The sequence below is a fragment of the Sturnira hondurensis genome, unplaced genomic scaffold, assembly GCF_014824575.4.
Source record: "Sturnira hondurensis isolate 20B ecotype Veracruz unplaced genomic scaffold, ASM1482457v3 Scaffold0000780, whole genome shotgun sequence".
NCBI classification, from domain to species: domain Eukaryota; kingdom Metazoa; phylum Chordata; class Mammalia; order Chiroptera; family Phyllostomidae; genus Sturnira; species Sturnira hondurensis.
Window position 1 is genome coordinate 20,573,704 of NW_028073411.1, and position 124,967 is coordinate 20,698,670.

General features: G+C 57.7%; 11 protein-coding genes across 26 annotated transcripts in view; 7 read left to right on the forward strand and 4 right to left on the reverse strand.

Moving 5' to 3' along the window:
• Positions 1-10,093, reverse strand: part of SHANK3 (SH3 and multiple ankyrin repeat domains 3) — a 45,587-nt gene extending 35,494 nt beyond the window's left edge. The window contains exons 1-9 of the mRNA XM_037048596.1: positions 9,709-10,093; positions 9,171-9,374; positions 8,279-8,350; positions 6,439-6,547; positions 6,213-6,364; positions 5,954-6,121; positions 5,694-5,810; positions 5,258-5,335; positions 4,388-4,454 (exon numbers count right to left, since the gene is read on the reverse strand). Of these exons, the coding sequence (XP_036904491.1) occupies positions 4,388-4,454; positions 5,258-5,335; positions 5,694-5,810; positions 5,954-6,121; positions 6,213-6,364; positions 6,439-6,547; positions 8,279-8,350; positions 9,171-9,374; positions 9,709-9,999 (1,258 nt within the window). The 5' untranslated portion in view covers positions 10,000-10,093. The remainder of the gene's footprint in view (positions 1-4,387; positions 4,455-5,257; positions 5,336-5,693; positions 5,811-5,953; positions 6,122-6,212; positions 6,365-6,438; positions 6,548-8,278; positions 8,351-9,170; positions 9,375-9,708) is intronic.
• A 16,471-nt stretch (positions 10,094-26,564) lies between these two features.
• On the forward strand, positions 26,565-29,540 carry ARSA (arylsulfatase A). 2 transcript variants are annotated; one of them, XM_037048619.1, is made up of 9 exons: positions 26,565-26,752; positions 26,983-27,235; positions 27,368-27,608; positions 27,696-27,914; positions 27,987-28,156; positions 28,427-28,551; positions 28,644-28,771; positions 28,937-29,039; positions 29,129-29,540. In XM_037048619.1, the coding sequence occupies exons 2-9, from the start codon at positions 27,018-27,020 to the stop codon at positions 29,446-29,448; spliced, it is 1,524 nt and encodes a 507-aa protein (XP_036904514.1). In that variant the 5' UTR covers positions 26,565-26,752; positions 26,983-27,017; the 3' UTR covers positions 29,449-29,540. The 2 variants fall into 2 exon arrangements, with proteins under 2 accessions (XP_036904514.1, XP_036904503.1); XM_037048608.1 differs by having other exon boundaries at positions 26,617-26,698.
• A 6,255-nt stretch (positions 29,541-35,795) lies between these two features.
• Positions 35,796-44,940, reverse strand: MAPK8IP2 (mitogen-activated protein kinase 8 interacting protein 2). Its single transcript, XM_037048633.1, has 12 exons — positions 44,742-44,940; positions 43,846-43,951; positions 42,371-42,634; positions 42,178-42,271; positions 40,894-42,093; positions 40,594-40,669; positions 40,317-40,489; positions 40,131-40,240; positions 39,426-39,530; positions 39,272-39,342; positions 36,847-36,945; positions 35,796-36,492 (listed from the first exon to the last, which is right to left on the reverse strand). Exons 1-12 carry the CDS (start codon positions 44,804-44,806, stop codon positions 36,420-36,422), a joined length of 2,436 nt encoding a protein of 811 aa, XP_036904528.1. The 5' UTR covers positions 44,807-44,940; the 3' UTR covers positions 35,796-36,419.
• Positions 44,941-57,559: 12,619 nt separating this feature from the next.
• Positions 57,560-60,694, forward strand: CHKB (choline kinase beta). Of its 2 annotated transcripts, XM_037048667.1 has the most exons (11): positions 57,561-58,008; positions 58,106-58,214; positions 58,436-58,549; positions 58,700-58,833; positions 59,055-59,150; positions 59,311-59,369; positions 59,454-59,535; positions 59,640-59,748; positions 59,870-59,973; positions 60,177-60,258; positions 60,413-60,694. In XM_037048667.1, exons 1-11 carry the CDS (start codon positions 57,785-57,787, stop codon positions 60,485-60,487), a joined length of 1,188 nt encoding a protein of 395 aa, XP_036904562.1. In that variant the 5' UTR covers positions 57,561-57,784; the 3' UTR covers positions 60,488-60,694. The 2 variants fall into 2 exon arrangements, with proteins under 2 accessions (XP_036904570.1, XP_036904562.1); XM_037048675.1 differs by lacking the exons at positions 59,640-59,748; positions 59,870-59,973 and having other exon boundaries at positions 57,560-58,008.
• A 507-nt stretch (positions 60,695-61,201) lies between these two features.
• Positions 61,202-69,123, forward strand: CPT1B (carnitine palmitoyltransferase 1B). Of its 2 annotated transcripts, none has more exons than XM_037048645.1 (19): positions 61,202-61,334; positions 61,753-61,912; positions 62,261-62,400; positions 62,696-62,873; positions 63,086-63,187; positions 63,371-63,508; positions 63,589-63,666; positions 64,499-64,606; positions 64,678-64,762; positions 65,371-65,566; positions 65,792-65,977; positions 66,061-66,166; positions 66,256-66,372; positions 66,634-66,798; positions 66,878-67,012; positions 67,107-67,259; positions 67,798-67,911; positions 68,364-68,456; positions 68,593-69,123. In XM_037048645.1, the coding sequence occupies exons 2-19, from the start codon at positions 61,772-61,774 to the stop codon at positions 68,674-68,676; spliced, it is 2,319 nt and encodes a 772-aa protein (XP_036904540.1). In that variant the 5' UTR covers positions 61,202-61,334; positions 61,753-61,771; the 3' UTR covers positions 68,677-69,123. The 2 variants fall into 2 exon arrangements, with proteins under 2 accessions (XP_036904540.1, XP_036904549.1); XM_037048654.1 differs by lacking the exon at positions 61,202-61,334 and adding an exon at positions 61,361-61,379.
• Positions 69,124-72,738: 3,615 nt separating this feature from the next.
• SYCE3 (synaptonemal complex central element protein 3) lies at positions 72,739-79,169 on the forward strand. The gene is made up of 3 exons (XM_037050233.1): positions 72,739-72,927; positions 73,306-73,414; positions 78,873-79,169. The coding sequence occupies exons 2-3, from the start codon at positions 73,306-73,308 to the stop codon at positions 79,028-79,030; spliced, it is 267 nt and encodes an 88-aa protein (XP_036906128.1). The 5' UTR covers positions 72,739-72,927; the 3' UTR covers positions 79,031-79,169.
• Positions 79,170-80,212: 1,043 nt separating this feature from the next.
• On the reverse strand, positions 80,213-84,736 carry KLHDC7B (kelch domain containing 7B). Its single transcript, XM_037049964.1, has 3 exons — positions 83,481-84,736; positions 82,820-82,980; positions 80,213-82,704 (listed from the first exon to the last, which is right to left on the reverse strand). The coding sequence occupies exons 1-3, from the start codon at positions 84,734-84,736 to the stop codon at positions 80,315-80,317; spliced, it is 3,807 nt and encodes a 1,268-aa protein (XP_036905859.1). The 3' UTR covers positions 80,213-80,314.
• Positions 84,737-94,771: 10,035 nt separating this feature from the next.
• CIMAP1B (ciliary microtubule associated protein 1B) lies at positions 94,772-96,919 on the forward strand. 2 transcript variants are annotated; one of them, XM_037048823.1, is made up of 7 exons: positions 94,772-94,836; positions 95,211-95,349; positions 95,532-95,735; positions 95,981-96,085; positions 96,229-96,350; positions 96,483-96,623; positions 96,779-96,919. In XM_037048823.1, the coding sequence occupies exons 2-7, from the start codon at positions 95,241-95,243 to the stop codon at positions 96,866-96,868; spliced, it is 771 nt and encodes a 256-aa protein (XP_036904718.1). In that variant the 5' UTR covers positions 94,772-94,836; positions 95,211-95,240; the 3' UTR covers positions 96,869-96,919. The 2 variants fall into 2 exon arrangements, with proteins under 2 accessions (XP_036904718.1, XP_036904708.1); XM_037048813.1 differs by lacking the exon at positions 94,772-94,836 and having other exon boundaries at positions 94,845-95,349.
• A 699-nt stretch (positions 96,920-97,618) lies between these two features.
• On the forward strand, positions 97,619-102,879 carry SCO2 (synthesis of cytochrome C oxidase 2). Of its 5 annotated transcripts, XM_037048757.1 has the most exons (7): positions 97,619-97,883; positions 98,267-98,922; positions 99,487-99,659; positions 99,831-99,993; positions 100,249-100,304; positions 101,723-101,796; positions 102,026-102,879. In XM_037048757.1, the coding sequence occupies exons 2-7, from the start codon at positions 98,778-98,780 to the stop codon at positions 102,864-102,866; spliced, it is 1,452 nt and encodes a 483-aa protein (XP_036904652.1). In that variant the 5' UTR covers positions 97,619-97,883; positions 98,267-98,777; the 3' UTR covers positions 102,867-102,879. The 5 variants fall into 5 exon arrangements, with proteins under 5 accessions (XP_036904652.1, XP_036904663.1, XP_036904695.1 ...); XM_037048768.1 differs by lacking the exons at positions 97,619-97,883; positions 98,267-98,922 and having other exon boundaries at positions 99,384-99,652; XM_037048800.1 differs by lacking the exons at positions 97,619-97,883; positions 98,267-98,922; positions 99,487-99,659; positions 99,831-99,993; positions 100,249-100,304 and adding an exon at positions 100,984-101,072 and having other exon boundaries at positions 101,723-101,795; positions 102,041-102,879.
• Positions 102,880-103,009: 130 nt separating this feature from the next.
• Positions 103,010-115,455, reverse strand: NCAPH2 (non-SMC condensin II complex subunit H2). Of its 8 annotated transcripts, none has more exons than XM_037048700.1 (20): positions 115,213-115,453; positions 110,584-110,685; positions 107,854-107,909; positions 107,681-107,762; positions 107,535-107,603; positions 107,331-107,410; positions 107,124-107,251; positions 106,814-106,897; positions 106,058-106,188; positions 105,376-105,447; positions 105,120-105,186; positions 104,642-104,749; positions 104,499-104,552; positions 104,248-104,318; positions 104,088-104,172; positions 103,901-103,999; positions 103,766-103,821; positions 103,586-103,687; positions 103,348-103,497; positions 103,010-103,281 (listed from the first exon to the last, which is right to left on the reverse strand). In XM_037048700.1, exons 1-20 carry the CDS (start codon positions 115,318-115,320, stop codon positions 103,141-103,143), a joined length of 1,845 nt encoding a protein of 614 aa, XP_036904595.1. In that variant the 5' UTR covers positions 115,321-115,453; the 3' UTR covers positions 103,010-103,140. The 8 variants fall into 8 exon arrangements, with proteins under 8 accessions (XP_036904595.1, XP_036904602.1, XP_036904627.1 ...); XM_037048707.1 differs by having other exon boundaries at positions 103,901-103,996; positions 115,213-115,452; XM_037048732.1 differs by having other exon boundaries at positions 103,766-103,818; positions 103,928-103,999; positions 115,213-115,452.
• Positions 115,456-115,592: 137 nt separating this feature from the next.
• Positions 115,593-120,213, forward strand: LMF2 (lipase maturation factor 2). The gene is made up of 14 exons (XM_037048688.1): positions 115,593-115,732; positions 116,237-116,490; positions 116,644-116,672; positions 116,807-117,024; positions 117,099-117,277; positions 117,683-117,824; positions 117,987-118,121; positions 118,195-118,300; positions 118,376-118,472; positions 118,558-118,740; positions 118,875-119,043; positions 119,131-119,242; positions 119,325-119,421; positions 119,514-120,213. Exons 1-14 carry the CDS (start codon positions 115,639-115,641, stop codon positions 119,814-119,816), a joined length of 2,118 nt encoding a protein of 705 aa, XP_036904583.1. The 5' UTR covers positions 115,593-115,638; the 3' UTR covers positions 119,817-120,213.
• The last annotated feature ends 4,754 nt before the right edge of the window (positions 120,214-124,967 follow it).

The window sequence follows — 124,967 nt, forward strand, 5'->3', positions numbered from 1 at the left end:
TGAATTTTAAAAGACCAAAAGCATACAAAGTATCTTCTCCAGTCACAATGGAATGAAACTAGAAATCGAAGTACAGAAAGAAAACCTTGAAAATTCACAAATATGTCTTAATTAAACACACTTTTAAATAACCAATGCATCAAAGTAGAAATCACAAGGAAAACTAGAAGACACTTTGAGAAAACGAAAGCTGTAATACACCAAAACTTAGGAGACGCAGCAAAGGTGGTACTAAGATGGACATTTATAACGGTGAATACCTACATCTAAAAAGGAGAGAGGTCTCAACTCCGTGTCCTAGTTACACATCTTAAGAAACTAGAGAAAGAGCCCTGGCTGGTGTAGCTCAGTGGATTGAGCGCCGGCCTGTGAACCAGAGTATCGCGGTTCAATTCCCAGTCAGGGAACATGCCTGGGTTGCAGGCCAGTTCCCAGCAGGGGACTCATGAGAGGCAACCATACATTGATACTTCTCTCCCTCTCTCCTTCCCTTCCCCTCTAAAGATAAATAAATAAAAAATCTTAAAAAAAAAAGAAACTAGAGAAAGAGCAGCAAACCAAACCCAAAGCTAGCAGGAGAAAAGAAATAATAAAGGTTAGACAAAGGTAAATCAAATAAATAGAAATACAGAGAGAATCAATGAAACCATAGTTGTTTCTTTGAAAACATCAACAAAATAGCTAGACAGAGAATACCAAGCAAAGATGGGCACATATAACTAAAGTCAGAAATGAAATGCACAGAGTTACCACCCATCTCGTAGGTTGAAAGAACACGGGAGAGAACACTCGGGACGAGTAAATGCCAGCAAACAGATGAGCTGGATGAGGCGGACAGATTTCCAAAACTGACTCAAGAAGCGATAGAAAGTCTAAACAGGCCCACAACAAGCACAGAGCCTGGATCAATAATCACGAATCTCCCACCTCAGGGAAGTCCGGCACCAGACAGCATCACAGACAGCATCACTGATCAATTCTACCGAACATTGAAAGAACTGACACTAGCCCTCTTCCAATTGTCCCAAACCAGGGAAGAGGAAGGAACGGTCCCTAGCCCACTCTGCGAGTGAGCAAGCGCCGGCCAGAGGACGTAAGCAGACAGCTCTCCAATGAAAGAGCGGGTGGCCAACGGCACAGGGCAGACGCGCAGCACCGTCGGCCTTCGGGAAACGCGACCTGAGAGCCACAATGAGAGATCGATTCGCACTGATCAGAAGAGCTGTACACAGTTTTAAAAGAACGGATAAGAACAAGTGTTGGCAAGGACCGGACAAATGTGGAGCCCTCCCACATTCCTGGTGGAGGTGTTAAATGGCGGAAAACAATCTGGTTGTTCCTCAAAAAGTTACATATAGAATCACCGTCACATGACCCAGCAATTCCACTCCTAAGTACACAGTGTAAAAGAAGGTATTCAAGCAAACACCTTTCACACATGCTCACACACACGCAACAGCCAAGAGGCAGAACCCTTCCAAGGGTCCGTGGAAGATGCCGGCAGAAACAAGAAGTCACACGTACAAACTGGGGTGCACCGCTTGGCCACGAGAAGGAATGTGACATCCCACGGCCTGGATGAACCCTGAAACACCAAGGGCTGCGCAGCGCGTGAGGTTCTGTCCACGTGAAACACCCGGGACAGGTAAAGCCACACAGACAGGAGGCGTTCGTGGCTGACCTGGGCTGAGAGAGGGGAATGTGGACTCACTGCTTGATTTTATAGGGTTTTCAGGGGATAAAAATACTTTGGGATTCAATAAAGTTGGTGGTACAACATTGGGAAGGTACTAAATATCCCTGAATTATTCAATTTAAAATAGCTCATTTTACATTATGTGAATCTAATGTTAAATGAAATTTAAATCCTCAGTTTAAGGCCTCAATGTAGAAACAAAACAGCAGCCTGGGGCCTGGGTTTGGCCTGCCGGGCACTGTTCCTCAGCCCCGTCCCAGCTCCCGCTCCGCACGCTGGGCCACGTGACGGACGCAGGCTCTCGGGCACCACCCAGACCCGCGGAGTCAGCTGTGACCCAGATGTGAGCTGCACTTCCCCAGTGCCCCGGTCCAAGCACTGTGGGACACACGTGTGAGAGCGGGTGCTTGAAACTGCACGTGGCGGGGGCGGGGGCAGGCTGAAGTGGCCCAAGGGGGCAGCTCCCAGGCCAGGGGCCCCCGCTTCAGGCCCGTCGGTCTGGAGGGGCAGGTGGGGCTGCTGAGAGGCCCTGAGGTTGACAGGTCCCAGCCTGAGGCAGAGGAAGGGAGTGGGTTTAAGGAGCCAGCTCCGGCTCCTTCTCTGCATGCAGCGCCCCCAGGGTCCCTGGGCTAGGATGGGACAGAGCAATCATGTCTGTCACTGAGGGAGTGCTCCTGCAGTGAAGGGGTGCAGGGGGGTGGGGGCGACAGGCACAGACCCCTTCACGGCCTAAGTCTGAAGACAGGCTCTGTGGCTAACTGCTGTGCCTCAGTCTCCTCCTCTGTGAACGTGGACCAGTAATCACGGCCCGGGGTGCTGACAGGGTGAGTTAAGATAACAGGGCCCTGGCCGGGTGGCTCGGTTGGTTGAAGCACCATCCAGTTCACTGAATGATCTAAGGACTGATTCCCGGTCAGGGCATGTGCCTGGGTTTCGAGTTCAGTCCCCAGTCAGGGGCTTCGTACAGGAGGCAACCGATCGATGTTTCTCTCACATCAATGTTTTTCTCTCTCTCTCCCCCTGTCCCTTCCCCTCTCTCTAAAATCAGTAAGTGTATCTTCCAGTGGGGACAAGCAAAAGACAAGCAAAAGGTAACAACAGGGTGCACAGTAAATGCCCGTGATGACATCACCCTGCAGCTCAGGGCTGCACCGCCCACCCCCATCGTGTGCGACAAGCGGTACGTGGCGGTCTCAGTGCCCCCAAGAGCCTGAGCATCTCTGTCCACACCACAGAAATGAGGGGCGGCAAGGGCCTTCCCACACTCAGCCAGGGTCAGGCAAGCCCCTCCCTCCCATCAGAGGGATGGAGGCCACAGCCAGAGTCCGGGCCCACAGAACCCAGCCTCACAGGAGGGCAGAGGTAAGGAGCAGGTGCAAATCGCTGTAAAAGCCCCCCTTTGCTTAAGAGGATTGAAGGCACAGAGGCCTTGGCAGTTCTCCCATGGTCAGATGACCACAAGCAGAAAAGACACCTCGCATATCCGCAAGCCCAGGTACTTCTGGAGAACAACCGACCGCTTGCAGGCACACAGGTCCAGCCAGCCTGGAACTGCCTCCTGCCCCTCATTCCAGCCTCGAGCCCAACAGAGCTGTCTCTCAGCTGGCGCGGCCCCCACCGCGCCCCACTGCCCTGAGCCTCCCACACCCCGGGCCCGCCATCGCTGTCACAATGTGCACCCCACCTGGGGCAGCAGAGGCCCACCACCGAATCTTCTTGGGGGTGGTCCACTCGGGGGAGGCGCTACAGAAAAAAGTCCTTAACGACGAACACGGTTTTAATCTCAGCCCCAGTCCAAAATTCAGCCCCAGCCCTGACAGTGACCTCGAGGTCACCTGGGAGTCTGTATCCCAGACTGAGCCGTGGGTGGAGACACCTGGGCCACCAGGACACGGGGGCCCAGGAGGGAGCCCCTCTGCGGCCAGGTGCCTGCAGGGGTGGCCTCTGGCCAGAAAATACCTTTTCCAGAAGGGGAGGCTCACCCACTCCCGTGACCCCAGCCACCCCACACCAGGGCAGGATAGAAGGGTTCTGAGGACAGGCCCCAGACCAGCCCCACACCCACCAATGACCTGGGAGTGGCTGGGGACCTCCTCGAAGCCACCTGTGATGGCTGTGCCCATCCTCCTTCCTGCCCTGGAGTCGAGACTCGGTGGCTCGCCCTGCTTTTTCTTCTGGGACCACGAGTTGTGCACGCGACTGGCCCTGAGGACAGCACCCCCATCCCTGCCTGTTTCCTGTGAGCACACGGAGGTGACATGTCTGGAGGAGGTACACTGTGGCCACTGAACCCAGCTCTCAGTCTGGAGAAATGCTGAGGAGCAGGAGCTGGTAGCCACCGTCCCACACCCCTGGCAGGCCCTTCACAGGACCTGACAGTAAGACAGGCTTGACCCTAACCTCAACCCCTCTCAACCTCAGCCAATACCTACACCCAGCACTGGCTGGCCCCAACCAGCAGCTCTGAGCTAACCATGCCTTTGACCTTGACCCTGACCCTTTGTCCACTTCCCTCAGCATACTCCCTCTACCTGCAGGGGCCAAGGATGAACTGACGACACAGAGTACAGCTGGCAGCAGAGCTGGAAGAAGAGGCCTGGGCACGGGGGCTCCCTTGTATTGTCCCCAGGGACCCCCAAGAACCCCCCACAAACCCACATTCCACCCAGCTCTTGGGTGGGCAGAACTTACCAACGTCTGAGTCTTTGTGGGTCTTGATGACCTCCGCCAGCTCAAAGTTCCCCGCGATGATGGCCACCTGTGGAGACGGGGCGGGGGGGGGGGCTCAGTGGCACCACCCTCTCCACCCCCGGGCCCAGGCCTTCTCAGGCTCCTGTCTCCTGGGGATGGTGGCCCTGAGCTCAGATCCAACCCCTGCCTGACCCACCACCCCTCATCTGCCCTGGACCCAGGAATCTCCTGAAGCATAAGACCTTCAGAGCTAAAACCAGGACAGTCTGAGGTACCCTGGGGCCCACTGATCCCCCCACCCACTCTCTACACACACCACCTTTCCCATCTCAGCTGTGGCCCCCCACTGCCTCCCACCTGTCCCTGTCACTCATCTGGTGTGCCAACAGGCCCACCACAGCCATCCTTGCTGGACAACGCAGTGGCCTGACCTGGTCTCCCCGTATCTCCTCTGTAGGCCCCAGCTGCCTCCATGGTCCAAAGGTCCCCAACTGCTCCCACACGTTGCAGACCACGTGGACCCTGCCCACCTAGTCATCCGTGTGCCAAGAACCAAACCGGGCCAGAGAAAGGGCTCGGAAACATTACCCAAATCAAGTCAGGAGTGGGGACCACCCCTCTGGCCCAACCACCCCTGGAAGGTCAGGCCCACCTGTTCTCTCCTGGTCCCAGCGTCCTCAGACCCTCCTCTCTCCCCGGAAGTGAAAGAGCTCACCCTCAGCAGTGACTGCCCCTGTGAGCCAATCACTGCTGGCCACTGGGTCCCCCACCTCACCCTGGGGCAGTTGCCTCAAGGGAAGTACCAAGGCCCACAGACCTGAGCCACAAAGACCCAGGCAGACACCCCCTGGGGCGGCCCCTCGCCTGCACCTGGAAGGCTGTCTGGCTGTTGTAGTTGCGGACATCCTTGTTGGCTCCACGGAAAAGCAGGACACGAGCACAGCTCTCCTGTCGGAGGGGTTGGAGGAGGGGTCTGGGTGTGACATACACACACACACACAGGGCGCGTGCACAGGGGTGCGGGGCACACCCCCCCCACCCACACACTTAACACAGGAGGAGTAGGTCAGGGGTACACATCACGTCCCACCTGGCCCAGAGGGCCCAGACGCACGCCATTCACACCTAGTTGCTCAGAACACCCGCGTTTCCAGGGAACAGGCGTGCCCACATAGGCCTTCAGGGCCACAGCTCACTGCAGAACGCAGAACACGCATGCACGGAGGGGCACAGGGTCAGAGGCACACATACGTGTGGTCACTGCCTGGGGTCAACTGTGCACACACACGTACACCTGCGGGCACACCTGGTTGTACAGGGCACAGATGTGCAGGGCCGTGTTCCCCGAGGCGTTCTGGGCCCCCATGTCAGCTCCGTAGAACAGCAGGTGCTCCAGGTGCTGCACGTGCCCAAAGCGGCAGGCCTGGAGGAAGAGGGAGGTGCTGCTGGGGGCCCCAACAGAGCCTGGGACCCCCACACTTGCTGATAGAGCTGGGAATGCCCTCTCCTGCAGAGAGAGCCGAGAACGCCCCACCCTCGCACGCCTGGACAGAGGGGGCTGCCCACCTGGTGGATCTCCTGCCAGCCATTCTCGTCAGTGGTCCCCAGCTGAGCATGGTCGTGCAGGAGCAGCTCACAGCAGAGGGCGTCCCCGCCCCCCAGGGCGCTGTGGTACAAGGGCGTCAGGCCACGGCTGTCCTTGTAGTCAGGTGAAGCGCCCAGGTCCAGCAGGGTCTGAAAGGGAGGAGCCACAGTGTCCATGCTGGGCCCCCTTCCTCCCCACCCCAGCCCACAGGCCCCTCCAGGCCAGGACCCCGGCACCGACCGTCAGAGCCTCTGCATTCCGCTGGCGGGTGGCGCAGTGCACAGCAGTGAGCCCGTCGCGCGTGCGGAAGTCCAGGTGAGCACCGCCATTCCTCAGCACCTTCAGCAGGTCCGTGGCATTGTCCAGCTGGGCCGCGAGGCTCAGGGGACACTCTGGGTTCCAAGAACATAGGAAAGTTACATCCCAGGCATTCCACGGCCATGGCCTTTCTTGCTCTGCATCTCACCTCCAGAGTCAGGGTCGTGGAAGTTGGGGTCCAGCCCCTTGTCCAGCAGGCGGGCCACCTTGTCTGTGCTGTGCAGCTGGATGTAGTCCATGAACTTCTTCAGGTTCGCCTGGAACACCCAACCACCCTGGTCAGGCCGCATCACAGCCACCAGCTCCTGACTGACACCTACCTTCCACCAGCCAGCCTCCAGCCCCCTGTGGAGACCTGCTGCCCTGCCCAGCTCCTCTGCTGGGCCCCAGTGCCCCAGCGTGCCCAGCCTGGAAGAGCCCAGGCCACCCAGGCGGGGCCCAGCCCCGTAGCCACATGGCTCCCAAGGGGGCTGGTTCCTTCTCTGGCGCATCCTTCTCAGGCAGGCACTCACCCCAAGGAAGACCTCTCCCCCAGAGGCCCCGCCCCACCAGCAGGGGTCCCTCCTGCAACAGGATTCTGCCTGTCTTTCATTCATTTGCCTAATCACATGTGAATTCACCCAACAAAGCCTCTCTGCCCGGGCTGCTGTGGCTCAGTGGACTGAGTGCCGGCTTGTGAACCAAAGAATCACAGGTTCGATTCCCAGTCAGGGCACGTGCCTGGGTTGCAGACCCAGTCCCTAGTAGGGGCTACATGGAAGCAACCACCCATTGATGTTTCTCTCCTTCTCTTTTTCTCTCCCTTCCCCTTTGTCTAAAAATAAGTAAATGAGGTCTTAAAAAATAACATCAACTTTTAAAAAGTAAGCATTAAAGAAAAAGCCTCCCTGAGCCCTGGCCGGAGGCCCCAGGCCATCCAGAGACACTCCGTGCACACCAGGGATAGGAGAGGGCGCCACAGGGACCGCGCCCCAGGAGGAGGTCTCCTCGTGTCACTTCAGGTCAGGAGGACTGAGGAGACCTCAGCTGCACCCAAGGTGGGTGGCGTGATGGTGGGCAGCTGGGGCCCAGGAAGGCAGAGACTGAAGACTCATCCTAAAAAGGGGTGGGACTCACTGAAGGTTAAGAGTCACCTGTGTCCTGTGGGTCACCGAGGACAGTTTTGGGAGAAGACAGTAAGAACCACAGGAGAAACCAAGGGTGGCGGGGCCACACAGGGGCCGATGGAGGGGGGGAGACCTTTCCACAGCAGTCTCTGTAGGCCCGGAGTGGCTGCAGAGGGGTCACAGAGGGGTCACTGGGGCACAGGGGTGACCCTGCTCAGAGGCCTCTTTTCGGCTCCAGAGAAGAGCAAATGTCCCCTGGTCCACAAGGCCTGCAGCCAGGCAGGTCTGGGGGCAGCCCCAGCCTCACCGGCTGTACAGCTGTGAGCAGGTCACTCAATTACTCTGGGTCTCAGCACCTTCGGATGCAAAATGGGGCAACAGTTCCTCCCAGGAGGCAGCTAATGAGACGCCCAATTCCAAGTGCCCAGTGCTGGCACCCACCACATGCTGGGCACCTTGCTCTCCCCCAGTGACCACATCAGGTGCTTGTTCACTTCTCTCCTGCCCAGGCTCTCACCGGGGTACGTGCCCTGTCACACCCCACCCCCACTAAGCCAAGGGAGGACCAGAGGGGTCAGCAAGATTCTGATCTGACCGGAACCCATCACCAGACCACCCACCCACAGTCATGATGCCCGGAGCCTGCGCTCAGCCCTCCAGCCCCCCGCTATACCCACTCTGAGCACAGGAGAAAAGAGACAGACTCAAAGCTGGGGGGACTGTGGTCAGCCCCAGGCTGGGGTGGAGGGGCTGGGAGCAGGGCTGGGGTGGAGGGTCCTCAATGAGGAGCTTTTAAAGGACATTTTTGACATCACAAAACCCCGTCTTCACCAAGGCAGGGAAATATGGGCCATGGTCCCCTCCCCAAGGCTGCCTCCCTACCTTGGTGTGAAGCTTCGCAAACTGCTTATCATCGATGAGGTTCTGGGCATAAACTCGCCTCTTGTATCGGAACTGCTCGGGAAAAGATAAGGCAGGGAGGAGCTGCCCACCTGGGCTGAGGGGAAGCACGCGCAGAACCCAGCCCTGCGTCCTCTGCCGCTCAGGCCTCATATTGATCGCCCACCCTCAACCACACCCCCCACCCCAGGCACAGATCCCATCCACACTGCCAAGGACACAGCCTACACCAAGCTCAGGGGAGACACCCACCCAGCTGTCCATGGCCTGCATGGTCTTTCTGTCCCAGGAAAACCCCCATCTCTTCCTAGATCCTGTTTCAGGTACACCCCCTCTCAGTACAACTGACCCTACTTCCCTGGGCCACCACAGAGGCCAAGCCCACTTGGAGCTCAGCAACCATAATGCCTATTTCATTGCTCATTACTCAGGGCACCGCTAGTCTGTGTCCCCAGTCCAAACAAGGCACTCGATGGCCTGCACAGCAGACAGGGGTGAGCAAATGAGGAACGCCTGGCTTCGCCTTCCTGGAGCGGCAGCAGCGGGGCAGATGAACACACAGATAATGCGCTGGCTTACTCCACACCCGCTCTGGGTGCCCGCCGGCTCACACCCCACCTTGCAGCGCCACGTTCAGAGCTCCCGCCGCACGCAGCTGCCTGCAGGCCGGGCACACTGCTCCCTGCACACCGCACACATGGTTTCCTACAGGCCCCGCGCACACCACACACATCACTCCCTGCGCTCGCTGCACGCAGACCCCCGCTTCCACACGACTCCTCTGCGGGTGTTCCTCACGGCTGAGCCCTTCACTGCTCATGCCGCGGAGCTAGGTGGTCGCGCCACGCGCGCCCGCCTCCATCCCGCTGCTCACCTCCAGGTAGGGTAGGGGCGTGTCCAGGTTAGGCGGGTACTCCTGCAGGAGCCGCTCCTCGTCCAGGAACTTGCCGGCGCGGCCTCGGGAAGGCGGCTGGAAGAGCCCGTAGTTGAGTGCGTCCTGGAGGCTGTGGTTGAGGGCGCAGAGCACGCGCTGCTTGGCGGCCCACACGGGCGCGGTCGGATCCAGGCGCAGGCACTTCTGCGGTGGAGCGAGTTCATGAGCACCGGCCAGCCCTGCGAAGCGGCGCGCTGGGCACCGAGTCCCGGGGTCCCCTCGGGAGTCCCGGGCGCAGGAGCCCGAGCCGCGGACCCCGCGCCTCCGCGGCCCGCGGGCGAGGCCCCGCCCTGAGGGCGGTGCTTCCCGGGCCCCGCCCCGCGGGGGTGATGGGGAGGGTCCCAACGGAGGCGGCGGGGGAGGGGTGAGTAGCCGCGGGCCTGGGGTCTCCGGCGCCCAGCTCCCAGCGCGCGGGTGGGATTGGGGGCTGGGATGAGGAGGGCGAGGGCGCTGCGGAGACCCGGGCAGCGGGGCTCACCGTCTGCTGGAGGTCCGGGATGCCTACGCGCACGACCACGAAGCTGGCCCCGGGGCCGTCCATCCCCGCGCCGGGGCCGGGGCCGGGGCCGATCGCCGCAGGGAGAGGGGCGCTCGGGGACTCCGCGGGGCGCCCCGGCCCCGCCTCGCCCCCCGCCGGAGCCCCGTTGGCCGCGCCGTGCGGGAGGGGGCCGGGGGGGGCTGGGGCCGGGGCCGGCGCGGGGGGCAGCGGCGCCGAGGGCTCCGCAGGGGCGGCGGCGTTGGTAGCGGCGGCAGCACGGCTCGGCTGCATGGGCCCCGGCTCCGCGCGGCGCTGCCTTCCCCGGGGGCGGGGGCGGCGGGGGGAGGGGGCCTGCGCGGCGAGGGAAGCGGGGGCGGCCAGGGGGCTGCGCCGGAGGCGGGGGGCCGGCCGGCCTCAGGGCAGCCCTGGGGCGGGGGCGAGGGGGCCTGTGGGGGTTCGGGGCGCGGTGAGAGGGTTCGCGCGGAGGGTGGGGCCGCGCCACGGGGCGGGGGCCCCGGGGGCTGTGCCGGGGTGCGGGGCGCCCTAGGCCTCGCGGCGGGGGAGTGGCTGAGCAGCTGGGGCCGCGCGCGGGCTTCGGCTGCGAGAGGGCGTCCGCGGACGGCCGCGGAGGTTGCGGTGCGGGGCTCCCGGAGCTGGGGTGGGGGTCCCGTTGTGCACCAGGAGGAAAGGCAGGGAGGGGAGAGAAAATCAGGAGCATTAGTTTCCAGGAGTAGCAGCTTCTCCCCCACTCTGCCGACCTCCTCGCCGCACTCCACCCCAGGCCGGGGCATGGGGCAGGGGCCGGACCTGCCCGGGTCCTGGGGGTGAGAAGGCGAAGACCTCGGAGCTCCCCACTGCCGGAGCCGCTTCACCTCGAGACTGGACCCTCAGGGCCACAGCGTTCCCGGGGTCCTCCCACCCGTAGCCGACTTTAGGGAGTTCTCTCCGGACTCTGAGACTCGCCTCCCCCTCCCTGCTGGACTCCGGATTCCCAGATCCAGCGCCTGTCGCCCCCTCCCCGTCACCTTAGAGACGACAGGATGGGGGCGCGACCTACGAGAAAGGGCTTAGGGGAGGGGGCGCTACTAGACTCCACCTGCAGCAGGAAGTGAATTTTAGTTTTACCCGTTGTCGTGGCAACGCGGGCGGGGGTGACGAGTGGGCGGAGGAGCTGGGAGCGCGGCGAAGAAAGTGGCTCAGGCACCACCGCCCCATCGGCGCGTGCCAGGCCCCCGCCCCGAGAGCTTCCCAAAAGCCACCCCAGTGCTGCGGACACTGTGATCCCGAGGCCGCGGGAGCGCAGCGCAGCCGTTCGACGTCGCGATGACCCTAAACTCCAAAGAGACAGCTCCCGACTCCCACAGACCTCTCTCCTCGCACCTTCATTCTTCCCCGAAAAAGAGGCACAGACCCCCTCACACAGCGCTCGCGTCCCAGAGGGCACCCTGACAACCTTCGCGGGACAGCCTCTGACACCTGGGGTGGGGCGGGGCGGTGGCGCGGACCCCAGCCTTCCCCAGAGCAGCCCGGATTCCCTGAGCCTCCCAAGAATAAACTTGAATGAACCCACACACAGAAAACCTCCCTGCCCTTCCCCATGGCAACCTGGAAACACCCAGTCCCACAGGGAAATGGTGGCACCCCCTCCAAGAACACCCCGCAGCCCGCAGAGTTGCCTTGACCACTACCTGCCCGCCACCCCCTGCCATACCCCCTCGTTGCCTCTAGTCCACCCTGGAGCAGGGCCACCTCCCAAGCACCAGCCCTGACCCCTGAGGTAGGCCTGGGTCTCACCACCTCTCCCACCGACCTTACTTAGGGGAAATCTCTGCCTCGGAGGATTCCACTGACCCCTCAGAGCCGAGTCTCCAGCGCTGTCTGTGGCTCAGACACTCCCCGCCCAGAAGGCCGGCCCCAGGATGCCCAGATCTCCCACCCCTGCCCAGGCTCTTCCAAGGCCACTGGCCTGGCCTGAGCAAGGGAACTGAGGGTCTCCTGGGGGCTGGAGCAGGATGGGAGGGGTGGGGAAATCGGGGAGCAGGAAGGGGTGGTTGGAAGCCCACTTATCTGCAGGAAGCACCTTGGGAAGCCTGAGGGCTGGCTTTCCTGGCCCAGCCCTGGAGAGAGGAAACTACAGCTTCCGGCAGTCTGTGCCTCCACCATCTTCCTGCCCCTTCCCGCTTCTTCCCTCCCCAAGTCACCCAGGCCCCCAACACCACAGCTTACTTGCCATCCCCACCACTACCTCCACCTGCCTTTGCTCCTACTGTGGCCCCTGCAAGGCCCTGGGCAAGCTCACCAGAGTCCTTGACTGACCGGGCTGCAGCAGGGTGACCACACCTCTTCCCAACCTAGACTTCCATCAGCCCTAGGCCTCTGCCATCTTCCTGCAAACCTGCCCTGAGCACACGCCTACCTGCCCACCCAGCCTGGATTCGTGGGGGCCCCTTCAGCCTCCCAGGGCCTCCCCACTGGAGACAACTGCCGTGGGACTCCTGGCCTTTGGGGTCCAAGGCCCAGCGCAGCCCAGAGATACCAGGGCCCTTGCTCAGCGCCTGTGCCACAAAGTGCTTGGCGCCCAGGATGGCACCGAATGCATGAAATCCCGGCTTGCACTCCCCCAGTGCCTCCACCACCCAGGCAACAGCAAAAATAACATACCCAGAAGCGCTGTGCCCACCTCTCGGCCTCACCCTTGCACTGTCCCTGCTGTGTGGTGGGTTTACAGAGCAGGGAGCCACAGGACAGGGTGTGTCTGCCCTTCATTTTGTTAGGACTGAAAGGCTCCTTGCCACCTCCCCTACACCACCTGGTCCCCTGCCTCAGGAGGCCCACCTTTGCCACCCCTGCCCACCTTCCTGGCCCAGTCCCTCCCCCTTGGCTCCATAGTCTGTCCTTGAAAGTGAGGACCCACCTGAGCATGGCCTCCTTTCTTTCATCAGGACCCGGATTCCAGAAAGACCCATTGTTCTCACCATCCTTGCTTCCTTCCCACGTTCTCCCACCACAAACAGGCTTCTTGGGGCCTGGAGGAGCTCGTGTGGGCCGATCACCCAGAACAGCAGCTGGGCAAACCCAGCACCCGAGGCACGGGCCCCAGGCCTCAGCCCCCACTCCCCGCCCTCCATGACCCAGATGCCTACCTCTTACCCCCTTGGATGCCACTTCCTCACATGAATCCCAATAGTGCCCTTCCTCAGGCCTCTGCCACCATGGCCCGGCCCCACAGTGCCCCTGGACTGACCCCCCAAGCCTTCTCTCCTGTCTCACGGGATGCCCCCTTGAACCCTCACCCCCTTGGTTTCCGTGACGACTCATGGGGGCAAGGACTTGTGTGATCAAGCCCGCCTGCCTGCCCTTCCTTTCTCCCAGTCCCCTCTCTCCCCAAGTATCCCCACCCCACCCCCGCCACCACTCGCTCCAATGTGCTGTTTTCCCACAGCACCTACTGTCTCCTAACCACCACAGTGTAGGCTCTCTGGGCAGAGGGGGCCTGGCCTGTTGGGTTTGCACGTGTCCAGGCCCTGAGATCGTGCATGGCACACAGGGGGGCACACTCAGCATACCCTTGCTGAGTAGAGAAATCAAAGCTTCTATGCTCATTTCTAGGCTGCTCACACCCACCTTCCTTCGGGTCAGCCGTCCCCTCAACTCCAGAGCATCTGGTGGGAGGCAGGAATCCTGGAAGGTTCAGTTGGCTATGAAACTGTCTGGATCGGGTGTCTTTTCTGTGGGTAGATTTTTTATTGCTCGTGGTTATTAATATCCATCAGTATATTTAGGTTCTCTTTCATCCCGAGTCTGATCTGTTAAATTTAATTTTTCTAGGAATGTAAATCTATTTCTACAGAATCAGCTTTTCATCTTGTTAATCTCCTTTATTTTCTATGTTTTATTTTGTCTTTATTTTTCTCTGCTTTTCCTTTCATTTTGCTGTGAGCCCTTTTCCAGTTTCTTCAGTGCACACTCAACTCCACTGTCAGTCTCTGTCTTTTCTGACAAGCGTTTAAGGCTGTAAGTTCCCAGGTGCTGCTTTAGTTCTGGCCCTGAAGTTTTGAGAAGTAGTATTTTTTTAATATTTTATTTATTTATTTTTAGAAAGGGGAAGGGAATGAGTAAGAGTGGCAGGGAAACTGTGTGGTTACCTCTCATGTGTCCCCTACTGGGGACCTGGCCTGCAGCCCAGGCCTGTGCCCTGACTGGGAATCGAACCGGCGACCCTTTGCTTCCCAGGCCCGCGCTCAGTCCACTGAGCTACACCAGCCAGGGCTGATAAGTAGCATTTTTAATTTCTTGTTCTGATTTCCTAATATCAGTCACATTTTTTTTGGCCTGGGAATTGCAGAAAAGTAGGCTTATTTAAATTTTCAAATGCCGCTAGGTTGTTTTTTTAAAGGAGGGCTAGCCCTTGGACACTGATCTCTCGTTTTATTGCATTATGGACATAGGAGGTGGTCTCAGTAATACTGGTCGTTGGGGATTTGGGGAAGACGTTTTTCTAGCCATGGACATGGTCTAATTTGGGGAAGCTTTCCCATCTGTTCAGTAGGAATTGTGGGAGATACACACACACACACACACACACACCCCTCAAGTTTGCTAGTTGCGTTGTTCTGTCCCCTTTGTAGTGCCCATCTCCCTGATTTCAGAATCACCAGGAGAGGTGGGTGGAAGTCCTGCCGCTGCGGCAGTGGCTTGAGCAGCCTGTCCGTGAAGTTCTCCCAGTGTGGGTTCTATTTGTTTTTGGATGCTGGCAGGTTTAGAATTATAATGGCTTCCTGATAAAGTGTTCCTTTTATCATTAAATGGTAGTCCTCTTTGTCCCTAATACTGCCTTTGGCCTTAATTGCATTTTTTCAATAAATCGTGTACGCACAGCATTTTTTTCTGAGTATGGGCCTCATATGTCTCTCCCGTCCTTTTCCTTTTACCCTCTGTGGGTCGTGGCTTAGGGGTGTTCCCAGTGGAGGGCCTGTGTGGCTAGATTGTCTTTAATCTCACGATTTTCAGCCTTTAATAGTGTGTTAGTTATGATTAGTAGCCTTTAAATGACTCTTACCCTTTTATTTCTCCCCTCCATCTGACTGGTCCAGTTCTTTATCCCACTTTTCCTCCACTCCTATTGGTTTGGAAGCTGTGCATTCTCTGTCTATAATGTTTACATGTGGACTTGAAGTTTTTATCTACATAATCAACAAAGTTAGTTAACATCTCTGCCTTCCCTCGGCACACTGAGAATTCAAAAAACTCTAACTGCTGTCACCCCTCCCTCAACATCTATCAGTGAGTGCCTGCCACGCGGACCAAGCCGCCTGCTAACCGGTTTCTTCCCTCACTGCTCCCTCTCCCATGCCACTCCCTCTTTCACGGTTGCTTCCTCCTGAAAGTATATACATTGTCGCTTGTTTAAAGATTTTATTTATCTTTAGAGGGGAAGGGAAGGAGAGAGGAAGAGAAATATCAATGTATGGTTGCCTCTCATGGGTCCCCTACTGGGGACTGGCCTGCAACCCAGGCTTGTGCCCTGACTGGGAATTGAACCATCAGGGAATCAAACCTCTTTTCTCTGGTTTGCCGGCCCGTGCTCAATCCACTGAGCTACACCAGCCGGGGCTGTAGATTGTTTCGTAATGAATGTCCAGTAGTGACAAATTCAGTCTTTGAAATATCTTATTTCACCCCATTCTTGAATGATAATTTAATCAATGTGGAATTTTAAAAAATATTTTATTTCTTTATTTTTAGATAGAGCGGGAGGGAGGGAGAAAGAAGGAGAGGAAAGTCAGTGTGTGGTTGCCTCTTGTGCGCCCCCTACTGGGGACCTGGCCTGCAGCCCAGGCATGTGCCCTGACTGGGAATGGAACTTCGACCTTTCACTTCACAGGCCCGTGCTCAGTCCACTGAGCCACAGCAGCTGGGACTAAGCAGTATAGAATTTTAAATTGACAGTTATTTTCCTCTCAATACTTAGAAAATTTTCCTTTCTGTGTGCTGTATTCTGGGTAATCTTCCCAATCCTGGCTTCCATTTTACTAATTCTTTCTTTGGCTCTGTTTAATCTGCTGTTAATCCCATCCATAGACTTTTTTCCACAGTGTTTTCAATTTCAGTAATCATAGATTTTATTTCTGGAAACCCATCGTCAAATCAGCCTACTCTTTTTTGTATTGTTTTTAAAAATGTAATACAATTTTCAAACTTCTTTTGTCTTTAACCATTTAAAATATTTGCTTTTTAATTTCTAGTCAGTAGTTCCACTGTGTGAAGTTTCAGGTGGTCTAATCTTGCTCCTTGTGTTGGGCACTAACTCTCACTCATGGTAGATTATCTCTGTGGGAACTTTGAGATCTGAGGTCATGAATTCACTGGAGCCATATTTATGTGGGAATCCAGAGCAGCCTCAGGGTGTCCCTTCAGAGGAGCGCCACTAGCCCAGGACTTCTTTTATGTTGACGTCTTGGCTTGGCAGTCCTGGGGACTACAAAGAATAATATGATTCAAACTCCACAGTGGATGGAAACAGGCAATAGTTGCAACTTTGAGAGAGATTTTTCCACAGGAAGACCACCACAAAGCTTTATGAAAGTTACTTAAGTAAAAAAAGAAATGTGTAGCCCTGGCTGGTGTGCCTCAGTGGATTGAGTGCGAACCAAAGGGTCACTGGTTTGATTCCCCGTCAGGGCATATGCCTGGGTTGCAGGGCAGGTCCCCAGCTGGGGGCGCGCGAGAGGCAACCACACATTGCTGTTTCTCTCCCCTTCTTTCTCCTTCCCTCCCCCTCTCTTGATAAATAAATACATAAATTTAAAAAAGAAATATGCAGTAGGAATCATGAGAATGGATTCCTTGCTCAGGTTTTTGAGTGCTGCGTGTTGTTCTAAGTGTAAGGCATGTATGCACTCTTTCCGTTGTCTCAAAGCACGGCCAAGGCCCCGACCTCATCCTCACCCAGCAGGTGAGGGAACAGAAGCAACCAGGAGGACATAACTGAGCACGACCTAATTTACATGTGGCTCGTCCACAGGGAAACCAGGATTTGAACGCTGGCAGATGTCACGAGACCCGCGCAGAGCCAGTAAGAATCGTGCCCTGGGATTTTACCTCTCACAAGTGAGGGCAGAAGCTCTTTTTCCACTCTTGGGGTACACAGGAGAGATGTGAATTCAGCAGCTGCTGGTGGCCAAGGTTGCGGCCTTAGAAGACAGCACACTGGAAGCATACTGACACGGGAGGCAAGGGGGGCCCCGAAGGGGCTTGAGGCCCTAAACTTAGGCCCTGAAATTATTTAGCACTTCTACTTTTCTTGCATTTGGTTGGAAGCCCACACAGTGGACATGGTGAAGGACTGGCCTTAGAGCAGGTGCCTTGAGTAGAATCCCAGTTCAGCCACCAAACCCCCAGGTGGCCAGAGGAAGCTGTTCAGCCCCCCTGGGTCTCTGTGTGTGCTCTGGTAAGTTGGGGAAGATGGTAACAATGGTTTCGCACCCTCATTCATCGTGGCCTCGTGCCAGGCCCTATTTCCAGTGTTGGGTAGGAGGTGGTACCTGCCTTCAGGGGCTCACAAGTCGGGGCCTGGCTTGCTGGCCCATTGTGTGGGCCAGGTGAAGCAGGGGATGCAAGATGCTTACCGTGTGCCTGGTATGTAGTGCACTTCAGAGGAGCACCTCTAGCCTAGGACTTGTTTTTGAGTAAATGCTCAAATTTTTATTATCCTAAAGCTAGTTCACATTTGGTTTCTGTCGTCTCAACCAAAGAAGTGCCTTCTCATAAACATTCTTCAGTATTGAGGCAAAGCGTAGAGCGAGCTGATCTGTGTTGTATATTCTTAGAAAGAACATTAGACTTAGAGTATTATTTTAACAGTAAAGTGGAAGGGGAAAAATACCTACCTAGTTAATTTCACATTAAGAATTTCAATTACCTTTTCATTCAAGATTGTATTTTGCTCATGTTTACCTCTCCCTCCCAAAGGTCACTAACAATTCAAGAAGGTTATTTTTTAAAGAGTTTACTTATTTATTTTTAAGGAGAGGAAGGGAGAGAGAAGAGAGGGAGAGAAACATCAATGTGTGTTTGCTTCTCGCATGCCCCCTACTGGGAAACTGGCTGGCAACCCAAGCATGTGCCCTGACTGGGAAATGAACCAGTTACCCTTTGGTTCACAGGCCGGTACTCAATCCACTGACACACACCAGCCAGGGCAGGGTTTCTTTTTTCTTTTTTTTTAAGATTTTATTTATTTATCTTAGAGGGGAAGGGAAGGAGAGAGAGAGACGGACATCAATGTATGGTTGCCTCTCATGCATCCCCTGCCGGGAACCCGGAACTGGCCTGCAACCCAGGCATGTGCCCTGATCTGGAACCAAACCGCGATCGTGTGGTTTGCAGGCCCGTACTCAATCCAGTGACCTACACCAGCCAGGGCATTTTTTAAATGGTAAAAAAATACATAACAAAATTGACCATGTTGACCATTTTTAAGTGTGCAGCGTGGTAGGATCGTAAAGAACAATATAGATTTTTAAATAATAAATTCAGCCCTGGCTGGTGTAGTTCAGTGGATTGAGCGCAGGCCTGCGAACCACACGATCGCAGTTTGATTCCCAGTCAGGGCACATGCCTGGGTTGCAGGCCAGTTCTCAGCAGGGGACACACCAGAGGCAACCACACATTGATATTTCTCTCCCTCTCTCCTTCCCTCCCCCTCTAAAAATAAATAAATAAAATCTTTAAAATAATAATAAGTTCATCCCAGTGTTGAAAGACAGGAGCATGGGTTATGGATGGCTGGCAATTTAAGGGATCTCTGGGTTCATGGTGCAGATGGAATCAGGAAATGCCAAAGACAGCAGAAGCTGAAGAGTGGTCCGCACGGCCCAAGTGCCATGAGGCTGCTGGCGGGGCCTGGGGCCTGCTGGCCTGGGGTGGCCTCTGGGCATAGGACACAGAGCTGCTCCCTAAACATAGCGGAGGGGGTGGAGCTACAGAGACCCCTGGGTCAGAGGAGGGGGCAACTGCAGGCAGGGCTTTTTCAGAAAGGTGATTCCTAGCTCCTCCTCCCCCACTGTCTCAAGGCCAGAGGATCCCCGGCCTCCTTCCTGCCAGGGTGCCCTCCCACCCCATCCGCACCCTCCACCCCCACTCAGTTCACTCTCCTTGTCCCGAGGAGTGTTCCGTTTTATGAAATCACCACATTTTGCTTATCGATTCCTCGGTCAATGTGCACATGTGGGTTGTGTCCCTGTTGGGACAGTGATGAACATTTGTGACAAGTTTTTGTGTGGACTTGTGCTTTCCTTTCTTCAGGGTGAATACCTAGGAACAGAACAGCTGTGTCTTAACGGTACATGTATGTGGATTTTCTAAGAAATATGCAAGCAGTTTTCCAAATGGTGCTATCATTTTACATTCCACTTGTTCCATTTTCTCCATATCCTTGTCGGTACTTGGTGGTGCCTGTGTTTTTAATTTCAGCCATTTTCATGAGTGACTAGTGGTATCTCCTTGTGTGTTTAAATATGTGTTTCCCAGATGACTAGTGATATTGAGCCTCTTTTCATGTGTGTACTGGCCGTCCACATGTCCTCTTTTGTGTCTGCTCCCGTCTACTGCCTACTGTTTAAAAACTGGGAAGTTTGACTTGTTTGAAGTTTAGGAGCTCTTTATATAAACTGAACACGGGGGGGGGTTCTTTTTGTAAGATGTGTGTATTGCAAAAGTTCTCTAATTTTGTGGCTTGTCTTTCACTTCACAGTAATCTCTTTAAAAAGCAGAAGTTTTTCATCATTACAGAAACCATTTACCTTGTTTGTCTTTTATTATTCATATTCTTTGTGGCCTAGTTAGAAAAATTTTGCCTACTGCCAGATCACAAAAATTTTCTTCTGTGTTTTCGTGAAAAACTTGTGGTTTTAATTTTTACATTTAGGTCTATGATTTAATGTAAAGTTAATTTTTGTTTCTGGTATCAAGAAGAGGTTGATATTTGTATTTTCCCTTTATGGACATCTAATTGTTTCAGGCCATTTAAAAACTATTTTAAAATATTTCCATTGTGGTAAAATATATATAACATAAAATGTACCATTTTAGCCCTGGCCAGGGAGCTCAGTTGGTTAGAGCAGCGTCCCGATACACCAAGGCAGGCCAGGCCCCCCTCCCCGGCCCCCGCAGCCCACTGTCCTACTTTCTGTCTCTGGGCATTTCATTATTCTAGGTGCTCCTGGAACGACTCTTGAAAAGACATTCCTGCCCCACTTTGCACCTTTGTTGGGAATCGACCGACTGCATATATGTGGGTCTGTTCCTGAAATTTCTATTCTTTTCCTTCTATTTGTACTCCTGAAATTCTCCAGGACCACACTGTCTTCATTTCTATCACTTTGTAGTAAGTCTTGAAATCAGAGAGTGTAAGTCCTACAACTCTGTCTTTTTTAAACTTTTGCTGGCTATTCCAGATCATTTTCATGTCCATGTGAATTGTAGGATCAGGTTGTCAATTTCTCTACAGAAACAACCTGTTGTGAATTTTATGGGCATTGCACGGAACCCACAAATACCTGTTGCTCGTGTGTTCTCTTCGCCCCTCTGGGGCGACCTTAGGTCCACGAGTCAGAAATGGCAATGCTGCCTTGGGCCTGGCCCCTAAGTGACTGGGTGGGGTGGAGGGCGCCCATCTCCGCCCGCCCTGGAAGCTGCACTTTCTGTGGGCATGAAGTAATCGTCAGTTGCATGAAGTCACTGGCGGTTGGGAGCTGTCTGTCAGAGTAATTTGTGTTCCCTCAGCTGATACAAGAGGGAGCCCTGGGAGCCTCCTCCAGGCCTCCCACCTGAGCTCTTGCTGGGATCAGCACAGCAGGTGTGTGGCACTGGCCTGCTGCTCAGTACACCTGTCCAAGCCGTGTGCCTCGGGAACCGGGGAGTTTAACACAAGACAGACCCACACACCCGCTGTGTCCACTGTGAGATGGGCTGAGGCCCAAAATGTGTGTCTCATCTGCCCCCACCCATCAGCAGGCTAGGGGCGGGTGAGGCGTCAGAGAGTCTGAGACACCTCAGCAGCTCAGAGCCAGAGCCCAGTGGTCCCTGGGAGTCAGGCACCCCCGTGCCCCACCCTCGTGCTCCACTGTCCTGGCCAGAGTCTGCACCCCCCTGCAGGGGAGGCCAGGGGAAGACCACACGGTCCTGAGCATTTCCGCCAGGACTTCCCCTCTGGCAGAGGGCTCCGGCCCAGATGACTCACGTCCAGGAATTGGAAGAGGAGCCTGGACTGCTGTGAGTCAAGCTGAGATGCCGGGTCTTTCCAGCACTGGCCCCTCCTCCACGGACAGTGTCCTGTGTGTGGGGTCCTAAGGGCGACTCTGTGGCCAGTGAACCACAGGTTTCTGAGGCCACGTCTTTCTTCCTCACTGTGACAGTCCCCGCACTCACCTGGCCACGTGCTCTCTGCCACCCCAGGATCTCTTCATCCCACTTCATTTCCACCCCCAGAGGCCAGCCTCCCCAGAGCCCTTCAAAGGTGTTGCTGCCCCCAGTGTCCTGGTGAGGGCATGCCCTCAGGCCCTGCCAGGGGACAGGTAGGCCACCCCCGAGCAGGTCAAGCACAGTACATTCCGGTCTTTCTCAGACTTTGCCTTTTTCTCCGTTAGACCAAGGAGCTGTAGCATCTCTCAGCGTCCTTCACCTGAGCTGCCGTGAGCCCCGGTTTTAACAAGAGCGCAAACTGTGGGCCCCGACCCGGCCCTTCAGATCCAGAACCCGGCGCAGCAGCATTTTCCTCCAATCCCCACTCCTTGGGACTTCCGAAGGGTGCAGTGTGTCGTGGAGTCCGAGTCTTCTCTTCCTGTTTACTTGACACTTCCCCTGCCCTGTCCGGAAGGCTGTGCTGCGAGCCACGTGCCTTCCGCAGGGCCTGGAACCTCCCGCCACCGCAGCTGCCTGTGGCCAGCACAGCCAAGGGCAGGGGCAAGCTGGCTGCCAGAGAGTGAGTCTCCAGGCTGCTGTTTGCAGCCACTCTGGGACCAAATGTTGGCTTCTTCTGCCGCAGAAGACTCTCTCAGCCCCAACTAACTCCTTGAAAATTGCCCCACATTGGGTCGCGGCAGAACTTCCTTGGGGAGGTTGGCGCCCCTGCTGAAATCCTCATGCGAGGACCTGGTGAACTTTAGTGACGGCGCGGTCTGTTCTGGGAAACAGCCGCCAGCCCACGCGTCCTGCGGAGAGTTGGTGGGTCTAGTGTGAGACCGCGTCTCCTCTCCGCCCTGAGTGCGTCTCTGATGCGGCCTCTCAGGGCCCTTCCCCGGCAGGCACCGTGGTCATGGAACGTGACCCCCGATTGTAACTCGACTGAGTGACTGTTGTTGACACAGGGAGCTAGTCGTTAACGAAGGAAGGGAGCGGAGGGAATCAGGTATCAAGAAGCCTAATACACTGGGCAGCCGAATCCAGCATTGGGCCCGCTTCACTAGGAAGCTACAGCTTCACACACGCCCCAGGGCGCCATCAGCCTGTTCCCTGCAGACCACCCGGGAGAGGGGTAGAACAATAAAGAAGAAATTCTTCCGCCATCCAGGCCAACGCCCAGCCGAAGTAGCGAAGGCGGAGGTGCTTCTACTGGAGGCGCAGGCAGTCGGAGCCGGAGCCGAGGTGGCGACCCTGAAGGACTGTCCGTCTGGCCGGATAAGGACCGGATTGGATAAGGGACGCAGAGCCCCAAAGATCTGGGGAATGGATTGGCTAGGGGAGGGACCAGCAGAAGTCCACAAAAGATTGGGACTCTGACTGGTTAGTTTGGAAGAGAGCCTGGTCCTTCCCAAGCCCAAGGCGAGGGACCCCAGTAGCACGCGCTCGCCCCGCTCCTTCCCGCCGAGTCGACCCTGCGTTCCCTTCCCCGGAGCAGCCGCCGGGCCCAGCCGCGCAGCACCAACCGGAGTGCAGGAGCGAAGGGACTAGCGAAGCAGACGGGGACGGACAGGGACTAGACTGTCCCTGTCCCAGAGACAGGCACTCGGCTTCCCCGGCACCGAGCTTTTGGACGCTGGCCTTTGTTCTGGGCTTGATGAAGACAAAGGGGAGGGACTTCTTTCACCGCCGGGCGGACGGAGATGGGGCGTCCATTTCACCACATTGAATCTTCCCACAGCCGCCCACGTGTGGGTCCCCAGAATGCGTTCCTTCTGACCCCATAAAAGAGCCTCATTTCCCCTCCCCTCCCCAGGCAGGCCTCAGCGCCCTTCCGGAGACCCTCCGTCCTCTGGATGTTTCCATGGTCCTGCCCAGCCCACCCAGCACCCACATGACTACCACAGTAATAAAAATAGACTCACCACATGCCGGTGGAGTCTGAGTCCTGCCCACGTTCATTAGTTGACGCCAGCCACCGACAGGCTGAGTGTGTGAGATTATTACCCTCTGTTCACAGGAGCCCAAGAGCAGGAGCTCACACCCGGCCAGAGGGATGGGACAGGGAACCAGGGGCCAGGGACAGTCGCACTGAGAAATGACATCCCAGTGGACCAGAAGGAAGGGAAGGAGCTCGCCGTGCCAGTAGGGGTCAAGAATTCCAGACAGGGCACAGCAAGGCCAGCACCCTGAGGCTGGGAAATAGAACCGATGGGCAGTGCCAGGGTCGGAGGCTGAGGGCCAGTACCACACGGAGCCACCTCCCACCAGCCACAGCGCTCCGGGGCAGAGCCTCTCTGTATGCCCCCCCCCCCCCAGCCAGAGGGCGAGGTGAGGTGGGCAGTACTCAGGACCATCGTGTCAGGTGCAGGGACCACTGCGATGACATTCTAGCCTCCAGTGGGTGCCAGGGGCTCAATCAGTCACAGCAGGAGCAGGCAGGAATATACATTGTTGGGGTTCAGGACATGTTACCCCAGAGTACAGCAGCTGGGCGTGTTGAGTATTTTAATGAGGAGTTTGAGAATCGGGTCATGAACCCCCCTTCCTTTCCCCCCAAAACAGGCCATCAAATCCTCATGGGAAAAGTGCCCCCACCCCCGGAGGAAAGGAGCCACCTCAAGCCAAAGGCAGGGAAGCACCTAAGCAGGTAGCTTGGCGAGGTTTCCCTGGGTTCCCTGCACTGGCCTCACCCCTCTGCTCCCCGTCAACCAGCATGAAATACTCGGGGTGAACTGTTTCCTCAGGTCTTCAGTTCTTCCATGTCCCATAAAACTCATAAAATTAAATAAATGTGTATGCTTTTTTTCCCTGATGATGCTCCGTTTAATTTTCAGGCCCAGCCAGGGAGCCTGTGAGGTCAGGGAAAACTTGCCCTCCCTACAACAGCCATGGAGCAGGTGGGGTTAGTGGGTGGAAAGTTACTGTGAGGCATGTCGGGGTGAGGGGAGTCCTGGGCTCCTGCTGAAGGCAGGCAGGTGACCACACACCCCTGGGCACGGTGCGTGGGGGTAGAGAAGCTGGCCAGCTACTGGGGCGGAGGGGTTCTGGCTGAGCGGACTCAGCGGGGCTCTTGTTAAAACTGGATTTTACCAAGAAGGGCACACACAGGCCTGGGTGAAGGTTCAGGAGCCTGACTGAAGTTGGGTGAAACAAAGAATCTTTGTCACCTGCCACCTTGGTTGAGGCAGAGTCCTCTGGAATTGGGACCAGTCACAGGGCCTCAAGTGGGCTGGGTGAGGAAGTGGGGTGGTGCTTGCTGAGAGCAAGGAGGCCCGGCGGGCAGAGGGAGGGGAGGCAGGGGCCTTCTGTGTCCCAGGTCCCTGCATCAGTGCGCCCAGGAAACACTTCAGGAACCCTTCAGGTGGCCCTGTTCCTGCTGAAGCAGCTCCCCCACCCCCATTCCCACCCCCACCCCCGCCACGCAGGCCCAGGAGACAGAGGCCTCGCTCAGCTCTAGTTCTGGGGCAGAAAGACAAGTCCCCACCACTCCTTGCAGGGTGACTCTGCTAACTGTGGGCACTAGTCCCAAATTAGCAATGGCCCAGGGGTCCGGAGCCACTTCCCGCACCCCAGTGGGCCGCCTCCCCCCACACCCGGGGGCTACGCCCCAAGCTGACCCTCTACGGAAATGCCAAAAAAAGAGCTCACATCTCAAAAGGCTGAGACGCCTGCGGAGCTTTGGCTTTGAACAAACACAGCTGATGGCACACGCACCTCCTCCCCCACCCGGAGGTCGGGGCTGGGCGGCTGCCTTGAGTCCCGTGTTCGCACACCTGAGCAGCCTCCAGGAACCGTGGGGGACAGTGCCAGCCATTGGTGTAACATTACAACCACGGGCAGGCGCTTTCTGAGAATCAGGGCAGGTCCTGGCTGTCTGGGGTAGTTCCCAGCTTGCAGCAGAAAGTGCCTTTGGTTGGCTCCTTTTAAACTGCAATTCACAGCGCCCACCAGCTGTGATCGCTCCAATTACAGGTTCAAAGATTTCTGGGCCAGGGAGAAACTTTCTGTCCTGGCCACCCACCCCATTCTGCTCCCACGCACAAGCCTAAAGCCCACACTGGAAGGGGACAGCGAGAGGATGTCTCCCGGAGACTGGCCCCCTCCTTCCTCCATGAGGTCTGCAGCCCCATCTCTGGGAGTGCGTGCCCTTCAAATTTTGCTCCCACAGTGTCCCTGTTTGTAAGTCCACGTTGCGCCAGGAAAATGCCAGCTCTCCAGACAGGTCTGGGCTTCAGTGAAAGCTGTGTCCTGGCCCTGAGCCCAGTCCCAGGGACCCGTCTGCTCTCCCAGCAGCTCCAGGGTCAGAAGCCACAGCAGCCCAGGCCCTGCTCATCCTGAGCTCAGAGGCCCCATTGTGGAGGCACCAGAGACCAGAGCGCTGCCCAGGGCAGAGTTCTCCAGGGGCAGGGCCCTCAGGGCAGATGCAGGGGGCACTGCACCGAGTACACACCCACCAAACAACCCTCTGGGGCCCTCTCTAACTCTGAGACAGCTAAACAGAGTGGGGGCCCAAAGATGAAGTCCTCTGTCCAAGGCGGCCTCTCCAGTGAGGGAGCCAGGACCAGGCTTGGTGTCCTCTCTTCTAATGGCTCCTTCCCACTGGTCTACCCTGGAGACACAGCACACCCCAGGTGCCCGACACATACATGGACACACACACCACACACACCACACATGTGTCACACTGCCACATGCCACCACATGGATAGCACATATGACACACCGGTACATGCCACACACAAAGGACACAGCACACACGTCACACTCACACGTCACACTCACTGTCACACCACACATGACACCACGACACTCACGGCATGCCACACCACATGCCACGCACGTAACACACAAGACACACCACACAGGACACACACCACACACGTAACACACACTGACACACATCACACACCACGCAGAAACACGCAAGGAGGGGGTGGGTTTGAAAGAACTCGCTGTCTTGTGTTTCAAGACCAGCACAAGCGGTGTTGAAGGAAAAGCCAGGGGAGGTTTGCTGCTTCACCAGGCGCCCGGGACACACCCGGGGCTCAGATTCTCTAAGGACAATCACTGCACAGGGCGGGCCCCGCAGGTTGATGAGGCCGGGACAGCCCCAAGCAACGGCCGCGAATGCCGGAGCCCGCCCAGCTCGCGCCGCTGCTCAGGCCCGCGTCCTCGTTGCCAACGGTCTCGGAAGCACAGGGGACCCGCGCGCACCCACCCCGCTGTGCCCTGCGCCCGCCGCTCTGCGCTCGAGCCGCGACCCCGGGCTTCAACCCGCAACCCCGAGCGGGCCCTGCAGGACCTGGCCCCTGCGCCCCACCTGGCGCCCCGCAGGCCTGGACCTCGAGTCCCGCCCCGCCCCGCCCCGCCCCGCGCCCGCCCCGCGCCCGCCCCGCCTCTGCTCCGCCCCGGCGCGTGGCGCGTCACTGGAGCGCGGGGCGGACCGCGGCGGGGAGGGGGCGGTGGTGGCGCGGAGCGAGGCGGAAGTGCCGCGGAGTGTCTCGTTGCCCGCTGCCCGCTGCCCGCTGCCCAGACCCTCCCCTTCTTGGCTCTGTCCTGCTCTCTCCTGCCGCGCCGGACCCCGTGGGTCAGTGTCATGTGACTTCGGCTCCTGACCTCGAGCCTAGGCCAGGACCCCTAGGTGAAGAGGGAATCTGCAGATGTCCTGGTCCAGGAAGGTCTACAGGGAGTCATATCCCAGGCTACTGTAGGGGGTATGGGGGGTCTCCGGTTACCGAGTCCTTCGGGACTTTAGAAAGGGTACTGTGTGACTTGGGATTATTTGGGTCTGGGGACGCCCGGAGAGGGTATGCCTGGTCTGGGGGCTCTGGGGCAGAGCTTGCTGGAGCCAGTTTGCCTTCCCTTCCGAAGGGTCTCCTGTGACAAGCCTGTCTGTGCTGTGTGCCATGGTGGTGCTGTGGGCCCTCGCGCTGGCCTTGGCTGCAGATCTGGCTGCCACCTGCCCGCCGAACATCGTGCTGATCTTTGCGGATGACCTGGGCTACGGGGACCTGGGCTCCTACGGACACCCCAGCTCCACCACCCCCAACCTGGACCAGCTAGCCACAGCGGGGCTGCGGTTCACGGACTTCTACGTGCCTGTGTCCCTGTGCACGCCCTCCCGGTGGGCAAGGGGCAAGGGGAGAGCTCCCCCAACACCCACCCTGACCACACGGTTGGTGGTGGGGGGGGGGTGTCGGTCCTCTCCTGTCTCCTGTGTGCCCCTCAGTCTTCGTTTCTCTGTTCTGCCCTGCAGGGCTGCCCTCCTGACCGGCCGACTCCCAGTTCGGTCAGGTCTGTACCCTGGAGTTTTGGAGCCTGGCTCCCAAGGGGGTCTGCCCCTGGAGGAGGTGACCCTGGCTGAGGTCCTGGCTACCCGAGGCTACCTCACGGGAATGGCTGGCAAGTGGCATCTTGGGGTCGGGCCTGAGGGGGCCTTTCTGCCACCCCATCAGGGATTCCATCGATTCCTGGGCATCCCATACTCCCACGACCAGGTAGGAGGAGTACTTCCTGTCCTCGCCTTCTCTTGACCTCCCAGCCTTCTGCCCCCAGCCCAGACCCTAAATGGAGCTGCCCTCCAGGGCCCTTGCCAGAACCTGACCTGCTTCCCACCGGCCACCCCCTGCGATGGCATCTGTGACCAGGGCATGGTCCCGGTCCCGCTGCTGGCCAACCTGTCTGTGCAGGCGCAGCCCCCCTGGCTGCCTGGACTGGAGGCCCGTTATGTGGCTTTCGCCCGTGACCTCATGGCCGATGCCCAGCGCCAAGGCCGCCCATTCTTCCTGTACTACGCCTCCCACGTGAGTGACCCTGGCCTCGCGCCCAGGCTGCCCCGCCCCCTGCCCAGTGCTGACTCCAGTCTCTGCCCCCAGCACACCCACTACCCACAGTTCAGTGGGCAGAGCTCTGCCGGGCACTCAGGCCGCGGGCCATTCGGGGACTCCCTGATGGAGCTGGACGCGGCTGTGGGCGCCCTGATGGCAGCCCTGCAGGAACTGGGGCTGCTTCGACAGACACTGGTCATCTTCACGGCAGACAACGGGTGCGCTGGCAAGGCTGGGGCGCAGGCTGCCTCCTCACAGGGGTGGTCTGAGGTCTCCCTGTCTCACTGCCAGCCATGGGCAGAGAGGGGTGAGGGGTTTCGGAAATGCTGTCCACACCACAGTGACTAATGGGTGCGCGTGGGAGCTGGTCTTCGGAGTGCAGGGAGAGGACAGACACCTGCAGGCCGTCGCTGTGCATGTGCCTTAGAAGCCAGGGGGGTAGGCCACCAGGGCAGGCCTGAGAAGCTGACGGCCACTGTGTGTCCCAGACCGGAGACCATGCGGATGTCCCACGGCGGCTGCTCCGGCCTCCTGCGGTGTGGAAAGGGAACCACCTTTGAGGGCGGTGTCCGAGAGCCTGCCTTGGCCTTCTGGCCAGGCCACATCACTCCTGGTCAGTCTCCAGGCCCTCTCCTCATGGAGCCCTGGCCCCACCTCCCCAGCGCTAATGGTGGACTGAGTGACCACACAGCCTTCTGCCCCCAGGAGTGACCCATGAGCTGGCCAGCTCCCTGGACCTACTGCCCACTCTGGCAGCCCTGGCCGGAGCCCCACTGCCCAACGTCACCTTGGATGGTGTGGACCTCAGCCCCCTGCTGCTGGGTGTAGGCAAGGTAGGGCCAACGACCCCACGGCCCAGCCTGGGAGGGACTGCGGGCAGCTCATCTGTGCCATCCCAGTGCTGCTGCCTCTGGGGCTCCTGGGTGGGCACATTCAGGGGCCACTGCAGGCTGATCAGTGCTGGGGCCCCACCCCATGGTTCCCAACTTTGCCCCCAGAGCCCCCGGCAGACTATGGTCTTCTACCCAGCCTACCCAGATGAGGTTCGCGGGGTCTTTGCTGTGCGGAAGGGGAAGTACAAGGCCCACTTCTTCACCCAGGGTAACTGCCACCCCAACCCTGACGCCACCTGGCCCCGGGGCCTGCCCCCCCACCTCCTTCCCTGTGCACAGACCTGCCCCCCTCCCCAGGCTCCACCCACAGCGACACCACCGCAGACCCTGCCTGCCACGCTTCCAGCCCTCTGACTTCCCACGAGCCCCCACTGCTCTTTGACTTGTCCGAGGACCCGGGTGAGAACTACAACCTTCTGAGGAGTGGGGCTGAGGTCGCCCCTGAGGCCCTGGAGGCAGTGAAGCAGCTGCAGTTGCTCAAGGCCCAGTTTGATGCTGGCGTGACCTTTGGCCCCAGCCAGGTGTCCCTGGGCGAGGACCCTGCCCTGCAGATGTGCTGCAAGCCAGGCTGCAGTCCCTGGCCAACCTGCTGCCACTGCCCAGAGCCCCCACCCTGAGGGCACCAGCCCAGGCCTCACCCTCCCATTGCAGGGGCTGGGGCGTGTGGACAGGCTGTGCCTGTGACCTAATAACACCAGCTGACACTTGTCGGTGTGATGGTTCGTCTGACCCTTGGGGTGGCCGAGGTAGGTGCTATTCTGCCTGTGCACAATGAGGAAACTGAGGCATGGGGTGATCCAGCGACATGCCTGAGGTCACCCCGCCAGGGACAGGTGGGGCTGGAAGCTGTGCCCAGGCATTACGGCTCCGGTGAGTGCGAGTCAGTTCATGGGAGCTGCACTGGATGACGGTGTGCACCTGGCACAGGATGGGGAGGGTGTGAGGGCCTGTGGGCAGAAGACCCCCCAGGGGCCGCGCACCCCAGGGAGCTGGGGGCTGCATAGGCACAGGGACCAGGCAGCGCTGGCTCTTATCAGAAACCTGCCTGAGGCGGGTGAGGAGCTGCACATTCTGGGGGGATGGGGGGCCCAGGGCCTGCCCGACTCAGGGGGGTGCACAAGCAGCCTCTGAGATAGCCTCCCACCCTGCCAGACCCCAGCCCCTGCCCCACAGAGGGCACACACTTCCTGTCCCCTGGCTTCCCCTGTGACCCAACTCAAGTTGCTCACCCAACAAAGTGCTCTGAAAAACATGTCCAGCTTGTTCCATCACTGCTCCAAACTGCAGGCTCAGGGTAAAATCCCTACAGTGGCCACCATGCCCTCCGAGGCCTGTACTCTTCCACCCCACACCCCTCAACCTGCCTGAGCCACATCTGGGGCTCTGCGGAGGGGACCTCCTGACTCCCTCCCCGAATCTGCACCTGTGAGCCCCTGTGCATGTGCTGATGATGGTGGGACCAGGTGTGCTCCCGTGGTGCAGGTGGGCCCCAAGCACTCCCTGGTGTGGGCTGGGTGAGACGGGCACCATCTGGGTGCTCAAGGCCCTTCAGGGGCTGTCCGTGCCCTCCCTCATTCACTGGCCTTGCCCTCGCCATGGTGGGCAGAGGCCCTGCATCTGGGAGATGCAGCCCTGCCCTGTCCCAGGAGGCAGGGGCCCGCCACAGGGCCGTAGCTGACCCAGACAGTCATGACGAGAGTCCTGGTCGGTGCAAGGTCAGGTGCGAGTTCTGCTGGGACTGGAGTCCTCTGGGGGCCATGCAGATGACCCCTGGCATCTCTGGGCCTGACCAGAGTTCGTGCCAAGCCCGTGTCTCCAACCGTCAGCCTCCAGAGCTCACAGTGTAAGAAATAAACCTGCTGTTTAAGCCACTGCCAGTGGGCTGCCTATTACTCACAGTGGGAAGAGCCTCCCCAGAGTGACGAGTGACTGGGATGGGTGGCGGGCACCTAAGCACGGACGGGTGGTATCTGCAGTGTCAGAGCTGTCTGTGCTCTCCACATGACTCCCACCACTGCTGGTCTGGTTTGGGGATATGCTGACCATGCCCCAAGCCCTGCCCACAGGATGTAGTGCCCCTGGGGACCCCTGCAGACCAGGAGGCTGGCATCAGGAGGGCCACCTGCACATGTGGTTGGGCAGAGGCACTAGGCTGTGTGGGCTCGGCTTGCACACTTCCTGATTCCTGCAGCTTCCCATCCTGTGGGGCCCACATCCCCGCCAGGTGCCGTGGTCTCAGGCAAAGCACAGTTTGTGCTTCAGGGGCACAATCTGTTCATCAGATCCCAAGACTGAACACTCAGCAAGAACCAAATGAGTGGCAACCTCCTGTGCAACCTGCAGGCACCTCTGTAGGTCTGCCGCCCCCGCAAGCAGTGAGCAGCCCCTCGCTAGTTCACGTGTTCGCTCGCCACCCAGGGCCACACGTAGTGCTAGGTCACAGGTCACCAGAGGTGGCCCTTCCCTGCCCTGGGCTGCCCACTGTCCACAAAGGACATGAGCATAAGCTCAGCTCTCAGACCTGGGTGGGGCTCCAGGGAGTGAGGCCTGCAGTGTTTGTGGGTGGGGTGTGGGCGGTGCTTGGGAAGGACCTCAGGACCTCAGTGTGTGTCCGATGTTCCCGTCTTGACTGGGGGGTACAGATGAGTGTGTAAAGCAGTTGAGCTACACGCTTAAGGCCTGTGCTCTTTATTATGCCATGTGTGTATCTTACACTTCAACAAAAATGAAGAGTTAATGGTGATAAATGCCACAAGGGGGGGAGGACTTGGGCCTACCATAGTGCCACCCGGGGTGGGGGGAAGGTCACTGACCCAGGCATGACCCCTTTCCTGCTGAGATGTTCAAACCCAGGTTGGCACCCCAGGGCTGTAGTGAGACCCAGTTCCCCCCCCCACCCCATCACACTTGGGTTTGGCTGAGATGCTCTGGGAAGCAGAAATGTGTGTTTATGGTTTCAGCTGCATTAGTGCAACGTACCCTCCTTGTGCAGCCACTCATATGCACACACATGCACAGACATGTGCGCACACACATGTATACACACTCAGCACAGCCCCACACGCTGTCTCAGGTCCCGGGTCTTCCCTTTCCTGCTCTCTGCTACTGATCTGAAAACCAGCCCCCTGTCCTGGGAGCCTAGGGCCGCCCTCTCCCCAGTCCAGGGGGCTTGTTTCTCCCCCTGAGTGGGGACAGACAGACAGACATGTTGGTGCTGTGGGCCCCCCAGGTGTGTTAGGAAGGGACCCGAAACAACCTCCTGGCCACCCCTACCTGCTCCTTCCCCAGTTCGCCTCTTCCCCTAGTGGCCAGAAGGGGGCGCAAAGGGGGACATTTCCGCGGAATGGTATAGCTCTTGCCTCCTTGTTTTGCACTTTGGACCCTGCCTTTCCATGTCCCTGAGTCCCGTCGCCTCCCTGCCCCAGGCCTGTGTAGGACCAGCAATAACAGAGGGGACTACTCTGCAGGGTGGCCACAGCTGTGGGCCTCCCCAGGAGGGAGGGAGAGCGGAGCCCCTCTCCTCAGGTGTCTCAGGAGAAGGGGCCAAAGGGGCAGAGGGTTGAGGGGTGTCACCTGAGTAGACAGGCAGTCAGGGCCCTGATGGAGGGAGCAGTGTGGGGGTAGCAGGGCCCCGGATTCCACAGCGAGAGTGGGAATGCTAGAGTTCATCTCTTAATGAACAAGCAGCCACATTGCATGCTGAGTGCCCAGAGCCTGCCATCTCCGAGAGCAACCAGTTCCATGTTGGGGACCACAGACCCCTGCCACCGGAGGGACAGAGGTGACCTGCAAAGCTCTAAGTGTGAGGATGTCACTGACAGGCGCTGGTAGGGGCACAGGAGCCGCGGCTGGACTGGGTGGGCGCTGCCGCAGGGCAGGGCTCGGGGCGTCCGACAGGCCGCGTGCTGGGTATTGTGCCAGCCTGCAAGGCTGGCCCTAGGCAGTGTGTGGGGCACGGTCCAGGAGAGTCCCCGCATTGCCCGTCAACTCCTGTCCCATGTGCGCCTCACCCCTGCACATGTCCTGTCCTGCCACACCTGCTAACCAGGTGAGGGGGAGGAGCCAGGAGCCCCAGCCTGCCCAGCACCAAGGCACCGTGCCTTCGCATTCCCTCTTCATGGGGTGCCATTCACTTCTTCATCCCTCCTCTCCCCGTGTGGGCACCAGGGGCCTCCACCTGGTGGTGGAGGGTCTTCTGCCAGGATCTCTGGTCGTGGGCTGTGTTCTCTGTCCCTCTTCTGAGGACAGCAGCACTGCTACCCAGCCGCAAAGGCCCAGTAGCCGGGAAGGTCTTCTATGCTCCGCTGCAGCTCACCTGCTCCTTCTCCCAGTGGGCCAAGTACCCCTTCTCATCCTTCTGGCTGACGGCTCAGGGGGGAACTTGGCTTCCATGAGGATGCCCAGCCCGAGGACCACTCTCCTCCCTCACTACCTTGCCCACCGACAGCACTCGCTAGAGCTCTGCAGAACCGGCCACCTGCCCCTCACCCGCCTCCCTCCCCTGGGAGTACAGGCGGAGCCAGAGCCACAGCAGCCCTCACGTAGTCGTGAGGGTGGAGGCTGCACACAGGGCCAGGGCCCGGGCCAGAAGCCACATCCCCTCCCACCCCTCCCGCTGCCCTGGTCGACCAGACTGGTCTTCCTGGGTTTTTCTCCTGGAGCTGAACACTTTGCTTCCACACGTGTTACAGGGCCCATTGTTGAAATATGCCCCCCGACAACCCAAACAAGCTGTGTTCCCCTCTGGGGAGCAGCCAGGGCATGGGCAGGCCAGTTCTTCCTTATGAATTGCACTATCAGACCTGTTGTGTGTTGTGAAGTGTGGAGGTTACGATGCATCGCTGCGATTACGGTTCCTGTTTCTTGCCACTCAAACATGTTGGATTCTGTTTCTTGGTCTGCAGGCTCATAATTAGGGACTCCGTTGCCAAGACTATCATTTTTCTGATTTTCACTAAATGTCAGCAAGCTCACTTTTTCATATCTACCCAATATTTCAGTTAGGTGAATATACCTTAATTTAGTTATTCCAGCTTGTCCAGATTAAATTACTTTTATGCTGTCCATATTTTTTAAGACAAGAATATGTACAAAGATTTTTATTTAGAGATAGGGTTCTGAAAGTCGAAGTCCTGGAGGGGAGCCTTGCTCACCTGTCCCCCAAGATCCCGAGGCCTCGACCGGCACACCAGACACGGCAAGGCTCCACCAGAGTCCCTGGACTCACAGTCAGCAGCCTCTGCAGGGGAGCAGGCAGGAGCGGTGCCTTGCCCTCCTCCAGGGACCAGGACGGGAGGTGGCCTGGCCAGGTGCCAAACACCCCTGGGAAACGCAGAGATTCTCTGGGCAGAAATGGGGTGGGAGGTAGAGGGAGCTGCAGAGGGGCAAGCACAGGCTGGGGGGAGGTTCAGCCGGGACCCATGGCAGGTTCGAGAGGGAGAGTGGCCTGCTCAGCTTTCTGTTGAAAAACCCAGGTCGGTTGGAAGTGAAGGTGGATGTGCGGACACAGGTGGAGGCAGGGGGCTGGAGGAAAGGCCGGGTGGTTTGATCCCGGCAGAGTTCGGGGGAGGGGCAAATTGGAGCATCTGGTGAGGGTGCTGACAGCAGGGGCCTGTGGGGTGACTCCGGGAGAAACATCCAACCCAGGGCACAGCCAAACAGGAGCAGCAGAAAGGAAGGCTTGTACGAGTGCCGGTGCCCGGCAGTTTGGGCCCTCAGCACCATGACCTTTACAGAATGTGGTAATGCACCATCCCAGAGACTGTCCAGGGGTGCCCTGCAGGTCAGCTGGGGCTGGTGGGTTAATGCACAGCGAGGGAGGAAGGTCCTGGGTGGAGCCCGGCTGGGGCCTGGAGCTCGGCAGAGCGAGGAGGGGCTTGAGATCTGAGGAGCGGCTCGACGGGAAGGCGGGCAAGTGCGGCCCAGGTAAAGGACACCCAAGCATGTCCAACAGTTGGCCTAAAGTGCCAGGCAGGAGGGGAAAATGAACAATACAGAATAATGGGAGACAAGTTGGAGGAGCCCCGAGACCCACACGGGTCAGGACGGCTGGGCACAGGGTGCTCTCAGGGGCACGGGCAGAGGGGGGGCGGGAGGGGAGAGTCCCCCACAGGACGAGAGGTGGGTGGGCGGCAGGTCCCCAGATCGGTGCAGCCAGAGGTCTGCTGGCCACGCCCTGTGCCCAGGTGCAGAGGGGCCGCCTGCCTCTCCACAATCTTAACTGACAGGAAGGCTTCCTCATGGACCATGCGTTCTGTGATCAGGTCAAGTGGGGCTGTGTGCTTGGGGTATGGCCCACAAGCTGTGTTTCCGCTCAGTCCCTGGCCTGTTGAAGGGCTGTCCACAGGCTAAAGGGCCAGGTCAGGTCATTTACTGACCCTGGACACTGTGACCCCATTTCCGTTGGCTGCCCTTTGTGGGGGCACAGGTGTGCCAAGCTTTTAACTGTCCTGTAAGGAACTTGTGTCTCTGCTCACTCTCATTTCACAGCCTTCACCTCCTGGCATCCAGCTTCATGGTGTCTTGGGCTGGAGGAGGGGTCCTGGCCACCCTCAGGACGGCACTGATGGCCATGCTGACCTCAGCACCCTGGGGATTCGGGGTGGGGGGGTTGGGGAGGGGTGAGGAAGCATCTACACGAACCCAAAGCGTAGTGCAAGGCAGTCGACTCCTTCCTTCTGGTTCTCTGTGCAGGAATTTTTAAATGCCAGTTTTCAGGTCTAAGCAGCCTGACCACTGCCCTGTCCCACACACCGTCCCGGGGCACACACACCCTGACCTGAGCCTCTCGGCTCCCCTGCCACCGCCACTGCCCAGACACACTCCCGTGCAGGCGCCCAGTGTGGCACCACCAGGACCCCTGGCACAGTGTTGGTGGGATTTCTCACAGCTCCATTGCCCAGGGGTCATGGTGCCCATTGTTGTAGCCCCCAGCCCACTATGTGCCCCCCAGAAACAGACAGGGTCACACCAAGCAGAGAGTTTATTGAGGTGCCGGACTGTGGGGAGTTTGCAGTGGCGAAGCAGACGCCGGTGTGGCAGGACACGGGGCATGGGGCCCAGGCAGGGCACCCCCGTCCAAGCAAAGTCTGGGGTGGGAGGGTCTCAGGAACTGCCCCTTGTGGCCCCAAGGCCCTTCTGGGGAACCCCTCCCTGCTCCCCCTGAGCGCCGTGTGGGGCAGCATGGGGGTCCCTCTCTTTGTCCCTGTGGTCAAGGATGGGTGACCCCTTGAGATTCGCTATAAAAATTAAAATTCCTTTCAAATTACTGGGGAAGGTGGGAGGGTCGCCTGGGAGCCCACTGTCACCAGCCGCCTAGAGCCCAGCCGTCCTCCACACCCTCCCAGCTCTGACCCCAGAGTAAAGAGCAGAGGGCAGGTTTGCAGGCAGGGACAGACACGAGGAGGGAGGCACACAGAGAGAAAGAAGACGGGGGGGGGGGCAGGGGGCATGGGTCCCCCTCCCACGGCCCCCGTGGCGCAGAGAGTCCCCGAGACAGCAGGCCCCGCGTGCCCCCAGCCAGTCCTTGCCAGAGCCGCGTGGTCTCCGAGACGCGCCAGGTCCAGCTGCGGGAGCGGGGCACACGGCGCTACTCCAGGTAGATGTCCTCCGTGGGGCAGGCGTACTCCAGATGCTCCTGGTAGTACTCCAGGAAGGCGCGGCTGCGGAGACAGTGCCAGCCACCTGCCTCGCAGGGCCGCTGCCTGCCCTCCTCCCTGTCCGGGTCTGCGTGTGACCCCCAGAAGCCAGTCCTCAGCTGTCCTGGCCACCAAGGCCTCCAAAGCCCCATTCCCACCCGACTCCCTATCTGGGCAAGGTGCCTGCACCTTCCCACACCCGGGGTCGTCACCCCCTCCAACACTTGCCCCAAGTTCCCACCCACCTATTGCTTCTCATCTGACCTTCCCTCTCACTGTTGTCCAAACTGTGCACAACCACTGCCTGGCCCCCACGCCCTCCAAACCTGGCCTCTGGGTCCGTCTCTGCAGCCGGGCCCTCCCGCTGACCCTACTCACCCCACACTCTGGGCCACAGGCCTCATCGACTCCTGGGAGACAAAGACGTGGCAGGCAAAGCGACTCAGCAGGGGGTGTTTTGTGATGAAGCCAAAATAGCTGCGGGGGGGGCGGGGAGTGTCAGAGCGTGGCCCCACACCTCAGGGCCCCAAGCAATCTGGACAGAGGGCTCGGGCAGAGGGCAGGGACCGGAGAAATGTGTGGGTCACAGGACTTAAAGATTCGAAGGAGCCGTTTTGGGTCCAGCCCCGGCACAGGCACCTCCGAGGACTTAGTGACGCGTGTGAACTTCTGCATGTCAGGGGTGCCCAGCTGCCTCTTTCTCCTTCGAGCCAGCACTGGGGCCCCCACCCTGCGCCTGACCCAAAGCACAGCCCACAGCAAAGGCTCACCCTGTCTTCTGGACATGCATCTGAGCCGACCCGGACACCCTGAGCCTGCCCACCCCACCTAGGCTCCCACAAACCCACAGCTGCTTTCTGGGCTCTAACGAGGGGGGGGGGTGCTGGGTAGCAGCCCCTGCAGCTGTGAGACCCTCCTCCTGGAGAAGAACACACTTGGCTGCCTGCGTCCGGGCCCTGCCTGGCTCTCACTTCTGCCTTTCTTCTCACCCAGGGCACCAGTGACAATCCCTGTCCAGGGAGTCCTGCGGCCAGAGACCGGACACCCCCCAACTGTGGCCAGTCTGATCCACATCGACGGAGCTGGGTCTGTGGTTCCCCGGGCAGGACCCGTGTGAGGCATCATGGCCCCACACATGCTCATGTTGTCCATGAACACACTCCAGGCTTATCTCCAGGGCCCTGGTAAGAAACCTTGTTCACCCTCGCCAACACTTTGGTGCTGGGCAGCATTCCAAGCACTGTAGGCTGTTCACTCACTGAACCACACAGCAGCCCTATGAGACGAGGGGCCTATGGCACAGAGGGGCTGGGAGACCCATCCAAGGACACACAGCCAGGCTGTGGCAGCCTGTGGTCCCCACAGCCACACCGCTCCCTCACCCAAGCACACATGGCCGCACCCACCTGCTCTGCCACCAGCCTCTCAATGATGCAAGCTAAGTGGTCGCCTAGCACGACTTTGCAAGTGTGTGCCCCCACCCCACCCCCAGGAGCTGGGCAGAGTTCTGGAGTGACAAACCGTAAGGTCTGGCCTCCCCCGCTGCCTCCACACCTAGATCCGGAGCCACCAGCCTGACCCCCTTCTCTCAAGGAATTGTTCCCAGTCATGCCTGAGTGCGGGAGCCAGGCTCCCTCTGTTGAGACACAGGGGTGCTCTTTGCCCCTCAGGTTGGTGCCGGCCTCGGCCCCTGCCTGCACATATGGCCTGAGCTCCCCACCCCTCAGAGCAGCGTCAGGCCCTGGGTCCTGTCACACTGTCTCCATCCCAAGTCAGCAAGCTCTGATCTGCCCAGGGCTGACACCACCCCCAGGTGGCAGAGAGCCCTCCTCGCTCTTGTGACCACAGAAGTGTCCAAATGATGCACATGTTGGCCTCAACAGCTGTCCCAAGCACAGCCCCAGGGCCACCATGTCCTTCCTCCAGCAGCCCATAGAGTCCTTGTGAGCCCCTGGTGGGCCTGTCCCTCCTCCCATCCCCTCCCATCTCCTGCTCTAGGACACGGGGACGCAATGGGCAGCCGCTGGCTGGACAGGAAGCCTGTAGCCGCCACACCCATGGGTAACAATGCCAGCACTGACCCTCTGCGGTCACACCTATCACTCCTCACTCTGCCAAGCTACCTCGAGCGCCCCATGGCTGCAGTTATCCACCTGCTCTGAATGGATACCATCCCCTCAGGTCTCTCTCCCATGCTCCAGACTCAGGTGGCCAGTGGCCACTAAGCCTCCCTGTACCTACAGGCAAACGTTGTGCTGCAGAATGTCAGCCCTCCCCTGGGGCAAGTGGTCACTGTCTACCCATCGCCCAGATGCCACGTCACCTGCTACACCCCATCAACACAGGTCCCCCAGGGCCTCCAGGACACAGCACCTGGAACACCTTAGCAACGAGCCAGCCTGCACCTGGTGCCCGCTCTGTATAGCAACCAGAGCCAGCACGTCTGCCTGACTGTGCTGCGCGGCAGCCCCATCGCCAGTGGGTCAAGTACAAGTCACCAGGCTACTCTCTGAGACCCCGACTGCCCCTCACCCACAGCTTGGGCTCAGCAGTCCTCTGAGAAGAGCCACCGGTCACCCACTTGCCTTTAGTTGCCTCCTGGATTCCAGGTGCCCCCCTCTCCACATGCCTGCTCCCTGGGGCCCCAGAGACACGCCCACCCGCCCCCTGTGCTTGCAGCTTCACTGGCCAGTGTGCCCGTCTGTCTGCACTGCAGACCAGCAGGGAGCCTGCCTGACCAGTGTCTCCTGGGCCCACGTGCAGCCCTCAGGGCCGTGGGCACCTGTGGAGGGAAGGCTCTCACCAGCTGTTGCGGGGGTGGCAACCACAGAAGGAGATGTTCTTCATCTGGAAGAAGTGGCTGCAGCGCTGGAACTGGGCAGAGGGGACAGAGAGGCCAGTCAGACACTCCTGCCACTTCCACAGGCCATCCTTCAGGCCCGGCCCCCCACACCCACCTCGGGTCCACCGCTCAGACTCAGCTTGACCCCCCGTAGAGAAATCTCGAGGTCACAGGAGGCAGGGGGACGCAGGTGGACGGTCAGTTTCCGGGCAGTGGCGATCTGGGGGAAAGTAAGAGGAGAGGGTCTCAGGGGACCTCCCGTCGTCCAGCCCCCCCCCCGCCCCCGGTCAGCAGGTGGCTGTAGAGCCCTCTGCAGGTTCTCGGCATTGATTCTGGAGCATGTGAGCCAGGGTCCTGGCCACTCCTCAGTCTCAGGACCAGCGGTCACCTCTCTGCACTCAGCCTTCCTTGTCTCCCTTCTGTCCCTCCAGCCAGGACCATGGCTCCCACCAGCCCTGCCTTCCCCACCTGTTCCCATAGCCTGGCCTAGGGTGGGGGGGTGGTAGTCTCAAGGGCAGTCTGTCTTGCTGAGCCATGGGACCAGCAGATGAGCTGCTGGTCCTGAAATGCCCACCGAGTCAGTGACTGAGTGAGCAGGTGACTGGCAGGAAGGCTTGGTGAGAGCTGGTGTTGACTTTCAGACAAGAGGAGGAGAATGGGTTAAAGGAGGGTAGAGGCCCCACTGAGCCGGCCAAGAGAATCTGGGCCTCTGACTCAGGCTGGGGGCTGCCTCTGAGGCTCCAGGCCCCCTCTCAGCCTCCATGGAAGCCTGGGGCCTCGGGGGCTGTACCACCTGCAGGCTGCCACGGGCCCCACTGACCTTCTGCATGGCTGCGCACAGGATCCCATTGCCCTGGTGACAGGGCACCTCCACAGAGCCCAGGAACTGCACGTCAAAGCGCTCCACCCAGCAGGGGCTCCGCTTGCTCCCTGGGGGTTACAAGGCACTCAGGTCAGGGGGTGGGGGGCCTGGGGGACTAGATGCCCCTTGGAGATGGGGCCGTACCCAGCAGTTCCTTGGCAGGGCAGGGCACTGCGTGGGCGTAGAAGGCGGGGAAGACGCCCCGCTCGCCCGTGCGCATGTTGAAGCCTCGGAACCAGAAGTCGTCCTCCTCGGCCTCCACCAGCACTGGGTCGTCCACATCAAGCTCCAGTTCATCGGGATGGCGGGGGATGAATCTGCAGTCGGGGCAGAGGCGGGAGTCATGGGGTGGGAGGGGACGGGTGGCTTGCCTCCACCAGTGCCCCATGTCTGCAGCGTGGCGCAGAGACAGGGGCTGTACCTGAAGACAGCCCGATGGGTTTGCTCTCTCTCCTCCCCGTTGACCAGACAGGAAAAGAGGCCAAAGGACTCGGTGCCTGAGAGACGGGAGACGCGCACTCAGAAAGGGGGGAGGCGAGGACTTCCGGGCCTGGCCAAGCCCACCGCCCTCGCTGGTTGGCCTTGCCTCAGGGAGGGAGGTAGGGCAGCCTGCCCCACCCCTACCCAGCCCATCAGGGGTCCGGGGAAAGTCCAGCCTGCCAGCCCCAGGCCCTCAGGCTGCCCTGGGCACTCTGGACCCCGCCCCCCGCCCCCCACTCACTGGAGGACCTCGATGTGCTATTGACGAAGACGTTGAGGAACTTCTTGGAGAAGGTGAGGTCAGGGCTGTCTGGGGAGGAGCCCTCTGGGCCCTGACCAACACCCAGCAGAGTGGTTTCCGCCTCATCTTCGCTGGCCTCGCCACCACTGTCCTCCTCACTGTCACCCTCGCCCAGGCCTGCGCAGCGCCGCAGGCTCACCAGCTCCAGCTGCGTGTGCTCGTCCACCACCAGTGTGTACTTGACCGCGTCGTACACCAGAGAGGCATCCAGGGGGGCTTCGGGGCCCCCACCCCTGCCCCCTGGGGGCCCCACCTTGTCCTCGGTCTCATCCTCATCCTCTTCATCCTCCTCTTCCTCCTCGGAGCAGGCAGCGGAGCAGGCGCTGCCTGGGCGGGCGGTGCGGCCCGGGGTGGCCCACAGCGGCGTGATGGTGTCACACGTGGGGTTGCTGAGGAAGAGGCAGGGCCCGGGCTGTGCAGGGCCAGGCCGGGGTGCAGGGGGCGCAGGGGGCGGCGGCCCGCACAGCGTCTCCATGTCCACCAGCTCCACGCCGCCCGGGCCTGCAGCCTCAGGAGCCCCACCAGCAGGTGATGCGGCCCCCCCGGGAGGGCGCTGCGCGGGGGACAGGCACTGGCCAGGGCAGAGGATGGGCGAGGAGCCCTCGGAAATCATGCGGCTCACAAGGTTGCTGAGCAGCCAGGGCGAGTCGGCGTCCTCGCTGAGGTCCGGCTCTGACTCGGAGCCGGACTCGTACTCGCTGTTGGTGTCATCCTGGCCCACGGGTAAGAAGGCCGGACGGCGAGGGGGCTCGCGCGCTGGCTCGGGCTCCGGCTCGGGCTCCGAGGCGGGCGACGAAGCCTCCTCGATCGAGTTGGTGAGGTGCGAGGAGCGGCCGCTGCTGCTGCTCAGCTCCAGCTCTGTCTCGGAGATGGACGAGATCATGCGCCCCAGGCGCGCGGCCCCTGCGCCCTCCGAGTCGGAGCCCGGCGAGGACAGCTCCTGGCTGCTGCGCCGGCCCCCGAGGCCCGCGCTGGAGCCACTCCCCAGGTCAATCTCGATGCCGGGATCTGAGGTGGGCGAGGCCCCACTGGGGGCTGGGGGATCCCCGTGTTGGTTCCCTTCACAGTCGCAACCTGGGCCCACAGGTGACTGTGCCCCAAGGGGACAGATGTCAGCAGGCAGGCGTCGAGAGGGTGGGTCTGCAGAGAGGGGGCATGTGTCAGTCAGCCCACCGTCATCCCCTCCTCCGTCCCTTGCCTCCTGCTCCCCAATGCCCTGCTCACCTCGGAAAGGCTCCTGAGGGCGTGAGCACAGCTCTGTCTCTTGCCAGGAAGCTGGAGGTGGTGGGGCAAAGCCTCCGTTGTTGTTCAGGGAGTCCTGTGGCAGGGACGAAAGAGCCGCTAAGTGGGGGCTCTCCAGCTCGAGAGCAGGCTGCCGAGGGCAGCAGAGTCCTGGACGAACGGTCTGGGCTTTCACCTGGGCACCCAGCACAGTCAGGCTGAGCGTGGTGGGCCGCTGCTTGTGGGGCTCCTCCAGGGAGGGGGAGGGGCTCAGCAGCTCCAGGGCAGGGGCTTCTGAGCAGGGGCTTCCAGGGTCCTTGCCCTCCCCTTCTTCCTCCTCCTCCTCCTCCTCTTCCTCCTCCTCCTCTTCATTGTCATCGATCATCTCAAACTCCTGGAAGTCATCCTGGAAGGAGCAGATGGGGTGCAGCTGCTCCGAACGCCCCAAGGAGAGGCTGTCCTGCAGAGAGGAGAGACAGGGCAGGGCTGGGTGAGAGTGTGACAGTGACTCAGGGTGCCAGGTGTCAGACATGGGGAAAGCAGCGAGCTGTGAGTCAAGCGAGAGGAAGCTCCAGGTCTCTGTGCTCCCCAGCAGACCAGCTCTGTTGTCCTTTATCTGCTTCAGGTGCATAAGGATCACTGGTTCTTGGCAAGAGCCCCAACCGCGAGGCCCGAGTGACAGCGTCTCAGAGGAGCCCCAGCCCCTCTGCTGGCCTCGTCTCACCCCAAAGCCCCCACACGGGACAGCCCTGCGCTCCTTCACTGCAGCTCGACACAGCACACAGGAGCTGGGCAGTGTTTGGTCCGCCTCCGCCACGCAGCTGCAAGCCCCACAGGGCCGAAGGTCTGTACCGAGCAGGACCCACCCACAGCAGATGCTCAGTAAATGTCGAATGTGCACGGGAAGGAAGACCCAGCCAGCACCCAGGATCGCCAAGCTTGCACCCGCCTCAGGGCCTCTGACACTCTGACTCCCGTTGGGGCAATTTCTCTCCTCCAGTCCCTGCTGCCTACGCCCTCAGCAGCCCAGCTCTGGCTAGTCCTCCCTGAGGGCATGCTTGTGTTTCCACCAGAGAGTCTCGGCTGGGTTCCCTTCCCCCTCACTGCACCTGGTATCGTCCGGGTGCAACCTGGTCCTTGACACTCAGACACCTCTCTGACATGTCTTTCTCCCCCACTGGGCTACAAGCTCCTGATGGCAAGGGGCACGCCTGTCCTGTTCTCTCAAGCCCCTGGGAGCCCCTGGCACGTGCCACATGGCAGCAACTCAGAAATGTTCTTGAAGAAATAGAAACAGAAATGGAGCGAACAGGAGAGAGGAGGTAGGGGAGGAGGGTTGCAGGGGTGGGGATGTGGGGCAGGGGGAGCCCGGGGGGGCAGGGCTTGGAAGGAGGCAAGGTGAGCTGGAAGGGTTTGATCTGTTGGGAAGCACTTGCAGCTCACAGGGTGCTGGAAGCCCAGGCAAGCCTGGCTGCCCAAAGCTGGCCTGCTGATGGGGGTCATGTGAGGACTGCCCGGGAAGACCCTTGGTGGAGGTTAGAAAAAAGGAGGTGTGATGTCCAGGAAGACCCAGGCCAAGGGGAGGGGCAACCAGAGCCTCTGGAGTTTCAAGGCTGAGCTCCCTGAGAGGGTTCGCTGGGCTCGTGCCTCAGTGCCCCCGTGGCCCCCCACCTTCTCGCAGTGGTCCGAGTCGTAGCTGAGGCCCAGGCCACAGTCATCGGTGATCTCAGACAGGTCTTCGTCGTCAAACTCCTCCAGGCTGATGTCCTGGGGAGGCCTGGGGAGCAGATCGGGTCAGACAGCAAGGACAAGGCTCCAGAAAGAGTCGACAGCCCCAGGGCCCTATGGGGAAGCTGGTCCTAGGGGGACCCGGCTCCTAGGCCTCAGGGTCTCCACAGCTCCTGACTTCCAGAGGCCCATCCTGCCGCCACTGTGAGACCCAAGCTCTGTTCTCCAGGGGATGCTCCCCACGACCTGCGCCCCGGCCAGCCTGCAGGGGCCACTGGTCTGCTCAGCCGCCCTTCCCGTTCACCTGCCCTGCTCAGCCCCAGGCCCCTCCGGAGCTCAGCTCCGGCCTCGGAGGAGCCGCGCTGCGCCGAGCGGGGGAGGGGAGCCGAGGCCCGAGCAGCAGAAGGAGAGGGAGGGGTCGGCCCTTCTGGGGCCCAGTCTGCCGACTTGTCTCCCCTCCCCAGCCAGGGGCAGGCCTACCGTCCAGCCCTCTCCCCACCACAGCCTCTTCCCCAGGGCGCCAGGCCTCCGGCGAGGGAGGCCCCACAAAGCCGGAGGGGCAGGCCGCACGCAGAGCGGGGCTCAGGTCCTGGCCGCGGGCGTCCGCAGGGCCTGGGCCGGGGACCTCCACCCCTGCAGGGTCAGCTGGCCGGGTGGGGTGCGGCACTGGACCCCGGCGAGAAATGAGGCGGAGGCGCGGGGTCGCTGGGGCTGGAGTGGGGGGGCGAGGGGAGGACAGAGACGGGGAGACCGGTGGTCAGGAGCCCGGGCCTCGCGACCAGGAGGGCCGGGGCTGGGGGCCGGGGCCGGGGGCGGCGGCGGGGGCGGCGGGCGCGTACCTGCAGCCGGGCGGCGACAGCGAGTGGAAGGTGGAGAGGGCGAACATCTGCGCGCGGTCCGCCATCTTCCCCGGGAGCGGCCGCGGCGGGGCGGGGCGCGCCGGCCGCGGGGCCCCTCGGTGCTCGCGCCCTCACCTCGTGACACGCCCTGCGACACCCCGCCCGCCACACACCTCGCCGCCCGCAGGACACCGCGGCAGCCGGAGCGGACGCCGCAGGGGAGGGGGAGGGGCGAGGACGCGGGAGGGGACGGGGAGGAGACGGGGGCGGGCGGGTGGCGGCGGGGAGGCCGATGGAGGGGGACGTGGGCTGGGCCGAGAGGCCCCGGTCCGGGAAGGAGCGGGTGCGTGGTTTGTCTTCACGGAGCGGGAGGGAGGTGGGTTGGCGGAGACGGGAGGTCAGGTTCGAGTCCAGGGCGGTCTGAGCGCGGGGACTGGCGGGGGGGCGGCCCACCAGGGGGACCCTGCGCGGTCCGGTCGCAGGAAGGCAGCGGTCTGGGTTCGCAGACCGCTGGAAACTGGGCTTTGGGGGCAGCGGTTCGTGGGGGGACGGCGGCCCCAGAATCTGCATCCACGTCTCAAGGAGCCAGAACAGAGGAGCCGGGGTCCTGGGCCTGGCGCGAGGCGTCGTGGCCGCGCCGGGTGTGCCTGGCCCGGGGCCCCAGGAGCTGTCCGCCTCTGGGTGCTGACCGTGGCCACGGGAGCTGTCCGCCCTTGGGTGCTGACCGGAGAAGGACAAGGACCTCTGTTGAGGGTGCTGGCCTCTGGGGGGATGCGGAGTGGTGCCTGTGGCTAAAACTGGACTGTTGGGGCATAGTGGGGACCACGCGGGCTGGACAGGGGTCCTGGTGGGCACTGGGTGAAGCTGCAGCCGGGAGGCCGTATCCATTCCGATGGAGAACGTTCTCCAGCTGCAGCTGTGACCGGCACCATTCAGGACACGAGCCATGGGAAGCCAAGGATGTCTGCAGTCCAGCTCAGGAGCTGGGCTCAGACGGGCCGGCTGGAGTGGGGGCAGGGGAAGGGCGACCAGGGCCAGGAGGATGGCTGACAAAGATGGGGTGGGCAGGCCTTTCAGAGGTTTAGATAAAGCAGGAAGTGGGGAATCCAACAAGAGTAGAGCTGTGAACATTTTCCCTTCCCCCTCAATGGCATTCCCGAGCCCTGACACTTCTTTGTCCCAATCATTTCTGTGAAAAGGTATTTCTTTTTTTTTTTAAAGATTTTATTTATTTATTTATTCATTTATCTTTAGAGGGAAGGAGGAAAGGAGAGAAATATCAATGTATGGTTGCCTCTCATGAGTCCCCTGCTGGGAACTGGCCTGCAACCCAGGCATGTGCCCTGACTGGGAATCGAACCGTGATCGTGTGTTCGCAGGCCCATGCTCAATCCACTGAGCTACACCAGCCAGGGCTCTGAAAAGGTATTTCTGAGGGAAGGGTGAGGTACTAGAGCGGTGACTGCCTGAACGCCAGGGCAGAAGGAGCCCTCGCCTGCTGGGAAGGGCAACACCGCCCACTCTCTGGTGGCTGCCTCGCCAGCCCCTAGAGAACGGCCAGGGCAGATCACACCCTGTGTGGTGCCCCCAACACGGTCTGTATTCCATCTGATTACAGTGCTTCTCTAAGACTGGCATTCAGCACCGTGTCCCCCACTCCCAATGACTGAGGGCTGCATGAAGCCAGAGGCACTGCTCACCTGCCTTGAACCTCCGTGATCAGCTGCAGTGCCTGGCACAGAGCAGGTGCTCAGCAAACGTCTGAGTGAATGAATGAATGAATGAATGAGAGAGCTGATGGGCACTAGCATGTCTGGGGCATTAAGTCCTTGTCGTCATGCTGGCTCTCCAAGTGTAGGACCACCAAGAACACTCCCACTTTCGGAGGAGTCTGCACGAGTTAACCACTCCCTGACTACGCCCACAGAACTCTAGATCTCTCCCCGGAATTCAGAGTGTGACCCCCAACTTCCCAGAGTTTCTTGTGATCCTGAGTCTCGCCACCAAGCCTGTGACTTGAACATTCACGTAAATGACCTCTCCAACACCCCAGTCAGCCAGGCCCTTAACTTTGGACCAGTGGACAGCCTTTGGCTCTTTCGACTCTAGTGACCTCTCCCCTAAAGGCCTCAGGATTCACCTCTGCCTGGGACTGCACCAGCCTTGAAGCCTTCTGCCCCTAAATCCCATCTCAGATTCACCCTTCTCTCCCCTCCCCTCCTTTTATCAGACAATTCAACCCCAGGAATGTAAAGTTTCTGAAGTTGGGGGGGGCTCCACCTCCCATTGTATCTGTGAAGTCTTCCATCTTTCCCCAAAGCACAGGGTAAAGGTCACCAGCCTTACGGCCTGAGAAGCTGTGCTACCCATCGTTACCTGGCCACCAAGTTTCTGAACATAAACACGTTGCTTAATCCTATGGACTTGTTTCTTCTTCTCGACACTGACCCCACAAGGACCACCTGAGACAGCATGTGTGCAGCCCCAGGCACAGGCTTATGCCTGGTTCTGATCACTCCAGGGCCCCTTGGCCCCTGTGCCAGGGGCCAGACACTGTCCGAGAGCTGGAACATTAGTTAAATGCTTAAGAGGTCATTCCATCTTCCTATCAGACTGGCTATCTGTAGACAGCACAGGAGGTTAAAGCAGCACTGTATCCAGTGGCAACCCACACATACATCCCTTCCGCCATAAAATGAGGTAATGTCATACACAATCCCATGTTGGTATAGTGTGCATTGTCCAAGGTCCTGCAGTGTGATGCTCCTCTGAGACACTGTGGAGAGGGGAGGCAAACCCACATCCAGAGGTGTCAATCCTTGGGTGGAAAGGATCTGCTATGAACTACTACTGGTCACTGGGTTGTCTAGAGATGGTACCACATCAGGAGCTCAGCACTGAGCTTGGTTGCTAACAGGCCAGGCATTCAGCAGCGGGGCAGGCCTACACCGAGAGGTCCAGCCCTCTCCCTACCACAGCCCCTGCCCCAGGGCTCCAGGCCACCAGCGAGGGAGGCTCCACAAAGCCAGAGGGGCAGGCTGCACGCAGAGCCGGGCTCAGGCCCTGGCCGTGGGCCATCCGCAGGGCCTGGGCCGGGGACCTCTACCCTTGAAGGGTCAGCTGGCTGGGTGGGGTGCGGCACTGGACCCTGGTGGGAAATGAGGCGGAGGCAGGGGGTCACTGGGGCTGGAGTGGGGGGGTGAGGGGAGGACAGAAATGAGACCGTTCCATCAGCCTTGATATAAGAGTCTGTTTTGGTGGGCATGCCCGGCACCCCTCCACCTTGCAACTCCATTCTCAGACCCACTGCACAAGCACAGGGGTGCCAAGGGCAGAAGCTGGCTGAGGTCTATCTGCTTGGTTGTTGAGTGACCCTCTGCAATAGGCATCAACACGAGGCACAAAGACACAGGCACTTGTGAGCACCCCAACAGGTCCTTCTTCCCCAGACCTCCTCATCTCCAATATTACCTCTCGCTCTTCCCAGTTCCCTGACCAGCAGCAAGACATGTCATGGCCCACCTGCCCTGTGCATTCCTTCCTTAGCCCACCCCTACTCTGTCTACACTCCTGCCCTACGAGGTGGACATCCAGGCGCACTGCTTGAAGCTCTGCCCAGAGGACTGCCGCCGCCCGCGGCAGCAAGGTGTTCGCGAGGTGAGGCGATGGATTTAACTTAATTAAAATAATGGAGAGGTCCAAGTGCTCCTGGCTGGCAAATGGCAAGTTTATTCAAGGAACTGCTGGCTTATATGCAGAACTACAGTGGCCTGAGAACAATGCTGTTTTACAAAAGTTTGTACATTACCGAAGGCTACCAAGAGGGCAAGATGTTCTCACATCCTGAGAACATTAGCCCACAGATAACAGTGTCCTCAAGATTATCACTTCCTTGGAACATGACGCACATGCCAAGACCTTGTTCTTTCCTTCAAGGCTGAGAAGGAGAAGGTCCGGAAGATGTCAAGATACCCGCCGGCTCCAGGGACCAGAAACCAAGTCCTGCCACCGTTTTCACAGTGGGGGCTCTGTCCGTGATCCCCTGCGGCCTGGTGGGCTCCCACAACTCCCCCTTCTTTATTTTATATATCGAACCGGCTCCACATTCCTCGTCATGTCCAGCTTATGTCTTTTGAGGTCTACATACAAACCACTGATTTGTTTGATAAAAAACCGAATGATGCAAGGTATACATAACAAAAGCAAAATAACGAAAATCAAATCATTAGTAGCCTTAATAATAGCATATCCTGGATCATTAAACCAGGGGATGGTTAGGTTAACAGGTAGAAAGGTGAAGGCAGGTTGCTTAATAACAGCAAATGATGTAACATTCATTGATGCGTTTAAACAATTGGTTAGGAAGCAGTTATGACAGCTTAAGTTATACTTTTGATCATATATAAGTTGAACATTTCCAGCTACAAAAGCATATAGATCTGGAACGTAAGCAATAATTGAAACATTTTTCTGAGTCCCCGAAACATTCATAGCGTCCTGGTCTCCAAGGTGAACCCATTGAACATCTCTTTTAGCTACAGTGACATATTGAAGGGCAGCAACCGCTTTCCATAACATATTTTGAAATGTACGGTTATTTCTAGTCCATATACCATACAGCAAGTTCATTGGTCTGAATGTTGTGGGGCGGTAATCACTCCAGTCACAAAGCCCTTGATCACAGATGGTATAGTTGAGATGGCACATTCTCCAAGCAGGTCCCAATTGACTTGGGGATGGTGTTTTCTGCTTGCACAATGGGATATCAGGTGGGGGATCTCCTGGTCCTACAATGGTAGTTGAGACATTTCGTCGTAGGTATAGTAAGTCCACTCCCCAGTGAGTCCCGTTAGTGAAATTCCCATCCCAATCAGCATATCTAGAGATAAGAGTGCAGTTATTATTGTCTAATGAAAAACAGATGGGCAAAGTAGTAGATAATCCTGTGTAGTTATAAAGCGTAGATATTGGGATAACATGTCCTATAGAAGGAGGTCCTAAAACTTTAGTATTGTTAACATAAACAGGAACAAAGTCATTATCGTTCCAGGTCACAGGATGCATCATTGGAGGATTAGGGACAAAAGCCCAATATTCCTCAGTCTTCACTTGAATCCTCAGCATCCACAAAAGGCTCAGCAAAATCGCCAGACGTTGGCGTCTTCTCCGAGCTCGCTCCGGGTGGCTGAGGCGAGGCTGCATCGTCAAGCGTGCTAGCCGTCCCCGCAGCCGGTTCGTTTTGCTTCTGGGCATGTCGGACACAACGTTCAGGAAGCCAACGAGGGGCTTCTGCGTCTGTTGGAAAAACACAAACATGCCCCCTGCCCCAAACTAAAACTGGGTCAGGTCCATGACGAGAGCCATCTATGGGGTCTCTCCAATAAACCAACGGGTAATGTCGCATACGCGGCCCCCAATGCCGATCAGCCGCGGAGCGTCCTTCTGCATCCAAAGTTAAAAAGTTAAGAACAAATAAGGAATGTGACACTAACAGTTTAGGAGAATGAGGATCATACCATCTCCCCCCTTTTAATTTAGAGAACTGATGTTTGAGGGAAAGATGAGTACGTTCAATGATACCTTGTCCTTGTGGGTTGTGAGGTATACCTGTTTTATGTAAAATCTGAAATGAAGCACAAAAAGAAGCGAAACTTTTACTAGTATACGCTGGGGCATTATCTGTCTTCAAGACCTTAGGAACTCCAAGGATTGAAAAACAAAAGAGAAGGTGAGTAATAACATTGCGTACATTTTCACCTGTGAGAGGAGAAGCGCAGATAAAATGAGAACAGGTATCAACGGTGACATGTAAGTAACGTAATCGTCCAAACGCTGGGCAATGGGTAACGTCCATCTGCCAAAGATCATTGGGTTTAAGACCACGAGGGTTGATACCATAATGAGGCACGGGGAGAAGCTGAGCGCACGTAGAACATGATTTAACAATTTGACGGGCAGCTTCTCGGGTGAGACGGAATTGATAACGAAGAGAGCGAGCAGATTGATGATGCAGGGCATGAGAAGATGTAGCCTTTTGCTCCTGTGAAAGGAAAATTTGCGTAAAAGTATCTGCAGTTTGATTACCATGGGCAAGGGGTCCAGGAAGGGAGGAATGTCCTCGAATGTGACCAATGAAACAGGGAAACTGTCGTTTCTGTAAAAGTTGTTGAATATCTGAGAAAAGCTGAGAAATCGTATGATTAGAGGTATGAATTAAAGGAACAGTTTCTAAAACAGCCATAGCTCGAACAACATATTGGCTATCTGTGTAAAGATTAAATGGTTGATTATATAGGGCAAGAGCTTGGCTGACAGCAAACAGTTCCACTTCTTGAGCTGAAACATAAGGGGTGGTCCAGATGAGAGGCTTGGTAGGAGTAAGTAGAACAGCACGTCCATTAGAAGATCCATCTGTGAATAGGGTAAAGGAAGTTGATAAAGGTTCAGAAGTGACAATGTTAGGAAAAATAAATCGTGCAGTATGGGCAAATTGTAAAATTTTATCAGCGGGCAGATGATGAGAGATGGTTCCAGCAAAACCTTCAAAGGCAAGAGCAAAAATGTCGTTAAAGTTAAGAAGCCAGTTAAGTTGTTCAGCGGTATAAGGTATAACAATAACAGTGGGATCATGTCCTAAAACTTGGAGAGAGATTTTGCGCCCTTGCTGGATGCGTTCTGCTACCAGAGAGGGATAGGGACTCAAAACTTTCTTTGGAGTAGACGATCCATGGATCCATTGCAATACACCTTCTTGATATAAAACTCCTGTTGGGGTTAAGGTAGTAGGAAGAATAATCAAGGACCACGGTCGTGAAATATCACAATATGTGAGTTGAGCTGTTAATAAAGCATTTTCTACAGACTGTAAAGCCTTCTTTGCTTCTGGAGTCATGGATCTAGGAGACGAGGGATCAGGGTCTCCTAAAAGAAGATTAAACAAGGGTTTTAAGTCACCAGTAGATAATTTAAGTGAAGGGCGGATCCAATTGAGTTCCCCTAGAAAGGTTTGAAAATCATGTAAAGTTTTTAATTGAGAAGTATCAATGGTTAGTTTCTGCGGAGAGAAGGAAGAGGGTTTTAATGAATACCCTAGGTAAGAAAATGGATAGGTATTTTGTACCTTATCAGTAGCGATCTGCAATCCTGATTGGGATAAGGCTTGTTGTATATGCTGGAAAGTTGAATACAAATAAGACTCGCTTTCATGAGCTAATAGAATGTCATCCATGTAATGGATGATTAATGCAAGAGGAAACTGATCTCGAGTTTGTTGAATAGCTTGTTGCACAAACTTTTGACATAGGGACTTGAACCCTGAACCCTCAGATTAAAAGTCTGATGCTCTACCAACTGAGCTATCCGGGCTCCGCTTGACCTGCTAGATCTCCCCAATCTGCTTCATCAGGGTTTGGCAGCCCCGATTGAACAGTCGCCACCTTAAAATCAGTCGCCACCTTAAGATCAGTCGCCACCTTAAGATTAGGTTCTTCATACCGCGCCTCCCAAGTCGGAGGAGGCAGAGCAGTTGGCACTGGAGGCAGAGGGCGAGAAAGATCCTCTGCCGAATGAATGGCTGGCAAACTGCCACGAGTCCCTCGTTCCCATTTTTCAAGCTCAGAATCTCCCCTAAGACAATCTCTTACTAGTGTCCACAAAGAAAACGCATCAACAGGAGTTTTCTCTGGACCGTGAGCACGGTAGTGTTCACGAATACGTTCTCCTACCTTTTTCCAAGTTTCCATATTAATAGTACCTTCTTCCGGGAACCAAGGGCAAACTTGTTGAATAAAATCTACAAAACAATGTATTTGACTCTTAGAGGTAGTAATGCCTCGCCCCTTCAATAAGGAGCAGAGGACTTTTTCAAAAAGTCCCTGATCTGATGAATGGGAACTTCCCATGATTAAAAACTCTCCAATACTGCTTCCTGCTACTTTTACTTTTTACTTACCGGGCCCCCGTAGCAGCGGTCCTCTCGGGCTCCCCTATCCTCGCGATTAGGACTCTGCTGGTCCCCCCTGACCCCCTTTTTCCGGGTCCCTGTTTTGCGCGCCACTCTGCCGCCGCCCGTGGCAGCAAGGTGTTCGCGAGGTGAGGCGATGGACTTAACTTAATTAAAATAATGGAGAGGTCCAAGTGCTCCTGGCTGGCAAATGCCGAGTTTATTCAAGGAACTGCTGGCTTATATGCAGAACTACAGTGGCCTGAGAACAATGCTGTTTTACAAAAGTTTGTACATTCCCGAAGGCTATCAAGAGGGCAAGATGTTCTCACATCCTGAGAACATTAGCCCACAGATAACAGTGTCCTCAAGATTATCTCTTTCCTGGAACATGACGCACATGCCAAGACCTTGTTCTTTCCTTCAAGGCTGAGAAGGAGAAGGTCCGGAAGATGTCAAGATACCCGCCGGCTCCAGGGACCAGAAACCAAGTCCCGCCACCGTTTTCACAGTGGGGGCTCTGTCCGTGATCCCCTGCGGCCTGGTGGGCTCCCACAGAGGACTCCCCTCATTACTGTCTTTTAGAGCCACCCCATCCTGAAGGGGACTTCAGCGCAGCAGTGGTTCATTTTCAACTCATATCAATGCACCAAGCTAACCCATCTGTGAACTAGACTGTAGGCTTCCTTCCTGTAAATGGCCCTCTGGACAAGCTTGGATTTGACTGTTTTTCATTGTGCAGTGAACTGCTACTGAACCTGCCTAACCTATTGGCTTGGTGGGCAGTCAGTATCCAGCTCAGAATAGGCAGATTCGATCACATGGTCGTTGGATGTCCCATAATCCAGCACTTAGTCTCTGCTCGGGTCCAGTAGTCTACCAGAAGCTGCTTTTCCTTGTACTTTTCATGTATGGTTTTAGTCTCTTACCTGCAGTGCAGGTAACTCTGCACTGCACCAGGTGTGGTCTGGCTTCTGACCCCTAGGAACACGCATCACAAACCTCCTGCTGGGTCCTGCCAACGCTGCCGCTCAGGCCCCCTATCTAGCACAGATGAGCCCAACTGTAACCCATCAGGTCTGCCAAGGGGTGGGGACCCACCCGACCCACCCTCCAATCTCCACCTTCAACACAACCTTTGCTCTGGGCCCCATTCAAAACTGGCAGTCTTCCAAGTCATCCGACGAATGGGTCACACAGCATTCCCATGCCACGTGTGGTACATGTTGATTCCAAAATCCAGATGTCCACCAGGAGCTGTGGCCCCTTCTTCGTGACAGAGATGCAAGGCGCAGTAACGTGTCCTTATCTTAGAGGTGACGACCAGGTTTGCCCCACAGCACTGCAGCCCTGAAGACTTCGCCGCTGACAGACTCCAGAACTACTTCTTCTTTTTAAGATTTTATTGATTTATTTTTAAAGAGAGGAAAAGGAAGGGAGAAAGGAAGGGAGAGAAACGTTGATGTGTGATCAGTTGCCTACCACAGGCCCGCAATCGCAACCCAGGCATTTGCCATTACTGGGAGTCGAACCAGAGACCTTTCGGTTTGCAAGCTGGCACTCAGTCCACTGAACCACACCAGCCAGGGCAGACTCCAGAACTTCTGAGGGTTTATCTGACATGTGTCGACAAGCATTGTCTTACCAGGGACAGAGCACTGGTCACTTCCTTCTGCACCATGCAGTTAGCATATCATCACATTATGTGTTGTCTGGGTGATCAAAGTCTCAGTGGACTAAACTGTGACAGAGAGCAGGAGAGTTAAAACAGCCACAGGCAAGACAATGGAAGTGTTTGTCTACCCTTCCCATATAAATGCGAACTGCTTTTGGAAATGTACTCTTTACTGCTGAGATTGAAAAGAATTTTCACCATACTAGTAAGTGCAACAGATACCAAATTAAAAATTGCCAATTAAATGCAGGATTTCAACCCTTTTCATCTCATGGCACACACAAAGTAATTACTAAAATTTTGTAGCAAGCCAAAAACATATATATTTTTGCTGATATGACCAAAAAGTAGGTTTAATTTTGGTTCATTCACACCAGATGGCTATGGCTGTGTTGGCTATTGCCATTTTTATTTGACAATCTAAGGGAAAAGAGGTCAGTGCCCCTGACTAAAATAGTCAGGTATTGCATGTTTTAAAAATTCTTGGCCCTAGCTGGTGTAGCTCAGTGGATTGAGCGCAGGCCTGCGAACCAGATGATTGCGGTTCAATTCCCAGTCAGGACACATGCTTGGGTTGCAGGCCAGTTTCCGGCAGGGGCCAGTTCCCTGCAGGGGATGCGCGAGAAGCAACCATACATTGATGTTTCTTTCCTCTCTCCTTCCCTTCCCCTCTAAAAAGATAAATAAATAAAATATTTTAAAAAAATTAAAAAATAAAATAAAATAAAAATTCTTGTGGCACACCGGTTGAAAATCACTGAACCTAACAAATGAATGAGTGGATGCATCTTTGAATTGTGACATATTAATCCCTCTGTCTCTGCCTTAATTTTCCCCAAAGTTGTGATCTGCCCAGCTGTCCCTGGAACATTCATTTTCCCTCCCTTTCTTGATGAACGTGTGAGTTCCAGACTCCCAAATACTCTCAATGATTCCTCTAAACAATCTAAGGAGTAAGAGACTAAAACCATACATGAAAAGTACAAGGAATGTATAACCTAATAAGCACTGTATTCAATTACCCATGTGCTCTGAATTGTTTTTATTTCTCTAACAATGAAACTGAAAAGTGGGAAATATGGGTATTTCTAAGAAAATAAAATTTGAACAGAATTGTACTCTGAGTTTTTCCACTACACTCTTCTTTATACCTACACATTTACACAGACACACACAGGCATGCATATATATGAACACTTAATTTTTTAAATAAAAAAACAGGATTGTCACCCTGGCTGGTGTAGCTAAGTGGATTGAGTGTGGGCCTGCGAACAACAGGATCATGGTTCGGTTCCCAGTCAGGGCACATGACTGGGTTGCAGGCCAGTTCCCAGCAGGGGACGCTCAAGAGGCAACCACACATTGATATTTCTCTCCTCTCCTTCCCTTCCCCTCTAAAGATAAATAAATAAAATCTTAAAGGAAAACAAAACAGGATTGTCCCACATACATGTTAGTCCACAACTCATTCTCTCAAGGTAGTGATGTACCCTGGCTATTCTTTCTGGGTTTGTAGATCTACCTTGTTCTTTTTAAAGGTTGCATTCCATTCCACTGTACGAACCACTGTTTCTTCACTAATGTCTCTACAGCTGTCACTGATCTTGTTTCGTTCACTTGAATCCCTCAGAATTTTGCAGGGGTTGTCCAGGTGAATGGAAGCAGATGTACTGGGGACCACCAGAGACACCCTTCTCTATCAGAGACACCACCTCTGCAGTGCCACCTGGGAAGCAGCATCACTTCTGATTCACTGTCCTGGAGGGGTGGGTGCGGTGGGGACTTCCAAGGGCTGCCCCTGTGCTATTGTTACCATGTTCTCCGAACAGGCCAGGGATCTTTGCGCAACTATGCCTGCTCGAGGCACAGTCGCCCACCCAAGAGTGCACTGGGGCCAGAGAAGCACCCGCAGGGCTTGCACTAGGATTCCATTTTTCATCTTGTTCCAAAACCAGTGGCCCCTGAAGCTTCAGGTACCCCATACCATGTCAGCTCAGATCCTGTACCTAACAGCCCCTGAAAGGTCTGGATAGTTTTCAAAGGAGATCACTTTAAGTAGCTACTTTAAGTGTCTCTAGGTCCCTTTGGGGAAGAACTAAAGAGGAATATTTTTGAACATACTTAGGGTGACATCGTAGGACCCTTCTCTTTCAAACCGTGAGCTCCAGGTCTCAGGACTTAGTCAGATTCACAAGGAGTGAGGTTTATTGTGGTTTTCCACGGTAGCCACTGACCTTCACATTCTGAGCACCAACTCTTGATTTCTTTCTGATTATTCAAATCAAACCACTCCTCAGCTGCCCGTCTATTCACCGTGCCCCCTACCCCCAGCCCAACAGGCCTGTCACTGCGGCTCCCTGGGGCTGCCCCTGAAGCTGGGGACAACGGGGGAGGCCAAGGGGGCAAGGGGACGGGGCAAGGGGATGTGACCCAGACCTAGGTGTCTGCTGCAGGTGCCAACCTTTCCCTCTTGGGTTTGACTTTGTACCTGGTTCTGATTTTGTGTCTGATTCTAGGTCTGGAGACAAGAGGGGTAGTTACGAGCAGTACAAGAACCTCCCCTCAGCCCTGGCTGGTGTAGCTCAGCGGATTGAGCGCGGGAACCAGAGGATCGCGGTTAGATTCCCAATCAGGGCACATGCCTGGGTTGCAGGCCAGTTCCCGGCCAGGGACGCATGAGAGGTAACCAAACATTGATATTCTCTCCCTCTCTCCATCCCTTCCCCTCTAAAGATAAATAAATTAAAAATCTTAAAAAAAAAAAAGAACCTCCCCTGGCTTCCTCTGACACGGGGCGCAGCGGTGACTGGGAATTTAAGACACTCAGCGCCATTGGAGTTGGTTTCATCCACGTCCAGTGTTTACATGGCACCTACCAGGCACCACGCACTCTCCGCCTCTCCCAAGTGTGACCCACGTTCGGGGCGGGCCACACTCACACGAAGGCTCTCTTCCAGCGGCTTGCCCCCGTGAGAGGCCGCCACCGCCCGCATGGCCCGGTCCTCTGGGCACCCGGAAACCATTGGGCTTCCCCGCCACCTGCCCCTAGAGCAAACCCACCGCTACGCTCACCCTTCCTACGTGACAGACCAACAGACTCGCCATTGGCAGCGCGCCCTGACGCTCACGAAGCTTCTGATTGGCGCACGCCGCTTCCTGTCTTTCCAGCAGCCCCGCCCACAGGGCGAGGTGGGGCGGGGCATAACGGAGACACGCTGAATAAGGTTCTTGGAAGGGCTCCAGACCAGGGCCGAGGACGGGGCCGAGTGGCGCCGCGAAGAGCCGGACGCGGCCGGAGAGACCCGAGTCCGACCGGAGTTGCGCAGGCGGGCCGGAAGTACGGCCGAGCGCAGTGGAGCACGCCCGAAGTGGACTGAGCGCGTTGGGCGTTGGGCGTTGGGCGTTGGGCCCCGGCGAGCCCAAAGCATGGCGGCCGAAGGCACTGCCGTGGCCGGAGGCGGGACTGTCGGCGGCCGCCTTGCCAAGGACAGCTTGCGGCAGTCTGTGTGCCCGGACGCGATCCCGAACCGGCGGCGCGGCTCGGTTCAGTCGCGTGAGGCCGAGCGCCGAGCCTACCAGTGGTGCCGGGAGTACCTAGGCGGTGCCTGGCGCCAAGTCCGGCCGGAGGAGCTGAGGGTTGACCCCGTGAGGTGGGAGTCAGGGGTCATCCCCTCCGGTGTCTGGGACGGGAAGGACGGGCCGGGGCGGGGAACCTGCGGCAGACTTAGACCCCCGTGTGCTCCGCAGCGGGGGCCTCAGCAACCTGCTCTTCCGCTGCGCGCTGCCGGACCATCTGCCCAGCGTTGGCGAGGAGCCCCGGGAGGTGCTGCTGCGGCTGTATGGGGCCATCCTGCAGGTGAGGACGCAGTGAGGGCTTCCCATCGAAACCTGGCAGGTGGTACAACCCTGCCGAGGACGAGGTGCCGCGGGGCGTGCCCGTTGTATGCTGCAGCCTGCATTGTGGAGCCTCCCGGCGACAGAAGGAGTCCCAGCAGTGCCGGGAGCAGGACGCAGAGCCTCTGCGCATCCTCGCTGCTTTGTGCGCGACTCTTGCCCCTTGTTGTCACCCTTCTTCAGGGCGTGGACTCCTTGGTCCTGGAAAGTGTGATGTTCGCCATCCTTGCAGAGCGGTCCCTGGGGCCCCAGCTCTACGGAGTCTTTCCAGAGGGCCGACTGGAACAGTACATCCCAGTAGGAGGCACCTCCTCCCCAGCCCCTTCCCTCCTATCCCCAGTGTCTGCCCTCTCTCCGTGACCCGAGACCCCGACCACTCCCCACGACCCCATCCCTCCCCGCTCCTGCCCCAGCCCACTCACCACCCTGAGAGGTTCCTGGGTGCAGAGCCGGCCACTGAAAACGGGAGACCTTCGAGAGCCCGTGTTGTCAGCAGCCATCGCCACGAAGATGGCCCGGTTCCATGGCATGGAGATGCCCTTCACTAAGGAGCCTCGCTGGCTGTTTGGGACCATGGAGAGGTGAGTCCGGAGCCTCTGCAGGGCTCTGTACCCCTGGGCTGTGACAGTGGGTCGAGTGGCTCAGGGGTTCCAAGGGCTAGCACTATCTTTCACAGAATAAGTTTCCAGACGTCTGCCAGACAGGCCAGACAGTGACAGGAGAACAGCAGGGACAGCCCAGCCCAGGGGTGGAGAGCGAGAGTGGAGTGCAGAGCATGTGCATCCTGTTCTTTGGGCCTCAGGTACCTAAAGCAGATCCTGGACCTGCCCCCCACCGGCCGCCCCCAGGTGAACTTGCTGGAGATGTACAGCCTCAAGGAGGAGATGGGCAACCTCAGGTGAGGGCAGGCAGGACAGTGTAGGTAGAGGGCGGAAGAGCACAGGAGGTGCAGCTGGGAACCCACAGCATCTTCCCCAGGGTCTGATGAGGGCCCACGAGGGTGGCTCTGGCCCTCCTCTAATCACTCCTGCTCAGACACGTGCCCCTGTCCCCTGCAGGAAGTTGCTGGCCTCTACCCCATCGCCAGTGGTCTTCTGCCACAACGATATCCAGGAAGGTAGGAAAAGTCATGTGAGCCTTCCTACGTAAGGTGAGGGGACCAGGGATCCCTGGGTGACCAGAACCCACCGCATTCCCCCAGGGAACATCTTGTTGCTCTCAGAGCCGGAAAATGCTGACAGCATCATGTTGGTCGACTTTGAGTACAGCAGCTACAACTACAGGTGAGGCCCATGGTCCCCCGCCCTGGGAAGCAGACCAGGCCTCCATCTCTGCCTCCCAGCCACCCAGAGGACTTGGGGACTGAGTGTCCACCTCATTCCCACAGGGGCTTTGACATTGGGAACCATTTTTGTGAGTGGATTTATGATTACACTCACGAGGAGTGGCCTTTCTACAAAGCACAGCCCGCAGACTACCCCACCCGGGGACAGCAGGTATGGGGGCTGGAGGCCTGTGAGCAGGGAGGAAGGCGGAGCCAGGACAAAATGATGGGGAGAATGCTCACTGGGAAGTGCTCCGTTCTCCCATTTCCTGACTCCGGCCTGTTGGTCCCAGCTCCATTTTATCCGCCATTATCTGGCAGAGGTAAAGAAAGGTGAGAGTGTCTCCCAAGAGGACCGGAAGAAACTGGAAGAAGACTTGCTGGTGGAGGCTGATCGGTGAGGTTCACTCGGCTGGTGGCAGAGTAGAGCTGGGGGCAGGGAGAGAGGAAGAAGCGGACCAGTGCCAGTGCTGAGTGGGGGTCAAGGCTGGCAGAGGAGTGGGCGCAGGGTGTGGGTTAGGGTGGTGGGGGAGGAGATTAGAGTTCTGGGACGTAGGCGAGGCCAGATATGCCTCCATCCCCCCACTTCCCCACCCTCAGGTACGCTCTGGCATCCCATTTCTTTTGGGGTCTCTGGTCCACCCTGCAGGCATCCATGTCTACCATAGAATTCGGTTACCTGGTGAGTAACTCAGGGGGTAAGGTAGGTGGGGGAGGGGGAGCAGCCGAGGCCTCTGGGCCTCCAGGAGCTCTGGGCAGGCCTGGGATGCTGTGGGCACACTGTGGGTGCTCGTCCCAGCCCTGCTCACCAGTATGTGGGGTGGTCTCCTCTCCAGGAGTATGCCCAGTCTCGGTTCCAGTTGTACTTCCAGCAGAAGGGGCAGCTGACCAGCCTCCACCCCCCATCCTGACTCTTCAGCCCCCAGCTCCTTGGATGTTCCCAGAGCCTCCAGGGCAGGACCTTGGAGGGAAGGGCCAAGAGCAGGAGGCCCTTCGGACTGGGCTGAGCCCCCTGGGTGGCGGGTTGAGGTGGCTGACCTCTCCCCCAGTTTGAGCAGGTCCCCATGGGCGGGAGACCCTGGACTGTGCACCCTGAAACAATAAATGACCTTCTTTCATACCATGTCCCAGCTCTGTTCAGTCCAGCAGAAAGCACCAGGCGGGGACTCACTCAGATTGAGAGTAACCACTGCTCTGAGCCTCAGTTTCCCCTCCTGAAAAGCGTGGCTTTCAGTGCTGTGGGCCTGAAAGTTGAGAGTCCATCCTGCCCATGGGAGGCCCTTCCCCTCTGCCCTTCCTGGATCCAGCTTGGAAGTGACAGGTGCTCAAGGAACTGTGTAGGGGACTGGGAGCAGTGAGGGTGTAAAGAGCGCCCTAGGTGGGGCTGCCCAGCCCTGTGCTCTGGAGATCAGGGGACAAGCTGCACAGCTGACACAGATGACCTTTTCCCTACATTCGACTATTTTTAGCTCTAATGCCGCCATCCTCACGTGAGACACTTTACCCCACCCCCACCCCAGGACCCAGACCTTTGAGCAATCTTCACCTAGAGGAAGCCTGGCCCCCTCCCACCCTGAGTTCCGCTGTGGAGGGGAGGGGAGTCTGGTGGCCACCGCTTCTGTTTTCTCAGCCCAAATTTGGGAGTTGGTATCAGGTTCCTGGTGAGGGCGGGGCGGGGGTGGCCAGCCTGAAGGACGTGGGGACACGGGCCAGAGTGACTGGCCCCACACGCGGACAGGAGTGAGCCCGAGCTGTGCTGTGAGTGGAGTGGGGAGCAACACAGGACCCTGCCAAGCAAGCACCGTGCGTGGGCAAGGGCGCGCGAGGCCCCACTCGTTCGGGGCTGGGGCACCCGAACGTACCGCCTCGCTCGGGACAACAAGGCTTACTGGGGCACCTCCTGACGCTGCCCTTCACTGCCCTCCGGGATCCTGAGATTTTCAAGGCCTTGAACCCACCCCCAACCTGATCCCTGCACCACTGTGGCGGGTCCTGCCCTGAACGCAGGCGCAAGTGTTCCGGCCATTGGCCAGGCTGGGGTCTGGGTGGGGGTGGGCTGGAGGCGCTGTCGGGGTGGTTGCTAATGGGGAGGGGGCGGGGGCAGGCCGCAGGTGGGGCCTCGGTGGGGGTGGGGTAGGCCCAATCCTGCCAGAACACTCGTCCGCACCCCTCTCAGGTGCCGGCCAAGCACCAGGATGGCGGAAGCACACCAGGCTGTGGCTTTCCAGTTCACCGTGACCCCAGATGGGGTTGACTTCCGGCTCAGTAGGGAGGCCCTAAAACACATCTATCTGTCTGGGATCAACTCCTGGAAGAAACGCCTGATTCGCATTAAGGTGGGCTCAGGTGGTTCTCCCGGCCCCTTCCTGCCAGCGGGTGCAGCAGAATAGAGCCTTCTAGAGGCAGAGGCCAGGTGTCATGAGCTGCTCCATTGTCCAGGTGCTCCACCTCCACCTTGGCTGGCAGTTTTGCTGGGGAATAGGCTCCAGTGGTGCAGAAAGCAGAGGGGTGGTGGAGGGGAGACGGGCTCAAGAAGTAGCAGTGGGTGCTGAGCAGGGGGTGCCGCAGGTGTGGGACTGAGGAGGGGAGAGGCGTAAGGACACAGCAGGGGAACAAAGGAGAAAGCCTTCCAGGCAAAAGCCAGGACCTGACACATGCTCCCTTGCCCTGTTTCTGCCCCACAGAATGGCATCCTCAGGGGTGTGTATCCTGGCAGCCCTACCAGCTGGCTGGTTGTTGTCATGACAACAGTGGGTTCTTCCTACTGTAACTTGGACATTTCCAAGGGGCTGGTCTGTTACATCCAGAGACACCTCCCTCAGGGGTGAGGAACGGGGCTGCGAAAGAGGTTGGGTGGGCTCCAAGGCCAGGGTTCCTGAGCTGGGCAGACACAGGACAATGGCCATTAGAGGTCGTGGGGCAGCTCCCCAACCCGGGCCACCATCATCTTAGTCCCACATCCATGCGTGTGTGTGGTGCACCCAGCTGCGAAGGTGCCCAGGGAGGTGGTCCTCCTTCCGTGCCTCCACTAAGATGGCTCACCCCCGTGGAGAGTGTAGGGGCGGGATTCCCCGGAGGCTGCTCCAGGGCACACCTGCAGCTGCCCCCTTCTCTGACAGATACGGCCCCTACCAAACGCCCCAGACACGGGCACTGGTCAGCATGGCCATCTTCTCCACGGGGGTCTGGGTGACGGGCATCTTCTTCTTCCGCCAAACCCTGAAGCTGCTGCTTTCCTACCACGGCTGGATGTTTGAGATGCACGGCAAGACCAGCCGCTTCACCAAAGCCTGGGCGGTGAGCAGAAGCTGGTGGAGGGATCCAGGTTGAGACCCCGGGGCCTCACCGAGGGTCCTGAGCTTGAGAGAACAGGCAGGGGGCACCGGTGCCTGGCACATACGCGTGTCCTGGTTCTGAGAACTCGGGGCCCAACCCCTCAGTGTTCCCTAGTTTGTTTCCATTCTCTTCCCTGCTTCCCAGCCCGACACTTTTCTGCTCTGCACCTCCAGGTGTGTGTCCGCCTTCTGTCCAGTGGGCGGCCCATGCTGTACAGCTTCCAGACATCCCTGCCCAAGCTTCCTGTGCCCAGCGTGCCGGCCACAATTCAGCGGGTGAGGGCCTGGGTCAGGCATCCTGGTGGGCAGGGTAGGCTGGAGTCAGGCCTTGTCCAAAAGTGAGGGATCCTCCCCTTCAAAGAGTGGATTTGAGGAGAGGAGCTGGGGGCAGCACAGGGGTGGGACAGAGACAGCCATTGCTGTCTGGCCCCCAATGCTGACCGGAACCCGGCTGGGCAGTACCTGGAGTCCGTGCGGCCCTTGTTGGACGACAAGCAGTACCACCGCATGGAGACGCTGGCCAAGGAGTTCCAGGACGGGACCGCCCCCAGGCTGCAGAAGTACCTGGTACTCAAGTCCTGGTGGGCAACTAACTACGTGAGTCCCCCTAGGCTCCCCCTCCGCCTTCACGTCCCGGCTGCCGCCTCACGCAGCCCTAAGCTCCTGCGCTCCCACAGGTGAGTGACTGGTGGGAGGAGTACATCTACCTTCGAGGCAGGACGCCCATCATGGTGAACAGCAACTACTACGTCATGGTGAGAGGCAGAGCAGAGGTGGCACTGTGTGGCCAGCCCTCTCCCCAGCTGTGGGTCTCTGGGCACAGGGCCTGGCCGTGGTCTCCATGGGCGAGGGGGAGCTCTGGGGTGAGGTCCAAGGAAAGGGGTGGGGAGGTCCTGGGAGGGTACGGTCAGGAAGCAGCACAGGGGCGGTGGGGGTACCGAGGGCCCAGAATCCAGCAGCCCCCCAGCCCGATGTGGTCACTCTCAGGGGCCCTGGGGCTCCTTTGCCACGACTTCCTCCCTCAGTTCCCTCAGAGGCCTCCTGGCCATGGGCCCTTAGCCTTCCTGAAGCCGTCACTGGGGAAGTTCCTCAGAAAGGCCTTCCTCTGTGTCACTTTGTGGATCCAGAGCTCCTCTGAGCACCTGGGAGACCACTGTCCCCCTCTGCCATGTGCCTGGCACTGCCCCACCCCAGCCATTGGCCACACAACGCGCACAGTGCTCCTCCACTGTCCAGACAGCACCCTGAGTTGCAGGCTGGATCCCCTTCCTCCCCAAGCCTGTCCTCCCAGAAACACACACAACTCGTCTGTCCCTGAGATTTTAAGCAGTTTTTCTAGTGGTGGGAACCCCTTTCCCAAAGCAAAATTAACAAAACATGACCAAACAGGTTATGGAAAAGCAGTTGAAATCAGCGCTGGGGCCGAGGAGGGATGTGGTCAGTTGGGCATTTCCTCTTTGGCAGCCCACCTGACAGTGTGGGATGGGCAGGAAGCAAGGGACAAGACCCCTCCGGCCGTGAGCAGAGAGACCAGGTGACACTGTGCACCTGTCATAGCTACCCTGCAGCCTCGGCTCTGTCTTGTAGGACTTTGTGCTCGTCAGGAACACAGATGTGCAGGCCGCCCGCTTGGGAAATGCTGTACATGCCATGATCACCTACCGCCGTAAACTGGACCGGGAGGACATCAAACCTGTGAGTGGTGCTGGGTTGAGGGCTGAAGGGAGAGGAGGCCCCGTCTTAGCCCTGCCATGCCTCCCTCCCAGGTGATGGCGCTGGGCATCGTGCCCATGTGCTCCTACCAGATGGAGAGGATGTTCAACACCACTCGAGTCCCGGGCAAGGAGACAGGTACCCGCAGCACCCGGTGGGACCGATGGGGCAGAGCCCCTCGCTCCCAGCTGTGGGCCCACCATGGCCAGGTGCCTACTGCCTGTTCATCACTCAGTGCCCTTGCTGTCTCGGGGTGCAAACAGTCTGATAGCCAGCTTCTAACCAACACTAGACACCTGCTGTTGACAGGCACAGTGCTGGGACCCCGAGTCCCCCCTGCAGGGGCTGCCGTGCAGGGCTGGTGTCCCCTGAGTAAGGAGCACCTGAAGGAAGGAGTGCGGCTGCCCCTCCTGAAGGAGGGCGGGCTTGCCAGGGGGGTGGCAGGGACAGAGCAGCAGCCTGCGTTTCTGACATAGGTAGTCTGTGTCCTTCCCTCGAGTTCTGGTTTCCTCCTTTATGAAATGCCTCCTGGGACTGTCGTTGGCATGACCGAGAGGTACGGAAGCTCCCTGCAAGCAACTCTGCCCTGGAAAGGAAGCCCAGGTGGAGGCCTGGCTGAGCAGGGGCCGTGGGAGTCACCCAGTGATCCTGTGGCTGGGGTGCCCAGGCCAGGGCGGCGTCAGGAAGGGAGGTACCCCCTGCCCTCGGCCCCCTCGCTTCAGCCCACCAGCTGGCCTCCGTCACAGATGTGCTGCAGCACCTCGCGGAGAGCAGGCACGTGGCTGTCTACCACAAGGGCCGCTTCTTCAAGGTGTGGCTGTACGACGGCTCCCGCCTGCTGCAGCCCCGGGAGCTGGAGCTGCAGTTCCAGAGGATCCTGGACGACCCGTCCCCAGCCCAGCCCGGCGAGGAGAAGCTGGCGGCCCTCACTGCAGGCGGAAGGTACCCCCGCAGGCAGGGCCGTCCTGGCTGAGGTTCAGGCCCCTGGGGGAGGGGCGTCCCCGACACAGTGTCCTGCGTCCTGGCGGGGCCCCATGGCGGCGAGGGGCACTGGTGGCAATGGCGGTAGAGTGGCTGCCGTCACTTCTAACTGAGGCGTGTAGAAGGCAGGGTGGTGCCCTCGTCCCGGGTCAGGTGGCCTACACTCACCCTGCCCTCACACCCCAGAGTGGAGTGGGCACAGGCGCGCCAGACCTTCTTTAGCTCCGGCAAGAACAGGGCTGCTCTCGATGCCATTGAGCGTGCTGCTTTCTTCGTGGCCCTGGACGAGGAGGCTCACGGCTACGACCCTGGGGATGAGGCCAGCCTCAGCCTCTATGGCAAGGCCCTGCTGCATGGCAACTGCTACAACAGGTACCGTGCCGCCCTGCCGGGCCGGTGTCGCCCTGCCTGGCTCCTCTCCTGCCTTCCATCACCGCCGTCTCCTGCCCTGGCAGGTGGTTTGACAAGTCCTTCACTCTCATCGCCTTCAAGAACGGCCACCTGGGCCTCAACACAGAGCACTCGTGGGCCGACGCCCCTATCATAGGGCACCTCTGGGAGGTAACAGGGCCAGAAGGGTCCTGCGGGCAGGCTGAGGGGGACGAAGCAGGGGACGAGGACGGCCTCTCAGCCTGGCCTTCTCCCTGCAGTTTGTCTTGGGCACGGACATCTTCCACCTGGGCTACACAGAGACGGGGCATTGCCTGGGCGAACCGAACCCCATGCTGCCACCTCCTCAGCGGCTGCAGTGGGACATTCCTGAGAGGGTGCGCAGGCCGGGAAGGGGCAGGGATAGTTTGGGAGAATGACAAGTATGTGGATGCCCTTCCCTGCCTCCTCTCCTGCAGCCAGCCCCACTCACAGGGGCGTGGCCCCAGGGTGAGGGGACTTGTGGGCAAGGTGGTGGGTAGAGATGCTGTGAGGGGGGCCTCTATTCCTGGGGCAAGCATCAGTGCCTTCCCCGAAGGAGGTGCGGAGGCCCCGAGACAGCCCGGCCCAGCCCTCAGGCCCTTCCCATGTCTCTGCAGTGCCAGGCGGCCATTGAGAGCTCCTACCAGGTGGCCAAGGCGCTGGCGGACGACGTGGAGCTGTACTGCTTCCAGTTCTTGCCCTTTGGCAAAGGCCTCATCAAGAAGTGCCGGACCAGCCCCGACGCCTTTGTGCAGATTGCTCTGCAGCTGGCGTACTTCCGGGTAGGAGCCCTGCAGGGGGCTGCGCGTGTAGGGCAACCCTGGTGTCCACCTGCCAAGTTCACCCGTCTGTGTTCCCCAGGACAGGGGCAAGTTCTGCTTGACCTATGAAGCCTCGATGACGAGACTCTTCCGGGAAGGACGGACCGAGACCGTGCGTTCCTGCACCAGTGAGTCCACAGCCTTCGTCCAGGCCATGGTGCGGGGGTCCCACAAGGTGAGCCCCCTGTGGCCACGTGATGAGGCTGCCCTCCACTCCTGCCCCCTGGGGGGTTGGGGCTGCTCCTCACTGCTTCGCCCCTGCCTCCCAGAGAGCAGACCTTCAGAGACTCTTCCGGAAAGCCTCCGAGAAGCACCAGAGCATGTACCGCCTGGCTATGACAGGCGCTGGCATCGACAGGCACCTCTTCTGCCTTTACGTGGTCTCCAAGTACCTGGGGGTCAGCTCCCCTTTCCTGGCAGAGGTCAGTGTTGTGGGTGGCCGTGTCTTCTGTCCCCATGACCTCATCTCTTGGGTCTCGGCCTGTTTCTGTCTGAGTGGAGGGCTGGGGCAGGTGCCCCGTCCACACTCTGCCTGGGCCCATCGTCCTGGCACTGAGAGCAGAGCTGGTCTTCCTGTGAGTGGGGCAGGTGGACAAACGTGTGACATGGCAGGTAGTGGTGGCGCTCTTGAGAAAAGTGGAGAGGTGGGGGGGTCATGTTGGCAGCATGCTCTTAGAGAGGACAGCAGAAGGGGAGGAGAGGGAGGGGGGAACCAGTGGAGAAAGGGGGTGGAGGAGAGGAGGCCAGAGGGGTGGCAGGCCAGCTGGCCTCCACACACCATTGAGGGGTTGTGCAGATGCCGGGTGGTGAGAACACATGGCGGGCGGCAAGGCCCTGCACTGTGTTCCTCTGCATCCTCGGCCAGGACAATAGCTGGCTCTTGCAGGTGCTCAGGCACCACCTGTCAGCAGGTGTGCACCAAGCGCATGGCGTTTGACCATTGCAGTGTCCCTCTTGCAGGTGCTGTCAGAGCCCTGGCGCCTCTCCACCAGCCAGACTGCTCAATTCCAGATCTGCATGTTTGACCCAAACAAGTACCCCAATCACCTGGCTGCTGGTGGTGGCTTTGGCCCCGTAAGTGCCCTTGAAGGGGAATGTGTACATAGGACAGGAAATATGGGGTGTGTTTCAGTGGGGAGAGCAGGGCCTCCAGGAGGTCAGACCAGAGGCTGGAGCACAGCCTTCGACCTGCCCTGCCTGGGATCCCACCTGTGCCAGCACCTCTGGTGAGTGTGACGTTGCTCAGGGCTGGTGTCCCCTCTGCCAACTCTGGGAGAGAGTGTGCAACTCTCCCCCAGGACACTCAGGTGGGCTCATTCATCAGGGTTTTAGAGACGCCCCTGGGATGAGGCTCCTGGAGGGGAGCCTGAGGTCCTAGGTGAACAAGGGGAGGAGGACAAAGCTGTATGGTTCTCACACTGTCTCCTGGGGGCAGGGCCCTTCCTGGGAATCTCTTGGAGCATCAGCTTGGCTTTAGATCTTCGAGGTTTGGTTTACCTCTGCTTCCCGCTTTGTGCTGCTCTCAGGTAGCAGATGATGGCTATGGGGTCTCCTACATGATCGCAGGCGAGAACACCATCTTCTTCCACGTCTCCAGCAAGTTCTCCAGCTCAGAGACGGTGAGTCCCTGTTCCCGCTCAGACCTGAGGAGGGGGCGCCAGCTGGGCCCCACCTGGTTAGGGAAGGGTCCTTATTTGTGGGGACAGAGGGACAGGGGCTCGCCTGGAGGTTGACCTGAGCTTTTGGCACCCACAGAATGCCCAGCGCTTCGGGAACCACATCCGCCAAGCTCTGCTGGACATTGCTGACCTTTTCCAAGTTCTCAAGGCTGACAGCTGAGGGCTAGAGAAAGGCCAGCTGCCCTTTTGTCCCCCCGTGTGGAGGAATGGGCCTGTGGTCAGCTCACAGGCACCAGGGTGACCCTGCACAGATGCCCAGGTTCTGAAGACGGCACTGGCCGCAGGTGCTCCCCGAGCCAACACTGCTCCCTGAGGCCCACGTGGTGGAGGTGGGGTTGGAGCAGAAAGGGAATTTTGACTTTTTTTCTTGCTAGATACTAATAAACATAAGGCTGTGTGATTCTCTCTTAGCCCTTAGATTCCTGTGTTTTGTTTAGGAACTAGGAGGCCCTTCACCCCCGCCCCAGCTCAGGCCACAGAGGCGGCAATGGTGGGGCTGGGGCTGGGAGAGGAGGGGCCATGACCTGCTTTAAAACATGTCTCTGTTGAAGTCACTCTGCACACCCACTATGTGCATCTGGAATAAATTCTTGCTTCAGAACCTTCACCTGTCCTCTAGGGTCACTTGTGTTTGTCTGCTGGGGAGCAGGGCCACCTGCCTCCTCTGCGCATCTGTGCACCCCCTGTAGCCCTCTGGGCACGCGCACAGCCCTGCGGGCCTCAGTTTCCCCGAGTGCGGCAGCTGGACCTGGGGCTGGTGTCGGTGGCCGTGCCCGTGAAGGGCCCCCGGGGCAGTCTGGAGCAGCATGTGCTGCTTCCTTCAGGTCGGCTTCTCTACTGAAGCCACACTGAAGGTGAGCAAAAACTAACTGTCACGGAGAGTGCAAGTAGGTCCTGTGTTACCAGTGCTGCAGGCTTGAGTGACTCTGGACCTCGGTACTCTGCAGGTGACAGCCAGAGCCAGAGCTCCCAGGTGCACAGTGCCTGCTGCAGTGAGGGACAGACTGGAGGCCTGTGGCCGGCGTGGGGTAGGGGCCGGGAAGAGCAGGCAGGGGCCTGTGGGCGGACTCCGACTTCTCTGAGTGATGGGGCAAGACACAGGGTTTGAGCAGAAGTGACAATCTGTCCTAAATGTTAATGAGATCTCTCTGGCTAACCCTGGGGGTTCTAGAAGAAAGTAGGGTGCAGCAAGGATGGGGAGGACAGAGACCTGACAGAGGGCACTGCCCACGGTGGCGGCAGAGTTGGGAGAAGTGATGAGACATAAACTAAGGAACTGAGAATCAGGATGCTGAGAACGTCCGAGGTAGGTCCAACAAACTTGACAGGAAGGCCGCGAAGATGAGCCACACTTTTTACTGTTGGTGACAGGGTGACTGAGGTTTTTAAGTGTTGACTTTGATGTGTCTGTAAGAAAGATTCATAGATTTCTGAAAATATGAAAGCTAATGAGATTTAGGCTCCTGATACTGCTTTAAAGGTAGTTAAACCCCAAAAGCACGTGGAACCACTCCAGGGCAGAGGTGCTTCACCTCTTTTGAGTCTCTGAGAAAGGCTTATAAAAGCACGTCTACTCACAGAATGTTACATTCCACATCAGCTTTCTCGGGCTTTTGGGAGCATTGTCACAGACTTCTGCCTCTCCGGGGGCCTGCACAGCCTGCCCTGGGAAAGTGTCCTTCTGGGCACATCAGCCTGCCCAGCCTTGGGAGAGCAGTGAGCAGAGTTTTTATCAGCTGCCCTTTTTTTCTTTCAAAGATTTTATTTATTTATTTATTTATTTATTTTCAGAGGGGAAGGGAGAGAGAAAGAGAAACATCAATGTGTGGTTGCCTCTTGTGTGCCCCCAACTGGGAACCTGGCCCACAACCCAGGCCTGTGTCCTTTCTGGAAATGAACCTGTGACCCTTTGGTTCATAGACCAGTGCTCAGTCCACTGAGCCACACCCACCAGGGCTCAACTGGCTCTTGATTAATGTTGAAACTCAGCCAAAGTTACCTGATCTGTCCTTGCTTAAGATAAGAGAAACCATTGTGCACAACCAGCATGTAAACTTCTGGTGACAACCCACCAGACCCAAACAAGCCTTTGTGCCCCATGGGTTTGCAGGTCCGCACCAGTTAGACTAGCAGTCATAACAGATAAACCCTGAAATCTCAACGGAGGTTTAACTCCTGCTCACTTGGCTGAGACAGACCCCGCTCCAGACCATTGTTCACAGACATGCTGACAGAGCCTCTGGCCTTCTCAGCTAGTTCCCAAGCTGCCTCGGACATCAGCCTCCAGCAGGTACGCGAGGGAACACAGAGAACTGTTCACGAGAGACTCATGGGCCTGGCCTGACAGTGACCCAGAGCACTTCCATCTGTGTCCCACTGGCCTGGACTCACACTGCAAGACAGGCTGAGAAATGTAGTCTAGCTGTGTGTCCAGGTTATAAAGGAAACATTTGGTGAACAGTTGACCAGTTTGACGCACAAGGGCATGGACGGGGGGGGGGGAGGGAGCCTGGAGGTGGNCTTAACAAACATGCCGCAGGGCCCAGGCCCATGGACCGACGTCTGTGGGCTCCCTGAGAGCCCACTCTTCTGGGCCTGGGCCCTGCGGCATGTTTGTGAAGCCCACCTCCAGGCCCCTCACATTCTAGCCCGGCTGGTCTCTCAGTCTCCTCTGCCACTCCCCAAGAACCCTGAGCCCCAACCACACTCACTGAAATTGGTAGGCTCATCCATCCCTTGCCTGTTCCTTCGCGGAATCTTCGGTCTGGAGTCCTGTGCCCTTCTTCAGCCTGGCAAACTTCATTGCCCACTAGAGTTATTTCTGACTAATGTTTTTCTGGGCAGTCCAAGCAAATGGCAGAGGGAGCGGAAGTAAACAGGGTGACTCGCAGGTGGGAACCAAGGTGGAGGATGCGTGGTCCAGGCAGCAGCCTTCTTCAACAGATAGGTGGGGGCTGGCTCTGTGCCCAGAATCATCTGGCTCAAAGCTAGCTGTTTTTTCTGCTCTGCAATCAGTGGACTAAGGATTGGAAACTCTGAGAGATTTAGCGGGTCCCAGATTCATCAGGAATGTCAAACAAGTGTTGAAACACGAAGTTAACAACCTTCTGAACTGGCCTCTCTCCTCCGCTTCCCCATCTCAGCCAGTGCTGTCACACTCCAGCCACTAACCCATTCCAACCCACTCCTACTTTCTCCCTCACTTGGCCACCTCACAAGCCCGGTCAAATTTTACTTCCTTCCACCATGACCACCACCTCCCCTGCCCACTGCTCCATCATTATTCATCCAATCAACAGCAAGAGCCAGCTCCATCTCCACCCTCCCTCCAGCAGCCAGAGAGGCCTCTTTCCCACACCATTGCTCTGCTTACTGCCCTTCTAAGGGGCCTATCCCCCTCCAAACAAAGACAGCTTGTCCAGCCTCCTCCTGGCCACAGCTGTATGTGCACCCTCTCTAAGGCCAAGAGCTTTCTCCCTGCCCTTGCTTGGGATCTGTGCTTCTATTGCACCGAGGCCAGCAGCGCCGGGCAGACCTGGGCTGAAGCAATGCTTCCCTTCCCAGCGGCACATACCTGGGCCCCTGCCTACCTCATCTCCGAGCCTCGGCTTTCTCCTCTGTTAGGACTTAAGATGCAACAATGACAGCAACATGTGGTAGTTATGAAGACCGCAAATGCTCAGGCATCCAGCTATTCATTCAACAAATGTTTGTTAGCACCTGCTGTGCGAAGTGCTGTCCTAGACACAGCGACGCCATGGTCGCTGTCTAGCCCGCAGGCAGGGCCCTGGGCGCAGGACTTCACCCTCAAAGAGACGACAGGAGGAACACAAGAATCACGACACGAGTTCCCTCTCATCCCAGCTCCACCCTCCTTCAGCCTCACTCCTCCACCAAGGCCCACTGAAGCTGGTTTTCATTCCGGGACCTTTTTTAAAAAATTGAATTTATTGGGATGACAGTGCTTAATAAAGCTGGTATCAGGTACACAGTTCCACAGCACATCATGTGTACATTCCATTGCATGTTTACCGGCCCAAGAGAGTCTCCCTCCACCATCACGTGGGAAAGATAACTGTGAAGGTGGCGCTGTCTTTGCCCACTGGCGAAAACGTCTCCTGCCCTGGAACCGGCCTGGGATGGCTCCACCTTTTCCGCTGGAGACTAGCCAATGAGGCCTCGAGGTCCACATCCTGCTCCGCTGGGTTGGTACAGCCACACGCTCACAGCTCCACCCTTCGTGCTCCAAGAATACCAGCCAATGAGGACAAGAGGCCAGCTCCGGGGGCGGGTCTGGTAACAAAAAGGGGCGGGGCTTCTCTCAAAGACACCTCCTCCGGCCCCAGCCCTGAGAGGGCGGAGGAGCTGACCGAGTGCGGCGCCTGTGGGCAGAGCGCTGGCGGAGAAGCAGGTGAGCGAGGGCAGCCACCCGCCTGAGGGTTCCAGACCCTGGTGCGCCCTGATCCCGGCTGTGCCCAGCGCCTCGCGCCCAACCCCCACCCCTCACCCGGGTCACCTTCCCGGCCCCTCGCAAGAGCAGGGTCCAGTTCACTGGCGGCGCCCAAGCCTGGGGTCCTCCTAACTCACAGGTGGTGGGTTGCGTGTTCATTCCGGGAACAGACAGTCGGTGCGTTTCAGGGGCCCCGTAGGTCGGAAGACCGGAGCCGGAGGGTTACGGGGGTCCTGGCGGGGGGCCTCTCCGGGCGGGGGCGGAGGAGCTGGAGTCGGAGAGAGGTCGGGGCAGGGGGGTGGGAGTCACTGCCGCTCCTTTCTGCGCACCCCCGCTCAGATGGCCGCCTCCGAGCCCGGGGAGAGGAGCTACGACGACATGCTGAGAATGCTGTCGGACCTGAACAAGGACTTGGAGAAGGTCCTGGAGGAGATGGAGAAGATCTCCGGTAGGCCGCTCCCCCCCCCCCCGCCGGGGGTCCCGCGCGCCTCCCGGCCGCCCCACGTCTTGGTGTCGCTCATGCGCCCGGAGTTTTTGACTCTCAGCGCCGAGCGCCGCCTTGAGTTGTTCTCTGGTTGCTTCGCGTGCCTGCACCTTCCTTCTGCAGCGGGGCTGCTATCTTGTTGGGGGCGCAGACAGCGCCTGGGCACAGCGCGGGCCCCAGCTCCGGCTCGCCGCGAGGGGCGAGCGGGGTGCCTGCGGGCAGAAGTGGCGTGCTCGCCCGCGACTCAGTCCCTGGTGTAGAGACGGGAAAGGCGTGGAGGGGAGGCGCGGCTCAGGGGTGTAAAGCAGCAATAGAGTTGAACAGATTTCTCCGTTTTTTGCAAAACATTAGCCTGCTCTTTTATTCCACGTTTCCACGAAGTGGTAACTGGCGGTGGCGGTAATATTATAATTTCTTTAATTGGCTCTTTTCAAATTATAACAATATCTTATAATTTATGAGCCTAAGTTTTGCTAGAGAAAATCATAATGTAAAAAAGATTTTAGAAAGGATGCATACTCTATTCAAATAAAAAATATTTTTACAGACGCTATTAATTTGAAAATAACCTCCGATTATTACTCTCAGAAATATTTCTGAGACATGCTTCAGAAAATTTCTATCTAGAAATGTTTGCGATATTTTTGCCTGTGTACTTGAAAATTTTTAATATTTTTAAGAGGTTTTATTTGTTTATTTTTAGAGAGGGGAAGGGAGGCAGAAAGAAAAGGAGAGAAACATCAGTGTGTGGTTGCCTCTCACGCGCCCCCTACTGGGGACCTGGCCCGCAACCCAGGTCTGTTCCCTGACTGGGAATTGAACGGTGGTGACCCTGTGCTTCGGAAGCTGGTGCTCAATCCACTGAGCCACAGCAGTTAGGCCAAATTTTTTATGTTTTTTTAAAACTACACTTTAAAAGGCTTTTGTGATTCATTTCCTCTATAAGCTATATAATTCCTTCCATCTAATTAAATATTCTGCTTAACAGCATTTACTGAGCATTTACTCTGTGTTATTCTAGGAATATAAAGTTGAAGAGGTGCTCATTCATTACAGAAGTGGGTGGAAGCCAGAAACAGAAATTAACATGACTAATTATAATTTAAATATATGGATTAAAATTAAAACACATGTTAATTTTATATTAAAATCAAAATCTGGCAAATGCTAATGGAGTGTACCAAGTGCTGGGAAGGGGGCAGAGGAAAAAGAGAGGCTGTTTGGGGAGACAGGAGAGGCTCTGCACAGAGCATTAGGAAAGGAGTAGAGATCCAGCAGGAGAGGTGGTCAAAGCCGTGTGTCATGAGGGAAAGCCTGGGGTAGTCTAGGAGCCAGATTAGCAGCGCAGGGGTCACAAGGTAGTAGGTCAAACAAAGAGGCTGCAAGGTGAGAAGTGTCTACAATTCCAAGCTAAGGAGTTTACCTTTCTTGTCTAAGTGAGAGGGAGACATTTGAGAGCTAAATTTTGATCTGTGTTATTTCATCTTTCATATTTGTATCTTTAATACAGCTGGAGTACACTATCCTTTTTCATTGATTTTTGATATTATTTCATCATGTACTAAATTTCCATATATCCTTAGGTTTATCTCTGAGCTTACTACTTTCTTCCATTGGTTTATTTCTCTGTACCATACTATTTTCAAAATAGGAATTTATAAATTGCCTTGATATATAATAGGGCTTGTTCCCCACCTTTAACTTTTTTTAAGATTGACTTAGTTAATAGACCTTTATTCTTTCATGTATGTTTTTACAATTTACAAAAACTGATAGTTTTCTCTTTTACCTTCCAATCCTTACACCATTTACTTCTTTTTTTCTATTCCATTTACCAGCATCTCCAATGCCAGTATCCTTTTTTGATACCAATCTTACAGGGAATGTATCCACAGTTTCTCTATTATGTATAATGTTTACTGTAGGTTTTTGGTATATTGACTTTGGTAAGTAAAAGATATCTCCTTCTATTCCTAAATTGTTAGAGTTTGATTGTTTAAAATTAGAAAGAGGTAAACTTTTTTAACTGCCTCTTTTGCATTAAGTGAGATATTCTTATGATTTCCTTCTTTTTACTACTGCGGTTAATTATGGTGATTGGTTTTCTGATATTCAACTGTCCTTGAATTTCTCTTACAAACTCTGCTCAATCGTAACATATTATCTTAACACAGATTTGGTTTGCTCATGTTATAGTTAGGATTTCACTTCTATATTCATGTGAAACCTATAATTTATCTCATATGTCTTTACCAGCTTGTTTTAGAATAAGCCAGCTTAGAGAAAATTGTGTTTTTATTTTAATCTCTACTCTCAGATGTTCTACACTATAAACATAAATAAAATGCTTCTTTAGAATACTTTTCTGTAAAGGTTGCACCAGTCCATATAGTGAGGTTACTAGTCTTCCCTCCTTTCCTAATTTCTGGAATCACTTGTGTTACATAAGCATTAACTGTTCTTCAAAATCTGGTGAGAACTCACCTGTCAGATTACCTGGGACCTGAGGTTTGCGGGGGTAGAACTTCATCATTTACATTTTTCCAGTGACGTAAATTAGCCTGCGGACTGTGACGTCCAGGCTTGTCATCATCCTCTGTCCCCTAGCTAGCTGACGCTCCTGTTTCATTCGCTGTGCTCTCCGTCACGCATTTCTACTTTCCAGGCTCTCAAGGCAAATCCACTTACTGCATCGCTAGTTAGTTCTCCCATCTCCTAGAGTTTGGGGACACTTTATCCTCATCCTTTACTAAATTTTTGTGTCTAGGTGCTGTCCCTCAATGGCCACTGTCACCAATTCAAACGCCGATTTGGGGTGGAAAAGGAAACTTTATTTAGTGCAAACAAACAGCTCCGCAGTAATACAGCAAAGCTGTGAAAACAGCACTGCTGTGAGCAGCTCGTGCTATAGCAACGCCGCGGAAACGTGTGAAAACAGCATGGCGCTGCTGGTTCAGGAGTCATCTTCGCGTTTCAGCCCCAGCCCCAGCCCCAGCCCCAGCCCCAGCCCCAGCCCCAGCCCCAGCCCCAGCCAGCAAAACCTAACCGTCCGTCTCTCTTCGGTGGAAAGCGCTTGGGGAAGCTACCGGGTAGCTGACTTTTTGGACGGAAGTCCCCGCCCCTGGCCCCCGATTGGTCAGAACATAGCTGCTCCAATTGGGTACAGCTGGGCAGCTCCCATTGGGTGGGGAAAGCCTCAGCCCTATTGGTTGAAACAGGATCCCAGGGCCTCCCCTTTAAGGGCTGCAAGGCCCGCCGGAAGCAGTGCAGGCCGCGGCTTAGGGGAGGCTTAAAGGTAGAGACCTCTGGGCGGAAATGACTGCTAGGCTCGGCCTTTTTCCTTTTTTCGGCCCAGATAGCTACCAGGAGCTCTTCTTAGGCCTCATGGCTCACAGTGCACATCTTAACAAATTTTTCTTAATTTCTGTGTGAGGATCTTGGTCCTACCCAGCAGGTTGTCAACCGGTACAGGGTGAGCCTTGATTAGCCTCTCAGAACATCTGCTGTTCAGACCCCTTCACAGGTTATGACCTTGGCTTTGCCACTCTGCAGGCCATACCGCAAATCCATGGAGGGGGCCTTCCCTCACCACTTGGTCTGTCATAAGGCTCCTCCCACCCTGTCTCCCTGTCAACGACATCCTGCTTATTTCCTTCATAGCACCTCTCGCCATTTGGAATTGTCTCCTATGTTTATGTCCCCTCCCACTGCAGCTGGCAGAGACACTCCCTGAGAGGAGGGGACGTCTCTCCTGCCTACTGCTCTGTCTCGGGCGGCCTTAGGGGGGTGCGGCACAAAGAAGGCCTTCAACAAATGATGAAGGAAGGAGAAGCTCTAGGGGCATATGTGGCTGGAGGGTGTCTGGTGATTATGAGTCCTTCCCGTTCTACGGGCTCTAAATATTTTTCCCCGGATCAATCAGAAGAGGGCTGCGTGCTCACCAGTGTTCTGATGTCTCACTGAGCTGCCTTTTCTGAGCTTCTGTGCTTTGGAGCTACCAGCTTTCTTTCACCTTGGGTTTAAGCCAAGGACTCATAATCACCAGGATCAAGGGTGTTTTCAGCTGCATTATACATCTCACAAAATATACCCATGGGACAATTTTTTCTCAGGATAAAAGTGACTTACACAATGGACTTCTTTTTGTTGTATCGTCACTGAGTTTTATAACTGAGCATGTTTTCTTCTGTGCTTTGGCCTTAGGAAGCTGAGAGCTGGAATCCCAGCCTCTGTGTAGGTTTATGTGAAATCCATTTCTGTGAGCTGTTTTTTCCTCTACATTGTGATTTCTCACCTACCTTAACCCTTTGTGCTACATACCTCAATTACTTATTTTGTAGTAAGAGTTTGAGATTAGGATGCTCTCTGTCCCTGACAGATGGAAGGCCAAGGGTAGCAATTCTGAGTCACTGCTGTAGTCACACAGCTGTCAAGTGCTGAGCTGGAGGAAAGTCTGACTCCGTCTGAACTCCAGCTGCTCCGTAGGGTGACTGCCATGCTTCCCGAAGTTCGAGGATTGCTGGCCTTCTCTGTGTTGAGATATTGTACACACCTTGTTAAACAGCTTCTCCCTGTCATGCAGAAGGGCTAGGACCTTTGTTTTTTGTAGTTCTAGAAGGTATAGCCACAGCAATGGGGTGGGGGCTGCAGAGGGAAGGGTGTGGACGTGGGGTTTCAGTGCAAGCAGCGCGAGTTTACCTATAGGCCCCGGGGATGCTGCTCTCCAGTTGCCCTCAAAGGGAAGGGACAAGAAAGTGGGGCAGTGTGATGGAGAGCAGCAAAGGACACCTGACACGGATTCAGCAGCCTTACCAGAAGGAGAAGCCCTGGACTGGCCTTAATGGAAGCCTGGAGGTGCCCAGGTGGAAGTGGACAGGCATCCCAGGCCACTGAGCACAACCACCTGAGGCTCAGGGCCTTGCAGGAAGAAGTGGTCAGCCCTTCCTGAGCTCGCAGTTGAGCTTGGTGGGTGTTATCACTCCCTGAGGGCTGCTTGCACCCACTAGCTGTGAGCTGTGGATAGGTAGGGACCTATGTTCACTCTAATTTTTTCTAGCATTTTCTAGCAGAATGGTCTCCAGGCTTGTAGTGTCATGGGCTGATGCACCCAGAAGGTAAGGCTTGTGTGAGATGAGGGAAACTTCGCTATTGCTCTATTCAGGGAGGAGTTGTGTTTTTTTTAAAGAGTGTTTTTTAAAAATATTTTATTTATTTATCTTTTTAGAGGGGAAGGGAAGGAGAGAGGAAAGAAACATCAAAGTTTTTAATTGGGGGTTTTGTGAGCCCTGTAACAAGTATCTGACCAGCTTCTAGCTTCTCTCCATAGAATAATTGGGTGACTCAGCCAGGCATGGGCCCCCGGGGTGCTCCAAAGCCACAGCCCCACCCTGTGGCCTGACCAGAGCCTGTCCGGTTGTTGCAGTGCAGGCCACATGGATGGCCTATGACATGGTGGTGATACGCACCAACCCCACGCTGGCAGAGGCCATGCGCCGGCTGGAGGACGCCTTCCTCAACTGCAAGGAAGAGATGGAGAAGAACTGGCAGGAGCTGCTCAGTGAGACCAAGCGCACGCAGTAGGCCCCCACCCCACTGCCACCAGGCCGCTGTCTGCCTATGTGCTGAGCCACTGGCGGGTGGAGCCTTCTCTGCCTGGTGGAGAAAGAGCGACCCGAATACACAGCTGTGTGCACAGCACTTGTTTCTCTATAAACTTATTTTCAAGCACAACCTGGTGATTCCTATCCATCCCTCCCCTCCACAAACAAAACACAGGAAGTGTGAGATGCCGATGCTGCCAGTGAGTTAAGCGTATTTAGTGCCAAGCACAGAAAGAAAAAAAAGGACAGTTGGGGACAAACCAGGTCAGAGGGTGGGATGGGCAGCCAAATTCAGATTTATTTGCCTTCCTGTGGAGGGTTCCAAAGTGGGTCAAGGGAACATTATTGTTATGTATTTTGGGCTGCACCAAGTGCTCATATATGTGACCTGTGTTCTCACAGTTCTCATGAGTGACATGTCCATTGTCCCCACATCACACGTGAGAACACAAAGTTAGGTGTCTTGCCCAAGTCCACACAGCTAATGAGAGGCAGAGCTACGGTGCAGCCCAGGTCCCATTTAAGAAGGGGGTTGGTGGGAAGTGGAGGGACTGAGCATGTGGGAGAGACCCCACAAGGCTGCAGAAGGGCATGAGACCCAGGGGTCCGGGCCAGGCCTGTGCTGGGGTAATGGGCAGGCATTGTGGACAACAGAGCAGGGTCACAGACAAGGGTTCTGGGCCCTTGAAGACCAGCCTGACAAAGGAGAACTAGGAGTTGTTTCTGGGGATGGCTGTGCCAGGCTCCCCAAGGCCTCAGGATGAAAATCCCAGATGCAAGGATGTTTTCCCAGGGCTTCTTGGCTCCTCTTCCCTCTTCCCAGCCCCTCGCGGGCCCCTTGCCCAGCTTTGAGCCCTAGGGAAGGGCTCCTTCCTGGGCTGAGCAGTCTCTGACTCCTCAGCTGGCCAAGTCCAGGTCCTTGGGGATGCAGGTGGTGTGGTTGGTGCTGTGACAGGAACCTGGCCATGGGAGCCCACTGTCTTGAGGAGGGTTCATGTGAGTGAGCTGAGGCGTTGGGGCCAGGAATCACTCATACAGGCAAAAGGGCGCGGGGGTGGTAGGGACACCCAGTGACCAGCTCACAGGTTCAGGGAGCCTGGGCTCTCTTGCAGGAGGGGAAGTGGGGAGGGAAAACATGAGGCTTATAACAGAAAAGGGAAGTCGTCCCAGAAAGAAGAGCGGCCACCTCCCTGTGCCCCTCTGGCCTCGGAGCCCCACCATGGCCTGCCTGGAGACAGCAGCTGCAGTCCTGGCACCAAGTAGCTCAGAGGGCTGTTTGCAGCGGGTCCGCAGGGGGCAGAGTCAGGATGAATGGACAGAGGACCCCTTTACTCCCCAGGGGAAAGGGCTGCAGCTCCTTGGCCTGGAACTGGGCAGTCCCCTCGGAGACTGTGAAGGTGGCAGTGACCTGGTGGTTGAGACAGTAGATGGTGTTGCCCAGCACAGTGCAGCGGAGCGGGACAGGGTCTGGCAGGGGCAGGGGGGCGGCTCGGCTCCAGGAGCCCGTCACCGTGTTGTAGCGCATCACAGCAGCACCCACACCACGCAGCAGGTCGAAGCGGTAGAGGAAGCCCCCCAGTGCCACCATGTCGCTGGAACGCCTGTGGCTGGCACTGTAGGGGCACTCATCCCAGGCATCCTTCACAGGGCTGTACCTGAGCAAGCGGTAGAAGAGGTGGCCCCCAGTGACGTAGATGTCACCACGGCAGGCCACAGCCTCGTGGGCCACGGGGAAGGTGCCTGCAGGGAGGGGCGCACGCGAGGTCCAGGCATCAGTGCGGGGGTCGTAGCACTCCATGCTGTACAGGCACTCGCCCCCAATGGCGTACAGCAGCCCGTCCAGGGCCACCAGTCTGAGCTGGGCCCGGGCCTGCAGCATGGGCCGCACCTGGCTCCAGACGTCGGTCAGCGGGTTGTAGCAGAAGACTTCGTTGGAACAGACAGCTTTGGCCCCAGAGCCACGGACGCCACCCGCCAGGAATAGGTAGTTGTGCATGGTGCACAGACCACAGCCCCGCAGTGGAACCTCCTCCGGCACCTGGCTCAGGAGCTGCCATGTGTTCTCCTGGGGGTTGAACATGTGCAGGTGCGATGGAGGAGGTAGGGGCGCAGGACCTGCAGCAGGAGCCTCCTCCATGTGAGGGCCCCTTGTGAGCCCTGAGCGGCTCACCTGGTAGAGGCTGGGCAGCACAAGGACCCCCAGCACAGTCTGGCCCCTGCCAGTCCGAAGGCTCAGGATGCGCTCTCGATCAGTCCCACTCAACTGCCGGTAAAGATTTGGGTCCCCCAGCACGTGCAGCAGATTGTCACTCATCAAGGCATAGGTCTCTTGGGCCAGGCTGGTCTTCCCATGCCGCTGGGCAAAAGCTAGTACATCAAGGCAGCTGCCCAGGTCCAGCCGCCGCTGCAGAGCTGCTGCCAAGGCAGCCTCCCGGGCCAGGGAGCTGGGCTTCCGGGGCCCCTCCACCACCCCCCAGCTCCCAGGCTTCTGCAGAAACACCATGAGCTTGTGGGCCTCTTTCTGTTTCTCTGTGAAGGCACCTCTGCTGCTTACAGGGCTGGGCCTCTCCCCTGGCCCCTCTCCTGGGGCCGCCTGGCTAACCTCCCGCTCAGAGCCCTCTGCCGTTTCTATTTCGCACATGCTGCGTTTCCGTGGCCTGGGGACAGGCTGTGGATCTCCCCTGGCAGTGGGGGAAGGTGTGGGCCCAGGCGTTATCTTTTCAGGCAGCTGTGATGAGCCCCTGGGCACTGCAGCCTTGTTCATCTCGGGGCTTCTCTGCTGTGGCTGACATCCCGCCTCTGCCAGTCCCCCTGTGCCTGCCTCTGTGACCATCTCAGCTGGGAAGTCCTGCCTGTCCTTGAGACTTGGAGTGACCCTTTCAGAGGGAGGACCAGACTCCATATTCTCCAAGTCTGTGGGAGTGCTAGGCTTTCTAGAGCTCTCCAGAGCTGCCCTTTGGGCCGTCCCTTGAGGCTTCTCTTGCCTGGGGAAGGGGTGACTCTTGAGAACCATTGAAATAAGGTTTCCCCAGCTAGTTGAGGTCTGCCCCTCCTGGTTGCCCTTGCAGATCGCCACACTAGGCTCCTGACATGCAGTCATTGACTTACTAGTGGGGGCAGAGGTTGAAGCTGGGGCTGGGGCTTGGGATGGAACTGGGGCTGGAGCTGGGGTTGCAGCTGGGACTGGGGCTACAGGTGGAGGAGGAGCTGCAGCTGGGGCAGGGGCAGGGGCTGAAGCTGGGGCTGGAGCTATAGCTGGAAAACTGTCTGCAGCTGGGGATGGGGCAGGAGCTGGGGCTGCGGCTGGGGCTGGGGCCGAAGTTGCAACTGAGGCTACAGCTGGGGCTGGGGCTGAAGTTGCGGCAGAGTCTGCAACTGGGGCTAGGGCTGGGGCCGAAGTAGTGGCTGAGACTGCAGCTGGGGCTGAGGATGTAGCTGAGGCTGGGGGTGCTGGGGGTGTAGCTGAGGATGTAGCTGGTACTGGGGCAGGAGCTGGGGCTGCGGCTGGGGCTGGGGCCAAAGTTGCAGCAGAGGCTGCAACTGGGGCTGGAGCTGGGGCCGAAGTAGTGGCTGAGGCTGCAGCTGGGGCTGAGGATGTAGCTGAAGCTGGGGGTGCAGTTGGTACTGGGGCTGCAGCTGGGGCTGGGGCCGGGGCTGGGGCCGAAGTTGCGGCTGAGGCTGCGGCTGGGGCTGGGACTGGGGCCGAAGTAGTGGCTGAGACTGCAGCTGGGGCTGAGGATTTAGCTGAGGCTGGGGGTGCAGTTGGTACTGGGGCCGCAGCTGGGGCTGGGGCCGAAGTTGCAGCTGAGGCCGCAGCTGGGACTGGGGCCGAAGTTGCAGCTGAGACTGCAGCTGGGGCTGGGGCCGAAGTTGCAGCTGAGGCTGCAGCTGGGGCTGGGGCCGAAGTTGCAGCTGAGGCTGCAGCTGGGACTGGGGCCGAAGTAGTGGCTGAGACTGCAGCTGGGGCTGAGGATTTACCTGAGGCTGGGGGTGTAGTTGGTACTGGAGCTGCAGCTGGGGCTGGGGATGCAGCTGGTACTAGGGCTGGGCCTGGAGCTGAAGCTGCAGCTGAGGCTGAGGCTGGAGCTGAGGCTGGGGCTGGAGCTGGGGATACAGCTGGGGCTGGGGCTGGAGCTATAGCTGGGGCTGCAGCTGGGGCTGGGGATGCAGCTGGAGCTGGGTGTGCAGGTAAGAGGTCTCGGTGGGGATGTGCTTCTGTTGAGTTAGCTGAAGTTGAGGTGGGCTTACTGGTGCGTAGGGTGGTGGTGGTTGAGGGCAATGGACAGGGGGCACAGCTGAGGCTGTCTGTGGCTGCCTTCCCTGTATCTAGACCACCAGCACCCTGCCCTCTGCTCAGTGCCCCCTGGCCTCTCTGAGTTCCTCCCCCTTCTCCAACACTGTGAGCCCCTTGCTTTTCTGTCCTGCCTGACCCTGAGCCAAAGAAAGAGCGGTCTCCAGAGACCCTAGCCTCTTCCACGATGGGGGCCACGGTGGTCTCCTGTCCTTGGGACAAGAGTGGGTGTCCCCACTGCTGCTCCTCTGGCCACAGGCCCATGGAGCCTGAGGTCTGGTTGAAGCTCCTGGTGACAAGGACCTCCCTCTTGGCCCAGGGCCAACCTTCCACTGAGGGTTGGGACCCCTGAAACTCCGCGGGGGCCTGGCCAGGCCCAACCTCACTGCTCTCACCAGTTTTGGCCCCTGAATCCAGAGCTAAAACTGGGGATGGTTGGGGGCCGCTTTTCCTGCATCCCCTCTCTGAGCCGTCTGTCAGCCGCCCCGTCTGCACAGAGTCTGGAGGGGGCAGCTCCTGGGGATGAGGGGGCCTCCGGGTACCTGCAGCGAGGCTGCTGGCTACATCCACAGCATCCCACACACTCACCACAGTGCCCAGGCGTCGGGGGTCCAGCTTTGGGGAGCGGCAGGTTCTATCTCCTGAGCTGTCACCCGCTTGCCACCGCCGGCTGCCTGAACCTCTCCCCGTTGAGCGGGATGGCCCCACTCCTTGTTTCCAGGAGCTGGTGTCCTGTTCCACTGTGTGGGCTGGGGCCTGGTGAGCCAGCACCTTGGCATGGTTGCCTTCTGCCTCTGCCTGTTCCTCCACTTCACTGTCTGGACTCCGGGGAGTGAAGTGTATCAGGAGAGGGGCAGGCGTCCCCCCGACTTTGCTCCTACTCAGCAGGGCAGCACCTGGGCTGAGGTGCTCCTTTGCTTCACTTTGGGGGGCTTCTGGGGTAGAGTTACCATGCTGCTGTCCCAAGGCCCCCGCACTGGCCACCTCGCCAGGTGTCTTGAGTGGAGGTGCAGCTGTGGTGGTCAGATCTCCACTTCCCGGAGGCCGGTGGTCCCGGACGCCTGCTGCAGCTGGACTCCCTTGGCCAAGTCCTGAAGGGTCTGGCTTCCTCAGCCCTGAGTTGTGTCCCTCGACGCCACCACTGACCTTGACTTTTGGAGGCAGGGCTGGCCCAGCTCCTCCTGCCTGAGAAGGCTGGGCTCGGGGGCCTGTGGACGTGGGTCCTGCTGCCTCCTGGTCCTGCCCAGAGCCAAACCAGTGTAAGGCCAGTGCCGTGGCAGCCACGACAGCCAGTGCCAGCAGGGCGAGCACTGCACTGTCCCAGTCATCGTCCCCGTCCCCGTCCCAGCCCCAGCCCCAGCTGGAGCCATCGGGCTCTGAGGCACCCTGGATCATGGTGCTGGGCTGCAGACCCGGAGTGAGGAGACAGGGCGGTAGCCTGGAAGCTGTGCGTGCCGCACACAAGCCTGTCCTGCACCCAGACCGTCTGCGCAGATGGCATCAGGGTTGTGCCCCGCCCAGAGGGTTGCCCAGTTAAGGTGGCCCTGTGCCGAGGGCCTGTCGCTCACCCTGGCCCAGGAAGAGGTGGCTCTCTGTGCCTGCACCCGGGTTGGGGCTTTGTCAGTAGGGCCGAGCTGCAGCTATCAGAAGACGATCTACAACAGCTCCAGGAACTTGGGGGGCCCCCCCAGGACCCTCACCCAGCTCCTGGCCCCCATGTGCCATAGGCTCCAGTGGCAAATGGCAGCGTACCTCATCATTGTTCTGGCACCCTGGCCAGCCTGCTTCTGCCTAACAGACCCTCACACCCCGGACTCATCCCACTCCCCAGTGTCCCTCCTCTGTGCCTGGGTCCAGCCTCAGGAGGCTCTGGCAGGGAAGAGTTACCCTTAGAGAGATGGTATCTGTAGCTGTAGCAACATGATGCACCCCTGATACAATTACCAGAAACTCGAGAAGACGACCCCACTGAGGGCCAGTGGGGGGTGGGGGTGGGGCCTTCGCCTGAGCCAAGCTTGCAGGCTGAGGGGGGAGGCAGCGGAGGGTGTAGGTGCAGACACCAGCGAGCACTGTCCAGCACAGAGGTGGGCTGCTGGACAGGTGCGACCTCCCACCGCAGCCCTTCACAGGTGTGGGGAGGGGGCCTGGCCACCACTTTCTCCCAGGAGACAGCAGGGGCCTGGGAGGGTCAAGGCTGAGCCCCCTCACCCTCCCCTGCACCAGCCTCTGGACTGTCTCTTACCTGAGTTCTACAGAAATGAAATAGCTTTTAAAAGCAACTTTCTAAGTTGTCAAGAGGGGAAAAAGAACAAAACACAGAAAATCCAGAAGCTGTGTTTCCCTGTGTGTTGGCCAGCTTGTTACAGCCCAGCTGCCCCTCCCCACCCCTCACCCTGCAGCACTCTGTGTCAGCCTCAGGTGCTCTCTTCCCCTCCCCGCAGCCAGCTCCTTCAGGAACCTCCCTCTGGCCCTCAGTGCTCTGTCAGCCTGACTTCTGGTTGTCCCATCTCCCTCCCCTCATCTGCGCCTGATCGCTCCACTCCCACCCTGCTCTGTGGGGCTCAGGCCCCTCGCAGGCCCCTCGCAGGCGGGCTGGCAGGGAGAACCTGCAGGCTGGCATCGGCCTCCCCTGAGCCTGGGGATCAGCTTGGTCTGCTCATCTGCGTCTCATTTAACTGATCTCAGGAGTAAATCTCGGGACAGGTGCCAGGTGGGGCCCAGAGGTGAAGAGGAGCCTGAAGTCCCTGGTACAAAGCAGGGGCCCCCACTCCGTGTACTTGTCCCTTCTTCTGGGACACAGACTTCTCCCTGACGCAGCAGCGAGGAGACTGCCAAGGAGCGTCCCTGGCACCCAGCCTGGGCTCTGCTGAGCCTCAGGTGTGTCAGTTGTCTCCTGGCTCCCCGATCGTATCAGGTGACAGACAGAGGGTGGGGAGGGGGCCCATGCCTTAAGGTGGACCTCAGGTTGGGGGTGGGCTTTGTGGACACTGCCCTCGACCTCCTTCCCAGGCTCTGCTGCCTCTTGGTTTGGTGGGGGATCCAATACCTAGAGGGGATGCCGAGGACACCCACATGCACCCCTCTGGGCCATGCTGTGCCCCCATCAGCTTCTAAAGACCCGGGTGGTGCTCTGAACTGCAGGTTGCTTCAGAGAACAGGACAAGTGTCCACCGAGCGGTACCTCCAGCCACCCTGGCGGGGAGGAACTGAGCCCAGGAAATCATCCCGACCAACCTCCCAAGGGGCGGAGGGCCACGGTGGGTTCTAGGCACACACAGGTGACCCAGGAAGGGTCTGGCCCTGTCCTCCACGGAAAGGAAACACCTCCCTTTGTCACGTCCAGATCGAGGGTGAATCTCCGCCCTGTGCGGGGGCTGCCGGGAAGGTGGCCAAAGACATTCGCCCTTCCTGAGCCGTGGGAGGTTGCCCCTGACCTTCCAGACAGTACATGCGCTGCTGCCGAGGGGCCGGGACTTCAGCAGCATGTGAGTTATCACCTCGTTGTGCTGTGATAGTGTGCATACCTCGGGTCCCTTCAAGGTTAAAAGTGAAAATCAAGAAAATGGGTCCTGGAAGGTCTGACCGTTAACGGCCTCCTAGGAGCTCCTCCAACCACCTGCTGAGCAGGAACCCTGCCCCCCCCCACAAGGAATAAGGAGGGTCTGCGCCTGGGTGGGGACATGAGCAAAACAAGAACCAGGCTGTCTCCACCTTCCAGCAACCCTCCCCACCTGCGTGTGTGTGCGGGGCCTAAGGGTGAGCACATCCGCATGGCCCCTGGTCCCAGACTGCGCCTGCAGGAGCCCCCCAACCCGGCTATCGAGCCTCAGCAGAGCTACTGGTACCCTAGTCTCCACCACCGCCTGAAGCAATTTAATTGTTTAAGTAAGAAATATTGTAGGGGGGTGGGCTGGGATGGGAGTAAAAGACAGAAAACTGTACTTGAACAACAATTAAAATAAATTTTTAAAAAAGAAATATTGTAACCCTGGCTGGCGTAGCTCAGTGGATTGAGCGCGGGCCTGCGAACTAAAGGATAACGGTTCGATTCCCAGTCAGGGCACACGCCTGGGTTGCAGGCCAGTTCCCAGCAGGGGACGCATGAGAGGCAACCACACATTGATATTTCTCTCCCTCTCTCCTTCCCTTCCCCTCTAAAGATAAAGAAATAAAATCTTTAAAAAGTATTGTATAATGATACACAATAAGGAATATATAGCCCTATTTATGTCAGAAGTATATATGTATTTTTATTTATGTATAAATAAATCTAGGATAATATTTAAGGCTTAGAAAATATAAATCCCAGATTTTATAATTATACCCAACATACCTCGTAAGGAATTCATCTGATGTGGGGAAAGGTCTATGCAAAACAAAAAGTTATTTTACAAAGAGAAACAATAAAATATGATTTATAATGGAAAAGTGAAAACATGTAAGTATTCAACAGTATGGGAATGATGAAGAAAACATTCGTATGACTTTAAAATGTGGCACTGAACAACGTAAGTAATGATCGCTAAAGTGACTGTGAAGTTTAATACAAACATTCATACAGAGTCCAGTGTCCAGAATGTGCAAAGAACTCAACAACAAAAACACACGGCCCACGTTTTTTAACGGGCAAGGACTTGAACAGGCATTTCTTGAAAGAAACTATGTTAATAACCAGCAAGCACATGAAAAGAGGCTCAACATCATTCGTTGTTAGGGAAATTAATATCCAAACCGCAAAGACCCACTTTGCATGCACTGAGACAGCTGCAGAGTGAAGAGTGAATCAGAGTTCTGGGAGACATGCAGGGAGCTCTCACACACGGCCCGTGGGAATGTGAGATGACCCAGCCACTGTGGAAAACACAGGGCTAAACACAGCAATTTAGGGCATATATCTAAAAGAACTGAAGACAGGAACTCAAATGTGTACACGTACACACATTCATATAGCTCTGTGCACAACAACCAGAACAAATGGCCATGGACGGACAAACTGCGGTATGCACATGCACTGGATGAGCCATGGCTTGTGCTAAGTGCAACAAGCCAGACACAGACGGACCCACATTGTACAATTGCACTTAAATGAGGTACCTACAGCAGGCAAATGCCCAGAGACAAGAAGTAGATTCGAGGTCATCGGGCACGGGGAGGAGCGGGGAGGAGCAGCTGTGCGCTAGGTGCGGAGATTCTGTTGGGGAGACGGAAAGGCTCTGGGTATGGACTGTGGTGACCGCACACCGTGCTGGGGATGGATTTAGTGCCACTGAGCTGCACCCGTACAGAAGGTTGAAGCCATGGATATTGTCACAGAGTCCTCACACTGCCTTTATTCCGCATCATAGTCTGGTAGTAGATGTTCTAAAGCATCATGTAAGCTCCCGACAGTGAGGGTGACCAGGAGCACTCATCACGTTACACATTTGCAGGTTCCCCCCCAGAGAAACTGACATCTGGTTTCTCCAAGCAACATGAAATGGATCAAGGAGTTTGCAGGGCTGGGAGTGGCCCTCCGGAGTGTGCCCCCCAGAGGCGCGGCGTGCATCCGAGGGCTGGCCACAGTGCGCAGACTCAGCCAAGGCCTCGCCATCCCTCCGCACGCTGGCTCTGTCCAGACGTGTCGGTTCTCAGCCAAGCCACCTAGAGTCTAGACCTGTGTCTCAACGAAGAAACGGGGAATCGCTAGGCTCGTCATCAGCGTCAACAACCAATAGTTAATAAATAAGCAAATCAGAAAAATAACACTTGAGAAAACAAACCAAACCACGTTTTTCCTTCAGAGTATTTGGTTCCAGAGTGCGAGGAGCAGGATGCCCCAGTGATGCTGGCAATGATATGCAAGGCAGAAGTCACACGCACCATAGGTACTTGTTTTACATTTTGTGAAAAACAAGAACAAAGTAAATCAAAAGAAAAACTGTATCTTTTCCTTACCAAATAGTACCAAAAATTCACCGATAATAAACAAATCTTAATAGAGGAAGTGTGCCATCAATGGGAAGGAGAGGAGGGGAGGAGCCAGGTGGTGCAGCATGTACAGAGCGCCCTCTGGTGGTGGGTTCTTGCGTCCTCCAAAATGACGCAAGTTCACAGCGGCGGGCCACAGAAACGGTATTCAAGGGATGTAATCTGAACCGATGGCAAATGTTAAGTAGCTATGTTAAAACGGGATTACAATTTATATCTGTGAAAACGTCTATCCATTAATAGCTCAAGGCAGATGGGTAATTCACTCGCGGCACCCCACCGTGCCTCATCACACTGGCTGGTACTTTCCACTATAAACAGTGAAGGTGAATCAATTAAGGCAACATCAGCAGTGTGGACCACTCTCCGCAGCATAACGTGGCTTTTAAAAAGTAAGTTAGATGGTGAGAAATGTAAAATGGTTCAAACACTCTGAAAAGCTTGGCAGCTTCTTAAAAAACAAACACACTTACCATCCACCCAGCTCCGGCACCCCGGGTCATCCATACCAATCCCAGAGAAATAAAACGTCTACAAAACACCCACACACTGATATTCATGAGAGCTCCATGATTAATAGCCGCGCTATTATTAAATCAATGACAATAATCTTGTGTATCATCAACCACGGATATAATTAGAACTGTATTTAGGGAAAACCCGTGGCCACAGCTTTAAATGGCATTATAGGTGAAGAAAGAAGACTGAAAAATAAGCTAAGTGTGGGTTCCTTAGGAAAGCAAAGCTGAGGTGACGACCTGAGTGCACAGCTTCATTAGGGTATGAGCCCAGGGAGCAGGCGTGCGGAGCAGGCTCACTGCTCCTTCTCATGGGACCAGCCTCCCCGAGGTCAAATAAACTTGCCATTTCTCAATACTGTCGTCTAGGGGAGGAAGAGCAAAGAATTCATCCAATCAAAGGCCTTCCCCATGAAGCATGTATCTCCTGCCTCTCCAGGGTACCCCGAGGAGAGGAGCAAGGTGCAGCAGGTCCACGGCCACAGGAGGTGGCTGACAAAAGGCCCTAGAGGTTTACTGGGCCAAGGAATTCTAAAATGGCAATAGGGGTGCCCGGCACTAGCGAAAAAGGTTTTAAGCGTCTAGAAGAAAGGAAGAACAATGAAAAGCAGAAAATAAACAGAAAGACAGAAAGCGAAAAATAAGTGCTTGTGCATTTCAAAGTGTACCTATATAACCTTGGGTATGAGAGATTAGGGGTGAAACGGTTCACCCCCTTTCCAGCATTTGCATTGTCGCCAGACACGGACTGGCCCAGAGCGGGTCTGCCTCTTGCCAGCTGGCGGTGCATGGGTTCCTGACTATGTGAAGGAAAGGTTTTGCAAGACGAATCCAGGTGCTTTTGAGAGGATGTTTATTAAACCTGGGTCCCCTGTGCAAAGGAAGGACTTGGGTTAGAACCAACAGGAGGGAGCCTGGGCGGGGCTGCTATCAGCTCAGCGGAAGTCAGGAAGAAAGAGGGCCCTGGAGACGGGTTCAGGGGGTAAGGCCCAGAGGAGCTGCTGCTGCACCCTGCTCCCTGGCTGCAAGGCTCCTGGGGACCCTCAGAGTTTAGGAGGAAGTAAAAACCCTCCGCGTTTAGGAGCACTCTCTAGAGGGCGTGCTGTCCCTCTAGAGCACGCCCATGCCCTTCCCAGGCCCCAGCACGGGCGTGCTCTAGAGGGAGCCCACGCTGGGCTGGGCATTTGCCCTGGGGTTTTTGTCTTTCTGCAAGTGAGAACCTTAGGGGAAGGTGTAGAACATTCGTTAGCTTTCCAGTGTGCTTCTAATAGGCTGATGCACCCAAACAACCGTATAGAGGGGTCTGAGATTATGCTCTGGTCGGCTTTACTGTTTTACTTTTATCTCAGGTCTTTCTGGCTCAAACAGGCTTTTGTTACTTGTTCCCCTGCCTTCATCCATCCTTGTATTTAGCTTCCACGAATGGCATTAGTTGGGTTTCTGTCCTCTATCTCCTGGACCAGGAAGAGTTAAGCCAAGTAGTCTCTGGTCCGGGAAGAAAGGCGAAACGTAAACCATTCACTCCAGTGTCCTTGGTTTGTGGACACATGGTCATGTGATCCACTGGCTGGGTGTACGTTGTTCAATTTGTTTGGCTTTGATTATCGTGCCTCAGTTTCCCTATCCACTTGCCCAGGAATTCCCCTAGCTGCTCACTCTCCTCCCTGTTTGATTAACATGTGACCTTTCAAATACATCAATTGTAAAGCAGACCACACAGGGACCAAAACGTTTTCTTTGCATATATCTCAAGTAACTTGAAAAAAGACACACCCCACAGCTGGGTTATAAAAATGCGTCTCCACGTGGTTTGTGAGTAATGTCTCGCCTTCTTTTCCTGCTCCAGCGACTCCTCGGGGGCCTGCTGCCCATGCACACCCAGGGTAAGGGCTCATTTACTTCACTCTCTCTATTGGTCTTTGTTTCTAGCTTCACAGCACTTTCTCTTCTTCCCCCACCCCCATCTGGAGGATGGATTTGGGGCTTGCGTTCACTCTTGCTGCCCTCTGTTTTCTCCATTTTTAGTTTGGGAACGCTCCCGAACTCTCTGCTCCGTGGCGGCTCGCCTTCCTTTCCCCGCTCCCTTCACACACTTCGGGCTCTTGTTCACCCTCTGCTGGTAAACGAGGTAAGTGACACCCTCTCCCGGGACAAAACCTCTGGGGTGCCCCTCCCCCTCCCCACTCGCCTTTCTGCCCACCCCCACGTGACGCTCAGAATGAGTTTGCCTCTCTCCCTCCGCTCCCGGGTTTGCTGAGATGGGACATCTCCCCTCTCGGATACCCTGGTCCGTGACCAAGCTGGTCACGGAAAACACGCCTTGGTGTCTCGGCCCCACAACCTTTCCTGCTGCTGCCTGGACAACCGGGGAGAGAACGCGCCCTACATGTGTGATGCGGTGTTTGAACAAACTGCTTCGCGAGCAGCCTTCGGGAACAAATTAAGTTTGAGAACCAAGGTTCCACGGCAGCTTACTCTGCACTGGAGTGTGTCTGGGGGTGTAAAAGACCCGCTGCCCGAAATGTTTCCTCTTTTCACCCATTTCCGGGTCTGCTGCTGGCCCGGCTGCTGCCGGGTTTTCATCCTTCCCTGGTATCTTCCTCCTGTCGGGCACCTGCCTGCTCTGCTCCCCGAACTCCTGCACCTCCCAACACCGTTCTTTTGCTCAGAAAGGCGGAGGCCATCTTGCCTGGGCGAATTATTTTGAAATATCCAAATTCAGTAAAATATTCCACGTGTGAAATAAAGTCTGCACCACCAGACAAAACCCAAATAAAAACTCTTGATGGTCATCACAGAATTGAGAGAACACAGGTGCTTTCTTCCTTGTCACAGTGGCTCTGCAGTCACCGCTCGTCCCAGACCCACTGCTCGAAGGGAGAAGCCGTGCCGTCGCCGCGGGACAACACTGGCTGCCGGGCCCTGCGCTGGCAGGAGCCTCAGGAGGCCGGAGCATGAGGTCCCCAAGCCAAGGAAGGCCTGTCACCCTGAACCCGAAGTCCTCCGAATGAACTTCCGCACCGAATGCACTGTTCACTCGCGGGTAAGTGGTCAAAAACTGCTAACGTGAAACTTCCATAAATGCTGCTAAAAGCACTATCCACAGCATCACTTAAAACTTGACCTGCAAAAGGTTTGGGGAAGTATGGGACTGGCCAAAAAGTCCACGTTTTTTTCTGTAAATTAAAAGGCACAGTATTCATTTTCACCAATAACTGTATTCCTTTTGGATATTTTGAGTATGTCGCTATCTCCCGAGTAAAAGAACGCTGATTATTCTCAGTGAATGTCTCAGTCTGATCACTCCCAACTTCGCCTGGTCTACCCAGTCACGGAGCATCGTCCGGAGAGAAATCTCCAGCACGAAACCTCAGAAACCACTTTTGACACATTCGATCAGTCACAGCACCTTCCCCACACACTGCACAAGTCTTTTTGTTTGTTTCAGCTGCGTTTTTACCTCTCTTGAAACGATAGAGCATGATATGCCAAAATGTTGTGTATTTTCCATCTTCAATATTAAAATGGCTACACGAAAATTCACCAATTTTGATTTTTTTAAATGCACACTGATATGACAGCTGTCACAATACAATCTAACAAAATTGTTTTGAATGAAGTTACACACAACTAAGTGCTATTAGAGCTTATGGAAAATGACCAGACAAGCTTTTGGGCCAAGCCAATGTATACCTATTTTTACCTCCAACCTTCTTGAGAATTGCTGGGTTCACCAGGAGAATAAAAAGCAGATTAGCCCTGGCAGGTGCAGCTCGGTTGGCTGGAGCATCCTCCCATAACTGAAAGGCTGTGGGTTTGACTCCCGCTCAGGGTACAAGCCCGGGTTCCAGGTTAGACCCCCGTTCAGGCATGGACTGGGGCAGCTAAGATCCCCTGTCCAGTCGCCTACGAGAACCGGTTCATGACTCTCTCACATCAGTGTTTCTCTCTCTCCCTTCCTCTCTCTCTAAAGAAGCAATGAAAAAAATGTCCTTGGGTGAGGATTAAAAAATGGTAAAACATGCAGATTACATTCGGCACTCCGGGTATTTTTTAAATTCTCTGCAGATGATGCCTCCCCCACGGGCCTCCCCCTCTCAGCCCTCAGTGGCCCCAACAACCCACCCTGGCTCTCAGCCCTCGGGTGGCGCAAAGCTTGGCGCTCGCTGGGCAAAGGCCAGGCGTTGCCAGCAGCCGGCCGCCCGCCCCTGCCTGCCCTTCCTCTGCTGGGGGCAGGCCAGCGAGTGCCGGGCTGGGCAGGACAGACCCATTCTTTCCGTTTACTTCACTGTTCTTTTTCCCACTATTTGTAAGATAAATATTACATTCACTTAAATTTTTTTCTTCATTAATAATGAAATCATTTGAAGCTTTGTTTTCCTCTGAACACAGATTTGGCTCTGTCCTATAGAGCTGGGCACAGAGGTATCAACCTTTGCAGTTTTATATATAGTTTGAAACTTCATCTTTGAATTTCTCTTTGATCCAAGGTTGTGGGGGTTTTTTAAAGGGAATTTGCTAATTTCCAACTACTTATGTTTGCTTTTTTTAAACATTTGCTTAGGGTTGTTGATCAAATCACGTGTCCTCGTATACCTCGTTATTCCACGTGTGTGGGATTCTCCACCTACACCTGGCCCACTCCACGACTTTTTGCAAATATTCCATGGACTTAAATAGACGCAAAGTTCTCTCCCTACACAGAGCAAACTCTGCCTGCCGTTTGTATTGTTCAAGTTTATCCTCTTACCCGCTTTTTGTCTATATGTCTGTCCACTTAAGGAATGGGTGTGTTGAAATCTGGGGAGGTGTCCCGTCAGCGGCTCCCAGTCTGGAGCCAATGCCAGGCTCCAAGGCCCAGAGGCCCAGGGCGGAGGTGTGAGGGTGGGGGGCGGGGGGCGGAGCCGGGGCGGCCAGTCCGGTTGCCAGGAGGCGGGATGGACACAATGGGGTCTGGGAGTCGTGCCAGGCGGGGCGGAAATCCGGGCACCCCGCCGGCCTTAGGAGCAGGTTAGTACATCGGCTTCAAGGGGGCACCGCCTGCGGGCACTAGGCTTCCAATGCGCACCCCCCCCCCAGTACCTTCACCTGAGGCCCTCAAAATGTCCCACGCCCTCAGAACCCTGGGGAATTCCCTTCCCCTGGAGTTTAATCCAAACTTGGCGCGGGTCCACGACCCCTCGCTGAACGCACTCAGTTTGGGGGAAGGGGGTGGGAGGGGGCCCTGGAGTTCGGCCCCTGCCCCGCGCCCACAGAGCCAGGAAAGCTCGCGTTTGTTTTCCGGGCTCCTGGGATACGATGGAGCCGCGCCCCCGAGTGGGACCACGAAGGGCGTCCCCTGCGAGTTCGGGGAGAGGGGCCGGGCTGCCACCTTCTGTCCACAGGTGCTGCAGGCCGGGAGCACCTGACGCGCCATGGGCTCGGACGTCTGGGTCGGTCCTTGGCGGCCTCACCGGCCGCGCGGCCCCATCGCGGCGCTGCACAGCGGCCCGGGGCCCAAATACAAGCTGCCCTCCAACACGGGTACCAGTGCCACGCGGGGCTGTGCGGGGTGGAGGTGGGGAGGAAGGAGCTAGTGGGGTCAGGGCCTTGAGGGGGGCCTCTAACCCCAGGCAGGAGAGCGGGAGGTCTGTTCTGGGGGGGCGGGGGGGGCTGTGCGGGGTCGAGAGTGGCTGGGCCCAGGGCGATGCTGAAACACCCGACAGGCTACACCCTGCACGATCCGTCGCGGACCCGTGCCCCCGCCTTCTCCTTCGGCCTGCGCCTCCCCCCGCAGCAGACCTCGTGCGGACCGGGGCCCAGCCACCTGGTGCCGGCGCGCATGACCATGCGCGGCCGCGACTGCACCCCCGCCTACTCCATCTACGGCCGCCCACGCCAGGCAGCGCCCAGCCTCACTCCCGGACCGGGTCAGGACCCCTGGGGCCCCAGCCTCCCCAGTGCCAAGGAGGCTGACCTTGAAACCCCCCACCTGACCCTCAAGCTCAACCTTTGGTACCCCAACGCTCCAAAATCGGCTCCCCCAGGTCGGGTCTCCAAAGAATTTCAAGCCTCACCGGGTTTTGACAAATCGTGGCTTGGTTTCCCCTAATGATTCGGGCCTAATGCCAGAACCCCAGCCCGGTTCCGCCTACACCCCTGGTTCACCCCACAGCCAGGTACTTCCCGGAGCGCGCGGGGAATGCGACCTACCCCAGCGCGCCTCGGCACACCATCGCCTCCAGGAACTGGGGCAGCTACACGGAGCAGCACACCCCAGGTGAGACCATGAAGGTGCCGCCCCGAGGCCCTCCCCACCCCGACCCAGAGCCGCTCTCCACCCTGCACTCCCAGAGGCGGGGAGACCCTGGCCCGTCTGCAAAGACCACCCCCCACCCCCTGCCCCCCGCTGACTGCTTCCAGGTCCGGGGACCTACACAGTGCCCTCACTCCTGGGTCCGCGCGTCATCGGTAAAGTCTCGGCTCCAACTTACTCCATCTACGGCCGCAGCGCAGTGGGCAGTGTCTTCGAGGACCTCAGCAAGGTGAAGGAGGGGCTGCGGGCACGGGGCAGGGTTAGGGCCTTCGGGGTGGACCACAGAGAGCCAGGAAGGGCGGGGGCCAGGGGACCGCGGAGAAAGGAAGTCGGACCCAGCGCCCCTCCCGCACTCCCGCAGACCCCAGGCCCGTGTGCCTACCACGTGGTCAACCTCGGGGTCTACAAGTCTCGGGCTCCTCAGTTCACAATGCTGGCGCGGGCTCCACTCCCCAAGGACAACAGCCTGAATCCCGGGCCCGCAGACTACAATGTGGACCAGGTGATCTGGGGGTCAGGGTCAGGGACAGATGCCGGGGAATGAGGGTCCGGGCTCAGGATGGAGGGTCTGAGGCCCAAGGTTTGGGGAGGGGGGGGTCCCAGCGTGGAGCTGCACAGGCCGGTGCACCAGGTCAGCAAAGTCTCCCGGGTCCACAGCACCGGAAGCCTGGCGGTTGGAGCTTCGGGATCCGACACTCGGACTATCTGGCCCGGACTGTGCCCAATGTGCCCAACAGGGATGACTGATGGGCCGATGGGCGCTGTGCCACAAACATCTGCTTAAAGCTTCCAGAGCCATACTTGAGTCCGCCTCTCTGTGCCAGTGTCTGGACCAGCTCAGCAGCCGCGGGAGTGGGGAGAGGTGGGGTGGGCACTGCTTAGAACTGGTGGGGCTTACCTGGAAGGGCCTGAAGGTCCCAGAAGTCTCGAGGACCACCTGCTAGGGTAGGTCATCCTTGGAGAACCCAGGCAGGAAAGCAGAGGGCTGCTGTTCGGGACAGGTACGGTCGGGGTCCATTTATGAGGCTGAAGTGGTAGCCAGACATGAAGACATGCACACAGGCAACACAGACCCAGTACGGGGGGGAGGGGGGACATGAAAAAATGGGAATAGTGTGGGACAAGTGTCCCAGGCCACACTGTCGGAGGCAGAGTGGCAGCAGAGTCTAGCTGCGTCTGGCACCCTGGCAGGCCTGGTTCAGTGACCTCAGAACCCCTGGCACCCTCCCCAGCGGGTGACCTCTCACGGGGAGGGCCCCAGAGCCCCCCGACACACCACCAGAGCCCAAGCAGCTCCTGGAGCTGATCCACCTGAAGCGAGATGGAGGCCGCCTGACTGGGGGAGCCATAAAGGGGTGCGTGCGCACTGCGGTGGACAGGAGCTCGCAGGGCACGGAAATAGGTGTGTGGGGCCAGTTGGGCACTCCTGACTCCAAACCAGAGACTCACTTCCTGCCCTGAACTCACCATAGCAACCCGGTACTGCCACCACCCTACGACAACCCACCACTGTGGGAATGCCCCCTCACGCTGCCCACCCCTCTGTACCCCACGCCTTGGGGCCACGCTCACAGCCATCCGACTGCAAGGCATGGATCTGGAGGAGACTGTGGCGCCAACCCAGGCCCTGGCCAACTCTGGGTGAAAGCTGGAGTGGCCAGAGGCCTGGCGCCAGCAGCTCATGGGCAAACATTCCACAGGGGGCGTGGGTGACAAGGTCAGCCTGGCCCTGGCACCTGCCCTGGCTGCCCGTGACTGCAAGGTGAGGAGATGCCGCTCCAGACCAGACACTCTGACCTCAAAGAGGCCAGCAGCTCCCAACCTCTAATTTGGTGCAGACAGAGCCCAGGCTCCTTGCCACCCCCCCCAGGACAGAACTTGGTTCCCCTTCCCATCAGCCCCCATAACAGGACCAAGTTATTTTGCACCCCTTCCCCTTCAGTACCCCAGAAAGGACCCCCAAGGGAAAAGCTTGATTCTCCTCCCTCAGTCCCCCCCCAACCCAAACCAGGACAATTATTTTCCATTCCCTCCCCACCAGCTGAACACCGACTACAACCCCTTAGTAAATACTTAACTCCTGAAGTCCTAACCAGGGACGGTAAGGGAGCGGCTGCAAGTGTACTCAGTGCCCCTGTCCCGCAGGTACCCATGATCAGCGGACATGGTTTGGGGCACATAGGGGCAACTTGGACAAACTAGAGTTTATTCCTGGATTCACTGTCATCCAGAGCCCCAAACAGGTACATGTAGGCCACTGATTGCTTATTGACCTGGGCTATTGATGGAAACATTAACCAGGATCACTAAAGGATCACTGGTAGGTTGTTAATCAGGGTAACTAACAAGGACATTAACCAAAGTTAGTCATGGATCACTGGGTTTTGGTTAAGGTCATCAACGGCACTTTGATTGGAGTCATTAATAGGGACTTGTTCAAAGTCACTGATAGGCCTCTGAAGGATCATTAACAGGCCATAGGACATTGATCAATATCCCTGATGGGTTGAGCCAATCATTACTGAGGACTCACCAGAATTGTTCATAAATCACTGGTCATGGTTTTGCACATTTGTCAAGTTTTGCTCATGAGTCCTTGACCAAGGTTAGTGGCGGGGTCCTCGATCAGAGGTCATGACCGTCACTGGGTGTCCTGATGGAAGGGGTCTGCCAGATGCAAGGTCTGCTGGAGAGAGTGGGCTGCTCTGTGGGTCAGAGCAAGAAGCTGGTTCCTGCAGATGGAGTCCTGTACGAAGCCAGAGATGGGACAGCAACCGTTGACAGCCCGCCCCTCGTCACAGGTGACCTGACCCCACAATCCTGGGTCCACCTCCTGCATGTGAAAAGTCCCTGACCTCTGACGGGACAGTAAAGGGTGTTCCACCAGGGGTCTTTGTGGCCTTCCCCAGCCCCAGGGTTAGTGTCCTCCCCCATCACAGGATGTCTGACCACCAGTGTAAGAGGGAGACCTGGCTGGTGCACAATGGTCCAGTCCTAGGGCCCCCATCACAAGGGACTTGACCCTCAGAGGTCAGGGTCCCTGACTCCTCATGACAGGTTGACCTGAGGCGGAATGCCTCCAGGAAGCTCCAGGCTGCCCTTTATGCCCAGACCCCTCTGCCTCCCCCAGCCTCCATCCTCAGTAAAAAGGTGGTGGGGAGCCTCTCTGCTCTGGTGGTGAATGTGAAGTCCAGAGGGGCTGCCATCTTCCCTAGCCAGACGGAGGCCCGGGAACTGGCACGGGCACTGGTGAGCAGCTGGGCCCACGAGCCCTGTGTTGCCTCTCTGATGGGGAGCCTCCTCCTGTGGGCTGGCCACCCCTTCAATGTTCATAACTCCAGCAGTCTGCCCCGTGTGCTTCTCAGTCCACCTCCACTCAACGGCCCTGAGTCATCCTGGCCTCTGCCGGACCCGGCTTCCGCGCTGCCAGGCTGTCCTTCACCCCCCTCCCCGACTCAGTGGCCTCACCCAAGCAAGGTTTACCTGGCCTCAGGTCTGGAGAACCTGCCATGGCTCTTCGTCCCAGGCCAGGTACAAGGTGTTCCTGACCCCCAACACCCAAAGCCTTCTGTGGAGGGCCTCCAGTTCCCCTCACTCTTAGGGAACTGGCAAGCAAGGGTGCAGCACCGGCTGGAGTTTAATGGCACGCAGGTTACAAGAGGCCCTTCGGGACACCGGGCAGGTGCCACACTGAACCGTGCCTCCACAGGTTGCTGTAGGGGCAGACCTGGGGCCTTCAGGTTGCAGCGGCTCTGACAGCTTGGACAACCCCCTGGGCCGTAGTGTGGGCCACACCCTGGAGGTGGAGGAGGCTCTGCTTTGCTTGGACGGCGCCGGGCCACCGGACCTGCGGGACCTGGTAACTAGGCTCAGTGAATGAACACGTAAGAGGTGTGGAGACCTGGGTTACAAAACCACCCCCGCTGCACCCTTAGGTGTTGTGAGATGTGGCAGGGGCGCCCTGCTCTGGTTCAGCAGACGGACGGAGGTCCAGGAGGAGGGCGCTGTCCGGGTGGCTGCGACGCTGGACCACGGCTCAGGCCAGGACCACTTTGAGCGAATGCTCGAGATGCAGAGTGTGGACCCAAAGCCTGGCCCGAGCTCAGTGTTCCGGAGCCCGTGCGCAGCTCCGGCAGCTGCTGCTCCGCTCCTGGAAGAAAGAGGAGCTGCTCGCCCGTCGACGGTAAGCTCCCACAGACCCATGCCCCGCCCGTCCATCCCACCGCGCCCTCTCCCCGCAGGCACCGTGGAACCCATCCGGGCCCTGCCGCTGGCGCGAGTGGTGCACTAACTCGGAGCCGGGCGCAGCCGTGCCGGGGAGCCGCTGCGACTCGGGGTGGGCCAGAGGCTGCGCCGTGGTGAGCGCGGATTCCGGCCCCTCATCGCCAGCCAATGTTCCTGTCCGCGGGACGCCCCGCCCACTAACCGCCAATCTCGCTATCCGCAGGGACGCGGTGGCTCCGAGTGCACCTGCACAATCCGGCGCTCAGCGGCTCGCAGCGCAGCGCCCTGCGGGAGGCGCTCGTGCTCTCGGACCGCGAGCCTTTCGTTGCCCCCTCGCCCTTCGCTGAGCTCATTTTGCCGCCGACCAAAGTGCAGCAATAAAACCCGAGAACCGCAAAGCAGTTCCCGTGCCTGGCACTCAGCAGGGAGGGAACTGGAGGGCGGGAACCGCCTGTGAGAAGGCCGTGCAGAGTGAGGGGTGGGGCCGTGGGGGCGGGGCTGCTACACGAGGCCCCACCCTAGGCACGTGACTTCGGCGGGCCCAACCACTGCCCACACTGCCCTCAGCAATTCAGATTACGCGTGCGCAGCCCGTTGGCGCGTGCGCACTGGTGTGGAGCACCGCGACCCGGCAGGTCTTTGCTCCGCTCCTGTCCCTGGAAGAGCGGGGTCGCGCGCTCAAGGCGGTGTTCCCGGACTCGAGGCCCCCGACTCCAGACGGCCTGAGGTGCGTGCCCTGGGAAGACCCAGAGTGCAGAGGACGGAGGGGTTGGGCCGGCGCGCGCCTGGGGCGTGCTCCGCGAGTGACCGCCGCTGAGCAGACAGAGGCGCGTTCCGGGAGGGCGCCCGGGAAGCGTCCGCAGGTGCGTTCGCCTGCCAGGCCCACCTCGTGCACTGTCTGGAGCCCTTCTCCTGGAGGAGGAAGTGGGCACAGAGCAGAAGGGACGTGCCCAAGGTCACGGGTCCAGAGCCCGAACCGAGAACGATGGGACGAGGGGTGGAGGCCCCGCCCTTAGGGGTCCTCGGCAGCAGCCGAACGGGTGAGGCGGTACTCGGATCTCTACCTGGCACACCCCAAGTCCCTCAGAAAGACACGGAGGTCACCGAAACAGCGGCGAGGCACAGGCTGCCATCGGAAACCCGGGTGTGGAGAGGGTGGGTTTTGGGACAAATGGAGACCTTGTTTCCCGGCCCGCGTGAGCGCGAGAAAGGTCCAGCCTGGACGGTCCGAGGGATGGTGCAGCGTGGGTGGGGAATTAACTGACTGCTCTGTGGCCAGACTGGGGAGGTGACCAAAGGCCGCGCGGTTGAAGTGGTCTCTGATGTGGAAGCCAGACTCGCCAGCCTCCTCTCTGACATGGGGTTTATTGCAAACAGATACACACGCTCAGGAATCTGGGGAGGCCGTGCACGTGGGATGCTTTCCATCAGCTCAGATGCTACAACACAGGTGAGTGTCGGGGTCTGGAGCTGCTGGGGCTGACAGGGGCAGGCCATGGAGGGACAGGCGTGGACCTGATAACCCCTAGCCAGAGTTTGAGGCTTCAGAGGTGAAGTGGTTCAGAGCTCAGCCTAGCACTGAGTGGCCAGTCAGGGACGCTCTGAGCCTCGGTGTGTAGTCGTCTCTGGAGTGATGGGGAACGACCCAGAAGGCCGAGACACCTTCAGGCTCCTGACACATTGGCTCTTCTCCAGGAACATCAGGCCCGTGCTGCTGCTGGTTTGGACACCCAAGCCTCCACATGGGTGCTCTCAGCTCAAGCCCCCAGCCCTCCCTAGGACCCCTGGAGGCAAGGCCTTCCACGTGAGGTGCCAGCTTTTGTCAAGGCAGGGCCCTGCAGAGGCAGGCAGGGCAGGCAAGCCCCAGGGCCCCAGGCTGCAAACCAGGCTGCTGGTCACAGCCTTGTTTGGGGCTGGCCTGGGTGGGGCCTGGCTGGCCCTGAGGACTGAGAAGGAGAAGCGGCGGCAACAACAGCGGACAGAGGCCCTGCGGCAGGCCTCCGTGGGCCAGGGCGACTTCAGCCTGCTGGACCACCGGGGCCAGGCCCGATGCAAAGCAGACTTCCGGGGCCAGTGGGTGCTGATGTACTTTGGCTTCACTCACTGTCCCGACATCTGCCCTGACGAACTGGAGAAGCTGGTTCGGGTGGTGCAGCAGCTGGAGGCCGAGCCTGGCCTGCCCCCTGTGCAGCCCATCTTCATCACCGTGGACCCTGAGCGGGACAATGTTGCAGCCATGGCCCGCTATGTGCAGGACTTCCACCCCCGGCTGCTGGGCCTGACGGGCTCCTCAGAGCAGGTCGCCCAGGTCAGCCGCAGCTTCCGTGTGTACTACAGCGCTGGTCCCAAGGACGAGGACCAGGACTACATTGTGGACCACTCCATTGCCATCTACCTGCTTAGCCCTGACGGCCTCTTCACAGACTACTACGGCCGGAGCAGGTCTGCCGAGCAGATCGTGGACAGTGTGCGGCGCCACATGGCTGCCTTCCGCAGCGTCCTGCCTGAGCCAGGTCAATAAAGGGTATGGTAGAGCTGTGTGTGTGCACGGGCTGTATCAGCTGCCCTCGGAGGCTGCAGCACAAGAGGGGCCTGGCTGCTGGCGGGGGTCCTGCAGGTGGGCAGCTGTCTTGTCTTCTGTGCACAGAGCAGGAGCCTTTATAAGGGGTTGGTAGCATGACAACACTTTATTAGGCTGGGCCAGCCAGGAAGCACATGTGGAGTGAGCAGGTGTTGCCCAGCGTCTTGGGGGGACAGGGCTTCCGGGCCCAACCCCCAGTCCCAGCACTCCCCACTCAGGGCTGAATCATGGAGGGGGCAGCGTAGGTCTGGAAGCGCTTGTGAGCCCGCTGGTGTGTGAGCAGTCTTAGGGACATGGTATCCACAGCCGCCTCCAGCCCTGGCTGCTGGGTGATCTCTACTGTGTGGTCATTGGCCTGTAAGGACAGTGTGTCAGCAGAACCCAGGGGCAACTTCCCTCCCAGCTCCCAAGGGCCACTCACCAATTGCAGGGAAGCCAGCATGGCACGACACACCTCGAACGCAGGCTGGCCAGCCACCAGCTTTGCAAAGGGACACCACTGGTTGAGCTGGCTGAACCTCGAGACCACCTGGTCCCCGTAAGTGTGGATGTCAAAGGGCGCGTGCTGCTCCTTCAAGGGGAGGGCATGATCCTGAGGCGAAGCTGCAGGCAGCAGGGCGGCTCCCATCCCAGGCAGGAGCTGACCCAGCCCCCCTCACCTGTTCCTGCAGCAGGGGCTGGATGCTGGTCTCCCAGTCCCTGACACGCTGGCTCAGCTCCGTCTCTTGGACAAACTTCTGAGACGTCGTGATGAAGAGTTCCTACAGAGGCCCACGGGCTACAGCCTTCTGTCTGGCTACAGCTCACCCAGTCCCCCGCCCCCTCCAACCAGGGCGTACCACGTTCCTTCGGACCAGCTCCTCGTAGCTCAGGGACGCTGGCATGGCCTCTGCTTCTGGAAAAGTGACAGTGTGAGCTGTGGGCCACACCCACCTCTCCCTCCCTTGTCCTCAGCGGGGTCCCTCCTGACCTACTGGCCAGCAGCCCACTCCCAGACCTACCCAGGTCTGCATCTTCCACAGGCGGTGCCCCCTCAGGCTCTGTGTACTCTTCCGGCTCTAGAAAGTCATCTGCCAGGACACCGGGCAGCCCAGCAGGAGAAAGGTCAGCCCACGCCTGTCCTGAGCTGCCCCACTCCCAGCCCACCCCACGTGCACCCACCTGCTTCCTCCAGGGAGTCCTCCGAGCGGTCCTCCTCTGCAGGCCACAGCCCCTCCTCGGCCCTCGGCAGCCACTGCTCAGCAACCTGTGCAAAGACTGTGAGGCCACTGCCATCTCCCACCCCTGGGGCTGTTTGGGGTCTGCCGTGGCTGGTACTTGCCTTCCTCCTCCGAAGTTTCTGGAGGGTCTCCAGCTGCTCCCTCACGTGTCTCCAGTACAGGACCTCCATGTCTGTGCACAAAGGGCTTGTAAGGGGCTCCATGTCCTGCCCAGCCCACCCAGCACCTTGGGCATCTGGAGGCGGGGGGGGGGGGGGGTGGGCACAGCACGGGTCATTATCCNGGGGGGGGGGGGTGGTGGGCACAGCACGGGTCATTATCCCTCAGAGTACACACAGGGCCCCAGCCTCACCTGCAAAGGACGGGCCCTTTCTCCGGGGCCGTCTGCTGTCAGCATGGTCAGCATCTGCGAGAGAACTGGGTCATCAAAAGCCAGGCCAAGTCCCCCCCTGCCCCCCCTGCATCCTCCTGCCCTGGCCCTGCCTGCCCACTCACAGGTGGCCAGGTACCACTGGTGGAAGTCTTGCAGCTTGGCAGCACCCTTCCTCTTGCGCTTCTGCCCTGGTGCCTCCTCCACACAGGCGGGCACGGAGTAGGGCCTACCTGGAGGCAGAGAGATGGCTCTCAAAGCACAGCTCTGGGCCCCAGGGCTGCTCACAGCCCACACCAGGCTCCTGGTGGGTACAGGGCACCCCTCACCCACAGCATCTGCGCCCCAGCAGACCAGCCATGGACCCCAGGTGGAAGTGTCCCTCCACTCAATTACCCTTTTTTAAATTTTTCAATTTACTTTTAGAGAGAGTGGAAGGGAATGAGAGAGAAGTATCAACGTGTGGTTGTCTCTTACGCACTCCTTACTGCGGACCTGGCCTGAAACCCAGGCATGTGCCCTGACCAGGGATCGAACTGGCGACCCTTTGGTTCATAGGCTGGCACTGAGTGCACTGAGCTACACCAGCCAGGGCCCAATTACCTTTCTTGAAGGGCTTAGAGTCCAGAGAGTTGAAGGGGTCCAGGCTCTGCCAGGGGTCCAGCGTCTCCTAAGGGAGCAGAAGCAGACTCAGGGAGAGCAGGGACACACACTTCCTTCCAAAGCCCCACACTGAGTACAGTGACAGCCAGGGAAGGACTGGCCACACTCAGTCCAGGGTGCCAGCACCGAGGGCCTCGTGCAGGCAGGAGAAAAGGTGGGTGGCGAGGCCTCGGGCGCACCCTCCCCACTGCCTCACCTTTGGCCGGGACACAGGCTCCAGGGCCTCTCGCCTCTCCCGGAGCTCGAACCTCCTGGGCTGGGCAGTACCCTGCAAAGAAACGGCCGCAGAGATGCCCCTCCTCTGCTCTGGGGGCCAATACCCTGCAGAGACTGTCTTTGGGGGCAAGAATTCAAACAGCTCAAGGACTAAAAAGTAAACCCTCTAAGAAAAGCTTCAGGAAAGCACACAAACTAGTGAACCAGTGGCCACGGGGAAGCAAAACAGAGGAATCGGATAAATACCCAGGCAGCTACCAGCCAAAATTAACAAGTGAACGTCGTTTCCTTGGGTGGCAGGTTTGCCTTGTGACAAGATTTCTGAGCTCTGGGGCTAGAGCACGGGGCCCTTCCTTTAGGGCCAAGGGAGGCAGCCAAGGCCTCCAAGGCACCACCCCCTGCCAGGCCCAGCTCAGCAGTCAGCTCCAGAGACCAGCTGCCACTCTGCATGTTTAAGTGAGCACACAGGGCTCAGGCCCTTGGAGGCAAGCCCACCCGAGGAGCCGCACCTGCTCTGCTGGGGAGAGGAGAGGGACCTGGAAGGTGGAAGGGCCGGAGGAGCAGGACCCCGGGGCTACCTTCCCAGATGGAGCGGGGCTACTGCAGACCTAGGGCTGCCCAGCAGATGGCTTGGGCTTCACAGGCCTCAGTGTGGGTCCCACCTGCTGCGGGCTCCTGGGCTCCTGGGGCTCCAGAGGGACCTCAGGGGTCATGGCCTCAGGGAGCTCTGCTGCCCCCTCTGCATCCTCATCCTCACCCCCGCCTCCGGGCATCAGGCCTTCTGGAGAGGTGCCTGGGCAGGGGAGTGAGAGACCCGTCAGCCCAGAGGAGCCCGAAGGCCAGACAGCAGGTGGGGGCTGCCATCTGGGCCCAAGAGGCCGTCCCCCGTCTCAGCCTCATTCACAGACCCAGAGGAGACGGCGAGGCGTTTTATACTCTCCTTGCCGTGCTACTGTGGTGTTTAGTTCATTTTGTTTCTTTTTTAAAAATATTTTATTTATTTTTAGAGAGAAGGGAAGGGAAAGAGTGGGAAAGAAACATCAATGTGTGGTTGCCTCTCATGTGTCCCCTGCTGGGCACCTGGCCTGCAGCCCAGGCATGTGCCCTGACTGGGAATCGAACCTCCCAGGCTTCACAGGCCCGTCCTCAATCCACTGAGCTACACCAGCCAGGGTGTGTTTCTTAGCTAACTTCCTTTTTAAATGCTGCCATCCGTGTCTGCCCAGAGAGGAGGCCTGGGGGCAGGTGGATGGGCAGACAGGCCAGCAGGGCCTGGGTGCACGGGGCCAGCTCCGAGGCATCACTGCTCCCCACACCTCCCCAGCACAGGTACAGAGGAGCAGGCAGGCTAGGTCTGCTGAGCACAGAGCCGCGTCCCCGCCCCCACCTGTAGGTCTACCAGGATGACTTCTTCTCACCTGGCTCCTGAGATCTGCTGGGCACAGCCACTGGACTCTTGCTCACAGAGATTTCCATTGGCTGGTCCTCAGCCCTCCCAGCCTCTGGGAGAGATGGGGGTTGGACACGTGAGCCCAGGCCCTCCTGCAGAATGCCCCTCCCACAGGCCCTGAGGGGAGCAGAGCCCTGGACTCGGCCAGATGTAGGCCGAGACAGGTGACGGGGCCAAGCAGTCAGCTCCAGCAGGCCAGTCCATGGAGGTGGCCGAGACGAGAGCTGGTGGACACCGGGTCCCCAGCAAGGAGCCCAGCCCCACACCCAGGTCCTCACCCTTCCTCGGCAGCAGGGTCTCCCGGGGGGTCAAGCCCTCTGGCTCCAACATGAAGGCTCCTCTGGGGTGAGGGGTGCATGTATTCATCCTGAAGTCCTTCCGGCTGGCCAGGACCTCCCCCTGACAGCTGTGCAGGCAGAAACACAGCCACTGCAGAGAGCCCCTTAGCAGTGCCCCGCCGCCCCACACCAGACCCAGACCCAAACCTGTACAGCGGGCTGTTGTTCTTCTCCAGCTCGTCCAGGGCTACCAGGGCCATGGGCAGGAGGGGGACGATGACAACCTCCTGCACAGGGGCCGAGAGGAAGTTGAGCCGTGGGTCCCATGGGCTCCAGGCAGGCAACCCACGTGCCACTCCATCCAGCACCCTCCTGGGTTCCACTCGGCCCCACCCGCGAGGGAGCACTCACGGTGGGGGCCTGCTCCTGCCTGAGGTCCACATTAGCTCGGGTGTCGGGTAGGTCATCCAGCGACAGGAACTGGGGGGACACAGTGGGCTCAGCAGTGGCACCACCAGCATGCAGAAAGCAGCAGCCCTGCACCCAGAAAACCTCACCTCGTCCTCCACCGGCTGGGTGGCCCTGGAGCTGGCATCCCTGCCGGCCCCATCTTCCCGCACCAACAGCTGCCTGGCCCGCCTGGAAGAGCATCGATGAGCGGGTGTATAGAGGCTGGAGGCCACTGGGGGGCGCACAGGCTCCTCCCCCAGGCTCCGCCCCCAGGACTCACCTCTTGCCAGAGATGAAGTCGAGGGCCTGGTACACCAGCGAGTAGAGGTACTCAACCTGGAGGCCAAAGGCAGGAGGTGAGGACGCAGGAAGGAGCCCACCCTCGATGCCCCAAGGTTGTCCCCGGGGCTTTCCAACCCGAACATCTGAGCAGAGGAGCCAGCTGCCCTCTCCGAAACCTCCAGCACAAGTCCCACTACTGTGGCCACCGAAGTGCTTCTCTGCTTGAACAGAATCACTCCCAGGCTGAAGCCCCTTCCCTGCCCCACACTCGACAGAGCAGCAGGGGGCCCTCTGGAGGCCATGCACCCACCACAAGCCGTGTGCAGCCCACCCAGCACCCCTCGCTGGCTCCACCCCACCTCCAGGAGCCTCTGGGCCATTTCCCCTAGGCCACAGCACCCAAAAGCACACACAGCACCCTCTGCTCAGCCTGCCCTTTCTCTCACACACCAGGCACTGGGCACCGGGTGCACAAGAGATACTCTGGGACCATGCTTCACCTCAGTCTGCCTGAGCCAGGTGCTGCTGCCGCTCTGAGCTCATAAGAGAATCAGCCCAAGGCACACTCTCCCTCCTCCTCCCCGCCCACAGGCCTGCACCTCCTGAACCCGCAGAACCCCAGGGGGACTTGCCAGTAGTGAAACCGTGAGCTCGCCCGGCCCAGCCCCCGAACCCCCAACCACCTCCAGGCACCCCGCCCCCCACCCTGACTTCCTGGTGAGCCGACACAGCCGCACCTCCGCTCACTCCTTGAACTGGGAGTTCTAGTCCTCAGGGAGCCAGAGCAGACCACCCAGGCCACCCCGCCTCCTGCCCCAGCTCCAGGGCACAAGGGAGGGGACAAGCTCAGATTCAGGGACACAGTGCAGGGCCCAGGGCTGTTGCCCAGGGTCTAGAACCTAGTGCCGTACTAGCCAACACAGCAGGCACTAGCCACACGTGACCATAGCAATTTAAATTATTTAAAAGTTGATAAAACTCGCCCTGGCTGGTGTGGCTCAGTGGACTGAGCGCCGGCCTGTGAACCAAAGGATCCCGGTTCGATTCCCAGTCAGGGCACATTCCTGGGGTGCCAGCCAAGTCCCCAGTAGGGAGCGTGTGAGAGGCAACCACACATTAATGCTTCTCTCTCCTTCCTCCCTGCTTACCCTCTCTCTAAAAATAAATCTTTAAAAAAATCTAATAAATCTCTAATAAATCTCAAAGTTCAAAATTCCTTAGCCACACGAGTCACAGTTCCAGGGCTCAGCAGCCAGGTGCAGCCGGCAGCCGCCCATCTGGCAGCAGGGATCCAGGTCATGCCCAGCACCCTGAGAGCCCAGCGGGCCGATGACCCAGGGCCTGCAGCCCCCACCTCTTCACTCCAGAAGACATCCTGCCTGCCGTGCCTGCCTCATCACCCATCTGCCCACCTCCTGTCTGGCAGTTCCACTGGGGTTTGTGCTTTCAAAGTCAGTTGCAGACATTCTGTCTTAGGACAAACACAAGACACAGGAATTCGATTTAATGGGATTATCTAGGTCAAAGATCAATAAAATCTTAGACTGTCTTAACAGCCCGTGGTGCCCAGAGACTCATCCACCATGTCCTGTGCCCACTCGGCTGCAGTCCCATCACTGTCCCTTCTCTGTCAGCTGTGGACCCGGCACCCAACTCCCCAAAATCCCTGTGCCCAATTTCTCTGGATCAGGATTCACATCTCCCTCTGGCCCCCAGTTCCCCAGCTGCCCCTCCACGGTGTGGCTCCGTGGTTTTCAATCCTCTTCCCATTGGGGATGTTTTAAGAAACCCTGAGGCCTGTGCTCCCTCTTGGGCGCACACCGGTGCCTTTCCGGCCCCCTCCTCGCCCCCGCCCCCACGTGTCCCATTTACCCTCCTCTGTCCCGAGCTCCAAGGGCCCTCCTTTTGCGTCTGTAATTGGTTTCCTGAGCTCATTTGTTCTACAGTTCTCTTGTACCTCTGTGACTTCCTGAATGAACTTTCTCTTAGTTAAAAAAAAAACATACGGATGCCAACACCACCACCCGCTTTCTGATTTCATCAGTCCGATAAGGACCAGCCACCGGGAACCGTTTGGACTGCAGCCTGGGTCCAGAGCCACGGCTCCAGTTACTGCCCAGGCTCTTCCCTCCCCTTTCGGATGCTCGGGCTGAGTCCACGCTGACTCGGAGCACCTTCTCGTGCTCCCGGTTTCCCCGTGCCAGTGGGCTGGCCTTCTCTCCCTAATCCCCAGGGACCTCCCAACTGCAGACCTCCCCTGACACTTGGAAATATTTAGCACATGTGTCCGATCCACTGAGCTGAACATTTTTGGTCCCGGAAGCTGTCCCCTGCTCTAACTCCATCAGGACACTGTCTCTGCTGCCCCTCTCCGACTTCTCCTCTTGAGGGTGCCCCCCCATCACTGGTTTCCCCTCGGTGCTCCCTCCTTCTGGCTTTGCCTCTTGCTCTACAACAGGCTCTCGGGCTGGGGACCAGGCACTGTGGGCTGGACAAATCTTTGCAGTGTGTGGGGCTCTCCTGCACGGATGTATAGAAGCAGGCCCTGCAATTCTAAATACAAGCTTTTTGTTCCACGTTAAACGGTGGCAAGGAATGGAGGAAGGAGACGGGAGGGGTTGACAAGGCAGGTCAGAGATGGGGTGAGCCTGTCACTTGCTCCAGTAGCACAGAGGACCTCGGTCCTACTCGACACTGAAACTCCCAGACCAGGGTCGGGGACACCCACCTTCTTACTGTAGACACAGGCAGAGCCCTGGATCAGCAGCGCGGCCTCCACGAAGTTCATTGTGGTTTTGCCCTCGTCAAAGGAGATGCAGATCTGGTCCAGCTGCAAGACACAGTCAGCTCAGCAGGAAGCTGAGCGTGTGCACATCTCCCGGGGTCTGCCCACCCACCAGCCCCTTCCCCCAACACCGCAGGCCAGTGCCATCTCCAGTCACCACAAGCAGCCCTCGGCTGGGCAGCTCTGGCTCTGCCTTGGGCTTACCATTCACCTGCTTTTAGGCGGGGGGGGGGGGGGGGGGGGGGGCCNGGGGGGGGGGGGGGGGGGGGGGGGGGGGGGGGTCCTTGTGCTGTCCACTCCCTGTGGACTCCCCACCTCTGAGCCTGGTATTTGGAAGAGGGAGACCCCAAGTGTGCCAATCACAAACGGCCTGCAGTGCACGTCAGCCCCCTGCTGAGGGCACCTGGTGCCGTGCCCGTGTGAGTCAGACTAGGAGGGATTGGCAGGAAGGCCCCACACCCCAAGGGGGGTGGGCCTCAGGGGCAGGGAAGACAGAGACAAAACGCAGGGGTCTCTGTGCTTTGAGTGGAAAACCCAGGAAACACTTCTGGGTGAGGCCTTCCCCTCCCTGTGACCCCTGAACCCCAGCTCCCATCACCTCTTCAGTGTCACTGTCCCCTGACCCAAGGCCGACAGGTCCCAAAGCAGCAGGGCGCGTCTGTAGCTGCAGTCCAGGTGTCTCTGAGACCCCGACGTTTGATCCCCACCCTTCCCTCGGGACCTTCCCTGCAGCCTGGCCCTCCGCCAGCAGTGCCTAGAAGCCCTCGCCTGTTCGTCAAACTCTCTGCCTGGAACGCCACCCCCGGTGGGGTGGGGTGGCGCTTCTGCGGTCTTGCCGTCTCACTCGGGCTCCCTGCCATCCTGCAGGCTGGTCTGGCCCAGCCTGAGCTCCCCTCCCTCCTTGCACTGTCAGCACTCGGGGTAATTCCAGCCTGTAGCTCGGCGCCTGATGCTGGTGCCCAATGAATGTTTGATGAGCAAGCGATGGCGTCAGAGCTAAGCCTAGAGACGGACCTAGAGATGGTCCTTTGTGGTCCACTTCCCTAGATGAAGGGACTGGCTTTTCAGGAAGAACAACCACCGCACAAAGGCAGTTTGCTGACAGGACTCAGCTGTTTAGGAAAAGAGTATCACGCAAACATGTCCAAAGAGTAGGGTGCACTGGGGAAGCTATTAGGCCCCAGGGCAGCACCAAGAAGGGGCAGTCTGGGTGGATTCCACTAGGGGGCGACCTCTCCTGGTTCCTGAAGGACAGGGAGTCAGTGGCCCAGGGAGAGAGGGAGAAGAGACAGGAGTAGGAGAGCAAGAAAGTCCGAGCAAATGGGCATATTCCTGAGAGAAGGGAGCAGGCAGAGGGGGCAGCCAGGCCCCCCAGACCCTGGGCAGCAGGGGTGGTGGCCCTTCTGTTCAGTGACACTCTCATCTCGGCTGGTCCCCTACTCCCAGGACCTCACACTCCATTCTCCTTCTGACGACTCCCAAATGCATGCTCCCATCTTTATTGTCCTGCAGAAATCCCAGTCTTCCTGATCTTCCAATAAATGCATGCTGGATCTGCCATCGATGCCCAAACCTGTACATCCAACCGCCTTCTTCGAGAACCATTGGGATGGCTTACCCAAAATTCACACCGAATCAGGTCCCCCTGAACCCTAGAGGTCCCCTACTCACACCATGGCCCATAAGTCGGGGTCTTAGCTCCCCCCAACCCTGTTCAGCCCTGCCTAGTTCCCTGCCCCCACGACCTGTCTGCTCCTGTCCAGAGACCACCATCCCTCCAGCCCCTCACTTCCCTCCAGTCTATTCTTCACATAGCAGCCAGGGCTTGTCTTCAGACATGAGCGAGACATCACAGTACTCAACCCTAATGGCCTTCTGCCACTCTTAGGAAAAAAGCCCAGAATCCTAGGCAGAGCCTTCCAGGCTGAGCAGGCTCCCTCTTCGCGGCCTGCCACCCCCTGTAAGCTGCACAGCGGCCACCGGCCCCCTTCCTGGTCCTCCACAGAACGGCACTGACCCACCTCAGTAGCCTGAACACACTCTGAGCCTGGGTCATTCTTCAGCTCACTGTGACTAGGCAGCTCCTTTCACCCCAGCCAGAGTGAGGGCCCCCAGTCAAACTCCTCAGGGAGCCCCCAACCTGCTTCCAAACCCCTCATCAGTCTGTGGTTGTGCAAACACACACACACAGTGGGGAGGGGAATGGGCTCCGCTCTGCCGCCCACTAGCTAGGACTTCGTGCATGTCACTCAACCTCTCTGCAGAACTAATACCTGTGCCAGCAGGCCTTCTGTGAGGACTACGTGAGTTTACACGCACAGAGCATACAAAACAGGGCTTAGCAAGAGCCCGTACTGAACATGCGATATTGCAGCTCCAGGGTTTACTGCCTTGGGATCAATCCATCTCCCACAAGAGTGAAGCCAGAACTGCTGTCTGTTTGCCACTGTTCTCCAAAGGTTTAACAGGTTTTTAGCAAACAGGAGACAATCAACAATGACTAAATCGACAAGACGAAAGAATTTAGCAACAGAATAATATCTGTTTTCTTGAAAAAGAACATTCTGACAGCTGTGTGGAAGATGAAAGGAGAAGACAGACAAAACCTGAGTTTGGGGGACAGGGTGGGCAGAGGAAGTTTGGCAGAGCAGACACAGGAAGCAGGAAGTAGATCCACCAGGCACCCAAGTCCCCTGCTTGGGACCTGGGCCCACAGCAGCCAGCCCAGCACAGTCTTCAGCATTGTCTCAGCATAGTGTGTCCAGCCAGAGGTCCATCATCATGTCAGGTGTTCATCTAACAGACATTTGTTCTGCAGCTACTAAGTGCTGGACGTTGTGTTTAGCAAAAGGAAGGGAGCATAAATATGGTCCCTGGCCTTGAAGAATTTACATTCTAGAATGAAAATAGACCCTAAATAACTTAGCAGCTTGTAATAAACATTCTAAAGTATATAACACGCTATGACAGAGAAAACTACTTTAGATAGAATAGTCAGCTCACATTGAAACAGAGACATAAAGAATAACAGTAATGATGTGTAAAAAACTGGGTGAGAACTACACACCAGTAGGAACAGAAAATACATTCTACGCAGCCAAGAATGAGTTTGCACCTGTAGGCTGACTGGCTCAAAATAACAGGTGAAGAGCCCTAGTGAAGGCTGAAACAGGAAGCAGGGCTGAATTCAAAGCACGAAGCTTGAATTTTATTCTGAGAGCAATGGAAAGCCTTGGAGGGGTTCTAGGCAGGGCTGTGATGCAGCTGGGTGCGAATATATAAGAGTCACACTTGCTGCCAGATGGAGCATGAATTGGATGTGGCCAAACACAGTGGCAGGGAGCCCAGGAGGAAGAAGGTTTTACATGAATCTGAGTCGGATGGTGGCCTGGACCATAGGCAAGGGAGAACACATGGATTTGAGTGAATTCACGGGTGGACTGGCTGTGGCATGGGGAGTTTCACTAGAACAGCTCTGAGCGTTCACCTTTGGTTGAATAGTGGTGCCATTTACCAAGATCAGGAAGACTGGGATTTCCGCAGGACAATAAAGAGCCGCATGTTAAACACGTGAGATCTGAGATGCCTTGCGACATCCAAGCAGAATGTCAAGTAGGCAGCTGGCGATGCAAAACAGAGTCAGAGGAAATATGCAGGATGGAGATACATGCAGGACCTGGGAACTGGCTTCATACAGGTGACGTTGGCAATCACGGAAAGAGATGAGATCACTGAGGGAGCACAGTAAGGAGGTGGTCCAGGACCCACCCGAGGAGCTGGACACTACAAAGTTGCACAGGGAAGAAAAAGTAGGCAATGAAATGAGACGAAAATCAGAACCCAAAACCTGTTTTGAAGAGGAGTGGTGGGCCTTGGCCACATCGCTCCATGGGTTACAGTGTCATTCCCATATGCCAAGGCTGCAGGTTTGCTCCTGGGTCAGGGCATATCCTGGAATCAACCAATGAACGCTTGAATAAGTGGAACAAACCCGTGTCTCTTTCTCGCTCCCTCCCTAAATTCAATCAATGAAAAAGGAGGGAGTGGTCAACACAACAAATGCTGCTGAGTTGAATCAGAGGACACGTCTACCGTCCCCCGGATTTGATAGGATGGAGGTCATTACTGATCAAAACCAGAGCAGACCCAAACTTAAGAGTCAAAGTGAAGCGCAGAAATAGAGCAGACAGCTCCTCACTATGTCGCGCCCCTTACACTAATATATATTGCATGCCAGTTATAGTTAAATTTAAGTAAAAGAAAGACGCCCCTACATCGTCACCTAGCTCTCTCAAACACCCAAACATGCACATAAGTTCTACTCGGTTACATTAAAGAAAACGGTGGTCATCACCTGCTAAATCGATTTCATGGTTCGCTAATGGGTGGCGCGCGACCTGCAATGACAGCTCCAGGCTACTCGAACAAGGGAGGCAGTGACGGTGCTGGGAGCCTCAGGACGAGCGCGGCCAGAGCTCCGGATGTACAGCCCCGAAGGCGGCGGGACGCCCAGCAGCCCGGGCCCGGCGCCCCGCCCGCCAGCCCCGCGCCACTGCCCCGGGCCGCCCTCACCTCCTCCAGATACTCGCCCAGCTGGGCGGCCACGTCCACCTCCCAGTTCTTGGTGAGGTCGCGGATGGGCTGCAGGAGGTGGGCGAAGCGCGCCTCCACGTCCTCCATGTCCGGGAGAGGCCGGGGCGGCCCGGGGACCGCGGAGCCGGCTCCGAAGGGGGCCAGTGTCCTCAGCCCGCCACTAGTTCTGGCGCCATTTTGCTGTTCCCGCCCAGGAAAGTACGCAGCGCGCGGCGCCGCGCGCACACCTATGACGTCCGAGACTAAGGCGAACTTAGGCACGGCGCGGCTGGCGCACCAGAGGCGGGGCAGGCGTGGGGGCGGGGCTAGGGCTGGAGGCGGGCCCGGGGCGTGGCCTGCCGTTGCGCCGGCTGGGCGTGGGCGGGCGGGCAAGCCGGCTCTAGTCCAGCGGGCCGCGTAGCGGACATGGCGGGCTCGCGACTCCCGCGGCAGCTCTTCCTCCAGGGCGTGGCCGCCGTTTTCATGTTCGCCTTCGCTTCCCTCTACACACAGATCCCGGGTGAGGGCGCCGAGCGCGGACCCGCAACCCGCGCCCTTGCCCTCTGATCTCCCCGCTGGCACTCCGCTGTCCTAGGGCGGGAGTGAGGTCCAGGCCTTGACGCGTGGGGCGGGGGCTGCTGTTCGTGTCCTGCGGGCTGCAGGGTTTGGGGGTAGGAGGACTTGCAGTGGTCCGTTTCTCACAGGGTTCGAGCTCTGACCTGGTGCGAGACAAAGCCAGAGGCACGTGGGCCCATATCTGGTGGGGCAGGTAGCAGGCTGGGCTGTGCCAAGCAGGAGATCCTGGCCTGAGGAGTCCGGAGTGGGGCGGAGGCTGACCTGGGGGCAGGGGCGGTCCGCAGGTGCTGACCTGTTGGGGTTAGAGTCTCCCCATCCTGACCTAGGTTGGGAGGGAAGGGCTGCAGTTCTTGACCTGAGGAGGCAGATGTTCAGGCCAGGGCTGGTGGGGGAAGTCGGGCCTCCCAGCGCAGGGTCCAGGACCTGACCCTAATGTGCCCTTCCACAGGCCTGTATGGCACGGAGGGCATCCTGCCTGCACGGAGGACACTGCGGCCTCAGGGCAAGGGGCCCTGGCAGCAGCTGTGGGAGACCCCGACGCTGCTGTGGGAGGCACCTAGACTCGGGCTGGATACAGCACAGGGCCTGGAGCTGCTGAGCCTGCTGGGCACCCTGCTGGCCCTGGGCGCCCTGCTGTTGCCCCAGCTTCGCCACCTCCTCGTCTACCTGCTGCTCTGGGCTGCCTACCTGTCTGCCTGCCAGGCAAGTGGGGGCTGCCTGCTGTCCCACCACCACCACTGCAAACCTTGTCACCAGACCACTTCAGCCCCGTCCGCCCTCTACCCCACCCATCTCTGCCTGGCCTACCTACCCAGACACACATCCCTTGCCCCCTGACAACCCCTTTCTCTGCAGGTGGGCCAGGTGTTCCTTTATTTCCAGTGGTGAGTGACTTTTGGGGGTGGGACTTCAGGAGGCTGGGGGTGGGGCAGGATGTGTTTGCCTTTCCTGGGAGGACCCTCTGGGGGAGCAACTTTGATGGGGAGGGGGCCCTTTGTGCTCTTCCTTCTCCCCTTAGGGATTCCCTGCTGCTGGAGACTGGCTTCCTGGCTGTGCTGGTGGCCCCCCTGTGGCAACCCCCCCACCATAAGCAGCCCCCCCAGGGTGGGCTGGCAGGGGCCTTGCCCCATGAAGCCCTCCCCTTCTGGCTCGTGCGCTGGCTGCTGTTTCGCCTCATGTTCGCCTCGGGTGTGGTCAAGCTGACCAGCCGTTGCCCCGCGTGGTGGGGACTCACCGGTGAGGGTCCCAGCCTGCCCACGGGGCAATCCTGGGGGCTCTGCCCAGCCCTGACCACCCATCGTCGCCTACAGCCCTCACCTACCACTACGAGACGCAGTGCCTGCCCACGCCTGCCGCCTGGTTTGCCCACCACCTGCCAGTCTGGCTGCACAAGCTCAGCGTGGTGGCCACCTTCCTCATCGAGATGGCCGTGCCCCCTCTGTTCTTCGCCCCTGCTCGCCGCCTGCGCCTGGCTGCCTTCTACTCTCAGGTGAGTGGGGCATCAGCCATCAGGAGACAGGCAGGATGTGGCCTTCTTCCACACTGCCCAGTAGTCCCATTGGGAACAGGTTAGCTGCTGCTGACAGTCAGAAGGCCTTGCAGGCAGGGGGCCTAGTTAGCTTAAGGTGTGAAGGTGTGCCTCTGGGGCAGGGCACAGCCCTGCTGGAGCATGTCAGCCTTCAGTCAGCAGGGGCACGAGGTGTGCTGAGCTTGGCTTTTCTCAGGGTGGTGTGGAGGAGCCGTGGGAAGTATGAGCAGACAGTGGAGGGATGGAGATAGGACGCCGAAGGAGGAGCGGGATGCCTGTACGAAAGATCTGGGCTGCGGGGTGGCCAGGATCTGAAGGGCCAGGTGGGGGTGCGGGCCTGAGCTCTGAGCACAGATGCTCGCCCAGGTCCTGCTGCAAGTCCTGATCATTGTCACCGGCAACTATAATTTCTTCAACCTGCTCACCTTGGTGCTCACCACTGCCCTTCTGGACGACCAGCACCTGGCTGCCAGGTCTGACAACAGCTACCGCAAAAAGACACCTGCCTGTGAGTGTCTCCTGTCTGGACAGCCAGCCATCCTCACCTGAACGGCCAGCAGGGTGTCTGTCTCCTTCCCCCAGCAGCCCCCACTCGCCTCTAGCTCTCCAGCCCCCTGGCTTCCCCGCTCCAGCCCTATTCCCAGCTGACCATGACTATCTTGCCCTGCAGCCTGGGCCAAGGCCCTGCTGGCCCTGCTGGCTCTGCTGCTGGAATTGACCGTCTATGGGCTGCTGGCCTATGGCACCGTGCACTATTTTGGCCTGGAGGTCGACTGGGAGCATCACATCATCCGCTCCAGGACCAGTGAGTACCAGCTGGGTGCAGGGGTGCAGGGGCTGGATTGGACCGCCCCTCCTCACGCCCCTTCCTTGCACAGTCTTCACCTTCCACCAGTTCTCCCAGTGGCTGAAGATGGTGACCCTGCCCACCATGTGGCTGGGGGGTGCTTCCCTCACCTGGGAACTGCTGACTGCCCTCTGGAGGTATACGCAGGGCTGGGTGGGGGTGCTCTGTGGTGTGCTGAGCAGGGCTGACCGCACTTGGCTCCCCACCCGCAGGTGGACCCAGGTGCGAGGGTGGTCGCGAAAGCTCTGGGCCGCAGTCCAGCTGTCTGTCTGTGGCTCTGCCACTGTGGCCATGTTCCTGGTCAGCCTGGTGGGTAGCGCTTCACAGATGGCCGGGCGAGGGGGTTGGGAAGGGGCTAGAAAAACACACGGGGCCTCCACCCCCTTGCCCCCAGGTGCCATACTCCTACGTAGAACCCTCCACCCACGGGCGCCTCTGGACGGGGGCCCACCGCCTGTTTGGGGCCGTGGAGCACCTGCAGCTGGCCAACTCCTACGGCCTCTTCCGACGGATGACCGGTCTGGGTGGGCGGCCTGAGGTGGTGCTGGAGGGCAGCTACGACGGGCACCGCTGGACAGTAAGCGCTCCAGGGGCCCTGCTTGGGGCACCTGGTGGGCTCCTCAGGGGGGACCCACTGGAGTGGGGTTAGGGGGAGGAAGGGGGGAACCCGGGTCCAGCTGCCCTTATGAACCCAGGTGGGCTCTGGTACAGGAGATCGAGTTCATGTACAAGCCAGGGAATGTGAGCTGGCCGCCCCCAGTCGTGGTACCCCACCAGCCACGCCTCGACTGGCAGATGTGGTTCGCCGCCCTTGGCCCGCACACGCACAGCCCATGGTTCACCAGCTTGGTGCTCTGCCTGTTGCAGGGCAAGGAGCCAGGTGAGGCCTGCGGAGGGGCCGGGGCTTTTGGGTTGGGGGCTTGAGGGCGGGACTAAGGAGCCACCAGCTGAGTCCCCTCCCCGGCAGTGATCCGCCTCATCCAGCACAACGTGGCCAGGTACCCTTTCCACAAGCAGCCGCCCACCTACGTGCGGGCCCAGCGTTACAAGTACTGGTTCTCACAGCCTGGGGAGCAGGGGTAAGGTTGGGGTGCCCTAGGGGCTGTGGCTGGGGACTGGGACCTTGCTTAGCGCCTCCTAAACCCTGGTGTCCTTTTGCAGCCGGTGGTGGCGACGCCAGTGGGTGGAGGAATTCTTCCCACCCGTGTCCCTGGGGGACCCGACACTGGACATGCTGCTCAGGCAGTTTGGCCTCCAGGTACAAAGGCACTAGCCAGGCTGGGAGAGGTGACAGGGTTGACCTCCACCCACAGTGCGACCCCACTGACTCTCCTCAATCCTGTCTCACAGGACAAGAGCCCGCCCCGGGCCCGCAGCTCTAGCCACTCCCTCGCCCGGGCCCTCCTCTGGACACGGAAACAACTGTCGCCCCTGGAGGCCCCTACTCTGCTCTGGGGACTCATCCTCGCCGTGGTGGCCATTCGGATCATGCGGGCCCTGCTGTGGCCCCTTCCCTCCCGGGCCTCCCCTCCCCACAGGGAGGAGAAGCACAGGCCAGCCCCCAAGAAGGACCCAGGAGCTGCCACTGAGCAGGCCGTTTCAGCCCCCAGCAACTGCAACAGCAGCTCCCAGGCCACCCGGCGGAAAAAGTAGCCGCATTCTGTCGGCCGCGTGTCCAGAGAGCGTGGGGTCCCTGGCACGCCGCCAGCTGCTCTCCAGGCAGATGCAGGCTGGGGTGCTGCCCTCAGGAGCAGGCTCTGTCCGCCCTGCTGCTCCCAGGGCCCACTTGTCCCCCACGTCAGCCATGTCCCTCCCCGGAGCACCTTCTGGCCTGGACAGTGGCGTAAGAGGCGTGTGACCAGCTCAAGGCCCTTCCCAGCACGTTGTCATCAGGACTCTGGGTGTCCAGTCCAGGTCTGGAGGGGCCCGAATCTGATGCCGTGACCCCAGCACCTGCTCAAGAAAGAAGAGACTGCCTTGGCACATCATCTCCACACCAGCCCATCCCGTCACTCAGCTCACAAGCCAATAAAGGCTTCTTTTTGCCTGATGTGTACCTGGCGTTTCTTCCCGCTGGGGAGCCTGGGGACGGTGTCTCTGGCAGTGGACACAGCCCAGGTGCTGTCCACCTGTCGCTGACCTGGCTTCTTGGGTGCCTTTGCTCTCCTGCCCTCAGTGTTCCCCTCTGTAACGTGGGGAACCTACCCTGGCCCTGCCCGAGCCCCTGAGCCTCAGCCTGGCAGCTTGTCAAATCCACACGTGAAGGCGTTCAGCACAGTCCCAGAACATGGGGCCTGGATCCATCGGAGGGCCAGAGAACTCAGCAGAACTTGACCCCTGCCATCTTTCCTGCTTCAGCCTCCTCATCTCGGGGAAGAATGGAAAACCCAGAGCACTGGGAAGGGAGTGAAGGAGAGCTGGGGAGGTGGTTAGAGCAGCTTGGGGGACAGGTCAGGAGAGCACTGGGTACCACTCAGCAAGGGAAGGCCTGAGAGGCTAAAAGGCTACCCAAGGAGCCAGGGAGGGAGGGGTGCTGGGGCCTGGATCTGGGCAGAAGAGGGCGCTGTCCAGGCTTTCTTTTGGGGTCAGTCAGGCTGCTGACCTCCGTGGGCACTTAGCTCAGCCTTCCCTCTCCCCCCATGCTTGCCCGCAGAGCCCTGGGCAGCTCGCCATCAGGCCCAGCTCCTTGCCGTGTCAATGACTCCCTCTGACCAACCCGGGCGGACGGAGCTACATGTTCAGCCTGTGCCCACAGCCACTCATGACTCCAGTGAACCTGTGACCTGAGCTTGCAGGTGGCTTCAAAGTGCTGACACCTGGAGTGAGTGATCTGGAAGATGACTTTTGGTTTAGGACAACAATACACCCAAAATTCAAAGTTAAAGTCAGTCGGTGAATTTCTCTTTTGCAGCGTTGTTTTGTTTTCTGTAACAGCTCTCCTGAGATGTAATTCACATGCCATGGAACTCACCCAGTTAAAGCACACAGTTCAGCAGCTTTTGTCGATTCACAGAGTGGCGCATCTGTCACTGCGGTCAAGTTTAAAACCTTTTCGTCACCTCCAGAAGAAACCCCTCTCACCTTAGCTGGCATTTCGTAACCCTGCCCACGCCACACCCTCGGCAACCACTACCGTGACTTCTGTTTCTATAGAGGTGCCTATTCTGGATGCCCTATATGAGTACAGTTACACAGTTTATGCTCGTAGCTGGCTTCTTTCACAGAGCTCGGTGTTTTTAAGGCACATTCCCGTAAACCCATGTATCGGAACTTCATGCCTTTTCGTGGCTGGTGACATTGCACTGTGTGTGTGCACCCCACCTGGCTTATGCATTTATGCACCAGGGGCACCTGGGGTGTTCCCAGCTTTTGGCTGGTGCAGAAACCTTTCCTATGGACATGGGTGTGCAGTTTGGATTGGCTGGCGCCTAGGAATGGGATGACAGGATCCCGAGACAACTCTGGGTTCACCTTCGAGGACTCACCAAACAGTTCTGCACACAGGGGCCCCCTTTACGTTTCCTCAGGCAGTATTTCCACTTTCTCCACAGCTGCACTGCACCGATTTTCCCTTCTTTGTAACAGCCATCCTACCGGGCATGAAACAGTATCTCGTGGTTGCTTTGATTTGCCTTTGCCCAGTGACTAAAGGTGTTGAGCAACTTCTCATGTGCTTGCTGGCCACTAGTGTATCTTTGAAGAAATGTCTATTCAAGTCCTCTGCCCATTTTTAATCAATTCTTTGTTTTTGAGTTGTAGTTTTTTATATATTCTGGATATCAATCCTGCATCAGCCCCTGGCTGGTGAGGCCCAGTGGGTTGAGCAACAGGCTGCAAACCAAGGAGTCACAGGTTCAATTCCCAGTCAGGGCACATGCTTGGGTTGTGGGCCAGGTCCCCAGCAGGGGGCGCATGAGGGGCAAACACATTGCTGTTTCTCTCCCTCTTTCTCCCTCCCTTCTCTTCTGTCTAAAAAGAAATAAAATCTTTAAAATAAAATGTAAATGCCTAAAATATATTAACTGCTTTACAAATTTCATTGAACTTACATTTTAAATGTTCAGTGATCTGACCTAATACAATCTTTTCAAGCTTTGAAAAAACGTAAATGCACGAACATAATGTAGTGAGCCAACGGTTCTCTTGCATGTCCCTGTGCCATGAATCAACTAAAACTGACCAGGAGCCAAACCTTGCCACAGCAGGGCCTGGGGAGGTCCCAGTGTGTCTGGACACAGCAGTGGGTCCAGCCAGCTCCCTGGTTCAAATTCTGGCCAGTGGCCAGAACACAGGCCCCGGGAGCTGCTGGGGTGGCACCAAGTTTCCCCCTTTTTAGCTTCCAAGAGGAAACGTAGAAGGAGGTGCCGCCCTGCAGCCCACCCTGACTCATGAGAAGATGGATCCCCATCCACGGGAGTTTCGGGGGGATCTCAAGTGATACCCACCCCTTGGGGTGTCCAGGACCCTGATGAATCCATCTTTCTGATTTATACTCCCTTACCCTCCGCCCCCCGAAAATTCACTGCCACGAGATGGCCATTCCACACTCCACACAAAAGCCCTCACTCATGCGGAGGTGGGGAGACACCCACGTCACTTCCAGGTCTGGCTGAACACCCACCCCTTTGAACGTAGCACAAACTGTCTCAAAATTTTGGGAAAAATAGGAGGCCACGCTTGTTTCTGCAACAGCCACCGGGTGGGCGGCTTTCTTGCGTGGGGTGGAGGCGTCTGAGCCAGGTCCTGTGTGCGCAGGAGCCACCGGCTTCCACTGGCTCTGGCCACTGAACTTGGCGGTCCTTGGGGCTTCTGGAGGTCTCCCAGAGCCTGTCCCGTGGCCCCCCGCCAGCCGCGTAACCACAGGCCCTCCCGGAGGAAGCCAGCAGGGCACGCCTCCCCACCCGCCCTGCCTGCTCTGCCACTGGCAGAGGTGCTCAGAACAGCCACGTGGCCGGCCGCCTCCAGCTCCAGCGAAGCGCTGCTGCGCGTCCCAGAGGAGGCCCTGCTTCCCTGGGAACCACATTCCACGACGCAGCCTCACCCCGAGTCACCATGTCACCGGAACAGGCAGCCACAGTTTCACCCGGGCCACTGGGGGCCAGAGTGAGACGCACTCGCTGGATGGCTCCCGGACGCGGTACTGAGGGCTCAACGCTGTATCTGCAGCACCCCGACACACAAGCGTGCTGTCGCCCAGCTGGCACCATGGCTGAGTCTTCAGCTGGCCAGCCACCGTGCATCAGGCCGTTGACTTGGGGCTCATAGGTTGCTCGCTGGGAAGAAGGACGCTGGGCGGTGGCAGTGTCGTGCAGGCTATCTGGGTGATGGGCATCCCTTGCGTCAGGGGACAGGGATGGCAGGTCCAAATGCACACCCAAAGGGGTGATAGTGTCAAATTCCTACCTACCGTGCTGGCTGACTGCTCTCCGTGGGAGGGGTGCACATTGTGGACTCTGGGGTGGCCATGCTGGGGTACCCCTGGCTTGGGTGGTGAGGCCCACGTGACCTCCTCCTCTGCCCTTGTGGACCCGCTGGACCGAGGTCAGGGTCCTGCAGGAAGGAGCTGACCGGCACCCGGGGACTCAGTCATCTGGCCCAGGGTCCCTTCACAGTCCTGAAAACCATGCAGGGCCAAGAAAATCACCACAGTTTCACGTAAACATAAAAATAAATTCATAACGTGCCTTGATAATAACAAATGTTTGAATGAAAATGAACTGCGTTTCCCAAAGTACTGTGAGGAGAGTGGTATAGATCAGGACTTTGCAATGTAATAGTTATTTGTTTATTTATTATTTTTAAATATTTAAGTCCCCAAATTATTTCAGGTATTTTTAAAAGATTTTATTTATTTATCTTTAGAGAGGAAGGGAAGGAGAGAAGGAGAGAAATATCAATGTATGGTTGCCTCTGGTGTGTCCCCTGCCGGGAGCTGGCCTGCAACCCAGGCATGTGCCCTGACTGGGAATCGAACCGCGATCGTGTGGTTCGCAGGCCTGCGCTCAGTCCACTGAGCTACACCAGCCAGGGCTTTGCAATGTGATATTTAATGCCTGACTTCTCATATCTGCACCTGGTCAGTCTGTTCCAATGTCTGTTTGGTCAAAGCATGTGAAGGAAATCTGGCCTCACCCAGACGTGTTGCTGGAAAGGGGGAAGGGTGCTTTGAAAGCTGCAGATCACAGACATTCTCGTACCACACCACGGCTCGAAGTGGTACTTTCCTGGGACTCGTTGCAATTTGGGATTTGAAGCCATACCAGGGAGCCTTTTTTTAAAGGTTTTTTAAAATTTATTTTTAGACAGAGGGAAAGGGAGGGAGAAAGAGAGGCAGAGAAACATCTATGTGTGGTTGCCTCTCCTGCGCCCCCTACTGGGACCTGGCCTGCAGCCCAGGCGTGTGCCCTGACTGGAAATCCAACAGGTGACACTTTGGTTCTCAGCGATCAGTCCACTGAGCCCCAGCAGCAGCCAGGGCTACCAGTGAGGTTTCTGGTCCCATGCAAATCCATTGGTGCATCTTGCATGACTTGGAACATCATATATTGGTCACTCGAAAAATATTACTTCATTAAAATTATGCAGATCTTCCACATGTCGACTGGTCCCATTATACAGCCTTTAAAAAAATCGCATTCATTAATACAATCAAAGGTTCACTGATCTCATCAAAAAACCTTTAAGTATGAGGAAGCCGTCAACTCCACAGGTGTGTAGTGGACACAGCTGCTGGCCTCAGTCTGTGGGTAGTAACGGGTAGTAACGCTGTCAGCCGGAACTGCCTGGGTGGCACTCAAAGCCAGG

Coding starts and splice junctions, on each gene's coding strand:
- ARSA (XM_037048619.1), top strand. CDS start 27,018: ATGGTGGTGCTGTGGGCCCTCGCGCTGGCCTTGGCTGCAGATCTGGCT. Junction 27,609..27,695: donor TCCCATACTCCCACGACCAG/GTAGGAGGAGTA, acceptor GCTGCCCTCCAG/GGCCCTTGCCAGAACCTGAC. Junction 27,915..27,986: donor TCCTGTACTACGCCTCCCAC/GTGAGTGACCCT, acceptor CTCTGCCCCCAG/CACACCCACTACCCACAGTT.
- MAPK8IP2 (XM_037048633.1), bottom strand. CDS start 44,806: ATGGCGGACCGCGCGCAGATGTTCGCCCTCTCCACCTTCCACTCGCTG. Junction 42,272..42,370: donor TGACTGTGCTGGGTGCCCAG/GTGAAAGCCCAG, acceptor TCCCTGCCACAG/GACTCCCTGAACAACAACGG. Junction 40,241..40,316: donor CCCTGCCAAGGAACTGCTGG/GTACGGCCCCAT, acceptor TGTAACCCCCAG/GGAGCAAGCGGAGCCCCTGC.
- CHKB (XM_037048667.1), top strand. CDS start 57,785: ATGGCGGCCGAAGGCACTGCCGTGGCCGGAGGCGGGACTGTCGGCGGC. Junction 58,834..59,054: donor CTGTTTGGGACCATGGAGAG/GTGAGTCCGGAG, acceptor TTTGGGCCTCAG/GTACCTAAAGCAGATCCTGG. Junction 59,536..59,639: donor TACAGCAGCTACAACTACAG/GTGAGGCCCATG, acceptor TCATTCCCACAG/GGGCTTTGACATTGGGAACC.
- CPT1B (XM_037048645.1), top strand. CDS start 61,772: ATGGCGGAAGCACACCAGGCTGTGGCTTTCCAGTTCACCGTGACCCCA. Junction 64,607..64,677: donor ACCGGGAGGACATCAAACCT/GTGAGTGGTGCT, acceptor CCTCCCTCCCAG/GTGATGGCGCTGGGCATCGT. Junction 66,167..66,255: donor TCATAGGGCACCTCTGGGAG/GTAACAGGGCCA, acceptor TTCTCCCTGCAG/TTTGTCTTGGGCACGGACAT.
- SYCE3 (XM_037050233.1), top strand. CDS start 73,306: ATGGCCGCCTCCGAGCCCGGGGAGAGGAGCTACGACGACATGCTGAGA. Junction 73,415..78,872: donor GGAGATGGAGAAGATCTCCG/GTAGGCCGCTCC, acceptor CGGTTGTTGCAG/TGCAGGCCACATGGATGGCC.
- KLHDC7B (XM_037049964.1), bottom strand. CDS start 84,736: ATGATCCAGGGTGCCTCAGAGCCCGATGGCTCCAGCTGGGGCTGGGGC. Junction 82,981..83,480: donor CGCTCTTTCTTTGGCTCAGG/GTCAGGCAGGAC, acceptor CTTCGGCCCCAG/TCCCAGCTGCAGCCTCAGCT. Junction 82,705..82,819: donor CAGCCCCAGCTGCGGCCCCA/GTACCAACTGCA, acceptor CTTCGGCCCCAG/CCCCGGCCCCAGCCCCAGCT.
- CIMAP1B (XM_037048823.1), top strand. CDS start 95,241: ATGGGCTCGGACGTCTGGGTCGGTCCTTGGCGGCCTCACCGGCCGCGC. Junction 95,350..95,531: donor CAAGCTGCCCTCCAACACGG/GTACCAGTGCCA, acceptor AACACCCGACAG/GCTACACCCTGCACGATCCG. Junction 96,351..96,482: donor TCTTCGAGGACCTCAGCAAG/GTGAAGGAGGGG, acceptor GCACTCCCGCAG/ACCCCAGGCCCGTGTGCCTA.
- SCO2 (XM_037048757.1), top strand. CDS start 98,778: ATGGAAGGGGTCTGCCAGATGCAAGGTCTGCTGGAGAGAGTGGGCTGC. Junction 99,660..99,830: donor CGTCCCAGGCCAGGTACAAG/GTGTTCCTGACC, acceptor GTGCCTCCACAG/GTTGCTGTAGGGGCAGACCT. Junction 99,994..100,248: donor GGACCTGGTAACTAGGCTCA/GTGAATGAACAC, acceptor GCCCGTGCGCAG/CTCCGGCAGCTGCTGCTCCG.
- NCAPH2 (XM_037048700.1), bottom strand. CDS start 115,320: ATGGAGGACGTGGAGGCGCGCTTCGCCCACCTCCTGCAGCCCATCCGC. Junction 110,686..115,212: donor TGGGCGAGTATCTGGAGGAG/GTGAGGGCGGCC, acceptor TGTGTCTTGCAG/CTGGACCAGATCTGCATCTC. Junction 105,448..106,057: donor AGCCCAGGAGCCCGCAGCAG/GTGGGACCCACA, acceptor GTTTCTTTGCAG/GGTACTGCCCAGCCCAGGAG.
- LMF2 (XM_037048688.1), top strand. CDS start 115,639: ATGGCGGGCTCGCGACTCCCGCGGCAGCTCTTCCTCCAGGGCGTGGCC. Junction 119,243..119,324: donor TCACAGCCTGGGGAGCAGGG/GTAAGGTTGGGG, acceptor GTCCTTTTGCAG/CCGGTGGTGGCGACGCCAGT. Junction 119,422..119,513: donor TCAGGCAGTTTGGCCTCCAG/GTACAAAGGCAC, acceptor CCTGTCTCACAG/GACAAGAGCCCGCCCCGGGC.